We start from the raw sequence: 142,945 nt of genomic DNA, 5'->3' as shown, positions 1-142,945 counted from the left end.
CATCGAGTCTTTCGTTTGCAGTGAAAAAACGCTGCCCGAAAGAGGCGATTTAGGATAAAAATGAGAGAAATCGATGTCGTTAATGTTCAAATTGGGGGATAATTCTGCACTTTTGTCATTCATTTTACGGACATTTCACATTTGTCTTGATATTCAAGACTCGTTTATACACTTTTCTGCTAGATTTACATAATAACCACTTTCCGAAGCCGTCGTAATCCCGCGGTTCGGCTGCGGCGTCCGTGTTGCGGTCAAGTCGGCTCATTTATTAGTGACGGCGGCGAGGACTGCCTCCGGTTGTCATGAAAACACGGTGTAGAGTGACGGGGAAAGTGAGTTGCGGTGTGACTCGCCGGGGGCCCCAAAGCGACTCTTAAACCCGGTGAAACGTCGTGGTTGTGACTCGCCGGGGCCCCAAAGCGACTCTTAAACCCGGTGAAACGTCGTGGTTGTGACTCGCCGGGGCCCCAAAGCGACTCCTGAACCCGGTGGAACGTCGCGGTTGTGACTCGCCGGGGCCCCAAAGCGACTCCTGAACCCGGTGGAACGTCGCGGTTGTGACTCGCCGGGGCCCCAAAGCGACTCCTGAACCCGGTGGAACTTCGTGGTTGTGACTCGCCGGGGCCCCAAAGCGACTCTTAAACCCTTTGAAACGTCGTGGTTGTGACTCGCCGGGGCCCCAAAGCGACTCCTGAACCCGGTGGAACGTCGCGGTTGTGACTCGCCGGGGCCCCAAAGCGACTCCTGCACCCGCTGGAACGTCGCGGTTGTGACTCGCCGGGGCCCCAAAGCGACTCCTGCACCCGGTGGAACGTCGCGGTTGTGACTCGCCGGGGCCCCAAAGCGACTCCTGTACCCGGTGGAACGTCGCGGTCGACATGTGTCCTTTATGTGCTCCGGTCAAGGCCACGGTCTGACAAAATACACGACGCATTCCTGAATCCCGTGTCACGGACGTGGGCGGGGCGGTGGCTTTTAACGTGTCGGAAGTGGAACAAGTAAAAAATCTTGCTTCGTGCACATTTTTTAATTGTTTTGTCAGTGTTTTTTTGATTTTCTGTCCGCACACAACGATGGATTTAGATAAATGAATACCATACATCGCCCCGCCGTTTGTGAAATTATGATCTAATCTGTAGTTGGCCACTTTTCCGTTGATTACTACGTGTTTTACGCAGGTCACAATTGATTTTCGAAATAGTAAATGATAATCGTAAAAAAATGTACTTTAGAATTCAATCTACAGTCCAAAAATCTGGCTGTTTTTGTCACAATAACTTAATTTTGTCATTCAGAAAGTTAAATTTAGTAAACCTTTTCACAAATCTAGAGTATAATTCATGTGTTAAGCAATGGGAATCTCTCCGTAATCGTGACTAATCGTTACTTTTTTGTGACTGACTTAGAATAATTGTGACTAGTTGAAAAATTAAACAGTCATTACGTGGACTATACAGACTCTAAAATATGTACGAAAGCGCCTTTTTTATAACAAGGGCCGTGGCATTAAATCAAAATGTCCAAAAAATAAATAAACCGTCTCTGATTTTGATTAATTATTCACATCTTTTGTAAATATGGTCTGTTTAGAAGCCTCAGTCGCCACAGTCCAGACTTCATGTGGGTCAGATTTATTTAAAAAGCATCAATTTACATAAAAAATATCAAGGGAAAAAAAAAACGGGAAGAAAAACAATTTTAATATCCAAACAAAAGTAATCGTCCCATTCTGGTTCACTTAAAGATGCACTATGTAACCTTTTATGACATAAACGTGCGCTACATTTATTCATTTAAAGGTGTACATGCTTTTTTACAAACGTGTATTCTCTCTTACTGTGAGCCGCGTCGCCTTGCCACAGATCTGACCTGTAACTTGGCCTGGTGTCTCCATGGAGATAAGTGCAGTGCCAGATGTGTTTCCCCCGACGACAGTGCACCAGATGCGTCTCCATCTGGGGCCGGCGGATTTAGGCTTTTCTCAGACGTCATGATCTAATCCACCAATCACGTTAAACCAGGAGGAATAATGCTCCGGTCAGACCAAGAGTACACGAGTACACGAATACACGAGTACACGGATAGTACACAAACAGTACACGGATAGTACACGAACAGTACACGAATAGTACACGAACAGTACACGAACAGTACCACATGAATAGTACACCAATAGTACATGAGTAGTACACAAATAATACACCAATAGTACACCAATAATAAAGGACAGGGGATGCTGGGATATTATTTATGGATGGTTGTTGTAGATTAGAACGTCTTTGAATAAAGGCCTGAGTTTAAAGGACGTGTATGTGTTGACCTGTGACCACAGGCGTGTGTCCACAGCATTGCGCTCGCGCCGCCTCAGTCTGTGCGGTCGGTGCCTGCGGTCGGTGCCTGCGGTCGGTGTGAGCGGTCAGCGTGAGCGTCCAGTGAGACCACGTGGTCCTCCACTCGGCTGCTGGGACGTACATTCCTGTGTGGACACTGTGAGGCCCGTTACCTCGGCTCGTCTGGACTTTGACTCCAGATTCTGTTTAATGGTTTATGTGTGGACTCGGCTCACTCGCTTTGTGGAAACGCTGTATCAAGACTTTTAAACCAGGTAATTTTGTCGTTGTATAAAGGTCAGAACCACAGCTGACGGTCAAGATTGCGAGGCAAGACACGACTGATATTTGAGCGCTTTATGCAGATTTGTTTACATTAAGGCTCAGGTCACGTGTCCGACACAATCGCAGAATAAAATCAAATAAATAACAGCATTAAACGCTTACACTGTCAGTATATGTTAAGGAATCGCAGGGTCCCTCACGATTCAATACGATATTTGGCTCCCGATACGATACTATTACAGTTTTGTGATACTGTGATGGTCGATTCGTTGCACGTGATAGTCTACAATACATATCACTATTTTTAAAGAACCAATTAGACTTTAACAGCAAGATTTCTTTGTTAAACCGCGACCTGCACAAACGGAAAAATGAAAAGAACAAAAGAAATTGTAGCAGTCGCAAAAGAATTCAGTAAAATATACAAAAAAGTACGCACAGTGAAATGTCATATTACTGTATCACCAAATTTAATATCACGATATTTGATCACAGCTCCAGTATTGATAATGAGTCTTTGGAGTTATTATTATTATTTGATCTTTTGCAGCTCAAATCCGATCTTTCGGCCACAAAGATGACAAAGAAAACATACATGATGAATAACGAGCCCCAAAAATATTCTTCTGTATCGGTAATTGATTGGCCGATAAGTCTAAATATAAAACGATTGTAATGAATCCCATATTCACAACGTTCAGAGGACAGAGCCATGCTCACGCTAACCACAGCTAGCATGCTAACGGCACACTTCTCAGTTTGCGCAGGATCGGAACATTTATAATTAGACGCAGACGGCGCGCAACGTCTCATTTTGACCCCGAGAGCGGCTTTCGCAATCGACAAAACTTTGCTTAGCGATGCGAAAGAAACGCACATGGGTAAAAAGGAAAAGAGTGGCATAAAGAGTTGGGCAAACGATGCAGAGGGGAAGATTTAGCGCCACAATTGTCACGTGAAAAGAGCTGTAATTATGAGCTTGTGTTTGAGGAATGAGGTTTGACCCAAGGCGCGTCACGCAGGAATGTATTTACAAAAGAAAGCATCGTCTCGGGTGATGACGAGAAGGAGGGCGAGAAATACACTGCCAACCGTGTTTACCGGGACAGTACTCGGCAGATATTCGTTTGATTGAATCCGAAATGCGCGCGACCATTTTGGAATCCTGTCTTAATTGTAATTTTTCAAACATTTTTCAAACATTTGAGATTCTGAGTGCACATTTTCTAACATTTTATTTTTGCTAAACTACAACAAAAATCTCATGTGTTTGGAAACGTGTTTTCAGAGGTCTGGATATCATCTTTTTTTTTTAAATAACGGCACTCTTTGGGTTGTCGATTGTTGTATATTCTTGTATATCTTGTGGTTTAGGCTCAATCGACTTTTGGTTGAATCGTGATGATTCAACCAAAAAAGTAACCGTAGTTGTATTTTAATAATCGTTATTTGGGCTGTGGACAGTGTTTGAAGCTTACTGTGGTAAGTAATGATAAGATAAGAACCTTTTATTTGTCCCACAATGGGGAAATTCCAGGTTAGGTACGGAAGTGAATAATGAAAAAAACAAACGTATAAAAACACTCTTATTAAAAACTGCGCATACTCTTAATAAAATTTAAAATAACGTTCTTATTTACAGCTGTTATATGGACCGAAAACATTGCACCAGGATGATTGACATTATGTCAGAGTATTGCACTTGATTATGACAGTGTTGCACATGATAATGACCGTATTGCACATGATTATGACAGTTTTGCACATGATTATGACCGTACTGCACATGATTATGACAGTATTGCCCATGATTATGACAGTTATGATTATGACAGTATTGCACATGATTATGACAGTATTGCACATGATTATGACAGTATTACCCATGATTATGACAGTTATGATTATGACAGTTATGATTATGACAGTTATGATTATGACAGTATTGCACATGATAATGAAGCTCAATGAAAATTGAGTTAATTTAAGTTAAAGGTGGTATGGACGATTTTTTTCAGCAATTTTTTTATCATATTTCCTTGTGGCGTGGAGAAATCATTTGTCCTGCCACGTATCAAACATAAAACGCACCTACCGCTCACCTGCAGCCGCGTGCGGTTCGTCCTCACGTTTCCGCGTGCCTAAGCGAATGGATCTATCATAATATAGTTCCCTCAGTGTACAGGGCAAAATGAAAACGGAGAAAGACAGTTCGAGCTGACGCAGAAGTGGACAGAAATCTACGGGAGACGAGAGATGCGATGCGCTCCGTTGTGCTAATAAACAAACGCACGTGTGTGTTGTATCAGTCCACACGGGAGAGTGCGCATGCGCACTTCCACCTGCGTTCTCAAATCGCCGAAAAATCATCCATACCGCCTTTAAAATCTGTTTCTGAAACTTTATAAACAGCAAAGTTTTTCCCTAAATTCTAACTTCTCGACGTACTTTAGACTTCGTACAGACAAAGACGGCGGTGCTACTAAATCAAAAAGGGGAAAAAAGGAGTAGTTTTGAATAATAATGTGCTGAAATTAAAAACTTTCTATCATATTTCAACCTGAATTTGGTTGACAGTTAATTTACAAAGTCGACTACTCAAATAATCGCTACTTGCACTCCGGTGTTTCTTGGTTGTATTTTTTTGCACAAATATCGTCAAATTTCTTCCCCCAAACTCTAAACTCTGCCCCAAAATTTGCGCCTTTCTTGACCGCCGACCAAAGCGGATCCTCGAATCCCTTAAACGATTATTTTCCTTCCGACTGCGGGCGCGTTTGCAGAGCTCCCCGTTTATTCTCGTGAACGTCCAGTTTGTTTTCCGTGTGTTATCAGCGCTCTAACATTCCATTCACCTGACGACACTTTGCGCGTAAACTCCGAGGTATTTACAAGCCTGGTGTAAAGGCCGGACGCGCACCACGAGCAAAGATCCTGTCGTCTTCTGTGTCAAATCTGGCAAACCCTCCCACATACACGTCCTGGAAGGTTCTATCGGGTCGTGTTTCCGTCTTCTCTCCGATGTTGACGCTGCTGGACGTGTTTGAAATGTGCACGATGAACGGAATACAACCCTGGACTCTCCTCGATCCTAAAATCACAACGTTTGGCGGGTCGAGCGACGAATCGACCAAACTGTGACTAGTCGACCCCAAAAAATGAACCGCAGTTGTGATACCGATAAAGATGAGCGCTGACTGTGCAATCTGAATCGGTGTCTTTGTTTTTCTCAAAGTTGGGCTTGAACTCAAAACTTTGTTCAAGCATTTCGACCGCTTGTCTCCGTGATCTCGTCCTTTGGGTCATTACCCGAGGCTCCTGACCATAGGTGAGGGTGGGAACGTAGATTGAGTCAATCGAGAGCTTTGTCTTTGAACAATCCGATCCATCTGTCAATCTTACGTTCCATGCTTCCATCGCTCGTGAACAAGACCCCAAGATACTTGAACTCGTCCACGAGGACCAAGGACTCCCTGCCCACCTGTAGAGGGCAAGGACTCCCCGCCCACCTGTAGAGGGCAAGGACTCCCCGCCCACCTGTAGAGGGCAAGGACTCCCCGCCCACCTGTAGAGGGCAAGGACTCCCCGCCCACCTGTAGAGGGCAAGGACTCCCTGCCCACTTGTAGAGGGCAAGGACTCTCTCCCCGCCCACCTGTAGAGGGCAAGGACTCTCTCCCCGCCCACCTGGAGAGGGCAAGGACTCTCTCCCCGCCCACCTGTAGAGGGCAAGGACTCTCTCCCCGCCCACCTGGAGAGGGCAAGGACTCTCTCCCCCCCACCTGGAGAGGGCAAGGACTCTCTCCCCGCCCACCTGGAGAGGGCAAGGACTCTCTCCCCGCCCACTTGTAGAGGGCAAGGACTCTCTCCCCGCCCACCTGTAGAGGGCAAGGACTCTCTCCCCGCCCACCTGGAGAGGGCAAGGACTCTCTCCCCGCCCACTTGTAGAGGGCAAGGACTCTCTCCGCCCACCTGGAGAGGGCAAGACACCTTTTTCCGGTCGAGAACCACGACCTCGGATTTGGAGGTTTGGAGGTTCCGATCCTCATCCAAGTCGCTTCACGCTCGGCTCAAACCGTCATTACATTCTTACTCCCAGATTCTATGTCCAACACACGTGTAGAGTATTCTTTTATTTATTATTATGATGATTATTATCTTATTAACCTGATCATTTGCCTGATTCCTGCGTCTCAGTTTGGAGGTTGTGGTTCAGACTCTCGTTCACGCTTCATGGTCCGAGTCCGGAGGCTGGAGCGCGACACGTGGCGCCGCAGTCAGTTGTAGTACAAATAGCGTTACGTTCAGTCATAGTAAACCCGTCGATTCGGTCACGTGACTCACCGCGAACCAATCGGAGAGCCCTGTGTCTGTGTCGGTCGCTGTAACGTGAGCCCGCCCAGCGTTTCAAGTGAAACGCATTCCGCTGATCGGGTGTCGGTGTCGGTTTAAGTCGGGTAACTCCATCCGGCGCTCGCTGGAGGCGCCGAGGAGAACGCGACTGAAACAAACTGCGACTAAAACAAGCCGCTGCTGTAAAGCGTGGACAATATTGACACAAATAAATATATGTATTGTATGGCTTTTTCTGAGCAGTGTTGATATTGTGTATGTTTGAAATCAACAGAAAAGACTGATATGGAAAGTGACAAACGCATTAAAGATCTACCGTATTTTCCGGACTATGAGTTGCACCTTTTTTCATTGTTTTGGCTGGGGTGCGACTTAAACTTATATTTATACTTACCGGTATATACTTATACTCCAGAACGACTTATATGTGATATTTGTTATTTTCACACCCGTTTTATTTGGCTTATAGTCCGGATAATACGGTACTTGTTTGTATCAATTAAACTTCAGGGGCGTCAAGTTTTTGTGCAGAATAAAACAGTACATTTTGTTGTTTGTGGAGGAATTGATGGTACTTTTTATTTGGCCACATTTGCCGATTGCGTCTGTTGAAATTGTGACCGTGCCTTTTACTGAAACGTCTCTGAAACGTGAACCGTCAGCGCGGGACTTTTTAACGGAGATGACGTCAGCTTTATTCGGTTCATCGTAAGAACTAAAACCAAAAAAAAGATAATGGTGATCTGGTCGTTTACGCTCCACTTCCTGTTAGCCGAGTCTTGCTAATCCACTTCCTGTTTGCAGAGTCTCGCTAAAATGAATAAATATTGAATGAATGAATGAACACACATCGGCGCCGACTTCCCCCGCGAGACTTTATTCAGCCGAAACGTCACATTTCAGTCAACGCTACTGAACCGATGATGCTTTTAACGGTAACACGTGCGTCGTTTCCCGTAGCAACAGGAGGACTTCGACCCGCCACGTTTTCATTCTGTTCTTGTCGTGTAAAGTATGTTTAACATTTAATTGACTTTGGAATTGAGTGGTGTTGTTGTTGTTGTTACTAGTAGTAGTAGTAGTAGTAGTCGAAGTAGTCGTAGAGGTCGTAGTAGTTGTAGTCGTAGTTTCTATTTTTGGGTATTAAAAGTCCGATTTGATTATTTTTTTTCGATATTAAAATGGAATGAAAATTTGTATTTATAAATGACGAAATCAAATCGAACGCCTTGCCCAGCCCTTGTAATTACATTGTGCTTTGGTCAAATGCGTGCGTGGGCATAAGAAAGAAAGAATAATGTGTAATACGCGCTGTGACTGCACTGTAAAATCAGACCATAAACGTGAAGAAATATGATGAAGAATGCACTTTTGACTTCGCTCGTTATACGTATTTTGCAGCTTTTTGACGAATTTCTTTTTAAAAATACGCCTCGTCCCGCACAAACACGTGTTCCTGCGCGAAAAGGGTTTGTTTAGGTTTTGTAACGCGGAACTTGCGGCGAAAACGACTTTGCCATAATAACAATACGACGAAATCGATATGTAGGTTCAACCCCCCCCAAGACGAAAAATATTAAGTCTTTTCAGCTTCAACCCATTTTGAGATGATCCCTTAGCGTTCAGTCCTTCCTCCTCTTTACTCTCTTCCTCCTCCCTCTCCTCTTTACTCTCCTCCTCATCCCTCTCCTCCTCCTCCCTCTTTGCCTCCCTCTTCCTTCCTCCTCCCTCTCCTCCTGCTTCTCCTCCCTCTCTTCCTGCCTCTCCTCCCTCTCTTCCTGCCTCTCCTCCCTCTCCTCCTGCCTTTCCTTCTCCTCCTTCCTCTCCTCCCTCTCCTCCTTCCTCTCCTCCCTCTCCTCCTTCTTCCCTCTCCTCCTTCTCTTCCTGCCTCTCCTTCCTCCTCCTCCTGCCTCCCCTCCCTTTCCTCCTCCTTCCTCCTCCCTCTCATCCTCCCTCTCCTCCTCCTCCTCCCTTTCCTCCTTCCTCCTCCCTCTCCTCAGAGGCACAGCTCCTTCCCGGGCTTGTTGCTTCTCCCCGTTGCCACAGAAACCTCCGGGCCTTGTCATAGCGGCTTCAGGAATGCCCGGAACACTCTGCTCCCATTGTCATGTCTCTCTCTCTCGCTCTTGCTGACTTTTTCTTTATTTCTCTCTTTCCTTCTCATCTCCTTTCTGCATCTCTCTCTCCCCCTCCACTCTCGCCTTTCTCTCTCTCTCTCATTTCCCCCTGCATCACTTTCTCTCCTCCATCTCTTCTTTCTTCTCTCTTTCCCCCTTTCCTCGGCTCTTAATAAATAATAACAAATAAAGTGCATTATTTATGAAGTGAGAAATAGTGTAGTGTTTGTCCTTGCGATGAGTCTAGTCAACGATTGCAGTGTGGCCGGGATTGTGACTCTTCAACACGCTTCACACACGCGTGACTCTTCAACACCTTTCACACGCGTGACGACTCAACATGGTTCACACCTGTGACTCTTCAACATGGTTCACACATGTGACTCTTCAACACGCTTGTCCCTTTCAGACACACAAAGCCTCTGACGTTCGCTGACTGCATCGGGGACGAGCTGCCAGTGGGATGGGAGGAGGCTTACGACCCTGTGGTGGGGCCGTATTTTGTGGACCACAACGCCAGTGAGTCTCCTCTGGATCTCTGCCCACTCATCCCAGTCGCACAAACACCTGCACCTGCACATACACTTGCACATGTGCACCCGCACATACACCTGCACATACACCCGCACATACACCCGCACATACACCTGCACATACACCCGCACATACACCTGCACATACACCTGCACATACACCTGCACATGTGCACCTGCACATGCACATACACCTGCACATGCACATACACCTGCACATGTGCACCCGTACATACACCTACACATACACTTGCACATGTGCACCTGCACATGTGCACCTGCACATGTGCACATACACCTACACCTGCACATACACCTGCACATACACATACACCTGCACATGTGCACCTACACCTGCACATACACCTGCACATGTGCACCTACACCTGCACATACACCTGCACATGTGCACCTGCACATACACCTGCGCACCTACACATGCGCACCTGCACATGCGCACCTGCACATGCGCACCTGCACATGCGCACCTGCACATACGCACCTGCACATGCGCACCTGCACATACACCTGCACATGCGCACCTGCACATACACCTGCGCATGCGCACCTGCACATGCGCACCTGCACATGCGCACTTGCACATGCGCACATGCGCATACACCTGCACATACACCTGCGCATACACCTGCACATACACATACACCCGCGCATACACCTGCACATACACATACACCCGCGCATACACCTGCACATACACATACATTCGCGCATACACCTATACCTGCACATACACTTGCACATACACCTACACATACACCTGCACATACACTTGCACAAACACCTGCACATACCCCTGCACATACACCTGCACATACCCCTGCACATACACCTGCACATACACCTGCACATACACTTGCACTAACACCTGCACATACACCCATACACCTGCACATACTCTTGCACATACCCCTGCACATACACATACACCTGCACATACACCTGCACATACACTTGCACTAACACCTGCACATACACCCATACACCTGTACATACACCTGCACATACACCTGCACATACACCTGCACATATACCTGCACATACACCTGCACATACACCTGCACATACACCTGCACATACACCTGCACATACACCTGCACATACACTTGCACATACACTTGCACATACACTTGCACAAACACCTGCACATACACCTGCACATACTCTTGCACATACCCCTGCACATACACCTACACTTGCACAAACACCTGCACATATACCTGCACATACTCTTGCACATACCCCTGCACATACACCTGCACATACACCTGCACATACACCTGCACATACACCTGCACATACTCCTGCACATACACCTGCACATACACCTGCACATACACCTGCACATACACCTGCACATACACTTGCACATACACCTGCACATACACTTGCACATACACCTGCACATACACCTGCACATACACCTGCACAAGTGTGTGTTCTGGATCTGTTCATGATAATAATAGCCTAATATAATGGGTATAACGACCCTCTGCACTTCAGGAACAGTTTTGATGACACATTCAACTCGTTCAATCCCCTCACTTTTCACCAAAGAGGACCTTTAATTGTCCTACAGTGATGAAACTCCTGAGAGCAGCGTGAGAATAGAAACCATCAGAACTTAAAGACAGGCTGTGTTTTGTCCTCCTTGCAGAGTGCACGCAGCTGGAGGACCCCCGTGCTCAGTGGCAGAGGGAGCAGGAGGCCATGTTGAGGGAGTACCTGTCCGTGGCCCGGGACGCCCTGAGCGCTCAGAGGGAGATCTACGAAGTGAAGGAGCAGCGGCTGCGCCTGGCACAGCAGGAGTACAAGCAGCTGAACGAGCAGTGGCGGGACAAGTCCTCGTCTCACACCAGCCGTAAGTCCAAACGCACCGCTCAGCGCGCAGTTCGTGTTCAGGCCCAACACGTCATCTCGCTCGCACTGAACACGGAGCGTCAGTCAGTTGATTTGAAGGCGTTCTGATTTCAAATCAACTTTACCATTAAACATGTCGCGAACCATTTAAAAAGTCTATAAACCACTAAACCCGGACTAAACCCGGACTAAACCCGGACTAAACCCGGACTAAACCCGGACTAAACCCGGAACTGCAGAGAATCAGACTCTGAACTCTCTCTTTCCTCACAGTGAACTCCAGAGAATCAGGCTCTGAACTCTCTCTTTCCTCACAGTGAACTGCAGAGAATCAGGCTCTGAACTCTCTCTTTCCTCACAGTGAACTGCAGAGAATCAGACTCTGAACTCTCTCTTTCCTCACAGTGAACTGCAGAGAATCAGACTCTGAACTCTCTTTCCTCACAGTGAACTCCAGAGAATCAGACTCTGAACTCTCTCTTTCCTCACAGTGAACTGCAGAGAATCAGGCTCTGAACTCTCTCTTTCCTCACAGTGAACTGCAGAGAATCAGACTCTGAACTCTCTCTTTCCTCACAGTGAACTCCAGAGAATCAGACTCTGAACTCTCTCTTTCCTCACAGTGAACTGCAGAGAATCAGACTCTGAACTCTCTCTTTCCTCACAGTGAACTGCAGAGAATCAGGCTCTGAACTCTCTCTTTCCTCACAGTGAACTCCAGATCCTCTACTTCCAGTAAATATGACCCGGAAATCCTCAAAGCCGAGATCGCCACGGCCAAAAGTCGAGTGAGTCCTTTTCTTTATGCACGTTCAGTGCGTGTTCAGAGTGTGTGTGTTCAGAGTGTGTGTTCAGAGTGTGTGTTCAGAGTGTGTGTTCAGAGTGTGTGTTCAGAGTGTGTGTTCAGAGTGTGTGTTCAGAGTGTGTGTTCAGAGAGTGTGTTCAGAGAGTGTGTTCAGAGAGTGTGTTCAGAGAGTGTGTTCAGAGAGTGTGTGCGTGTTCAGAGTGTGCGTGTTCAGAGTGTGCGTGTTCAGAGTGTGCGTGTTCAGAGTGTGCGTGTTCAGAGTGTGCGTGTTCAGAGTGTGCGTGTTCAGAGTGTGCGTGTTCAGACTGTGCGTGTTCAGAGAGTGCGTGTTCAGAGAGTGCGTGTTCAGAGAGTGCGTGTTCAGAGAGTGCGTGTTCAGAGAGTGCGTGTTCAGAGAGTGCGTGTTCAGAGAGTGCGTGTTCAGAGAGTGCGTGTTGAGAGTGTGCGTGTTCAGAGTGTGCGTGTTCAGAGTGTGCGTGTTCAGAGAGTGCGTGTTCAGAGAGTGCGTGTTCAGAGAGTGCGTGTTCAGAGAGTGCGTGTTCAGAGAGTGCGTGTTCAGAGAGTGCGTGTTCAGAGAGTGCGTGTTCAGAGTGTGCGTGTTCAGAGTGTGCGTGTTCAGAGTGTGCGTGTTCAGAGTGTGCGTGTTCAGAGTGTGCGTGGTCAGAGTGTGCGTGGTCAGAGTGTGCGTGGTCAGAGAGTGCGTGGTCAGAGAGTGCGTGGTCAGAGAGTGCGTGGTCAGAGAGTGCGTGGTCAGAGAGTGCGTGTTCAGAGAGTGCGTGTTCAGAGAGTGCGTGTTCAGAGAGTGCGTGCGTTCTGACTGTCAGTGATAGAGTTGTTGTGTGTTTCAGGTAAATAAGCTGAAGCGGGACTTGGCCTGTATGAAGCAGGAGCTGCAGTTTAAAGAACAAGGCTTCGAAACCCTCAAAGAGTAAGTAAAGACTGTGTTCAGTCTCAGAGTAAAGACTGTGTTCAGTCTCAGAGTAATGACTGTGTTCAGTCTCAGAGTAATGACTGTGTTCAGTCTCAGAATAATGACTGTGTTCAGTCTCAGAGTAATGACTGTGTTCAGTCTCAGAGTAATGACTGTGTTCAGTCTCAGAGTAATGACTGTGTTCAGTCTCAGAGTAATGACTGTGTTCAGTCTCAGAGTAATGACTCTTCAGTCTCAGAGTAATGACTCTTCAGTCTCAGAGTAATGACTGTGTTCAGTCTCAGAGTAATGACTGTTCAGTCTCAGAGTAAAGACTGTGTTCAGTCTCAGAATAATGACTGTGTTCAGTCTCAGAATAATGACTGTGTTCAGTCTCAGAGTAATGACTGTGTTCAGTCTCAGAGTAATGACTGTGTTCAGTCTCAGAATAATGACTGTGTTCAGTCTCAGAGTAATGACTGTGTTCAGTCTCAGAGTAATGACTGTGTTCAGTCTCAGAGTAATGACTGTGTTCAGTCTTAGAATAATGACTGTGTTCAGTCTCAGAGTAATGACTGTGTTCAGTCTCAGAGTAATGACTGTGTTCAGTCTCAGAGTAATGACTGTGTTCAGTCTCAGAGTAATGACTGTGTTCAGTCTCAGAGTAATGACTGTGTTCAGTCTCAGAGTAATGACTGTGTTCAGTCTCAGAGTAATGACTGTGTTCAGTCTCAGAGTAATGACTGTGTTCAGTCTCAGAGTAATCACTTTGTTCCATCGTTCCTATCTTTCCTATTGGTCCAAACGGTTCCCTCGTTCCTATGTTCCTATTGGTCCAAACGGTTCCCTCGTTCCTATGTTCCTATTGGTCCAAACGGTTCCCTCGTTCCTATGTTCCTATTGGTCCAAACGGTTCCCTCGTTCCTATTGGTCCAAACGGTTCCCTCGTTCCTATGTTCCTGTTGGTCCAAACGGTTCCCTCGTTCCTATGTTCCTATTGGTCCAAACGGTTCCCTCGTTCCTATGTTCCTATTGGTCCAAACGGTTCCCTCGTTCACATTCCACTCTGAGCCTTTTCGTATTTGTCGTGTTTGAAACACGCAGAGGCAGGAATGTGGATGAACCGCTCCGACATACGGCTTCCTCGGCCACGCCCACTGCACCTGCATCACAGAGCGGCGCCGTGACAACAGAGAGACGTTTGTGTGAGAGCAGCGTGGAGGTGGTTTCTGCTCTGTGAGACGAGCAGAGTTTTTAAATGCAAAAAGTCAAAACTATTTATTTTCATCAATAATGCATCTTATTTTTACATTTTCTCTATTTCAATCTTTATTCGGTGAAAAGGGCCTCTAATAAACCTCGATGTACAATAGAAATAATGGTTTTGCGGCTCAAATGGAGATGTTCCTTGCCTAGAATGTCCCTTGTGGGACATTCTAGGCACACATACACAAACACACATCTACATACACACACACATACCTACAAACACACATCTACATACACCTACACACACACACATACCTACAAACACACATCTACATACACCAACACACTCACATACCTACAAACACACATCTACATACACCCACACACACACACACACATACCTACAAACACACATCTACATACACCTACACACACACACACACACACACACATACCTACATACCTACAAACACACATCTACATACACCTACACACACACACACACACACACCATGTGTTTCCATGGAATCGCGCAGGCAACTTTCCACCGCTAGAAAGTGACGTACTGCGCCCCCTACAGATCGAACGACTCATTGAGTCAAGTTTATATATTAAAAATACTGCTAAAAAATTATCGCCTTTAGGTTTGTAATTTCACTTCCTGTTTGAATATCGAAGGAAACGGGCGTTTATCAGGACTCGCAAAAGAACTAAACTATTATTTTGTTTTGGGTGAAAAAGCTCTATTGTCTGATAATAAAACCGAGAGAGCACTTTTCCGCTCATCGAAAATTGAGACTGAAATGTTGTCACCGTGACAACACTTGGAGAAGTTTTGACGTGGTTGGGCCGCGGCGTGAGCGACCACAAACCTCCTGCTCCGTCTGTCACTATTGTCCTTCCAGATCGTGGTGACATCACGTGAACCCGGCCTGTTCCTCATTCCATGTTGTTTTGAGCCTGGTTTCTGGCCCCGTCCCTCTCTCTCTTTCATTTGAAACCCCGCCCCTCGCACTCCCGTGCCGACCGGAGGAATGCGGCGTGACTGGTTCATTCAGAGAGAGCGTGTGTGTGGACATGAGAGCGAGCGCCGGAGCCTCTGGTGGCTTCGCACGGAAGTACAAGTACAAGAGTACAAAAGTACAGGGTACAAGTACAGATACAAAAGTACAAGTACAAGAGTACAGGGTACAAGTACAGATAGAAAAGTACAAGTACAAAAGTACAGGCTACAAGTACAGATAGAAAAGTACAAGTACAGGGTACAAGTACATGCACAAAAGTACAAGGTACAAGTACAGATACAAAAGTACAGGGTACAAGTACAGATACAAAAGTACAGATACAAAAGTACAGATACAAAAGTACAGATACAAAAGTACAGATACAAAAGTACATTCACAGGGGCACAATGGCACACAAATAAAAGTACAGATACAGGGGCAAAAATGTATTGAAAAGTAAATGTATGACATGAACAAATCTACTTCAGTAAAAGTTTTGAAGTACCTGTTTCACATACTGAAATGTTTTGTCAGTAAATCATCAAACATCATGGTTTTGCCTTCAGCTCAAAATTTGGAACATTCTGATGGACTATTTTAAAGGGTCTTTAACTAATGAACATGAACAATACAGACTTTTATCGATGCACGACAGAAAACGGTGGAGTTTGTTCCTCCAGCGTCTGAATCTGCTGCAAACAAAGCATTTGAGATGAATCTTGATGTAAAACACTGTCATCGTCAGCGCTGCCTCGGATCTGTGACTGATTCTGTGCAGCGTCTACCACTAAACACTAAAGTCCTAAGACTAAAGGCCCTTTTACAGTTCACTGGAGTGATGTCACAATATTATTCCCCCAATTTTTCAAGCACTTAGGAAAAAAGTTGATGTTCAACAATTTTTATACAATATTTGATTCTTTTTTTCAGTTCTATTATTCGTTCATTATTTTCTATATTTTTTAATTGCATTATTTTTTATTATTATTACCATTAATATTATTTTTACCACCATTATTATTATTTAAAATATCTGCATAACGCTAAATAAAAGTTCTAATCATCTTTTTATTTGATAAAATTATAAAATAAATAATAAAAAAACAAATTATGTTAAAATATCATCTCGCTTGCGCTATCCTAGCAACATTAAGTCCGTTTATTATTTAAATTTGTTTTATTTTGTCATTTACTATGCCTCAAAATTAGCATTAGCGTTAGCATTGACACAAGGAGACCTTCCTTTCTTTCTTTTTTTTTTTTTTTTTTTTTTTTTAATTTTCAAAAGTTTGAAACATAAAACAAATAACCGCCAGAACAGAATCAGAGAGCAAAACTAGGAATATTAACAGGAATAAAAAGTAAACGACAAACGACAAAAGAAACAAATATACGGAATAATAATGTCTCACGACGGTCTAACGGAACGAGAAGTATGGTATTTATTCCATGTAGCGTGAGTTTTGAGGGAGTTTACTTCCGGGTCCAGCCTCTTCAACACTCCCCGATATTATTTAGCGTGAAGCGGCGTGTGTCCTGCTTGGTCTTAAATATGTCAGGAGCACAAAGGTCGTTTTCGTACGTATTGCGAGGTTTAGGTTTGTGGTTATGCAAACATTAGATTCTGTTCAATCAAATCGATCAAAACGTATGAAAAGAGCACATTTGAGACGGCCAAAGCTCAAAGTTCCAAACAGCATCCGACAAGAGGGCAGAAATACAGCAAGATGCCCGCTCCAACTTGTCCAGGAGCGTTAGCATTTGGGAAAAGACGCGCAGTTGACGGTTATTTTGGTCATCAATTATTATCCTTTCAATGAATCGATTCGTTGTTGAGAGAACGCAAAAGGCCGGCGGATACGAGCTGAACCGAGGACGCCTCGATGGAGGTTATTTGCAGATGAAAACGCAACAGTTACACATTTTCCACGCCGTTTTGTTGTGTTTCAAGCGCCATCTCGATCTCCAGAATCGATCGCCGTTGCAGCCGTAACGAACTGCTAAACGAGCCCAAGAGTTCCGCTCATTTCAGAACGTGTTTCGTAGATGTCTGGAAATGAGCGGTGGCAGTCTGTTTTTCCCTCAACGCGCAAGAGTTGTCGTTCACGGCGGACGTTCCGTGACCTAAACGTTCGCAGCCTTCGTGATTCAACAGCGGCACCGACTGCGACTCCGATGGCGGCGGTCTACGGTGCGGCCCTCATGTTCTCTTGTCCTCTTGGTTTCAGGATTGACCAGAAAGTGTCCAGTACTTCGTGCGGGTACAAGCTGCAGGAGGCCCAGGCCATTCTGAGTGAAGTGCGCTCCATTCGAGACGCCATCAGCTCCGGAGAGAAGGAGAAGCAGGAGCTCATGCAGGTAACGCCTCGGAGGCCCAAACTGTTCCTCGCTCGTGAGCATTTTGCACTCCCACCGGGGTTCTTGTTCTGTGTCATATTTATGGAAGTTAGAGATCATTTGTCAGGTTGGACGACACATTTCACTAAAGCATAAGGTAGAAAGGCAAGTTTATTTGTTGAAGAGCTGTATGAGGCCTGTCATCAGGGAAACAGAGATCTGACTCGTCTGCATAATTGTGATACTTTTTAGCTGCGTATCAGCTGACTTATGGCAGCATGTAGAGGTTGAACAGAAGGGGTCCCAGGACTGACCCTTGGGGCACTCAAAGGTCAGGAGCATGTGGTCTGACTTCCAGATAGGACCTTAAACAGTTTAGGGCTGTACCAGTGATGCCCACCTAGTCCTCTAGTCTCTGTAAGAGGATCCCATGATCTACAGTGTCAAAAGCAGTGCTCAGATCTAACAGAATTAAGACTGAGGCTTTGCCCGTGTCAGTGTTCAGGCGGAAGTCATTTGTCACCTGGACAACAGCAGTCTCAGTGCTGTGATGAGGTCTAAAGCCTAGTTCACAAGTTAGACGCCTGTACATTTGAAGACAAACGCCCCGGACGCATGTCCCTAAGATACACTCAGCAGCAGACGTGCGTCTGAGTCGTCCTGCACATGCTCAGTGGAGGAGTTGTGCTGTGTTGCTTTTCTCGTGGTGTAAATGGAGTTTAATGGCGGACCATGGCTTTGGTTTAGTCCAAAAGCGGAGGCGATGGGCTCCGGGTCTTGTCTGGGACCTTGTCAGTTACAGGTGCAAAGTGAGTCTCTGAGGTTTTAGGGTTATTTTTTACATTGTGGGATTTATAGCATTTTTAATGCCCTGAACTTTGTCATTAAAGAATAATGCAAACTCATTACACTTGGATGTTGAAATTAGTTCTAACGGCAGCTGAGCTGGAGAGTTTGTTCATCTTTTTACTGTGGCAAACAGGACACGCCAGTTGTTACTGCAGCTTCCAATTATTTCAGAAAAATCCCTTTCCCTAGTTCTACATGAACATAACATAAACCAGCCTCCTGTTGGTGCCACAGTACTTAATCCCTAAGAATTTACATGAAGCACTTTGTTTGGGAGGTGAACAGTGCTTTGCGTACATTCAAATCCATCCCAACAGCATGAGTTTATCTGCAGTGGCTCCACACGGAACGCCAACATCACCTGTCCATCACTATGGCGAGCACTACTTTTATTGTCATTTTGTGTGCAGCTTTTGAAATCCTTTTTGGGAAATACCATTATATTTCTGAGAGAAAGACCTGGAAGGAGGCTCAGACCTATTGTAGAACCAAGTACACAGACTTGGCCTACGTGGAAAATAAAACTGATTGGGAGTTTCTTCTAAATGCTGGTGAACTCGATGACGGATTATTCGCTTGCGGATGGATTGGGCTTTACAGAGATCCTCACAACTCATTGATTTGGAGGTGGTCTGGAGCAGGACTGATGACCTTCAAAAACTGGAGGAGTGGCCAACCAGATAACTATAATGGCATCGAAAACAGAGGAAGTGTTGATGCTGAAACAACATGGAACGATTTACCAGGAAATAAATCAGCACCGTTTTTCTGCATTGACGTTCCTGTGGTGAAGATGAAGATGAAGATGACGTGGGAGAAGGCTCTGGAGTACTGCATGAAGTATGATAAAGACCTTGGTGGTCCAAACACATACATAAAGTCTGCTGTGGGTGGGATTCTGGCTGCAGGAGTTGAGCGGGTGTGGATTGGACTGCGTTTCCTTGGAGACCAGTGGCAGTGGGTCAGTGGCGCTCCTCTGTGGTTTCAAACACAACAGGCCCTGAGTCAGTGTCCCGTCCAGGATCGTTGTGGAGCATTAGACTCAGAGGGTCAGATAATAAGCTGGGACTGTGCAGAGGAACTCTACTTCATCTGCGAGTGAAGAGCTGATGCTGATGATGAAGTGTCTCCAAAGAATGAGTTGAATTGAAAATATATAAATATTGATTTCAGTAGTTATTTTTCAGGTTTCATTCATGGATGAAGGATATGAAGTTTTACAACTGATTTATTCATTTATATTTATTCATATTTATGGCTGGTGAATGTTATCTTCTGCACAAAGTGATACTGAGGTGTCTAGTTATTTTTACTGCGTGACTGCTTTGTTTGTTTCTTTTGCGCAAATGTGAGGTTTAAATGTCATGAATCATCAGTTGACAAGGCAAACAATGTACTGTTAAAAGTAAATAAAAGAGTCTTTCATTTAATTTTATTTCATTTTATATATTTATACAGGGACAAACACAGGACACTAAAACACAGGTAAAGCATTCAATAAAATGAACCAATACATAAAAACACATTTACACAATATGAGATAAAACTATATTAAAACAAGTGCATTGGCGCTGCAGGTCGTCCTTGACCAGTTCTTTAAAATCATTAAAAGGCATAAAATGATTTAGTTTCAAAAGTCTGTGTGTTTTGTTCCACATAATTGTGATAGGACGCATCAGCTGACCTAACGGCAGCATGTAGAGGTTGAACAGAAGAGGTCCCAGGACTGACCCTTGGGGCACTCACAGGTCAGGGGCATGTGGTCTCTGACACAGCTACCAATTTCAACAAAGTACTTCCTGCTATGATCATGTTTAAAATTTTACTAATAATCTTGCCTGTTTTTCCCCAGTTTGACAATTTCGGAGATATTTCGACTCGTGCGTTCTGGTTGGACAAGGAATTCCTGTCATTTTCAAACATTATTTTTCTAATTATCTTCACAAATTGACTGATGTAAAACTTTGATGCGTATTTACCACAAGTTCTATCCCACGTTGACGCGTTGAGGGTGACGCGTGCCTGTGGTTATGACGCGGTCTTGCCTCCACCGCCCGTCAGTTTGGAGATTCGCGGAAAGGAGATAGTCTGTAATATAGCTAAACACTGCGGGAATCAATCAAAAAACACTGGGTACATAGATACATAGTATGAAGCCCAAATAGCAATGTAAGAAGGTTAAAAGCTCTGAAAAGTCGATTTTGCATGTTATGGGACCTTTAAATGTTGTGAGTGAGGGAGTGGCGGACAGGTTGGGGGAGGGAGTTCCAGAGTCGCGGTGCTGTTCGGGAGAATGCTCTGTCACCAAAAGTTTTGAGTCGGGATGTTGGTGCAGCCAGGGTGAGAGTGGAGGAGGAGCGGGGGATGAGGAGGTCAGACAGGTAGGGGGGGGGGCTAGGTGGTGAAGAGCTTTGAAGGTGAGGAGGAGTATTTTGAAGTGTATGCGCTGCTTGATGGGGAGCCAGTGGAGAGAGCGGAGAACGGGAGTGATGTGTTCACGGGACCGGGTGTGGGTGAGGAGGCGGGCAGCAGAGTTTTGGACCATTTGGAGTCTGTGGAGGGAATGGGAGGAGATGCCAGTGAGGAGGGAATTGCAATAATCGAGGCGGGAGGAGATGAAGGCGTGGATGAGGGATTCAGCATTTTGGCGATGCGGCAGAGGTGGAAATATGAGGTCTTGACGATGTGGCTGACATGGGGAGTGAAGGAGAGGGTGGGGTCCATGATGACACCGAGGTTAGGTACGAGGGTGGAGGGGGTGATGGTCGAGGTATCGATGGTGAGTGAAAAGGGACCAGTTTAATTGAGAGTGGATTTGGTGCCAATGAGGAGGAGCTCCAATGTACGCAGCTGCAGGTGAGCGATAGGTGCGTTTTATGATTGATACGTGGCAGGACAAATGATTTATCCACGCCACGAGGAAATATAATAAAAAAATTGCTGAAAAAAAAACGTCCATTCCACTTTTTAAAGGACACATTTTCTGCATTATTTGTGCTTTTTTGTTTGTAAATAATGTTTGTCCTGAAAACCACACGTGACATCCTCAGGCGCTCCCTCATCAGGATTAGTGTTAGCGCTCCATCTACTTGAAGCAGAGGGAACTACCATTGGGGGAAATACACAAAAGCTAGCTCGCCCCGACACGCTAATGTGAGCGCACAGTTGTGATGAAGGCGAATTGAGTCAGAAACGCTCAGAACGAGTCTCTGATGATTCATGGAGTTAAAAACAGCACGGGAGAAATCTGGGACATTTGAGTGTTTTTGTGAGGCTCGGAGAAGAGGAGCTTGTAAACGACGTGACTGAAACAAGCGTGACTGAAGCTGAACACAACTGCAGCTGTGTGTTTTTGAGAGAAAAAGTCGATTCTACGACTATGAAGTTGGTGAATTATGTATGATTTGATGTAAATATACTGCAAATTTGACGTTTTCTCCCTTTTAACCCTTTTCTCACTGTTTCCTCATCAAAAAACCAGCTGGACTTGTATTTAGCTTCAGTCACACTATTTTTCCTTAACCTGTTACCATCCACCTATTTCGCCCTGTGCACAATGGTTGGACATAGCCAAATGGCATTGCTTATTAAAAGAGGATCTTATGTTCCACATGCAAGTGTGATGCATCATTAGAAAGCTTAGGCCTTCTAGTTTCTGTAGATGTGTAGATGAACACTATCAGGGCTTCAGAACTTACACTACAGAAGCCCAAACATAAACAAAACATCCTTTTTTAGTCTCGCCTGAATACTGTCAATTTGTAATGGTCCTGAGCAAGACATACTTCATTGTGTGCATATGCTGTTCACTGTACATGATGTTTATCTTGTTGACAACAACTGTGTAAAGTTTCAGATCTCTAGGAACAGGCATTTTGGTTCTGTTGACCTTTTTGTATCTGGAAGTATATTCGGAACAAGTGATCCAAATATGTACCAACTGTGCCAAACTGCTTTATTACAATTTTAGCTCCTCTATGATCATAAAACATACATTTTGATGTTTTGTAGGCCACTAATACCTATTATAAATGCTAAAAACAATATATGTGAAAATGTGTAAATATGAGTTTACCCATGAACTTCCCATATAGAGGTTAAAAAAAAATATATATATATAATTTTATTTTATTTTTGTATTGGTATAATAATACATATATCTAACAAAATGCACATCCAAAAGGCTAATAAAATCAGAAAACGTTATGCGCAAAATCCTGCCGAGAAATCTGGCTCTTTACAGCCTTACCTGAGCCTTACGCACGATAATACAGAAGATTCTGTGTCAATAAGGCCTTTGTCCCGCCCCTCTTTCGAAAGCTATTCTTATTGACTAGAATAATGTGTCATTCAAGGTCTGCTACGTCGCTAGCATACGGCGCTATTTAGCTGTAAACAGAGGAAACATTTGTTTTGCGGAGGCTGTAGCAAACAAACCCGTGGACAGAAAAATTGGTGGACGGTCTCATTCTGTAGCTAACAGTCTGAAGAAAAGAAGGATACCCAATATTTTATAGGTCAAATAGGTCATTTGTTATGGACCTCGTCCGGCGAGAAACGAAAAAAAGTTTGTTTACTTGACAATATCTCGAAATCGGAAAACTTCAGAAAAAATACAAGTGGATATTGTTTTTCAATGATTCCTTACGGACAGACTGAGTACAAGGATGTACAGAATTAAAGCCGTTTCGTCCGTCATAAACAGCAAACAGGACATGCGTTTGTAAAAGTTGAGACTTTCTCACAAACTATTGGCAATTGCTTCTTGGGGCATATTATCCAATGTAAATCAATGACATATTCGTTTTGTTGAGAAAATAAGCTTTAAAATGATGTATGGCTTGCTGGTTTTGACCACGGAAATAAAAGTGATGATGTAAGAGAATATTTGAGGTATAGAAAATGCTCGCCGGCGGACAGGTGGGTGGTAACAGGTTTTAAGCCTGTTTACGAGGTCCTCTCAAAAACGCTCCGTTTCAACTTTCTCACATCTGGAGGTCGCCTGGGCACAGTTTTTAAGTCCATAAATCATCCCAATCGCGAGAGAAAGTAACATGCTTTTCAATAGATAAATGATTTGTAATTGTAACACTCGAGACGCCAAAAGCGACTCGAGAGCAGGTTCAAAGGACAAGAACGACACAAATAACGCCTCGTACGCATCCTTTAAAAGCTCGGAAAGGTTGTAACAAAAGCGTGTGTGTCCCGTCCCCTCCTGGCACGGTCAAAAGCCTTTTGTGTTCAGAGAAGTGTCGGCTTTCCGTTTTATTTTTAACCTGGCGATAAGGCGCATTCCACAGCCGTGCGGCGTCGTAAACTGGCGCGTTTAGATAAGACGCGGGGATTTCCTTCACTCTCACTCCAGGGCCGACCCGAGCGACACATGATCACGCGTCGCCAAACCCAAGTGGAGCTGCAAAACGCCGACAAAATAAAATGGCATTGGCAACAGAGGCGATGTGAACCTTCAATCGAAACCTTTTCCCTCACGTTTTTGTGTTTGGTGTGTTTTGTGTGTTCGCTGATGTTTCGTGTGTTCCGTGTCCCCAGTGTCTCCGCTGACGTTGCGCGTATTTCGTGTTTCGCTGATGTTTCATGTGTTTCGTGCGTGTTTGGCTGACGTAGCGTGTCCCGTGTCCTCCTCAGAAACTGGCGGTCCTGAAGGACGGCTTCAGACTGGACTCCGGCTCGCAGCAGGAGCTCTGGGGAAGCTCGCCCTCGCTCTACGGGTCAGAGCTGTCCATCAACCGCCTGTACTCCGACGCCGGGTCACAGACTGACGTCCCGCCAGAGGTCAGGCCCTGTTCTAAATAAAACCTCAGGGTTAAAGACCTCCTCAGATGACATGTTTAAGAAACAATTCAAGCAATAACGATAAAATAATCAAAAGATATGAATGAAAAAGAATAAACAAAGCCCTTTATTTTAGGAACAGAGGGAGGTTTATGTCACTGTAAAACCTTTTAAAACATGTGTTCCAGATCATTTTGTCTTTTGAAAAAAGGCAGTGTTTTGTTTCTTCTTCTTGTGCTGTCTATGTATGTATATATATATATATATATATATATATATATATATATATATATATATATATATATATATATATATATATATATATATATATATATATATATATATATATATATATATATATATATATATATATATATATATATATATATATATATATATATATATAACTTTTGAAATGGTTAATTGCATGTTGCACTTTTTAAAAATGTAATTATCTAAATTCATAATTCATTACTTCTAATTATTAAACGATGAAACACATGATTTAGAAAAAATATATAAAATAAATAATAATCCTAATTTAAAAAAATAATAATATATATATATTTAATTTAAAACAATTAATTACTTTGACTAATACATACATGGCCCACTAAATACAATGGAAATACTGGTGTTTTCAGGTTTATTTTGTATTTTCAGTCAGTCAGTTTTTCTTTCGATGTGTCAACGTTATTCAGTTCTAGTTTGATTTTGAGTTTTTGTGTAAATGTGAGGAGGGGGAGGGTATTTCTTGATTGTTATGTTCATTTTTGTAATATTTGATTGTGATGTGAATAATCGGCCTTAATCCGTGATCAGTTTGTTTTCTACGTTTGTGTTTCCAGATTCTGACCAACAACAACAAACTGGCAGAGAAAGTCCGTCTGAGTCTAGAATATGAAGAAGCCAAAAGAAGGTATTACACACACACACACACACACACACACACACACACACACACACACACACACACACACACACACACACACACACACCATGTATTATTTAGTACTGTATTTGCTGCTTTTCTACTCTCTTTGCTCTGAAACTTCTTCCCTTTGGACAAATACAACGTTTGAATCACATTCTTTGCGTGGATTTCTGGTTTTGAAAGTAAATTGTCATTATTTTCTCGTAGAAATGTTTTAGTATGACCAGTTTTAAGGCACGACGGCCACTAATGACCGCAGCGTGATTGATTTTAAAGTAAATATTGAAAACGCAGCAAGTTTTATTCCTCATTTGACAGTTTATGAAAGATTTAGAAGAATGTTTGAAATGATTGACACGTTGGAAACACGCTTACACACTGAACCAGGGTACAGCACCAGTGAGTGAATGACCTTTACGTTTGACCTTCAGAATCGCAAACATCGAGGTGCAGATCGCGAAGCTGGACAGCGAGGCGTGGCCCGGTTTGTTGGACCCGGAGCGCGACCGTCTGATTCTGATCAACGAGAAGGAGGAGCTTCTAAAGGAGTTGCAGTACGTTCGGCCGCGAGCGCGACTCCAGCCCAACGACGCCGAGAAGCTGGAGACGCAGAAGAAACACCTGGAGCGGGACCTGCAGGCGGCCCGGGACAACCAGAGCAAGGCCCTGACCGAGAGGTGAGCGCCCCTGTCCCGAGAAGTGAGTGCCCGTGTCGCGAGAGCAAGGCCCTGACCGAGAAGTGAGCGCCGCCCCTGTCCCGAGAGCAAGGCCCTGACCGAGAAGTGAGTGCCCGTGTCGCGAGAGCAAGGCCCTGACCGAGAGGTGAGCGCCCCTGTCCCGAGAGCAAGTCCCTGACCGAGAGGTGAGCGCCCCTGTCCCGAGAGCAAGTCCCTGACCGAGAGGTGAGCGCCCCTGTCCCCGAGAGCAAGGCCCTGACCGAGAGGTGAGCGCCCCTGTCCCGAGAGCAAGTCCCTGACCGAGAGGTGAGCGCCCCTGTCCCCGAGAGCAAGGCCCTGACCGAGAGGTGAGCGCCCCTGTCCCGAGAGCAAGTCCCTGACCGAGAGGTGAGCGCCCCTGTCCCGAGAGCAAGGCCCTGACCGAGAAGTGAGCGCCCCTGTCCCGAGAGCAAGACCCTGACCGAGAGGTGAGTGCCCCTGTCTCGAGAGGTGAGCGCCCCTGTCCCGAGAGCAAGGCCCTGACCGAGAGGTGAGTGCCCCTGTCTCGAGAGGTGAGCGCCCCTGTCCCGAGAGCAAGGCCCTGACCGAGAGGTGAGCGCCCCTGTCCCGAGAGCAAGTCCCTGACCGAGAGGTGAGCGCCCCTGTCCCGAGAGCAAGGCCCTGACCGAGAAGTGAGCGCCCCTGTCCCGAGAGCAAGGCCCTGACCAAGACGTGAGCGCCCCTGTCCCGAGAGCAAGGCCCTGACCGAGAGGTGAGTGCCCCTGTCTCGAGAGGTGAGCGCCCCTGTCCCGAGAGCAAGGCCCTGACCGAGAGGTGAGTGCCCCTGTCTCGAGAGGTGAGCGCCCCTGTCCCGAGAGCAAGGCCCTGACCGAGAAGTGAGCGCCCCTGTCCCGAGAGCAAGGCCCTGACCGAGAGGTGAGCGCCCCTGTCCCGAGAGCAAGGCCCTGACCGAGAGGTGAGTGCCCCTGTCCCGAGAGGTGAGCGCCCCTGTCCCAAGAGCAAGGGCTCGGGCCCCTTGAGTTTATTTCTCATCCCAAAAATCAGCAGATCCTTATTTTCTAGTGTTATAAGTGCAACTAGAGCCACAGCGACTTTAGTGTGCACAATTATAGTTTGACCTAATTTATTTTATTTCAACAAAAAAAAGACCTTATTTAGTTTAATTGTCACTTTTCTTAAAATTTTATTAAAAAACCTGACTTTTTCGTCAAAAAATGTCATCTTTTTTAGTACCCACGATTATATTTTGACCTAAACAATCCTGAGTATTGATTAGTCTTGACCTCTGAATCATGATCAAAAAACAGATTGTCGCTGAGATCAAAAACTTTAAAACATGAGACGTGCAAACGCCGGACACGTCTCGCGTTTGAGAGTCGGAACGTTCCGGCGCTTTTGACGCTCTGAAACCCAAAACAAAAGGTCGTCGTTACCGCGGCGCCCAAACGAAGGTGGATTTGACATTTCCAGACGGCGAACAAGCGCCCGTGTGTCTTTTGTGGGAGAACAGTCCCTCGCCTGTTCGGACGCTCGGAGGGGGGCGTCTTTGTGGAGACGTCTGCGGCGGTCTCTAGTTTCACGGACAAAGTGAGCTCAGGTGGAGGCGGGACAAGAACGAATCTGTTCTAGAGACGGGCGAGGAAAAGGAGGACGGGGAGGAAAAGGGGGACGGGGAGGAAAAGGAGGACGGGGAGGAAAAGGAGGACGGGGAGGACGGGTAGGAAAAGGAGGACGGGTAGGAAAAGGAGGACGGGTAGGAAAAGGAGGACGGGGAGGACGAGGAGGAAAAGGAGGACGGGAAGGAAAAAGTGGACTGGGAGGAGGAAATGAAGGACTGGGAGGAAATGGAGGACGAGGAGGAAAAGGATGACTGGGAAGAAATGGAGGATAAGGAGGACGGGGAGGAAAAGGAGGATAAGGAGGACGGGGAGGAAAAGGAGGACGGGGAGGAAAAGGAGGACGGGGAGGAAAAGGAGGACGGGGAGGAAAAAAAGGACGGGGGGGCAAAAGAGGACGGGGAGGAAAAGGAGGACGAGGACGACCGGGAGGAAAAAGAGGACTGGGAGGAAGGGGAGGAAAAGGAAGACGAGGAGTAAAAGGAGGACGAGGAGGAAAGATGATTGGGAGGAAAGGAGTAAAAAGGAAGACGGGGCGTAAAAAGGAGGACGGGGCGTAAAAAGGAGGACGGGGAGTAAAAAGGAGGACGGGGAGTAAAAAGGAAGACGGGGAGTAAAGGAGTAAAAAGGAAGACGGGGAGTAAAGGAGGAAAAGGAAGACGGGAGGAAAGGAGGAAAAGGAAGACGGGGAGGAAAGGAGGAAAAGGAAGACGGGGAGGAAAAGGAAGACGGGGAGGAAAAGGAAGACGGGGAGGAAAGGAGGAAAAGGAAGACGGGGAGGAAAGGAGGAAAAGGAAAAGGAGGACGGGGAGGAAAAGGAGGACGAGGAGGAAAAGGAGGACGGGGAGGAAAAGGAGGACGAGGAGGAAAAGGAGGACGGGGGGAAAGGAGGACGAGGAGGGCGGTGAGGAGGATGAGGATGGGGAGGAAAAGGAGGACAGGGATGAAAAGGAGGACGGGGAGGAAAGAAGGAAAAGGAGGACGGGGGGAAAGGAGGACTAGGAGGATGAGGAGGACGGGGAGTAAAAAGGAGGACGGGGAGTAAAAAGGAGGACGGGGAGTAAAAAGGAGAACGGGGAGTAAAAAGGAGGACGGGAAGGAAAAAGGAAGACGGGGAGTAAAGGAGGAAAAGGAAGACGGGGAGTAAAGGAGGAAAAGGAAGACGGGGAGTAAAGGAGGAAAAGGAAGACGGGGAGTAAAGGAGGAAAAGGAAGACGGGGAGTAAAGGAGGAAAAGGAAGACGGGGAGTAAAGGAGGAAAAGGAAGACGGGGAGTAAAGGAGGAAAAGGAAGACGGGGAGTAAAGGAGGAAAAGGAAGACGGGGAGTAAAGGAGGAAAAGGAAGACGGGGAGGAAAGGAGGAAAAGGAAGACGGGGAGGAAAGGAGGAAAAGGAAGACGGGGAGGAAAGGAGGGAAAGGAAAAGGAGGACGAGGAGGAAAAGGACGGGGAGGAAAAGGAGGACGGGGAGGAAAAGGACGGGGAGGAAAAGGAGGACGGGGAGGAAAAGGAGGACAGGGAGGAAAAAAAGGACGGGGAGGAAAAAAAGGACGGGGAGGCAAAAGAGGACGGGGAGGAAAAGGAGGACGAGGAGGACCGGGAGGAAAAAGAGGACTGGGAGGAAGGGGGGGAAAAGGAAGACGAGGAGTAAAAGGAGGACGGGGAGGAAAGAGGATGGGGAGGAAAGGAGTAAAAGGAGGACGGGGGGGAAAGGAGGACGAGGAGGGCGGTGAGGAGGATGAGGATGGGGAGGAAAAGGAGGACAGGGATGAAAAGGAGGCCGGGGAGGAAAGAAGGAAAAGGAGGACGGGGGGAAAGGAGGACTAGGAGGATGAGGAGGACGGGGAGTAAAAAGGAGGACGGGGAGTAAAAAGGAGGACGGGGAGTAAAAAGGAGGACGGGAAGGAAAAAGGAAGACGGGGAGGAAAGGAGGAAAAAGGAAGACGGGAGGAAAGGAGGAAAAGGAAGACGGGGAGGAAAGGAGGAAAGGGAGGATGAGGGGGGGAAAAGGAAGACGAGGGGGGAAAAGGAGGACGAGGGGGGCCGAAAAAGTGGATGATGACTGAATGTCATGTTCTGCCCAGAGAAAGGCCATTCATGGTCTGGCCCCGCCCCCATTGAACGGATTTCTGCAATTAAACTTAAATACAAATACTGCTAAACTAAACCAGGACTAAACTAGAACTAAACCAGTGTTATACCAGTTCTAAACCAGGATTAAACCAGTGATAAACAGTGACCCAAATGACTGCTTGCCTTTGAAGCCTTCCCTACAGTGTGCATGGCAACGTCTTTTATATTTTGTACGTTTAATGAATCCCTGTGTGTGTGTTTGTGTGTGTTTGTGGGTGTGTGTGTATGTGTGTGTGTGTGTGCGTGCGCGCGCTTTTGTCGTTTCAGGTTGCGTCTTCACTGTAAGAGAAACAAACTCGTGCGTGAGCTGGAGGAGATGGTTCGACTCGCCTCGTATCTGCACTCTCAACTCAAAAGGTGACGGAATCCAACGCCACAAAGCAGTCGCTGTCACAGTCACATTCGTATTCGCAGTTGCATTTGCAGTCGCAGCCGGACTCGCAGTCACATTCGCAGTCACATTCGCAGTCACATTTGCAGCGGGTCTCGCAGTCGTATTTGCAGCGGGTCTCGAAGTCACCTTCGCAGTCGCAGCCGGACTCGCAGTCGCAGCCACATTCGCAGTCGCAGCCGCAGTCGCAGCCGGACTCGCATTCGCGGTCGCAGCCGGACTCGCAGTCACCTTCGCAGTCGCAGGCGGACTCGCAGCCGCAGTCGCAGCCGGACTCGCAGCCGCAGCCGGACTCGCAGTCACCTTCGCAGTCGCAGGCGGACTCGCAGCCGCAGTCGCAGCCGGACTCGCATTCGCGGTCGCAGCCGGACTCGCAGTCACCTTCGCAGTCGCAGGCGGACTCGCAGCCGCAGTCGCAGCCGGACTCGCATTCGCGGTCGCAGCCGGACTCGCAGTCACCTTCGCAGTCGCAGGCGGACTCGCAGCCGCAGTCGCAGCCGGACTCGCATTCGCGGTCGCAGCCGGACTCTCATTCGCGGTCGCAGCCGGACTCGCAGTCACCTTCGCAGTCGCAGCCGGACTCGCAGTCGCAGCCACATTCGCAGCCGGACTCGCAGTCGCAGCCACATTCGCAGTCGCAGCCGGACTCGCAGCCGGACTTGCAGCCGGACTCGCAGTCACATTGGCAGTCGCAGCCGGACTCGCAGCCGGAATTACAGTCGCAGCCGGACTCGCAGTCACATTCGCAGTTGCGTCGCAGTTGCGTCGCAGTCGCGTCGTAGTCGCGTCGTAGTCGCGTCGCATTTGCAGCCATACTACACTCTAAACTCGGGGTTGAAGTCATAAAACCCATCATAAGCCCTTTAAAGGTGCCATAACATGCTTTTTTTCACGTTTCGTAGTCTATCCTAAGTGTATAATTGATAATAATAAGGGTTGTGCAACACCCTTAACATAATAGTTAAGAAATATCACCCAGACCTTGGACCCCCTCACCAACCCGGAAATGCAGATGGCTTGGTTTGATATTCGCCCCCGCCCTTGCGAAGAGCGATCTGGCTCCCCCGCCCAACCCGTGACGTAGTCTCAGAGCGCGTGTGTGCCCCGCCCACCCGTGACGTAGTCCCACAGCTGTCTGCTGCGCCGCTCCTGCCGCGTGAGTGAGTGAGAAACGATAGAACTTCAGATCAACACTACTTTGAGCCTAAATAAATCTGGGGTTTATTCATATATATATATATATATATATATATATATATATATATATATATATATAATATAGTCTTATGTCCATCGCGCTCTTATTTCCTGGTTTTTCGGTATCGGATAGAACTTCTCTCTGTTTATTTTTCCGGTTGCTGCATCAAGTGCCACATAAACCTTCACCATTGTGATAATAGTAAAGAGTGCGATATCATTAATGAAGTTTTGGGCCTCTTTGAGCCGTGTTTCGTCGTAAATCGAAGCAGAAAAACTCCGGAATGGGCTTGTAGGGAGACACAGCCTGCAGCAGCGCGGAGCCGGGGGGAAGGCGGGGCGGGAGGCGGGAGGGGAGGGGGGGTGAGGGGGTTGGTGACGCGTGCCTGTGGTTATGACGCGGTCTTGCCCCACCGCCCGTCAGTTTGGAGATTGGAGGAAAGGAGATAGTCTGTAATATAGCTAAACACTGCGGGAATCAATCAAAAAAACACTCTGGGTACATATATGAAGCACAAATAGCAATGTAAGAAGGTTAAAAGCTCTGAAAAGTCGATTTTGCATGTTATGGGACCTTTAAGTCAACGTTGACAAACCGGCCAAAGTGAGTTTAATCACTGCAGTATCCATGGTAATTCCCTCTGCGGCCAGTAGATGGAGCGCTAACACCGGTGATGAGGGAACGCCCGACCGGTAGGAAGTCAAGTGTGGTTTACAAGACGTTATATTTAAGTTTTAAAACACGAGATACAAGTGTGAGGGACAAGAACAGGTTTAACGGCCCAAAACAAAACGAATAATGCAGAATGCCTCTCCCTCTCTCTCCCTTTCTCCCTCGCTCTCTCTCCCCCTCCCCCTCTCCCTCTCTCTCTCTCCCCCTCTCTCTCCATCTCTCCCTCCCCTCTCTCTCCCCCGCTCTCTCTCCCTCCCCCGCTCTCGCTCCCTCTCTCTCGCCCCACAGTCTCTCGGCCAGCACACTCTCTTGCTCGTCCGGCAGCAGTCTTGGCTCCCTCACGTCGTCCCGCGGTTCCCTGGCGACCACCTCCAGCCTGGGCTCCACCTCGTCCCTCAGCTACACCGACCTCTTCCTGGACCAGCCCGAGCTCCAGGACCCGGACTTCCAGAACAAACTGGACTTACTGCTGCAAGACGGCGGCCAGGCGGGCTACCGACCGTCCAGCTCCATCCCGACCATCCACGAGCACGAGGTGGCCACGACGACGGCGACGACGTCCGCGGGACAGGATCGCCCAAAACCTCTCGACAAAACGGAGAACTCGGGCCTGAACCGCATCCAGAAGCTCTCGGAGACGCCCAGGTCCATGAGCTCGCTGTCACCGCGCTCGTCGCTGTCATCGCTGTCGCCACCGTGCTCGCCGCTCGCCACCGAGGCGTCGTTCTTGCCCGGCGAGGCTTTCCCGGGGCAGGCGGACAGCGCGGCGTTGGACCTGGAGTTGCAGAGTCGGCTGCAGGAGCTGGAGATGAATTTGGAGACGGAGAAGAGGCGCGAGTCGATGACGCCGGAGGAGAAGCGGGAGCCGGGTGGCGCTCCAGGTGGCGCTCCGGGTGACGCTCCGGGCGACGCTCCGGGCGACGCTCCGGGTGGCGCTCAGGGTGATGCTCCGGGCGACGCTCCGGGTGACGAGGGCAAAGGTGAACGCAACACCATTTTCAGTGGTTTTGTTTCTGTTCAAGACGCTTCTGTGTAAACGACATGAAAAACAGAACTCTCTGGCGCCTTCAACTAGCCCAGACTTCTCACTACAACAACAGCGGTCCTTTATATTGGACAAAATGTTGCAATAATATTGATTGATCGCATTGCATTTGGGACGATTATAATACCGATATCTGATGTTTCGAATAATTTTCAGATGTAGTGCAGAAAGTTAGATTAAAATCACTTTTCACTTCTAAATAAATACAGATTATAACAGGATGCATTTATCTGGGACGTTGACATTAGCCTAATTGCTCCGCTATTTCCATTTTTACCCACGAGTCTGTGAAACAATCGAAAAAAATATAGCCTCCAAATATTGTCCAATATCGTCGAAAATCAATCGACCTTTATTTATAGAGCTTTATAGATTTATTACGAAAGTCAAAGGGACTAAAGTGCTCCACAATAAACATCAAGGCAAAACAAAGCATAAAACTAAGTAAAAAACATAATCGTGACATGAATCGCAAGAACCACGACAATTTTAGAAGCAAAATTAAGTCTTTTTAGTTCAATCCGTTGTCCAAAAACTAAATATAAAGAGCTTTTATATTTACACTTTACTTGATTTTGTGGTTCAGAAAGCTCAGTTTGGTCGGACCGCGAGAATGACAGAAAACTAAAGATGTCGTGAAATTGTGATGTTGTTTCTCACAATAATTGTAACATTTGATATAGAGACGTCTCTAGTCTAGATTTAAAAAGGTAAAGTCTGTTTTATCACAATGGGCGGGCAGCGTGTTCCAGAGACTGCTCTATCGCCCCCCAGTGTTGGGGTCTGGCTCTGCGGATCTGTCACCCTGAAAGCCTTGGGTTTGGAGCAGACAGAAGCTCGGCCAGATAAGGAGGCGCCGGGCCATTTAGAGCGTTAAAAAACCCAAAAAGTAAAATCCAAAAATCAATCCGGAGCCGTTTGGAGTGTGTCGTTCATCTGGCTCCCATGTTTGTGCGCAGGAGTGTCGGCGGCGCTGCGAGGAGCCGGCCGGAAGAAGAGCGGCGTGACCTCGGCCGTGTCCGACGAGTCCGTGGCCGGAGACAGCGGCGTCTACGAGCCGGCCGACCGCAGGTGTGTGTGCGTGCGCGTGTGCGTGCGTGCATGTATGTGTGCGTGCGTCCGTGCGTACGTGCGTGCGTGCGTGCGTGCGTGTGTGTGTGTGTGTGTGTGTGTGTGTGTGTGTGTGTGTGTGTGTGTGTGTGTGTGTGTGTGTGTGTGTGTGTGTGTGTGTGTGTGTGTGTGTGTGTGTGTGTGTGTGTGTGTGTGTGTGTGTGTGTGTGTGTGTGTGTGTGTGTGTGTGTGTGTGTGTGTGTGTGTGTGTGTGTGTGTGTGTGTGTGTGTGTGTGTGTGTGTGTGTGTGTGTGTGTGTGTGTGTGTGTGTGTGTGTGTGTGTGGTGTGCGTACGTGTGTTGGTGTGTACGTGTGTTGGTGTGTGCGTGCGTCTGACCCCCGTGCCTCTGCTGCAGGTCGGGCGTCCCGTCGGAGCTGGACGAGCGCCTCTCCGCCGGCTGCCCTCAGGTCCAGATCGGCCTCCGGTTCGAGTCCCGGGACCAGAGATTCACCGCGCTCGTGACGCAGCTGTCCAACTGCAGCGCCCTCTGTCTGCCGCACGACCACAACATGTAAACACACCTCGACCTCCAAGCGCTTTTCCTCCCGACCCTTCTGTGTATCTTTGTGCTTTATTTATTCCTTACGCACACACAGAACTCTCCCGCAAAGCGTTTAAATTATGTTGTAATACGACTCAATTCACTGGAAAAATGTACAATGTTAAGTTAAAAATGTATATTTATTTAAGTATATTTTGACTTTCTCAAAATAAGATTTGCCAAAATGAAATCTTTTTTCTCATTTCAAGCGAGAAAATGAATGTCTTTTTCTAATTTGAAATAAAACGAGATATTTGATGCTTGTTCCATTGGCAATCTGGCTTTAAGTTAGTCAAAATATACTCAAAACGGGACAAATACCGCTTATTTCAAGTTTTCTTTATCTTATTATCTTATTTTTATATAGTCATTTGTCCAGTGTTTTGCTTTTGCTGTCATTTGCTTCGCGTATACGTTAGCGACATTAGCTTCACATAGACTTTGGCGATATTAACCCCACATAGACGTTAGCGACATTAGCTCCACATTGACTTTGGCGACATTAGCTCCGAGTAGACGTTGACGACATTAGCTCCGAGTAGACGTTGACGACATTAGCTCCGTATAGACGTTAGCAACATTAGCTCAGAGTAGCCGTTAGAAACATTAGCTCCGTGTAGACGTTAGCAACATTAGCTCCGTGTAGACGTTAGCGGCATTAGCTCTGACGGCAGGGGGCGGTAGAGGGCAAAATAACACCAGTCGGGTGTAAAACTTTATCCAAACGCTGGCGCAGACATGTCCGATTGGCTAATTCGGATTTCCCTCGGCCTGTTTTGTTCTAAAGTGTCCCGTTCTCAGACGCTCACGTTCCCGCTTTCTCGTCTGCAGTTACGTGCGCTTGGCGGTGCTGCCCTGCGTCGGGACCAGCCGCTGCCTCTTCAGGACGCGCGCCGCTCTGCCTCAGGAAATCACCCACTTCGGCGAAGTGTTTGGCATGCAGATCGCCCACAACGCACTGCGGCAGAAGACGCTGCGGGTCGACGTCTGCCACGCCGGTCAAACGGGACGCGAGGAGGTTTTGGTAAATGATTGAACCGTCCTTCTGCATCGCAATGAAACCCTGCCTCAAACACAAGCCTTTTCGTGACGTATTTGTCTTCTTTGAATGGCGTGTTTTTTCCAGAGGACAACGCCAGGTTTTCTTTTCAATCTTGAACAGGTCACCACAATGTCCCGGCCTTCATACATTGTGATTTTCTTTGAGAGGTTTGGCAAGTCGGTTCAAACGGCCTTTATTTCCAGTCAAAATAAACACAAATAAACTCACAAATTACCCTAAAATTGACACAAAAATACTAGGACTTTTATGAAGATTCCTCCTAGACTTCCCTGAATGTCATTTTTAGTTAAATTGACCTTTAACAGTTGTCAAAACCCAACAAAGGCACAAACGAGTGTCAATCGGAGCTTCTACACCAGCTTTACCACAAATTATATTCACCAAAGAAAATCTAGGCAGAATTTGAAATCAGATGCTCTGTGCCGAGCTCGTCACATTTATAATGAAATAAATCAGAATCAGAGGATAAAACTTCACAAAGAGTCCAGACGTTTGTTTGTCTCCGGATGTTACAATTATTGTGAGAAAAAACCTCAAAACTTAATGATTATTGAGACTAAACGACGCTAAACGACAAAACTGAACTTTCTGAAAGCCAAATCAAGTTAACGGTGCCAAAAACAGCCAGAATTAAAAAAAAGTCATTTACATTTAGGTCTATTTTTGGATGACAGATTGAACTAAAAATACCTAATTTTGCTTCTGAAACTCCAGCTAGAACTGGTTTAATTGTGATAAAGATGTGCTAAAGCGCTCGTTTGCTCCGCAGGCCGGCGCTCAGATCAGTTTGGCCGACCTCAGCTCTTCAGACGAGAGGAGCACAAAGTGGTACAACCTCCTGGGTCAATCCTTCGACCTGAACTCTAAAGACAAAGAGGAGGCTGAGACCGACGCCCAGCAGGTTCTTAACAGTTTAAATGTTGTGTGTTGTAGTTAGTGTTCATTTCATCTGTGCTTAGTGTTCATTTCATCTGTGCTTAGTGTTCATTTCATCTGTGCTTAGTGTTCATTTCATCTGTGCTTAGTGTTCATTTCATCTGTGCTTAGCGTTCATTTCATCTGTGCTTAGTGTTCATTTCATCTGTGCTTAGCGTTCATTTCATCTGTGCTTAGCGTTCATTTCATCTGTGCTTAGCGTTCATTTCATCTGTGGTTAGTGTTCATTTCATCTGTGCTTAGCGTTCATTTCATCTGTGGTTAGTGTTCATTTCATCTGTGCTTAGCGTTCATTTCATCTGTGGTTAGTGTTCATTTCATCTGTGCTTAGCGTTCATTTCATCTGTGGTTAGTGTTCATTTCATCTGTGCTGAGCGTTCATTTCCTCTGTGCTGAGCGTTCATTTCCTCTGTGTTTAGCGTTCATTTCCTCTGTGTTTAGCGTTCATTTCCTCTGTGTTTAGCGTTCATTTCATCTATGGTTAGCGTTCATTTCATCTGTGTTTAGCGTTCATTTCATCTGTGCTTAGTGTTCATTTCATCTGTGCTTAGTGTTCATTTCATCTGTGCTTAGTGTTCATTTCATCTGTGCTTAGTGTTCATTTCATCTGTGCTTAGTGTTCATTTCATCTGTGCTTAGTGTTCATTTCATCTGTGCTTAGTGTTCATTTCATCTGTGCTTAGCGTTCATTTCATCTGTGCTTAGCGTTCATTTCATCTGTGCTTAGCGTTCATTTCATCTGTGGTTAGCGTTCATTTCATCTGTGCTTAGCGTTCATTTCATCTGTGGTTAGTGTTCATTTCATCTGTGCTTAGCGTTCATTTCATCTGTGGTTAGTGTTCATTTCATCTGTGGTTAGCGTTCATTTCATCTGTGCTTAGCGTTCATTTCATCTGTGGTTAGTGTTCATTTCATCTGTGGTTAGTGTTCATTTCATCTGTGCTTAGCGTTCATTTCATCTGTGGTTAGCGTTCATTTCATCTGTGCTTAGCGTTCATTTCATCTGTGGTTAGTGTTCATTTCATCTGTGCTGAGCGTTCATTTCCTCTGTGCTGAGCGTTCATTTCCTCTGTGTTTAGCGTTCATTTCCTCTGTGTTTAGCGTTCATTTCATCTGTGGTTAGCGTTCATTTCATCTGTGTTTAGCGTTCATTTCATCTGCAGTTAGCGTTCATTTCATCTGCGGTTAGCGTTCATTTCATCTGCGGTTAGCGTTCATTTCATCCGTGTTTGTTTTCTTCTTGCAGAGACCCGTTTCCGGTGAAAGAAGTCGAGCGCCAGAGGAAGAGGAATGGTCAGTTTTTAATGTCGTTTTGTTCCTTTAACTTAAAATAAGGCAAAGTTAGAAATTATCAATCTTCTCTCATTATTGTAAAATTGTACAATTGTAATTTCAGGTTTCAAAAGGACAAATTTAACATTATCTGAGTAAAATGGGTAATTGTAGTAAATTTCACATCTTTTTGACGTGATTATCTGTTAAACCTTTGACAAAACACGGAAAATATGAATAATCGTGCATTTCAGAACAGCTGAATTGACAGGTTTTTTGAAGGATTAAAATTTGTAAAAAGTGATATATTTTAGGGCAGTTTTCTCCGACACTAAACTTTACAATCTGGGCCTTCATTTAATTTAGTTTGGACGGATTGTAATAAACTCCCCTCTGTAATTATTTTTTCGTGTTTAATATTTCTACAAAATTAAGCAACAAATTTAAACCTGACTATCAATTTTTCAGATTTTAATGTCTACAATAGGTGCCAATTTAGGCCATTTTACACATACACACCGTATTTTCCGGACTATAAGTCGCACCTTTTTTCAGAGTTTTGGCCGGGGTGCGACTTATACTTTATACTTATATACTTATACTCCAGTGCAACTTATGTTTTTTTCTTCTCTATTATGCATTTTTTTGGCTGGTGCCACTTATAGTCCGGAAAATATGGTAAAACGCCTCGTGTATGAAAAGGTTTATTGCTGTTGTCAATGAACAGAATTCACAAACATATGAACTTGTCTTGGTGATTCGGTGCAACATAAAACAACGTACAATGATAAAACGACCTGTACAAGTCAAAAAAAGAAAAACACTTTAAAGTTACACGGTGGAACATTTAATGTTCCACCGCGTAACTTTAATGGTCCACAGTGTGCCTTTAATGTTCCACCGTGTGACTTTAACGTACTACCCTGTAACTCGTTTCTTGCAGTCTTTTGTCATTATTTAAGAGCAAACGCGCCTCGAACGCGGCGTCCTCTTCCGTGAGTAGAGTAAATATTTGAGCACACGGAGAATGCAGCAGGACCGGTTCACGCTGCTCTTACCTGAGCCTGGCCATGCCCCCTTTCACACCTGTCCGGTCACATGGTCTTTGACAGGTCCGCACCGTAGCCGCGGGAACGTACTATAGAAGGGGCTGCAGCTTCGTCGCTCCCCCGCACGTACCCGCCGTGTTCCGCGCATGCCGCCTAATGTTGGCCTAATGCTCGTTGCTGATAGTTTTTTAGAATTTCAAAACAATTACTGCCACAACAATGTATTGAAGCTTCAAAGCAACAAAAAGACGAAATATAGGTTCCAAAGAGCTCTTTGGGTCCTTGTCAGAGCTCTTTGGGTCCTTGTCAGAGCTCTTTGGGTCCTTGTCAGAGCTTTTGGTTGAAGGTGACCCGGGATGGGGTAAGGTGTGACAGCCTGTTGATAATGATTAGATTTGAAGGTGAGATCCTGCCTCTTGTGGTGTGCGTTGGGTACATGCGCTATGGCGTACGCCCATATGTTCTGCCGCCCCTGCGTTGCTTCAAGTGCCAGCGCTTTGGGCATATTGCAGCGGTCTGTAGAGGGAAGCAGAGGTGTGGTAAATGTGCAGGAGACCACGAGTATGGGAAGTGTGACGAAGGAGCAAAACTCAAGTGCTGTAACTGTGGGGGAGAGCATAGCTCTGCCTACGGGGGATGCGTGTTCAGCAAGAGGGCTGCTGAGGTGCAAAAAGTTAGAGCCTCTCAAGGCATATCCTACGCGGATGCGGTCAAGAAGGTGTCTTGTAGTCAGGTGAAGGTGGATGCAGTACGGGCTGCCAGTGCTGCTGGTGTCCTAGGCGACAGGGGAGGGGGCAGCGTTGCCCGCGGCCAGGGGGAGGTCCCCACTGGGATCCCTGTGAGTGTGGCTTCCACGGGCAGAGGCCCTGTGGGTGCGGAGGATGTGCTGGTTGTGAAGAGGAAAGATTTCTTCCTCTTTATGTTGGAAGTGATTAACTGTACTGGTCAAACCGAGAGGAAATCCGAAAAGACTAGGATCATCGCTAAGGCTGCAGGGAAGTACTTTGGAGCTGGGGGTCCCGAGTGGGCGGAGATAGAGGATGCGCTGCGGGAAGGCGCCCTGCCCCATTCTGGCAGTCGGATTGGGGGGGCTCCCGATACGCCGTCAGGTTCCGGGGGCTCATAATGGCGGTGGTTGTCTTGCAATGGAATGCGCGTAGTCTTCGTGCTAATGGCCAGGAATTTAAGCATTTTGTCTCTACCTTGTTGAACAAGCCTCACGTTATGTGCGTGCAGGAGACTTGGTTACGACCTAGGTGGGGTTTTGGGATACAAGGGTATGTGTGTGTTAGGAATGATAGGGAGCAGGGTAGAGGCGGAGGTGTGGCTGTGTTTGTCCGAGATGACCTAAATTACGTTGTTGTCAGTGTGAGTAAAGCGCCGGAGGCTCTGGCGGTGAGGGTCTGGCTGGGTGGTGAAGCTGTTACTGTGGTTAACCTTTATAATCCGTGTGGTGAGTTAACGTTAGAGTCCTTACATAGTATCGGTAAGGATGTTCGGGGAAAGGCCATGTGGTGTGGGGATTTTAATGCGCATAGCGCTTTATGGGGCGGTAGTGGTACCGATAGGAATGGGATGGTGGTAGAGGGTTTTATCAATCAAAGGGAGTTGGTTTGTCTGAATGATGGGAGTGGGACCCGCTATGATATGGGGACCGGTACGGAAAGTGCAATAGATCTTACGCTTGTGTCCGAGGAGTTAGCTGGTGTTTGTAGTTGGGAGGTTCTTGGTAATCTTTCTTTTGGTAGCAATCACTATCTAGTCCGCACCGAGATTGGCTTTGGGAGCTGTGTGGTCAGGGGGACGAAGATCCAGAGGTGGCAGTTGGCAAGGGCGAACTGGGGGGCTTTCCTAAGGAAAGCTGATGATGGTTCTAGGGTTCTGCAGGAAGGAGGATTGACTCAGGTGGATGATCTCAATAATGCAATTGTCTCGCTCATCACGCAGTCAGCGGTAGGCACGATTCCTAAGAGTGGTGGTAGTGGACATAGGAAGCGGGTGCCGTGGTGGAATGAAGCATGTGGTTATGCTGTTAGGACAAGAAATGCGGCGTTTCGCCGGCTAAGGGTTACCCACACTGAGGGTGCCCTCATTGACTACAAGAGGGCCCGCGCTGTTGTGCGGAAAACTGTAAGAACGGCCAAGAGTGCCTGTTGGAGGCGGTATTGTTCCAAAATTGGGAGAGAAACGCGTCTCGGGGATGTTTGGGGGATGATTAAGCGGATGCATGGGGTTGAGCGCCGTCATGGGACCCCGGTCCTAATACTGAATGGTGTTGAAGCAGTCAGCGACGTTGACAAAGCTGAACTGTTGGCCAGCACCTTTGTGTCGGTGCACAGCTCTGACAATCTCTCACCTGCGGAAAGGCACTACAGGGAGAGTACTTTGGCCCAGAATTCTGAGCTGATTGGGCACCAGCCTTCGACTCAAGATGACCTTGACCTTCCGTTTAGTTTGTTTGAGCTAAGGAGAGCACTTTCTAAGGCGAAACAGACAGCCCCGGGTAAAGATGAGGTGTGCTATGACATGCTCTCTCATTTGACTGATGACACGCTTGGGCTAGTCCTGGGTCTTTTCAACCGTGTTTGGGATTCAGGTTGTGTTCCATCTGCGTGGAAACAGTCTACGGTGGTGCCAGTTCTGAAGCCGGGTAGGCCAGCGTCTGACCCTTCAAGTTATAGGCCGATTGCCTTGACGTCGCAGCTCGGGAAAACGATGGAGCGCATGGTTACCGAGCGGTTGGATTACTTCTTGGAGAGTCAGGGTTTGCTTCCCGCGCACCAGAGTGGTTTCCGTATGGGCAGGAACACCATGGATTCCGTGTTGTGTTTGGAATCTGATATCCAGCTGGCCAGGGCTCAGAAAGAAAAGGTTATTGCGGTGCTCTTTGATGTGGAGAAGGCGTACGATATGGTTTGGAAGGATGGGCTCCTCATTAAGCTGCGGAAGTGTGGTGTGAAGGGTAAACTGTTTAACTGGGTCCGGAGCTTTCTGTCTGGCCGGCGTATTCAAACCAGAGTGGGCGCTGCTTACTCTGGGGTCTATGAGGTAGAGAATGGGATCCCGCAGGGGAGTGTGTGTAGCCCTATCTTGTTCAATGTTATGATTAAGGACATCTTTGACGACGTGGATGGGTCTGTTGGGAGGAGCCTTTATGCTGATGATGGCGGTCTATGGGTGAGAGGGAGGAATCTCCGGTTTCACGAGGCGAAACTGCAAAAAGCAATACAGCAGGTGGAGCAGTGGACCCTGAAGTGGGGGTTTAAACTGTCCGTACGGAAGTCTCAAGTGATCTGTTTCTTCAATGGGCATAGGGACGTCTCCCTTCGACTGCATGGGCAGGTACTCGAACAGGTCAGGGAGGTGAGGTTCTTGGGGGTCACCTTTGACGAGATGCTTAGTTGGCGTCAGTGGTAAATGCAAAAGGGTGAATAACTTGCTTCGTTGTCTATCCGGCCAGGACTGGGGGGCCAGCAGAAGGTCGCTCCTGGGTATTTATCGGGCCATCATGAGGGCGGCTATTGATTATGGCTGTATAGCCTACATGTCTGCGGCTGAGACTAACTTATTGAAGCTTGATGTGGATCAAGCCCAGGCCTTGCGCATCTGCTGTAGGGCTTTTAGGACCTCCCCTGTCTCGGCGCTGCAGGTTGAGTTGGGGGAATTGCCGTTACGGCTCCGGAGGCTAGAACTTCTGTTGGCTTACTGGGTGAATGTGCAAGGTCATACGAGCTCTCACCCGGTGAGGGACTTTCTCAGGGTTGATGGGGGGCAGAATGAGGCTGGCAGTATGGTTTTTAGCCAGGTAGGAAATGCGAAGGCGCGGCTTGCGGGGGTTGGTGATCTGCGTGTGAGCCCGTCGGTGGCTTTGTCTGCTATAGCTCCGTGGAAGTTTGTCCCGGCTCCTGTTGATGTTAGCTTGCATGGTAAGCTTAGAGGAGTCGCTGGGAGGGCACCGCAGTTTGCCGTTCAAGCGCTCATCGATAGGCACTCAGGTGATGTGTTTATTTATACCGACAGGTCTAGGGATCCTGAGAGTGGGCGTACTGGCGCTGCTTATCACGTCGGAACTCATAGCGATACGGTTGGCATTGGAATGGGCGGAATCTGCTTTGCAGTGTTGCGGCATTGTGGTGGCCTCTGACAGCTTTTCTGCATTGCAAAGCATTAAATCTGGGAAATCGGATTGCAGACAGGATGTGTTGAATGGCATCTTCTGTCTGATGCTCTCCCTGTCCAGGAAGGATGTGAGGGTTTCCTTCATTTGGGTCCCTGCGCATGTGGGGGTGGATGGTAACGAAATGGCTGATACACTGGCTAAACGTTCCCTTAGGCGGCCATCAATTGATGTGGCGGTTGAGTTAAGCAAATCTGAAATCAAGCCCGTTATCAAGAGTCATGTGGTCGGCCTTTGGCAGGAATTTTGGAGCCACTGTGTTACTGGACGGCATCTCTATCACATACAGGGTAGTGTGGGTCCTTGCAGGTCTATGGGCAGGAACGCGTGGGAGGAAAGGGCCTTCGCCCGCATGAGGATTGGCCATACTGGACTCAATTGGTCACTGAGTAGGATAGGCAAACATCCGACCGGTCTGTGTGGTCACTGTCGGGTGCCAGAGACTGTCGAGCATGTGCTGATTTGCTGTGAGGCTTATGATAGAGAAAGGGCCGGGTTGGCCTTGTGGTTTCGGAATAATGGGCGGGAGTTCAATCTGCGGAACGTTCTGGCGATCCAGTCACAGGGTTTGTGTCAGGCTGTGGTTGCTTACTTATGTAGCACAGGGCTGGGTAAACGTTTATAGAGTTGGGGGGTGTTGGAGACTGAGCCGAGGATGAGGAGCAAGAGGATGTTCTAACGCGCTTTGACTTCATGTTGTTGTTGTTGTTGTTTTATGGCGGTTGGCATCCAAGTGTTGCATTACCGCCAGACTTTATTCCTCAGACTTTGTCGTAGTCCTCAGACTCTGTCGTAGTCCGTAAAAGTACTCCTTCCATTGCTTTGGTGTTACAAAGCCCATGAGGTCATGATATGTCTTTGTGACTAGAATAGTTGTTGTTGTTTCAGACAACAACCGGCTTTATTCCAGGGAGACTCTTCTTCATCTTCCTCTCCTTCTTTGACGTTCGGTGCTTCCACCGTACAGCTTTATTCTTTAGGCTTCATTCTACAGGCTTTAATATTTCCACTGATGTCGCTGCTTGGTAGCCGTGCGTCTACGAGACTGGACGAGGACAGGAGACCACCCCCACCCCCATCTCGTCACTCTGATCACTCTGACTCCCCAAAAGCAGACCCCCATCACTCCGACTCCCATTTAGCGCCTTTAGCCTGTTTTCTATATCTGCCCAATCAAGCTCCTTTGTTCCAAGGAATCTCCCTGCAGCTTTAGCAATGATCCTGATCCTTTCAGTTCTGCTTTGAGTCTGAGCAGCACAGTTTACAACATCCACCATAAAGAGTACAAAATCCTCTCTATCCACAACCAGGGTATTCTCATTAATTCTGGAACCTGCACACTTGGGACCTCCACTCTTGAAACCTTCACACTTCTTGGGAGCCACGCTGGCCTTTCTCATTTCGCCCTGGCTGGGAGCAGCGCTGGCTCCTCTCTCTGTATTTACTCTAAACTCGTTACTTGAAACTTTCTTGACTGCATCTGCATAGGATATATCTTGAGAGACCTTTATTTTCTGCACCTCAGCAGCTCTTTTGCTAAACCTGCATCCCCCGTAGGCAGAGCTATGTTCTTCCCCACAGTTACAGCACTTCAGTTTTGCACCCACGTCACACTTCCCATACTCATGATCTCCTGCACATTTACCACATCTTTGCTTCCCTCTACAGACCGCTGCAATATGCCCAAAGCGCTGGCACTTAAAGCAACGCAGGGGCGGCGGAACATATGGCCTGACGCTATAGCACATGTACCCAATGAACACCTTACTAGGCAGGCACCTCCCTTCAAGTGTTACCATTACCGACAAGCTGTCACATCTTACCCCAAACCGGGTCACCTTCAAACGCCTAGCGTCCACCACCGTAACTCCAGTCAAATTCTCCTTAACTTCATCCACAGACGTCGCCGTAGGGACACCTACGATAACTCCTCTGACCGTGTTTCTTTCAGCATCAGACACAAGAATGTCCTTTCCACCCAGACGTTTAGTTCCAATCGCCTTCCGTTGCTGAGCCACGTCCTTGCACACGACCAGCAGCGAGCCATCTCTAAGGACACTCGCACTCTTGATCACTCCCACAGCTACAGTTAGGCTCTTTGACAATGCCACTGAATTCCACTCCTTAAAGGATGCACTATCCTGTGCAAGCTTTATGATCACCTTACAGTCTCTGCTCTCACCCCGGATATCAATAGCTTCAGCCTCATCCTGCTGCTCATTCCCAGAACCCTCGGACGAGCTAAGGGACTTTTTACGTTTCCGGGCACGTGCAGGCAGAAAAGGCTGCTCCTCCACGCCGTCCAGAATGTCTTCCATCCCCGATCCACTCTCCTCCGCCATCTCCCGTCTCTCCAGACCGGGTGTTGAGCAAGGTCTCCTCACAGTACGTAGCCCATGTCAACAAGGCGTGTTCCGCGTTATCCGTCCCCGAACGCAGAAAATGTCTCCTGAATCGCGATGATGCCCTTCGTATAACCGCATCTAACGCACGTTCATCATGGCGAGTAGAGAGGACTTTCCTGATCGTTCAAACCGAAGCGAGAGCAGAAGTAAACACTGGGTCACGAGCCGGGTCATTCATGGGCCTAGAAACGCCAAAGTGATGGAAGAAGGACTTCTAAAGGATAAAACGACAAAGACGTCCCATGACCTCATGGGCTTTGTAAAACTCATGGGCTTTGTACTTCCAAAGCAATGGAATAAGAATTTTTAAGGACTACAACAAAGTCTGAGGGGAGGAAGAACTTCTATAGGATATGTTGTTGTTGTTGTTGTTTTATGGCGGTTGGCATCCAATTGTTGCATAGGATACAATGACAAAGGCATCTCATGACCTCTTGGGCTTTGTCAAAGCACTGGAAGTCAAAGCACTGGAAGAACAACTTTTAGGACGACGACAAAGTCTGGGGAATAAAGTCTGGCGGTAATGCGACACTCGGCTGTCGACTGCCATAAAACAATAACAACAGCAACAACAGTCTAAGGAATAAAGTCTGGCGGTAATGCAACACTCGGATGCCAACCGCCATAAAACAACAACAACAACAACAACAGAGCTCTTTGGATCCTTGTCAGAGCTCTTTGGATCCTCAGAGCTCTTTGGGTCCTTGTTAGAGCTCTTTGGGTCCTTGTCAGAGCTCTTTGGGTCCTTGTCAGAGCTCTTTGGATCCTTGTCAGAGCTCTTTGGGTCCTTGTCAGAGCTCTTTGGGTCCTTGTCAGAGCTCTTTGGGTCCTTGTCAGAGCTCTTTGGGTCCTTGTCAGAGCTCTTTGGATCCTTGTCAGAGCTCTTTGGGTCCTTGTCAGAGCTCTTTGGGTCCTTGTCAGAGCTCTTTGGATTCTCAGAGCTGTTTGGGTCCTTGTCAGAGCTCTTTGGGTCCTTGTCAGAGAGCTCTTTGGGTCCTTGTCAGAGAGCTCTTTGGGTCCTTAGAGCTCTTTGGGTCGCTAATCTCAGTTATTGTGGTGAGATTAGCGAGACGCGGCGCTCATTGCCCTCCGTGCGCCGGTGGCTCCTCCCACTCTCCCGGTGGCTCCTCCTGCTCTCCCGTTTTCAGACGAGGCGATCTGTCAGAGATCTCGGGACCTCGTAAAGTCAACACAGCGTCCTACAGTGTCATGCTGTTGTTGATGATTGATTGACGAGTGATCAGTGCTTTTTTAGGTGCTTTGTTTATACAATTGAACACAACATTTTTGTATGCACATTTTTTTTAATGCATCGAATGAGAGAAATTGCGTTGCATTTTGCGATGCAATACCGCTTATTCTGAGCCCTGTAACCATAGCAAAATACTGCAACATTGTAAATGAACACACATCATTAGCAGGTAATGAGGAAGTACATTCAATATGACAAACACATTTCAAACACAGTTCTTATGGCAAACTAAACATAGTTATAAGTTTAGATCACACAATAAACATTAAGTTTTCCATCCCAGCAGAACAAAGGGGTTAATGTTAAAGTGGACTGTTTCCACTTCTCCACAGGGGTCAGGTCTTTGGACCCATTTGTGACCTAAGGGGGAAAGGGCTCTGGTGAAGACGGTGTTCTGGTCCATGGGGGATGGAGAACATTCCTCGATTCATCCAACATTTTGCTTTGCTTTCTGCAACAATGTCTTGAATTATGAAAAGGGTACTGTCTTTCAAAGGTCTTTTTGGGACATATGTGTCCCCTACATAATAATAACTAGATGCTGTGCAAAGCAAGGAGCCATTCTTCTTCTTTGGTGTTTTATGGCGGTTGGTATCCAAGTGTTATATTACCTCCACCACTACAGTTGTCACTCCTGGAGTCTCTTTGGTTGTTGTCTCCGCCCTCCATGGCAGCCGGCAGAAACTGTTCTTGTGATGGGAAGTGCTGGTTTGGATAGACTGTAGCCAACTGCTTGAGGGGAGTGGCCTCCTGCCTTAGGGGAGTGGCCTCCTGCTTGAGGGGAGTGGCCTCCAGCCCGAGAGGAGTGGCTCAAATAATCTGTGTCCAGGGTGAGAAGGGTCGGCTGTGATCCTACTGTTCGTCTCAGAGCCCTGGAGACGTACAGGTCCTGCAGAGATTCCCTCTTCTCAGCAGAGGACGCTGTAGTCTCTGTTTGTCCTCTTGCCCTGGCTGTGGCTCCAGGTGAGGGAGGAGGTGAGGATGGGCAAGTCTGATGGTGAGGGGGGACTGGGAGGCTGGGAGGCTGTGATTTTCCTAAAGTCCACGATCATCGCCACTGTCTTCTGGGCGTTGAACTCCAGGTTGTTACCATTGCACCAGGACATCAGCCGGTCCACGTCCCTCCTACTCTGCATTGCGTAAACCCTGCCCATCGGGCGGAGCCTCTTGATATGTATGGAAATGTTATTAATCCTTCAATGCTGCTGGGGTAACTTGTCAGGGGCAGTCCTCCAATCCAACCACCAACGGTACTTGGATGATTGGATTGAGGATTGGGCAGTGCCCGGGGTCCAATCCTCCAGATGCCAATCCTCCAGATACTAATGGTACCTAGAGGGATTGATTTGATGGTGCATTTTTTAAGTTGATGGGGAAACTGGAGTCCCTGGAGGAAACGCTTCCACTGGTGGATCCCCTGCCCCCCCAATGTCCAACATTTTACGAATTTGGTCCTTCAGCTGTTTCCTTTGTTGTGTTATGTCAGTCTTTGTGTCTGCGTCTATATCGTTGTAAATCTTCTGCACTTCTTGAGTGTACATTCTAACATACAGGCCATTGAACCATGACTGCAACTCATTGTTCCTGTGCTGCAACCTTTGGATTCGACCTTGGTATATTCCATTTTCGGCCTCATACCATTTGACTAGCCCTGTTTTTTCAACCTTATCTAGAGCCGAGATTTCCTTATTCAAGACAGAGTTTCTTTGCGTAAGAGTCTTTTCCTCACTTTTAAGAAGCTTCAAATGCACTTTTTTCAGCTTCTTTTGTTCAAGATAATCCTTCAGTTTCAAAGTTTCTACATATAAGCTGCAGTTTTCTTTTTCCAGTTCACTAACAATATATTTTGCTTCATTAATCGATTCCTCGGGCACTTGAAGCGTTTGTATTTCTTTCTCAAGGTTCAGTTTTTTCTTCAGCAACTTCTTGTTTATAGCCACAATATCTGCTTCTTTTTTATCTATATGTTTGTATCTCTCACACGTGGCTTTGAGATTGATCAGTTCCTCCTGCAGTCGATCAATTTCCTGCCGTTCCCTGTCATTCTTAGTCTTCAGCGACTCCATTTCTATGATCTTCCCCTGATATTTAGACTCTTGAGCCTTTAGATCGTTGTAGTTTTTAGTAATTGTCTTTAGATATTCATTCAGTGCCGTATATTCTTTGTCAAAGGCCTTCTTCGACAGCTCTACTGCCTCCAATTTCATCTTTGAACACGACTGGTCGGCCAGTTTTTGGATCACGTCGGATATTTCGCTCTGCAGTAGTTTAAGTTCTTCAGCTCTTTGATCTCTCTCACTTTGCAGTTGAATGCAGCGCTCGCCCATGTCTTTGTGAGGCAGGTTCTGTTTAAGCTGTTCCAACGCTTCTGTCAAATGTCCCGTCCGGCGTGTCAACTTTTCAAGCTCCTCTTCCAGCGGTTGGCATTCTTCTCGAAGCATCGCTTGATTCGCCGCGCTCTCCCACAGCTCTTTACAGCTCCCGTGCATTTCCTCATTTTGCCTGCGGAGGCGATGGATTTCTGACTTCAACAGACCGTGGCGCTTTTCCACGTCTTCGCAAGAAAGTTTTGATTTGAGTTTTTCGATCTCTTCTTTCAAACTGCTGTTCTGGCCTCTCAATGTTTCCTTTTCCTCTTCCAATTTGCCATTTTTTTCTTGAACAAGCTCATGATTCTCTATTTTCTTTTGTAGCTCTATAAAACTCTCACGAATTTCCTCATTTTGCCTGCGGAGGCGATGGATTTCTGACTTCAACAGACCGTGGCGCTTTTCCACGTCTTCGCAAGAAAGTTTTGATTTGAGTTTTTCGATCTCTTCTTTCAAACTGCTGTTCTGGCCTCTCAATGTTTCCTTTTCCTCTTCCAATTTGCCATTTTTTTCTTGAACAAGCTCTTGATTCTCTATTTTCTTTTGTAGCTCTATAAAACTCTCACGAATTTCCTCATTTTGCCAACGGAGGCGATCAATTTCTGACTTTAACAGAGCGTGTTGCTTTTCCACGTCTTCTTGAGGCAGTTTTGATTCGAGTTCTTCGATCTCTTCTTTCAAACTGCTGTTCTGGCCTCTCAGTGTTTTCTCTTCCTCTTCCAATCGTCTACATTCTGCTTGAACCATCTCTTGATGCTTGACTTTCTTTTCCAAGTCCGCACAACTCTCACGAATTTCCTCACTTTCCCTTCGGAGGCGATGGTTTTCTGATTGCAACAGACCGTGATGCTCTTCTATGTCTTCTTGAGCCTGTTGTGATTTAAGATGTTCACCAAAATTGGCTTTGTAAGCTCTCAATGTTTCCATCTCCTTCTCCAGGTTTCGGTTTTCTTCAGCAACCGTAGCTAGATATCTAGTGTCCTTCCAAAGCTCAAAACACTCAAACACGGTTGCGTAAGTGTCCTCGCGGATGAGATTCTTTTCATCCGTTAACTGGGCATGTCGCTCCTCCAAAGCTTCTCTTAATGTCCGGTTCGGTCCCAAACCTTGATACAGCTCTTGTAAACGACTTCTTTGGCTTCTTGAGCGTGCGTTGTCCTTTTCAAACCTCACGGTCTGTTCCGCCGTCTCCGCTTTCCCGTCCGGTTTCATCATATTTTCAGTGCGCAGCCGTTCATTTTGGAGCGCTTGGTTTTCTAACATTGCGGCTTCGAGCGCCGCCTGGAGTACAACATATTTTGCTTTCGTGCAGCTTCCTTCAAAGATTTTTTGCTGTAAAAAGGCATTATTTATTCTCACGGTGTCCAACGCTGCCTTATATATTTTAAATGAGTCTTTCAAGAAGCCCATGCTTTCTCCTGCAACTTTCTCCCGGGACATTTTTAAATTTGATGGCTCCACAAAGCCAATCTTCAGATCACTTTGTTCCCAGTGAGTCGTACTTATAGACTTTTGTCAAGAGGTTGAATTCAGCCAATAAGATGATCTCACCTTCTCTCATCAACAAACTGAATTAAGTTGTTGTTGCTTTGAACGGCAGTGTGGTTGTTGTATTGTTGTGTTACTTTTAATGGCGCTGAAAAGGTGCATTTACCGCCACACCCACTGTAGTTGTAAGTCTTCAAAGTATGTGTTTTACTCTATACCATAAAGAAAGAGAGAAGGAGAGAGAAAGAGCTTTCTGAATGGCAGTTGTTGTTGTTGTTATGGCGGTTGGCATCCAATTGTTGCATTACCGCCAGACTTTATTCCTCAGACTTTTCGTAGTCCTCAGACTCTCAGTTGTTGTTGTTGTTGTTGTTATTTTATGGCGGTTGGCATCCAATTGTTGCATTACCGCCAGACTTTATTCCTCAGACAGTGGCAGCCGACTGAAGCCGCCTTTACCTTCTTCTTCTTCAGACTTTAGAGTTGTGTTCTTTATTCTTTAGACTTTATTCTTTAGAGTTCAGACTTTTGCAGCGCTGAGTGATGTCATAGTCCCAGATGACATCTTCTAGAACTGCAGAATGTGGCCAACCAATCAGAAGTTGGTAAACGTTCTACTTGGTTTCTAGGCAACCCAAGGGCTCCATTCCTGTGATGTCATCATATTCTAAATGGCATTCAGCAGATATGCAAGAACACCATAGAAGAAGAAAAAATAAAGACATTAAACATTGTTTTGGATGTAAAAGGCGTCCAAAACATAGTGGAGAAGGAGAAGAAGAAGAAGAAAAAGAATAGACAAAGCTGAGTTTTGCTCAAATAAAGTCAGATAAAAGCAGTGACAGAGCGAATCCCAGAGGGATGATCACTGCAGCAGGTTCAGACTTTTACGTCCTGTAAATATGTCACAGAGGAAACCTCCGTGTTTATAAAAGTGTTTTTGTCTCAGAGCTAAAGGCTAACACACATTAGCTTAAATATAAAACACACAAACTTGATAAAATATTGTATTGGTGATTGAACTTTACCACGACTAGTTTATTCTTTATGTAGCTTGTATTTCTTTGCGTTAAAACAGTGTTATTGATGAACACTTTTTGATGGAACCTGTGGAATGCGCCGTAAAGTTCCTCCACACTCTTCTTTCATGGTTTACTTGTGTCTGCGTCTACAGGCCTGATGAAGACATTTTTGAGGACGAAGAAGGAAACGGCGAGGCAAGAGCAGAAGGGGAGGAGCTTTACCCTGAGGACGGTTCGCTGGCGGAGACCGAACCAAAGAAAGCGACCTCCAGACCTGCACCCAAACCTCCGGCGAACATCACTGAGAAGGTAAAATACGATTCATGCTCAAGCGCAGGAACAAGACGAGTGAAAGATCATGTCTCAAACTTTTATTAACAAGCTGACAAAACAACAAAGTCAAATTCCTCTAAAATTGTTTTTATTTGTAGGTCATTTCAGTTTGTGGCCTTTTCTTTATTCATTAAGCTCAGAAATGAGTGTTAGCGTTAGCATCAAGACAACAACTCCCTTTGATTTGCATTGGAAGTGGAGGCCAAAACCGTGACTTTTATGTCCAACTCACTCATTCTAAACCTTAAATTGTTGTGAATAGTTTTATGTATGGGCGTGTCCTCTGTATTCAAATGTACTTAATCACACAAGGAGAAAAAGTGACATCTTGGGCAGATTTTGTCATGATCGATGGAACAAATGTGAGTGGATCTTGTTCCTTCTCTGAACCTTTGACTTTCTTCCGCCGCAGGTGAATAAAGAGACGAGCGTGGACGGCCTGCTCTCATCTCGCCCTGTGGTCCGCCCCAAAGAGCGGCGCCCGGACCTGCCCCAGAACCAGACCAAGGGCCAGAACCAGAACCAGAGTGGGCAGCTGAGCTTTCTGAGAGGCAACACCATCATCCGCTCAAAAACCTTCTCCCCCGGCCCCCAGAGCCAGTACATCTGCAGGGTAATGCGCTATATTCTTTGTGTTATCACTCTTAAGGAGCGTCCACTTTGCATTCAGTCTATGTGCGTTTTGGCGGCGCGTTCGGAGCGTCCGAGCGGTGAACTTGGACGCCGCGGTCTGAGCACTCCTTTTAAGTGTCTTGAGCGTTCCGAGTACTAACGGGCAGTGCTTTTCAGATCAACCGCAGCGACAGCGACTCGTCCACTTTGTCTAAAAGATCTCCTTTTGTGAGAAACGCCTCGGAGAGACGCAGCATGAGGATGAAGAAGGTACTGCACTTTATTTATATCGACATCGTTATGACGACTCACAACACTTTTGAAAGGACACAGCTTTATTTGCATTATCGGCCCTTAAAGATGATCTTGAGTAATTTTGCTTTGGCGTCAATGTGTTCCCTCGTCAGGATAATTGTTCTGAGCTCCATCTACTGGCAGCAGAGGGAATTACAATGGAGAAATAAACAAGCTAATGTAGCAATGAGAAATGCTCAGAACGAGTCTGGTGATGATTTATGGACTTAAAAACAGCTCAGGAGATCTCTGGCTTTGACGTCACAAATCTGAGACATTTGAAACAGAGTGTTTTTGTGAGGCTCGTGAACAGGATTCGTGAAACAAGTTTGACTGAAGCTGAACACGACTGCTGCTGTGTTTTTGACGAGGGAACGACGTTGTACGATGGTTATAAGCTCATAAAACTTTGCACATTGTGTCCTTCAATAACGCTTGTGTATTCCCTCACCGTGCCCTGACCGCTGCGCGTGTCTACAGCCCGCGATGGTGGTCAAGCCCCTGGACGGCCTCCTGCGCACCTCGCTGGACCTGGAGCTGGACCTGCAGGTGACGCGGACCCGGCAGGCGCGTCTGACACAGGAGCTGCATGTCCTGCGGGAGCTGAAGAGCCAGCTGGAGCGGGCGCGGCTCGAGGGCCAGCGAGAGCTTCCCCTGTGGGTGAGGGAGGACGAGCGCTTCAGGCTGCTGCTGCAACGGGCCGAGAAACAGGTATGGGCCGAGAAACGGGCACGGGCCGAGAAACGGGCACGGGACGAGTAACGGGCACGGGACGAGTAATGGGCACGGGACGAGAAACGGGTACGGGACGAGAAACGGGTACGGGACGAGAAACGGGTACGGGCCGAGAAACGGGTACGGGACGAGAAACGGGTACGGGACGCGGCGGTTCAGTCCGATTCAGAGCGCTCAATCGAACCCACCAGGTGCAATCGGTCTGAGCAGGAGAAAAAAATTACTATGAATTTTATCGTCTTGTAAGCAAGTTTCAGAATCTGAAATGTTTATTGCTGTTGTCAATGAACAGAATTCACAAACATAGGAACTTGTCTTGTCTCTGTGCAACATAAAACAACAAACAATGATAAAACAAGCGATACAAGTCAAAAAAGAAGAAAAATAAAATAAAAGCAATTTAAATCTGCTGTAGGATAAAAATTAAAATAGGTTTACCATGTACACAAAATGTACAGTTGAATTTACATTTGTGGTGCAGAAAGTGAACAGTGAGTCTGGATGGACCGTAGTCTCCTGCCTGAGGGGAGTGGGCTCCTGCCTGAGGGGAGTGGGCTCCTGCCTGAGGGGAGTGGGCTCCTGCCTTAGGGGAGTGGCCTCCTCCCTGAGGGGAGTGGCTCAAATAGTCTTAGTCCAGAAGGGTCGGCTGTGATCCGACCTGTTCGTCCCAGAGCCCTGGAGACGTACAGGTCCTGCAGAGATGGAAGTCTGCAGCCGATCACCTTCTGTGCAGAGGGCGCTGTAGTCTCTGTTTGTCCCCGGCTTTGGCTCCAGCGTACGTGATGGAGGAGGTGATGATGGACTTGATGATGGCCGTGTAGAACTGCACCATCATCTCTGTCAGCTTGGCTTTCCTCAGCTGCTGCAGGAAGTACATCCTCTGCTGGGCCTTCTTGATGAGGGAGCTGATGGTGAGCTCCCATTTGAGGTCCTGGGTGATGGTGGTGCAGAGAAAGCGGAGGGAGTCCACAGTGAAGCTGGGGGAGTCTGTGATGGTAATGGGGGGCTGTGACTTTCCTGAAGTCCATGATCATCTCCACTGTCTTCTAGGAGTTGAACTCCAGGTTGTTACCGCTGAACCAGGTCTACAGCACGTCCACCTCCTTCTTGTAGACAGACTCATCCCAGTCCGAGATGAGCCCGATGAGGGTGGTGTTGTCCACAAACTTTATTAGTTTTACGGAGTAGTGGCTGGAGGTGCAGCAGTTTGTGTTCAGGGAGAAGAGCACGGGAGAAAGTACACAGCCCTGTGGAGCTCCTGTGCTGAGAGTTGGAGTGTCTGAGACATTCTTCCCCAGCCGCAGGAACTGCCTCCGATCCATCAGGAAGTCAGTGCTCCCCCTGCAGGTGGAGTCAGTGCTCCCCCTGCAGGTGGAGTCAGTGCTCCCCCTGCAGGTGGAGTCAGTGCTCCCCCTGCAGGTGCAGTCAGTGCTCCCCCTGCAGGTGCCGTCAGTGCTCCCCCTGCTCCCCCTGCAGGTGGAGTCAGTGCTCCCCCTGCTCCCCCTGCAGGTGGAGTCTGGCACGTTGAGCTGGGAGAGCTTGTCCTGGAGCAGAGCAGAGAGGATGGTGTTGAACGCAGAGCTGAAGTCCACAAACAGGATCCTGGCATAGGTTCCCGGGGAGTCCAGATGTTGCAGGATCAAGTGGAGAGCCAGGTTGATGGCGTTGTCCACAGACCTGTGGGCTCTGTAGGCAAACTGCAGGGGTCTTCTTGGGGACAGGGACAATGATGAATGACTTGATGCAGGCTGGGACATGGCATGACCCAGGGAGGTGTTAAAAATGCCAGTGAAGACGGGGGCCAGTTCGCCTGCACAGTGTCTTAAGGTGGCTGGAGTGGCACCGTCTGGTGCCAACAGGTTTCGGGGGTTGGATTTCCGAAATAGTCTGTTTTACAGTAAACAATGACATTACATTTAGCAACTCTAGCGGGCGCAAAATAGGGCCATACCAAGACTACTTCAAGTCTAAAAGGGTCTAAAATAGGACTAAACTAGGACTTTACGAGATCTGAAACTGGACAAAAACTAAGTAATGACAAGATCTACTCCAAAAAAGACCGCACTTCTTTGTTTTCTGGTGTACATTTGAGCAATTTCCCGTGTGTCGCTGATCGTGTTCTCATCCTGGTTTAGACTCGCGAGGAGCAGCAGCAGGAGCAGAGAGTGGGAAAGATGATGAAAGCAGCGGCCAAAGACATCACGAAGATGAGAGTCCCGGCCTGCAAAGAGGTCCCGGAGGTGCAGACCTTCAGGTGAAACCACGCCTCCTCTGTGTCTGTGAGCGGCCTGTGTCTGTGAGCGGCCTGTGTCTGTGAGCGGCCTGTGTCTGTGAGCAGCCTGTGTCTGTGTCTGTGAGCGGCCTGTGTCTGTGTCTGTGAACGGCCTGTGTCTGTGAGCGGCCTGTGTCTGTGAGCGGCCTGTGTCTGTGAGCGGCCTGTGTCTGTGAGCGGCCTGTGTCTGTGAGCGGTCTGTGTCTGTGAGCGGCCTGTGTCTGTGAGCAGTCTGTGAGCGGTCTGAGAGCTGTCTGTGTCCCAGTGGACACTCCAGACTGAGGTGGAGCTGTTTGTTTCAGGTCATTAGCATGCTAATACTAATGCTAGTGGCTATGCTAATAAACATTAGCCTACTTAGACAGTTTTAAGTGTTATTTTAGGATCAGACGCATCAGAAGTCCTTGAAAGCTTTGAAGGCGTGTCCATCGCAGAGGGGCGTGTCCATCGCAGAGGGGCGTGTCCATCGCAGAGGGCGTGTCCGGTGCAGAGGGCGTGTCCATCTCAGAGGGCGTGTGTGTCCGGCGCAGAGGGCATGTCCATCTCAGAGGGCGTGTCCATCTCAGAAGGCGTGTCCGGCGCAGAGGGGGTGTCTGGCGCAGAGGGCATGTCCATCTCAGAGGGCATGTCCATCTCAGAGGGCATATCCAGCTCAGAGGGCGTGTCCATCTCAGAGGGCGTGTCCATCTCAGAGGGCATGTCCATCTCAGAGGGCATATCCAGCTCAGAGGGCGTGTCCATCTCAGAGGGCGTGTCCATCTCAGAGGGCGTGTCCGGCGCAGAGGGCATGTCCATCTCAGAGGGCATATCCAGCTCAGAGGGCGTGTCCATCTCAGAGGGCGTGTCCGGCGCAGAGGGCATGTCATTCCATATATTTTCTCCGATGTTATGTATAAACATCGGAGTTATGTATACGATGTATAAAGACTTGATTTGTGTTAATTCTAAATTACTGAACGTCTCGTCCGACGTGGTTCCGGAGCATTCTAAACGACTGAATGTCTCGCCCGACGTGGTTCGGGAGCATTCTAAACGACTGAATGTCTCGCCCAACATGGTTCCGGAGCATTCTAAATGACTGAATGTCTCGCCCAACGTGGTTCCGGAGCTCTTACGTTTGTTCTCGTTTCCAGGGAGAAGATGGCGTTCTTCACTCGATCAAAATCCACCATTCCAGATTTACCTGCGGACGACGTGTGAGCGACACATTTCAAAGTATTTCCGCTCTCGATCTGCTGCTGCTGCGTCCGACGGCGACGCCCACACGGCGGTGTTATGAAGTTGTACAGGAATCCTCTTTAGCGTTAGCGTCGTTAGCTTCTCAAACCCCGCCTCCTCCCCTTTCTCTCGCTCTCCTTTTCATGGCGTTACTGTTACTAACACGCCGTTTGTAGGCGCTTTTTAGACTTTTGAATCATTCCGGCACAAATCCAATTGTATGAAGGATGTTTTACAGGCACAGCATAAAATCATGATACTGAATCAAAAAAATCACAAAGAATATCTATATTTGTACAGAGACAACAGAGCACAAACTCCTCCCACTCCAAAAAAAAACGACTTAACACAAATTATGCAGAATATTTGTCCTTTATCAGCTTTTAAACGTGCGCTTGAGGACCTTTTAGTTTGGATCTCATGTTTTAGAGAAGAAAAACAACAACAAAACGGCATCTCTGCTGTTCCCCACGGTGCCAACTGAACTTTTCCGCCATCTACTGGCTGCAGAGGGAACTACACACTGTTTAACGTCCTAGTCTCAGCTCATGCTTTTATCTCCACAAAAAGAGTTTGCGTTTTGAGGGTTTGTCACAGAGTTCCCTCAACGTCAAGTCCTTTTTATTCAAATACTTTAAAAAAAAAAAGATATTATTTGGTTTGATTTCTCTGGCATTTTAACGTACAATTTTGAAGTTTCCTTCAAGTTCTTTGTAGACGTTTTTTTAAATATACTTGCGTGTACTTTTATTGCAGACTCGATTCACAGACAATGGTCAGATTTAATCAAATGTACGCGGATTTAAACACATGTCAGAATTTTAAATAAAATAATTAATTAATAAAATAATTAAAAACTGGACAAAACCTACAAATCTTTCATTATGTTAACTGTAAAACATTATTGTAAAAACATTCTCCCTTTTATATACTCAGCGAGATTTGTTTCCCGATCGTACTTTCGGTCACGACTCCACGGTTTCCACGGTAACGCATCAGACCTCGGCTTTATTCAGTTCATAACGAGAGAAAGTTTGTTTGGTGCACAATTTTACACCAAATCTAAATATTTTATTGTTTTAACTTCCCTGATTATTGAAAAGAAAAAGATTTAATCCAACTTGATTTTTTATTAAATTGTCTGAAATTTCACACCAGAAACTAAATATTTTATTATTTTAACTTTCCTAATTATTGACAAAAAAACAACATTTAATCCATTCCTCACATGTGTTTTCTTGAGTAAAATCTTTGCAATTTCCCTCAAAAATGAAATATTTTGTTTGCGTTTACTTGAAATTAAATAAAAATTCATGAAACAAAAAAAAAATGACTTAATTTACTAAATTGGCCGTACAAAAAAACAGCACAAAAACAAAATATTTAGGATGTTTTACTAAAACAGGATGATTACATCACAAACAGATTCCAGAATTTCTGAAATTTGTGGCTGAATTTATCTTCATGGCGAGACACAAACACGTTTTTCAGTAAAAAAAAAAAAATACTAAAATATAATTTCACATTTCCCACAGTTTTGGTTTTCTTAAATTATCCGTTCAAACATTTGAAAAAAACGAGAAACCGTCACTTCTAACTTAAGAAATAAACCATTAAAACACCAACACACAGACCCGTATCCATGGAAACGGAATTTAAACGTGCCATCTTTTCGTCTTTTCCTCCTTTCTCTGCGTCTTTGATCTATTGAAGCTGGAAGTAACTGTACAATTCAAACGTTTCACCACAAGAATGTTGTTTTCCCGCTCGACTTTTCGCACCGTAGCGTCTGAACGAGCGTCTCAAATGAAGGACCGTAGCTGCGAAATCGTCGCAAATGTCAAATGCTGATTGTTTTGTCGCAGAATGTCGCCACTTTGACCTCTTTGTTGTCATAAAGTGCATTTTCGGTGTATTTTTTCCAATCCGAGAGACGGGAGGAGGCTTGTATTTATTGCACTTCATGATTTGGGTGTGTGTTTCCTCGTCATGTGTTTTTTGTGTTATTTCTCCTCTCGCTTTTCTGTTTTGTTTTTTTGAGACTTCCTCCCCCAAAAAGCTGTGAATTATTTTCTCCGATGTTGTTCTGTCGAGTTGTAAATATTTCACCAGCACAGAATAAAAACAGACACGATGTTTTATAGTTTCACAACAAATAAAAAAAGCTCTTCTCTTTTTACTTCTCTTGTGGCTTTTCTACACATTCTACACATTTGTATTTATATTTTTGTACGTTTTAGTGGGTTGAATTGACCCGGGAACGATTCGATTTGGCTAGACACGTGTCGGTCTTTAACTTACAAAGAGTGAAAGGACTTTTACTTATTATTTTAGTGTCGTTTAGTTGCGTTTGTAGCTGGAAAACTACAAAAATGTGTGGTAAAACATTAAGAACGACCGCCGCGTGGACTAACCGAGATGTATGTGATTTCTCCACATGGACAAAACGATTAAAATGGAATAATGGAAACACATGGGCACAAATTAAATATAGCGGTGATAATTGATGATAGGTAAAATAGAACATGACATAAAAAGCTAAAATAATGAATATGAAACTTGCAAATTTTAGTAAAACATGTTCAGATTTGAAGCTTATTTATTTAGACTTTGATTTGATTTCTGGAAAAAAAAAAACTATTTATGATGGTAAAATTTAAATTGAAAAAAAAAACGACATAAAGCTAAAATAATGTCTTTAAAATTAACATCAAACGGGCAAATTGTATTAAAACAGATTCACATTTGAAGCCTATTTATTTAGACTATATTCTGATTTGATTTCTTCAAAAAAAAAACTGCACCTATGTATTTATGATTATATATATATTTTTAAATAATAAAACTGACATAAAGAGTTAAAACAAAGTCTTTAAATTCATCATAAAACGCTCGAATTGTATTAGAACAGGTTCACATTTACTTGGACTTTAATTTCATTTCTTTCAAAATAAAAATAAAAACTACAAATACCATTTCCGCATCGCTGTAAAAACTACGAACTGTCTTCCGGTGACGTAATGACGGGGCCGTTCTATCGGAAGTACCGGAAGTTCTTCCTGCTTTCCCCGGAGTTTGTTTCATCAGCCACGAGTTTCTACCCCGGCGGCTCCGCGCTCCATCCACAAACTGTTCCCGGACCTCCAGCGCCCGTCTCCGGACTCCACAGCCATGGGAGGCCCGCTGACCGAGTACCACAGCCGGCTGGAGGAGCAGGTAACCGCCCGCTGAGCCCCGGAGACCCCACGGACGTAGCGGACCTCACTACAGGAACAGCAAAGTTATCACAAATCTGTTAAATTAATACAGATTCCATCGTTGTGTGTTTAAATGTTGGTTGTGATTAATAAGTGGACAAAGTGGCTTCAATTCGGGTTGTGAGAAATGGCTGTGTTTTGATTTAGAGCGTAATTTTGTAAAATTGTGGCGTTAAATCTGTTATCAATGCAGAGTGGTCAAACACTGCGGGAGTAAATTCACTGAGTGTTTAACCTGTATCAGTGGCATTTGTGGAGCTACAGGTCTGTAAGCTTTGAAAATGATAAACATAACGTGAAATTTTGTAAATATTCTCCCTCTGTAAGCCCAGAATCCATATTTCAAACTTTATTGGGTTAAACGTATAAGTAAGTCTCCATGTACTATTTTTTTCTACTATTCTGTTCCAATTTTTTGCTTAATTGATGTTGGATTGTATTGGCCTGATTTGACATCACATAAATCGAAATACAGTACAATTGTGACAAACTTGTTTATTCTGCTGTTTGTTTAAAAAATAACATTGTGTATTTCTGCAAACCTGGTCTTTTATAAAAGTATTCGTGAAAAGCAGTGGCGTGTTGTCAGGGCAATCGGAGCATGTGTCACAACTATATTTAAATTGTTCTATATCTAAATAAGTCTGTTCCCCCTCTCTTCTGCTGCTGAAGCTTGGCTGAAGTCAGTGTCTTTTAGTGTCCTCTACAGGCCGCTGAGCAGTACTGCAGGAAGCTTGGTTCTTCTTCTCCTGCAACTGCTCAGTCTGTGGGCGTGTTCAGAGGCCCGTTCATGCTCCGCCCTCTAACATGAGCTTTTAGAACCAGAGCGGACAGCAGCTTGTTTTAGAGCTCTGCACATGTGCTCTGAGGACTAACTCAAACCACCTGAAGAAACCTGTAACTAAGCATGTGCAGGAGAAGAGGAGCCCTAACTGAGCATGCGCAGAGAAGAGAAGCCCTAACTGAGCATGTGCAGAGAAGAGAAGCCCTAACTGAGCATGTACAGAGGAGAGATGCCCTAACTGAGCATGTGCAGAGGAGAAGAGAAGCCCTAACTGAGCATGTGCAGAGAAGTAAAGCCCTAGTAAGGCTTCCCCAAATAAATTGTATGTTTGCTGTAACCGGACCCAACATTTTTCAAGTATGTAATTTTTTTTTTTAACTTTAAAGGCAAAAACGGGGTGCGTCCTGGGGTACGGGGCGCGTCCTGGGGTATGGGGCGCGTCCACGGGTGCGGGGCGCATCCACGGGTGCGGGGCGCGTCCAGGGGGTGCGGGGCGCGTCCAGCGTCCAGGGGGTGCGGGGCGCGTCCAGGGGGTGCGGGGCGCGTCCAGGGGGTGCGGGGCGCGTCCAGGGGGTGCGGGGCGCGTCCAGGGGGTGCGGGGCGCGTCCAGGGGGTGCGGGGCGCGTCCAGGGGTGCGGGGCGCGTCCAGGGGTGTAAAAATGGAGCATGTTTGAGACATAACCTGGAGCCTGTCCATGTTGTGATTTAAAAACGGTTAATGCCACTTTATACTGGATTCTGACAGGAGCCAATGCAAGGCCAGGGCTGGAGTGATGTGTTCGTATTTCTTTGTCCCGGTAAGAGTCTAGCAGCTGCGTTTTTGTACTAACTGTAATCTTGAACGAGATGATTAATTTATTCCAGTACAAAGTGGATTGCAATAGTCCAATCTTGAAGTAATAAAATTATGTATGACTTTCTCAAGGTCTACTGCAGTTAAAAAATATTTTAATTTAGCTTCATTTTTTAGCTGATAGAAGTGGCCCTTGGCAACAGCATTGACCTGTTTATCAAATTTTAACTCTGGATCAAAAAGGACTCCCAAGATTTCTGACCTGTGGTTTCAGAGATGGGGTAAGGGAGGGAGCCCAGGATTCCTCTCAGGCTTCGGTTTGTTTAGTCGGACCAAACGAATAACTTCAGTTTTGCTGCCATAACTGAGCATGTGCAGAGGAGAAGTGAAGCAACAGACTTCAATCTATCTTTTAGAGACAAGTCTGTGTTTGCAGCTCAGGCTCTGTTCACGTTTATAAAGATCAGATGTTCGTTAGAAACAGGCAGTGTTTTAATAACAGAGCGCTAATGTGTCATGAATTATTTTGTGTTTTTCACTAAATATTGAACAGCCCAAGTTTGCTTTGCCCGTCCAGAAAAGTGTCTGCATTCTTCTTCTGGAGGTGACCCGGATCCGGCTGATTATATTTCCTGTCACTCTTGCGTCACAACTTGTTTTCGCTTTTGGTTTCATATTGACTGTAATCTAAAGCGCCTCCTTTTTCAGAAATCAAGAGTTGTTTTCTTCAACTGACAGCTCTATTTGTCCAGTGAAGTTTGTAGGAAAAGCAGCAGCTGAATGTTGTTTTTGTTTTTCAGGAAAAGGAGATAAAGACTTTGTCTGCCGAGATCGAAACCTTAAAGTCTAAAGAACTGGAGCCGACGGCGCGCCTGGACGAGCTGCGAGACGAAAACACCAAACTCAACTACCGACTGAACATCCTCAAGAGGGTGAGTAACGCTCTGGTGCTTCACGTCTCAGAGCCAGTTCACATCGCTCAGTCCAAATGTGTACATTTGAAGGCAGTGGAGGTTGTTGTGTTTCTGTAGCTGTGCGATGGAAGATCAGGTGGAGAAAGTGTCTTTGGTGCATTAACTTTACAAAGTCCAAACGGAGGCGCTGGGCCCCGGGGCCAGTCCGGGTCCAGATACTTCAGAGCTGAGCAGAGTTTAGTCAAGATCAGAAAAGTTGAACAAAGCTCAACTTTTCTGCGTTGGACGCTCTGGACAAGCGTCCAAAGCTGCAGACGTTCAAACAGCAGGATTCACAAAAAGGAACATCTCCATAATAATAAGCACAGTATTTTTAGTGCGTCGAATGTACGGTTAAAGTTCTTGGTCGAGGAACCTAAACCGCTAAAAACTAGCAAGACTCAGGAAGGAAACATGTCGCTGATTTGGACTAATTTCACTTTGTGCCAGGACGACCCAAAACACGCCAAAACACTCTGTTTGTAATGCTTGCAAGTCAAAAGTAAGCCGTGGAGGATGAACGCCTAAGACATTTGGAACAACAAACTAAATACGCCACTTGGAAAAGAAGCACCCAGGTTTGTTTGGCAAATTTAAGGACACTGCTGCTAAGAGGAGGGATGCAGCAGAGTCACAGCAACCACAACAACCCTCCACCGTGGCTGCTATGTTCGACATCAACACTGAAAAGTCCAACGCCACCACTAGGAAAATAATAGAGTTCATGTCTCTGGACGACCAGCCGTTTAGCGTAGTACAGGATAAAGGCTTCGTAAACCTGATGAAACACCAGAGTCCACGGTACAAATAAGAGCTGGGTTGAAATAATCGATTTTCTGATTTTTAATCGATTCGCATATTAATGACCGATTATCGATTCGTATGTCCAAAGATCGATTTATTTATTTATTTATTTTTTAAATTAAAATTATTTTCTACATTTCCCTCAGTGAACTTCAATCTACCTTCAAGAAAGATAATTCAGGACTCCTGGATTATCTTTCTTGAAGGTAGATTGACCCTTAACCTTTTCATCAGTCTTCCAGCCATCAGTAACTACCAATACTTGAAGATTTGCTGTTTAATATTGATATAATAACTAGTTTTAATATGTTGCTTCTCTACACAGTCATGAAGTGAAGGAAACGGTTCAAATACATTTTTCATTTTTAATAACATTAACCCCCGGATCGAATCGAAATCGAATCGGAAATCAGATCGAAATCGGAGCGAATCGGATTGGGATCTGAGAAATCGGAAAAAAACGATTTTGAAACGTAAAAATCGGAATCAAATCGATTCTTGAAATTTGAATCGAAACCCAGCTCTAGTACAAATGACCAAGTAGGCGGTACTTTTCTGACACAGCGCTGCCAGAGTTGTTTGAGAGGGTTTCAAGCCATATACACAAACTGCTGCACGGCACTAAATCCCCGGCCAGTTTCACAACGGACATTTGGACTTATGTATTTTTTTAGATGGACTTAAAGTTTTCTTTTGTCTTATAACTGCTGCTTGTGTTGAGGTGTTGTTGAAAGCCTCAAATGGGGGTACGAGTCCCCCGAGGGGTACCCAGAGGTACTGGAGGGGTAGTCAATAAATTACATTGTATGTTTTTGAATGTTGTTGTTTGAATGCAAGTTCGTTATTGACCTGTAAACTGGACTGAATGTTGGTCAGTGTTGAAAATAAATCTGCTCAGGAGGCACTGTTGAAACTCTCACTCTATTTCTTATTTGTGATGTTTTATTCTTGAAAAGGAGAGTTATGACAGCATATGTGTTTTTAATTGCAGTTATATAAGCAAAATGTCTGGGCGAAGGGTACTCAAGCCAGACAAATAAATGGTGTCTATTATGATTATAATTATTTCTTAGATAGAAAATTGGTATCGGAAAAAACAGTTTTGGCAGGTCAGACCTCCTTAAAAACCAGATATCGGTATCGGCCAAGAATTTTGTAATCGGTGCATCTCTAATCTAAATGAGTCGCACGACCACCCCACAATCAGCCAGACTCCGCCCACTGCCATGGGAAAGACCAAAGAGCTGTCAAAAGACCCCAGAGACTGAAACTGCCTTGTGGAGGTCTACAGTTTAAAGGTTACCACGGTGGTAACGCGGTCATGGTTTAAAATCATGCATCGCACAGAAGGTTCTGCTTAAGTCAGCACATGTCCAGGTCTGAAGTTTGTCAATGACCATCAAGAGGATCCAGAGGAGTCATGTGGTCAGAGGAGACCAACAGAGAACTTTATGGTATAAACTCCTCTTCGCGTTTGAAAGAAGGATGAAGCCCATCCCGAGAACACCATCCCGAGAACACCATCCCGACCGTGAATGAGGAGCATCGTGCTTTGAGGGTGGAAACGTCGTGCTTCCTTTGGGGTTGAAACGTCGTGCTTTGAGGGTGGAAACGTCGTGCTTCCTTTGGGGTTGAAACGTCGTGCTTTGGAGGTGGAAACGTCGTGCTTCCTTGGGGGCGGAAACGTGCTTCCTTGGGGGCGGAAACGTGGTGCTTCCTTGGGGGCGGAAACGTCGTGCTTCCTTGGGGGCGGAAACGTCGTGCTTCCTTGGGGGCGGAAACGTCGTGCTTTGGGGGGAGGAAACATCATTAAAATATCATACAATGTGAATGTTGTTTTTCGCCTCGGTCTCTCAGTGGAAACGCACCTACAATGAACACAATCGCAGGGTGTTCAAATACTTTCCTCACTGCTTTTATCCCTTATTGAACCTTATAAAACATGAAGATGCATATGTAATTGAGCCATCTGAAATACCAGGCAGTGGCTCTTTGGAATGACCTCCTGACTTTGTAACTCCAGGGCAGAGGCCGCTTTTGTCCAATGAAAGTGTTCACCTGCTGTTTCTTCTTGTCTGAAAAGGACTTGAACAAATTCCAGCGCAAACTCTTTGTCGTAGATTTCTTGTGTGCGCCAGCTAGAACGAAAGGGAACGTGCCCTGACACACCATTGTGGCGGCCCCATGGCTTCGGGTTGGCTCTTCAGAGATCCTCGTCCCGTCAGAAAACCTCACGAGAACTCTTCCAACCTCAACATCTGCAAACTCGCTTTTCAAAATGAACGCCATTTCTTTAATCGATCAATTTGAACGCAGCACGACTTCAGTTCAGCCGTTTGTGTTAAGCTGTTCTGTGTTGTTGGTTTAAATGTTGTTGTTGTTTTACTTTGATTTTTCTTCTTCTGTGTTTTATGGCAGTTGTTATCCAAGTGTCACATTACCGCCAGACTTTATTCTTTAGACTTTATTCTACAGACTAAATTTAGACCGCCTATACTTCAGACTTGTTGTGGTTGTTACTTTTAATGGCGGTTGGCAGCCAATTGAAGGTGCATTTACCGGCACCTACTGTAGTTGTACGTCTTAAACTTTAGACTTTATTCTTAAGACACTATCTTCAGACTTGTTACCGCCACCTACTGCCCAGAGCAGAGCCTCAGAACTGGGACGTCACCAAGAACTTTGAAGTTGCTCATGATGTCATCACATGATGAACTTTCCATGATGACATAGCATTCTTTTCTTCTTCTTTCGTGTTTTTATGGCGGTTGGTATCCAAGTGTTTCATTACCGCCACCTAATGTCGTTGTACGTCTTAGACTTTGGACCATGAACGCAGGCTAACTTAAAGGCGCAATGGACGATTTTTTGGCGATTTGAGAACGCAGGCGGAAGTGCGCATGCGCACTCCACCGTGCGGACTGATACAACACACACGTGCGTTTGTTTATTAGCGCAACGGAGCGCATCGCATCGCTCGTCTCCCGTAGATTTCTGTCCACTTCTGCATCAGCTCGAACTGTCTTTCTTCGTCTTCATTTTGCCCCATACACTGAGGGAACTATGTTATGATAGATCCATGCGCTTAGGTACGCGGAAACGTGGGGACGAGCCTGACGCGGCTGCAGGTGAGCGATAGGTGCGTTTTATCATTCATATGTGGCAGGACAAATGATTTATCCACGCCACGAGGAAATATAATAAAACATTTGCTGTAAAAAATTGTCCATACCACCTTTGAAGGCGCAATGGACGATTTTTTTGGCGATTTGAGAACGCAGGCGGAAGTGCGCGTGCGCATGCGCACTCCCCCGTGCGGACTGATACAACACACACGTGCGTTTGTTTAATAGCGCGACGGATCACATCGCATCTCCCGTAGATTTCCGTCTACTTCTGTCCAAAATCGTCCATTCAACCTTTAAGAGTTGATGGATAAAGGCTCCACAGCGCCACCTAGGGAAAGAAACGCATAGGAAATGAGAAGTATACATTGAAAGAGATCAATGACACAAGTAAAATATATTATTGGAGCAGCTCTCGACAGGAAGCCACTAGTTTTATTTTGAAAAAGCTCTTTGCTCCGAGCAAGTTCAAAACGACACTTTCCACATCTACAGACATTGAAATGTAATCTTTACGTTTTCTGTGTAGCGCCCCATCAAAATACGCCTTCATTTTCTGTTTATTTGAACATTTTTCAAACCCTCAAGCATCAGGTTAAAAAGCTGAAATTGTGGAATAGAAACTGAAACAGTAGAGTAAAGGGCACATGGCCTCTCACGACTGCAGCGCCCCTTACAGTTCACTTAAACCTTCCAATAATGTCTCCTGTGCCGTTTTTAACTCCAGGGTCGGAGCATTTCTGCCTCAAATCACCTTCATTACACCTGTGTGCTCACATCAGCATGTCGAGGCAAGCTAGCTTTTGTTCATTTCCCACAGTGTTTTCCTTCGGTTGCCAGTAGATGAAGCGCTAACACAAATCCTGATGTGGGAACTAGGGCTGTAATAAGGATTATTTTATTTGTCGACTTGTCAAAGTCATATTTCTTTAATTACTTTACATGAGATTTGATGAAATCATTTTTAAGGCGGGCCCGACAGGGCTGCAAGTGTCATGTTTACTTTTCAATAAATAGATGATTTAATGTTAATTCTAAAACATAAGAGACATAAGTACTCAAGCATGTTTAACGACCTAGATCGACGCAGCGAATGCATAAAATGTGTCCTGTTACCACCCACCTGTCCGCCGGCGAGCATTTTCTATATCTCAAATATTCTCTTACATCATCGCTTTTATTTCCGTGGTCAATACCAGCAAGCCATACATCATTTTAAAGCTTATTTTCTCAACAAAACGAATATGTCATTGATTTACATTGAGTAATATGCCCCAAGAAGCAATTCCCAATAGTTTGTGAGAAAGTCTCAACTTTTACAAACGCATGTCCTACCTGTTTGCTGTTTATGACGGACGAAACGGCTTTAATTCTGTACATCCTTGTACTCAGTCTGTCCGTAAGGAATCATTGAAAAACAATATCCACTTGTATTTTTCCTGAAGTTTTCCGATTTCGAGATATTGTCAAGTAAACAAACTTTTCTTCGTTTCTCGCCGGACGAGAATGCGCTTGTTTGTTTGACGCATTTCTCCGTCCATAACAAATGACCTGTTTGACCTATAAAATAATATTGGGTATCCTTCTTTTCTTCAGACTGTTACCTACAGAATGAGACCATCCACAAATTTTTCTGTCCACGGGTTTGTTTGCTACAGCCTCCGCAAAAAAAATGCGCCGCTTGCGACGCACATGGATTAGTCTGTTTACATCTAAATAGCGCCGCGTGCGAGTGACGTAGCAGAGTTTGATTGACATATTATTCTAGCCAATAATAATAGCTTTAGAAAGAGGGGCGGGACAAAGGGCTTATTGACACAGAATCTTCTGTATTATCGTGTGTAAGGCTCCGGGAAGGCTGTAAAGAGCCAGATTTCTCGGCAGGATTTTGCGCATAACGTTTTCTGATTTTATTAGCCTTTTGAACGTGTATTTTGTTATATGTATTATTATACCAATACAAAAATAAAATAAAAATATTATTATTATTTTTTTTAACCTCTATATGGGAAATTCATGGGTTTCATATTTACACATTTTCACATATATTGTTTTTAGCAGTTATAATTGGTATTAGTGGCCTACAAAACATCAAAATGTATGTTTTATGATCATAGAGGAGCTAAAATTGTAATAAAACAGTTTGGCACAGTTGGCACATATTTGGATCACTTGTTCCGAATATACTTTTTGATACAAAAAGGTCAACAGCACCAAAATGCCTGTTCCTAGAGATCTGAAACTTTACACAGTTGTTGTCAACAAGATAAACATCATGTACAGTGAACAGCATATGCACACAATGAAGTATGTCATGCTCAGGACCATTACAAATTGACAATATTCAGGCGAGACTAAAAAAGGATGTTTTGTTTATGTTTGGGCTTCTGTAGTGTAAGTTCTGAAGCCCTGACAGTACAGAAACTAGAAGGCCTAAGCTTTCTAATGATGCATCACACTTGCATGTGGAACATAACGTAAGGGTTAGGAGTACAGTTGAATGCTGTTCACATCCCACGGCTTATAGCGACTCTCCAGGACGTAAATATGAACCTTGAGGCAAAATGACGTGTAACATTAAAAGTATTGAACAAAATTGACGACGTGTCCTCAGTCGCTGCAGGAGTCGCCCCCGGCCGCCGCCCTACCCCGTGACTCTAAAGCCATGCTCAACATAAACCAGCGCCTGCAGCACGTGTTCGGGGCGGCCATCCGAGCCGCGTACCCGGAGCTGGAGCGCCCCCCGCTGGCCGTCACGCCAAGTCAGCAGGCCAAGTTTGGAGACTACCAGTGCAACAGCGCCATGGCCATGTCCCAGGTACAACCACTTCACGGGTCCAGGGGCCGGGACCCCTGAAGGGAGCTGCTTTGACTTTATATCTGACAGGGACGAACTCATTTGACTTAAATGCGTAAAAACAAAACAGCTCCTTTTTAATACATTTGGATTTGGAAAATTTTTAGCCAGATTATCTTTTTTTTTTTTTTTAAACCTAGATAATTCAAAAAAAATTCTCATCAGATTTTTATTTATTTGCAAAATGAGCTCCTTATTTTTCATAAAAAAAAAAAATCCACCAAAATTGCCAGAAAATGGAAGAAGATTTTTGAGTGAGCCCAAATGTTGCATTTATGGCGTTTGCTTCAAATGGATAACGTTATGATTTTCTTCTTGTTTTCTCCAGATGCTGAAGGCTAAAGACGTCAAAGTGAATCCCAGAGAAATTGCTGAAAAAATTGTGAAAAATCTTCCAGAAAACGAGCTCATCGAGAAAACTGGGATCGCCGGCCCAGGTTCACACTTTCTCTCAGAGGGAAGCCCAATGGAGAGCCGCCCCTGCGCAGACCTCACACGTGTGTTTTATGCTCAGGTTTCGTGAACGTCCACCTGAAGCGGTCGTTCGTGTCGCAGCTGCTCAGTGACCTGCTGGTGAATGGAGTCCAGCCTCCGCCTCTGCCCAAAAAGAAAAGAGTACGTCGCCATTTTATTTGTCTCATCTTTTACATGTACCGTATTTTACGTCCCGTGTCCCGGTTTAATGTCTGCTGGGGCGCATAATGGTAAAAGCAGTCAAAACGCCGATAGTGCTCCGTGCTAAAATCTCTTTGGTCATGTGATCCCGCATCTCGGACCCACGCGGCAGTTCAGTGATGATTCCGGCCTCTGACCACAGTTGACTGATAATTTAGCCCGTAAGCGCATTTCTAATAATATAAGAGTTCCAATGGTCTCTTGGCAGTAGCCATCTTGGGCCAAGTTTCTTTGGGTCCTTTATTTAGGTGTCTGCGTTGTGCCTGACTAAAAATTTTGTTTACGTTTTGACAAAGCGTTGCGTGCGCCACGTTAAGGTAGACTACTGTTCCCAGAATGCTTTGCAAATATGTTTTTGGGACTTCCGGTTCCGGAGTACTGTAACTCTAGTCGCGCATCGCGTCTTGTGTCCCAAATCTTCTTTATACACCATGTACCACACAAAATATCTTCGCGGTCAGTAAGCACAACCAGAAATAAACCATGTATTATGCGCACCGGACTATTAAGCGCACGGACGGCTTTTGAGGACGTTAAAGACTTTTACGTGCGCTTTATAGTGCGGAAAATACGGTACTTGTAATGTAATCTCGTGCAAGAGCGAAAAAATAATAGTGTTCCCTGTTCCCACTCTGTTCTCTCTCTGTTCCTCGTCACAAACTCTGGAGCACATTTAGCTTCATTCACAGTTTGATAAAGTCCCCTCCGAGTCTCAGAAACACTCCGTTCTGAATCTCCTCCATAACTGACCTTTTCTCCATCTGTGACTCCATTTTTAACTCCATTAATCATCTCCAGACTCACTGTGAGCTGAGACCAGGACGTTAAACTGTGTGTAGTTCCCTCTGCAGCCAGTAGATGGCGCAAAAACACAGTTAGCCCTGGGGGAAACGGCAGAGATCCAAAAGTGATTTTATTTGTTATAGACCTTTTTTTTTTAAATTTTGAAACCTTTTTGGGCGCAGCGAATTACATGGCTCCGAATGTGCAGCAGGAGCCAAGATGAGTGCTTAGAGACCGTCATCAAATGTGCAGCCGGAGCAGAGACGAGAGTACTTAGGGACCGTCATCAAATAGCAAAACGAAAAATGTAATGGAACGTCAAATAGAGCGGTACAATTTGAATAATGCATAAAATACACCATGATGGACACCACAGCAACCTTTATTTTTCCATCAGAAGCTTATTCATATTTTTTGGGAGTGTAATGACAATTAATATGTAAATGAGACTCCTGCAAATAGTCATCTTACTGATGAGGATATAGAAGAAAGTTGTAAATAAGGCCATCTGACTTTGTGTTGATTAATTTGTTCAACAACTAATTTTTTTTGCAAGTTTTCTGTTTTATTAAAAAAAAAAATGTGTTAAAGAGTTTTGTTTACAAATGCATTTTAAATAAATAATCGTGTTATATCAATGGAAAATATGGATTGTTAGTCACTTTCATGTTTTGCTATGCAATTATCAAATTGCTATACAAATTTGAAAAAATTAACGGATTGTTTAGCAGCGCCGCTATACAAGTGAAAATCCTTAATTTGAGCCCTGCAGTTTAGAGCTGGCGGTGCTCTAAATCAAACCTGACACGAGCAAACGTACACACTTAAATAAAAAGACGTCATTCCGCTCCTAAAATTGTCGTGTTTATTATTACGCAGCTCTCAGGATTATAGTTTGACCCGAATAATCCCAATCATCTCCAGTCCATGGTTGGTCCTTTCAACTATCGTTTCCATTGCAGGCGTTTTCTGTCCCGTCGAGTGTTGATGTTGCTTCATAAACGAGTGTCCAGCCTGTGTGACGATGATGCGCCTCTGTCATGAATGTGAAGAACCCACTGCTGGATTTCTTCTGACAAAAGCGAATGAGCGTTTTCCTCCTAAAGAAAGAGCAAACGTCTCTTCTTTGTTCAGGTGGTGGTGGACTTCTCGTCTCCAAACATCGCCAAAGAGATGCACGTGGGACATCTGCGCTCCACCATCATCGGCGACAGCATGTCCCGCCTCTTCGAGTTCCTCGGATACGATGTGCTCAGGTCGGGAAAATGTGCTTAACGTGTATTTATAATGTAATTATAATGTATTTATTGGAAAAGCAGTCATTCTATTTTTACATGTATTTGTTTCTTTGTTCAAACTTAATCCAATCCACCTTATTTATGTAGCACATTTTATAAACTGAAACATTTCAACAAATATGAAATACCGGTGCTCCTAACCATAAAAAGACCACAACAACAAAAAACAGTATAATTGTAGTAATAAAAGTAAATAATCTTTAAAAGTAAATAATCTATAACATGATACTATTAATAACAATAATGATAATTAAAAAATACAATATAAATAAAATATACATACACACACATGCATATGTGTATCTATTTTTTAATGTATTTTAAGTATTATTGTTATTGTTTAAAAAAAAAAAAGAAAAAGAGGCATCCAAAGGAAACGTTACGGCACACTATAAAATGTGTCGTCTTGTCTTCAGGTTGAACCACGTTGGAGACTGGGGTACTCAGTTCGGAATGTTAATTGCTCACCTCCAGGACAAGTTCCCCGATTACCTCGCAGTCTCTCCACCAATCAGTGACCTCCAGGGTTTCTACAAGGTCAGATCAAACATGACAGTGACCTCCAGGCTTTTTACAAGGTCAGATCAAACATGACAGTGACCTCCAGGCTTTTTACAAGGTCAGATCAAACATGACAGTGACCTCCATGCTTTCTACAAGGTCAGATCAAACATGACAGTGACCTCCATGCTTTCTACAAGGTCAGATCAAACATGACCGTGACCTCCAGTCTTTCTACAAGGTCAGATCAAACATGACCGTGACCTCCAGTCTTTCTACAAGGTCAGATCAAACATGACAGTGACCTCCAGGCTTTCTACAAGGTCAGATCAAACATGACAGTGACCTCCAGGCTTTCTACAAGGTCAGATCAAACATGACAGTGACCTCCATGCTTTCTACAAGGTCAGATCAAACATGACCGTGACCTCCAGTCTTTCTACAAGGTCAGATCAAACATGACAGTGACCTCCAGGCTTTCTACAAGGTCAGATCAAACATGACAGTAACCTCCAGGCTTTCTACAAGGTCAGATCAAACATGACAGTGACCTCCAGGCTTTTTACAAGGTCAGATCAAACATGACAGTGACCTCCAGGCTTTTTACAAGGTCAGATCAATCATGACAGTGACCTCCAGGCTTTCTACAAGGTCAGATCAAACATGACAGTGACCTCCAGGCTTTTTACAAGGTCAGATCAAACATGACAGTGACCTCCAGGCTTTTTACAAGGTCAGATCAATCATGACAGTGACCTCCAGGCTTTCTACAAGGTCAGATCAAACATGACAGTGTACTCCAGGCTTTCTACAAGGTCAGATCCAACATGACAGTGACCTCCAGGCTTTCTACAAGGTCAGATCTAACATGACAGTGACCTCCAGGCTTTTTACAAGGTCAGATCAATCATGACAGTGACCTCCAGGCTTTCTACAAGGTCAGATCAAACATGACAGTGTACTCCAGGCTTTCTACAAGGTCAGATCCAACATGACAGTGACCTCCAGGCTTTCTACAAGGTCAGATCTAACATGACAGTGACCTCCAGGCTTTCTGTGAGGTCAGATCAGACATGACAGTGACCTCCAGGCTTTCTACAAGGTCAGATCAAACATGACAGTGACCTCCAGGCTTTCTACAAGGTCAGATCTAACATGACAGTGACCTCCAGGCTTTCTGTGAGGTCAGATCAGACATGACAGTGACCTCCAGGCTTTCTACAAGGTCAGATCAAACATGACAGTGACTTCCAGGCTTTCTGCGAGGTCAGGTCAAACATGACGGTGACCTCCAGGCTTTCTCTGAGGTCAGATACATGACAGTGACCTCCAGGCTTTCTGTGAGGTCAGATACATGACAGTGCAGGGTTCAGAATAAGCGGTATCCCATCACAAAATGCGACGCAATTTCTCTCAAAAGCGATGCATTCGTCTGAAAAAAGTGTGTTTGTATCGCAGCTTTTGCGATACAAAAATGCGTGTTCAATTGTATCACCAAAGCGCCTAAAAGTACTGATCACTCGTCAATAACGTCATGACACATGTAGGACACTGTGTTGACATGACGAGTCCCGCTTCTGTCTCAGATCGCGAGTCTGAAAGTGGGAGGAGCCACGTGCGGTAAAGTTTGCGTCAGATTCAGACTTCCGAGGCCAATAGCTCCTAAACGCAAAAGTCTTTGCAGATCATTCACACTCATATTTACACTGCCAAGTGACACAACCTCGTTTTTAACAATCAGATGCGTATTTTGGGCGCAGCGAATTACACTGATCCGAATGTGCAGCCGGAGCTGAGGCGAGTGCTTAGAGACCGTCATCAAATGTGCAGCCGGAGCAGTGACGAGAGTACTTAGGGACCGTCATCAAGTAGAAAAACGAAAAATGGAATAGAGCGGTACAATTTGATTAACACATAAAATACACCATAATGGACACCACATCAACCTTTATTTTTCCATCAGAAGCTTAATACCTTTTTTTGTGAGTGTAATGACAATTAATATGTAAATGAGACTCCTGCAAATAGTCATCTGATTGATGATGATATGGAAGAAAGTTGTAAATAAGGCCATCTGACTGTGTTGATTCATTTGTTCAACAATTAATTTTATTTGCAAGTTTTATTTAAAGAAAAAATGTTTTAAAAGTGTTTAAAAGTTAAATCTGTTTAGAGTTTTCTCTAATAGAATGTTTACAAATACATTTAAATAAATAATCGTGTTATATCAATGGAAAATATGGATTGTTAGTCACTTTCGTGTTTTGCTATGCAATTATGAAATTGCTATACAAATTCGAAAAATTAACGGATTGTTTAGCAGCACCATCCTTAATCTGAGCCCTGCAGTGACCTCCAGGCTTTCTACAAAGTCAGAGCTGCTGTGGATCAGAGCTAGAGCTTCCACTAACGATTATTTCAGTAATCGACTGGTTAGACAATTTTTTTTCTATTATTCATTGAGACTTTTAAAATGATTAGATGAATAAAAGTTGAAATATGATGACTGAAGGCACTGAGAAACCGAATATTCATCAGTAATTTATCTTTTTTGACATCTTTATGTAACACTTAGTTACTTCTTTTACGTGTTTTTAGAGACCTTATTGTCACTGTAACAATGATCAAAATACAACTACGGTTATTATATTATGGTCGACTATAGACACGCCCCATTGCTCAATCAGAAGAGTACAAGAGGGTGTAGAGAAAGCTATAAAAACGGATGCAAAAACAACTATTCATAGAGAAAAGTACTAGTAAACCGAGTAGTAGTTGAAGATGTTTAAATTAGCAGTTAAATCCCTACATATTGTCTCCTTTTTGCCGTTGTCCCATTCAAAGCCTTTCTTATCCACACTAAATGTTCAGTCCATTTGAATACAACAACCACAGCTCCAGACAAGTCACAGCGCCCCCTTCTGGTGGCCTAAACCTGCAACCCGCCGTCCCTTTAAAGGCAACACACGGCCCTTCTTCGCCACGATCCGGGCGCACTTTGACCGACGACACGTGTGCAATGTCTCTGCAGGAGTCCAAGAAGCGCTTCGATAACGAGGAGGACTTCAAGAAGAGGGCGTATCGGTGCGTGGTGCGACTGCAGAGCAAAGAGCCCGACTTCATCAAGGCCTGGAACCTGATCTGCGACGTGTCCAGGAAAGGTAACGGCCAGCATAGAAGACCTCTGAGGACGCACTGTTGTATTCTGCTCAATTCCATGCGCCTGTGTGATTTAAAGCGCTCTTAAACTAACCCAAAGTGCTTACGTGTGTTTGTGCGTTGCAGAGTTTCAGAGAGTGTACGACTGTCTGGACGTGAAGATCATCGAGAGGGGAGAGAGTTTCTACCAGGACATGATGACCGCGGTGGTCAAAGAGTTCGAGGAGAGAGGTCTGTGTCCGACTCCACTAAATCGTACATTACTGCCACGTTTTACCAAACCTGGATCTCGCTGAAAAGTGATCGGGAAAAGATCAAACCTCCTGGTGAATGTTTGAAGCTGATTGGACACAGGTCGAGTAATATGACGGGTTGTAAGAATCTGAGACATCTTTCCTTCCAAAGAATAGTCCGTATTTCTGCTGAAACGGGCAGAAGTTTGTCCTCCATGTTTGTTTTTGGTTTGTTTGCGCTTCACCTTTTGGCTTCTGCCCAAACCACAAAGCCGCTCTGTGATTGGTTCAATCACAACAGCTGAAGATGGACCCAAGAGTTTGAACTCCATTATTGTGAGGATTAACCTGTCAAGTTTAATTTTTACCTCCATCTAGAAGCAAATGTGTGTAATGGCTAAATGTAGCCACTTGGGGGCAGCATTGCAGTGCGTATTTTCCATGGATTCTGTTTAAGCAGCAGCGACAGACGGGACGGTCCATGTCACTCTGTTTTCTTTCATGTCATTGGTTAAATATGGAAAACACTTTGACCCTCGACCCGTACGTTACACGAAACAGAAGTACCTGTACCTCCGGTTGGGAGACGCTGCTCTAAAGGCGCTGGTTTGTGTCCAGGTTTCGTGGAGCTGGACGAGGGCCGCAAGATCGTGTTTGCGACGGGGCAGTCGTTGCCTCTGACCGTGGTCAAGTCGGACGGTGGGTACACGTACGACACCTCGGACCTCGCGGCGCTCAGACAGCGACTCTTCGACGAGAAGGCCGACATCATCATCTACGTCACGGACAGCGGACAGGTGACGAAGCGCGGCGCTCGCCACACGTTTGGCGCCTTTGTTCTGACCGTCTGAACTCGTGTCGTGATTATTCGGCTCTCGGTTCGATTAGTAGGAAGTAAAACACAATAAAAACTCAAACGCCTGCCCCTAAAATGTGCTTCTTTCTGTGACCGTTTGAATCACAGTGACGTTGTTTTGCGTGATATTGAAGCAGTATTGCAGTATATATTTGTTGTATATCAGTACTTTGTGTGTCTGTGACTTGGAAAAGTCGGACTCTGGGACAACAATGAGGCCAGTGTGAAAATAAGTAGAGTCAGAGCCGAATGCACGCTCTCATTGGCCGCGCTGGTTTTTCAAAAAAGCTTTTCTAAAACTATCAAAAAGAAACCAATCGATACATTTTATGTTTAAAAACGGCAGCGGCGGAGCAAAGCGATTCAACGCGTATATAAGCGTTTTAAAGCATAAAAAAACTACTGACTGAGGAATCTGCTCAAAAAACACGTCTGAAGTCATGGTTTGAACTAGTGTGCTAATGCTAATGTGCTAATGTCTCTGAGGCTGACTCCTAAAGTGAATGTGCCAAAGCTGTACAAACTCGCCTCTGTTTGCATTGTTTTGTTTCAATAATCGTTAAATAATGGTAAAACCGTCGTAAAATAATCGTTGCGCTAAAGCTCGATATTGGGGCAAAATCGTGGCCGAACGACCAGGGTTGATCTCAGAGTTGAAACTAATCGATGCTAGAACTAGATGTTCAGCTGAGCGAGTGTCAGTAGGAAGACAAATAAAACTGAGACAAGAGATCCACAGCTTTGTCCAAATGTAAGATTGGGGAAAAAAACTACTATCATCGAACTTGATATTGAGCCTATTCTTTTGTTTCCAGTTTGAAATGTTAGAACCGTAACGACTCCAGATGGGATTATGATTAGAGTACCTCCTGGCTCTAGACTCGTCATTTTTGTTTTTGTTTTTAGAGATTATTTTTGCCATCAGTCAAAGACAAAATCTCCTGGGAATCGGCGTGAAATAACTTAAAAAAACATATATTTCTGCCAATTTATTCACCTATTTATGCATTTATTTAACTGGGATATTAGTCCCCTGTATTAAAATATTAAGTTTTTTTTACATAAAATTTCTCTGCCTTTACCCCCTTTTTTTTTACATGAAACGCACACATTTTTGTGACGTCAGGCGAGGCTAATGGCGCCCTCTGCTGGCTTCTTTCATCATCGAACAAATGTTGCTTATACAAGTCGCACAGTATTTAAAATTATTTATTGTGCCACTTTTAGGAGCGTTTAGCCATGAAACAGTTCTCATCAAACCACTTGCAGTTGCATTTAGAGCAATTCCTGCTGCGTTTACTGTATTTTCCGGACTATAAGTCTTTTTTTACATAGTTTGGCCGGGGTGCGACTTGTATGTGATATTATTCGTTATTTTCACACTGGCAACCACAAGAGGGCCTTCTAGGCTATCAGCGACGCAGAAGAAGAATCTGCACTTCCTCTACCTCTGGAGTTTGTGGAGTTGTTCAGAAGTGACACAGAGGAAGAAGAATTCAATGGATTTGTTATTTGGGGTAATACTGATGCTTTGGTAAACTTATTCAGATAACTATAGCATAAAGAACATGTGAACAACTGTTCATATGTTACGTTAACATACCAGACGCTTACCACAGTTTGTTGTCTGTGCGTCATGTAGCTGAAGGTGTTGGCGTTAGCATACATACACCTATTCACCATGTTCTCTCATCTGTTATTATTTTAAACTGTATTTCAAGATGAAATGTCCGTTTTGGTCTTCCAAATAAATTTCCCCCCAAAAAATGCTACCTATGACTTATTCTCCAGTGCAACTTATGTTTTTTCTTCTCTATCCATTTTCTGGCTGGTGCAACTTATAGTCCGAAAAGTACGGTATTCTCCGTTGCGCTCCAGATTCCTCTCCGACACACGCCCCCTGCGCTTTACTCTCTTCACTCTACAGCAGGCATGTCCAAATGCGGCCCTCAGACCAATTTTTGTTGGCCCTCTGGCTTCCTGCTAACTTGCTCCAAACAACAAAAAGTAGTACTTTTTACTTTAAAATTGGAAAAATTCAAGCATTTTTATGTTATGCCAAGTGTTCCAAGTCTTATTAAAGGTGTAGAGGCACATCAAAGCTATGTCAAATGCAAAATTTCTAATGATTCACTTTGGCATTCGACAAATTTGACATTGTCGGGTTGTCTGTGGCCCTCTGCTCCGTATAAGTTTCAAAATGCGGCCCTCGGTGAGAAAAGTTTGGACACCCCTGCTCCACAGTTTTCATTTCTTAAACGGCGATTCTCGTTGGATTTGTGCGCGTCGCGTAGCCAAAGCCGTTTTCCGCTATCGTGCATGACCGCAGCTCTCCACAGGGCGGCGCGACGTAAAGTAGGGACGTGACGATAATATATCAATAAAAAGTGCGGGCGATAGGCGTTCGCGGAACAGTTTGTAGAACCGCGGCGATCACAAACAAAAACGGTCGCACTTTTAACCGCCGGAGTGTTGGGCGCTAACTGCAATGTGTGTTTGTGCCTGCAGGGGTCTCACTTCCAGGTGGTGTTCGCTGCGGCTCAGATGATCGGCTGGTACGACCCCGGCGTGACCCGGGTTGAGCACGCCGGCTTCGGAGTGGTGCTGGGAGAGGACAAGTACGTGTCGCGCCGCTTGTTTTCTGTTGACCCTCGGCGTTTTTGAAAGCATTCTCCTCCCCCCCACAAACTTTGAACTTGTTTCTAGACCGATCACAATAACACGTTTGAAAGCGTGATTTATTTATACAAAAAAAGATGACTGATGATGTTAGTTCCTGGTCGCAAACTCGGCTGGAGCACGTTTAACTTTATTCACAGTTTGATAAAGTCCTCTCCCCTCCGAGCCTCAGAAACACTCCGTTCTGAATCTCCTCCATAACTGACCTTTCTTCCATCTGTAACTCTGAGAATCTTCTGCTGTTTTTAACTCCACAAATCATCTCCAGACTCGCTCTAGTTGTGCATTATTAACCTGTGTAATACTCTCTGCGTCCAGTAGGTGGCGTCAGAACACAGGTAGTCCCGGGGGAAACAGCGATACAGATGTCATTTTGTTTTTCAGTTCTTAAACATGAGCGGCCGAACTGAAGGTACTTTGGAGCATGTTTAAAAACTCGCGCAAAAATCAGATCGTTGATTACTGACAATGACAAGCAATTAGGAATGTCAAGGGTCTGCGAGTCTTTTTAGTTCAATCGATCGTCTAAAAAATTATCCTTAATGTAAAGTTTAATCATCATAAGCCACATCGGAACGTTCGGACAGTTTAAAGTTGCGTTATTTGGTGTGTTTATACCTGTCGTACATATAAAGTATAGTTTTACACCGATCGAGCAGGTATTTGTGGAGAAAACGTTGAAAAATCTGTAGAAAATGACAGGAAGTGACATCACGCCAGGGACACTCATTCCAGTCAAAGTTTATGTTGAATTTACACCAAACATTTTTTTTTTTTTTTTGACCCTTTAAACATTAATTTAACAACAAAGTCTCTCTCATAAATTTGTATTTGTCAAAAAAGTTGTGACATTAATGAGTTTTGGCCCAGTGTTTGCTGGGTAATTTCCCATTGTGATGTCATCGATTACAAACAGGAAGTGAGAATTTAAACCCGATCTCTTTTACAAAGAGAAACGAGCGCCAAATGTTCAAATAAATCAGCCGAGTTTGTGACTTTTCATGTTTCGATTTGTGCTGCGCATATTTTAAACGATTATTTGCGAAAACTAAATGTGTTCTTTCAAGTTTGATTCTGTAATTTTAATAATAATGGGTAATATTTGCTGTAACAATTAAGTTTATTCATCATAATTCGTGGCAAATACAGAACTTACTGAGTGATTACTTCTGTCCATTTATTGTTAGTTTTCTTTTGTAATAGAGGAAACGCAGAACTATAGTGTAAACGCTGAGCCACAATACAAATAAAATAATGACCTGTCCATATTAGGTTTTCCTGGTCTGAAGTTCTAAATATTAAAGGTGGTATGGACGTTTTTTTTTTCAGCACATTTTTTTACCATATTTCCTCGTGGCGTGGATAAATCATTTGTCCTGCCACGTATCAATCATAAAACGCACCTACCGCTCACCTGCAGCCGCGTGCGGTTCGTCCCCACGTTTCCGCGTGCCTAAGCGCATGGATCTATCATAATATAGTTCCCTCAGTGTACGGGGCAAAATGAAGACGGAGAAAGACAGTTCGAGCTGACGCAGAAGTGGACAGAAATCTACGAGAGACGAGCAATACGATGCGCTTCGTTGCGCTAATAAACAAACGCACGTGTGTGTTGTATCAGTCCGCACGGGGGAGTGCTCATGCACACTTCCGCCTGCGTTCTCAAATCGCCGAAAAATCATCCATACCGCCTTTAACCAGAACTATCCATGGACTACATGAAAAGAGTATGAAAAGAGTATTTCTTTTAATGTTCTGACCACGATGTACCCCCCGGCTCCAGCAGGGGGAGCCGTACAGGTCTGGACAAGTTTGACTCTACTTTTATTTCCAGGAAGAAGTTCAAGACTCGCTCTGGCGACACAGTGCGTCTGATGGACCTGCTGGACGAGGGTCTGAAGAGGTCCATGGACAAGCTCAAGGACAAGGAGCGGGACAAGGTGAACAGAGGCCGTCCCGCGTCCACCGGGTCAAGTTCACGTGGGCGTGACCCTGACCCGCGTCCACCAGGTCAAGTTCACGTGGGCTTGACCCTGACCCGCGTCCACCGGGTCAAGTTCACGTGGGCTTGACCCTGACCCGCGTCCACCGGTTCAAGTTCACGTGGGCTTGACCCTGACCCGCGTCCACCGGGTCAAGTTCACGTGGGCTTGACCCTGACCCGCGTCCACCGGTTCAAGTTCACGTGGGCTTGACCCTGACCCGCGTCCACCGGGTCAAGTTCACGTGGGCTTGACCCTGACCCGCGTCCACCGGGTCAAGTTCACGTGCGCGTGACCCTGACCCGGTTCACGTGCGCGTGACCCTGACCCGCGTCCACCGGGTCAAGTCAAGTTCACGTCCGCCTGACCCGCGTCCACCGGGTCAAGTTCACGTGGGCGTGACCCTGACCCGCGTCCACCGGGTCAAGTTCACGTGGGCGTAACCCTGACCCGCGTCCACCGGGTCAAGTTCACGTGGGCGTGACCGGGCCGTCTGCCAAGCGCTCTTAAAGGAGACTTGTCGACTTTTAAGAGCATTTAACCACGTTTTTCCCCTTCTCTATTCGCTGCTCCAACTTTCCCCGTTTCTCCGAGACTCCAACGTCTCCTGCGCTCGTAGGATAGGGAAAAAAACCTTTAAGCCAGAGAAACGTGTTGACGATGGCAATTCAGACGTGGGCAATTTTTTTTCAAAACGTCATGCGCTCTTTTTGTAGTTTCCTAAAAAATATCGGAAACCCTAACCCTCTGACCCTAACCCTCTGACCCTGACCCTAACCCTCTGACCCTAACCCTCTGACCCTGACCCTAACCCTCTGATCCTAACCCTCTGACCCTCTGACCTTAACCCTCTGACCCTCTGACCCTAACCCTCTGATCCTGACCCTCTGACCTTAACCCTCTGACCCTCTGACCCTAACCCTCTGACCCTCTGACCCTGACCCTCTGACCCTGACCCTAACCCTCTGACCCTGACCCTAACCCTCTGATCCTAACCCTCTGACCCTCTGACCCTAACCCTCTGACCCTAACCCTCTGACCCTAACCCTCTGACCCTAACCCTCTGACCTTAACCCTCTGACCTTAACCCTCTGACCCTAACCCTCTCACCCTAACCCTCTGACCCTCTAATCCTCTGACCATCAAACCCAAATCAAAACTCTGACCGTTTCTGTCATAAAACGGAGTCACATTTTTCAAAAGACGAAACAGAATCAAGGTTTGGCCCAAAAAAAAAAGGTGTTTCCAGTAACCTGACCGCCGCGCGAGAGGCCGGTGAGAGCGGCGCGCCGAGTGTGAGAGGCCGGTGAGAGCGGCGCGCCGAGTGTGAGAGGCCGGTGAGAGCGGCGCGGCGAGCGTGAGAGGCCGGTGAGAGCGGCGCGGCGAGCGTGAGAGGCCGGTGAGAGCGGCGCGGCGAGCGTGAGAGGCCGGTGAGAGCGGCGAGCGCCGCGTGAGAGGCCGGTGAGAGCCGCCTGAGAGGCCGGTGAGAGCGGCGCGCCGAGTGTGAGAGGCCGGTGAGAGCGGCGCGGCGAGCGTGAGAGGCCGGTGAGAGTGGCGAGCGCCGCGTGAGAGGCCGGTGAGAGCCGCGTGAGAGGCCGGTGAGAGCGGCGCGCCGAGTGTGAGAGGCCGGTGAGAGCGGCGCGCCGAGTGTGAGAGGCCGGTGAGAGCGGCGCGGCGAGCGTGAGAGGCCGGTGAGAGCGGCGCGGCGAGCGTGAGAGGCCGGTGAGAGCGGCGCGGCGAGCGTGAGAGGCCGGTGAGAGCCGCGTGAGAGGCCGGTGAGAGCGGCGAGCGCGGCGAGCCGTGCCGCGTGAGAGGATCAGAGAAAATACATTACAAAAGTTTTTCATTGTGATTTTAACTAGATTTGCAGACTATAAACGCAGAAATGTATTAACGTTTTTATTGCTTTTTCCAGTTAGATTTGCAGAGTATAAACTGTTAAATAATTAGAACAAAGTCTCTAAACTTGTTTGCAGACGTTTCGAACTACGTCATCTTTACACAGAAACTCTTACTTTCTTTTCTAATATGGATATTCTACTTTCACGTATGTACGACTTTACTAAATACGGTACAAGTACATGGCTTTACATACAAGTACATGGTTATATATACAAGTACATGGTTGTACATACAAGTACATGGTTGTACATACAAGTACATGGTTTGGTTTGTTTGTCAGGTGCTGAGCCCAGAGGAGCTGGAGAAGGCGCAGAGAGCGGTGGCGTTCGGTTGTATCAAATACGCGGATCTGTCTCACAACCGAATCAACGACTACGTCTTCTCTTTCGACAAGATGCTGGACGATCGAGGCAACACTGCGGCCTACCTCCTCTACGCCTTCACGCGCATCAGGTAAAGCCTCCTCTAGGCCTTCACGCGCATCAGGTAAAGCCTCCTCTAGGCCTTCACGCGCATCAGGTAAAGCCTCCTCTACGCCTTCACGCGCATCAGGTAAAGCCTCCTCTAGGCCTTCACGCGCATCAGGTAAAGCCTCCTCTAGGCCTTCACGCGCATCAGGCAAAGCCTCCTCTAGGCCTTCACGCGCATCAGGCAAAGCCTCCTCTAGGCCTTCACGCGCATCAGGTAAAGCCTCCTCTAGGCCTTCACGCGCATCAGGTAAAGCCTCCTCTAGGCCTTCACGCGCATCAGGCAAAGCCTCCTCTACGCCTTCACGCGCATCAGGTAAAGCCTCCTCTAGGCCTTCACGCGCATCAGGTAAAGCCTCCTAGGCCTTCACGCGCATCAGGTAAAGCCTCCTCTAGGCCTTCACGCGCATCAGGCAAAGCCTCCTCTAGGCCTTCACGCGCATCAGGTAAAGCCTCCTCTAGGCCTTCACGCGCATCAGGTAAAGCCTCCTCTAGGCCTTCACGCGCATCAGGTAAATCCTCCTCTAGGCCTTCACGCGCATCAGGTAATGCCTCCTCTAGGCCTTCACGCGCGTCAGGTAAAGAACAAAGTTATAATGCTCTTGTCGACTGCTTTTGACCCGTTCTTTTATGCTAAAGAAACCGCCGCATCAGCTCCAGTGCATTGTCATTGGGAAAGTTAGCGTTAGCCTTCAAACACCACAAACTATGAAGACCCAGGGCTGTTTTGGCGACTGAAAACCACTCGACCTCATGTGTTTAACACCAGAGCCTCGGTAGAAAACATAAACCACGAGTTGAACAGTTTTCTCTAAAGTCTGACTTGCCAACCGCGTAAAAAACATGAAATCTAACATTGCTGGACAATAACACGCCACAACAGTTTGAAGATTAAATCAGTTTTATTTCATTAAGCACCTTCAAAGATATTGATGGTTTTTACTCTTGAGAAACAGTGTTAAAATGAATGAGATGGAACGTCTGCATCAGCACCAGGTTGTGTGGCACAGATAGTCCAAACACATCCGTCCTGGAGGAGTCTGTTGTGCATGTTCTAGGACGATAAGTGTTGCTATTGAGTTACTGTGGTCTTACAAGAGAAGAGAAAGGCCAAACGGAAAGATACAATAAAATAAGTGCAAGAAAGTTGTTCAACTAAAGCAGCTAAAGCCTTTCGGAAATCCACTTTGTTCAGTTGATATACTCCTTCAATCTCCAAACTTCCCTCCAAAAGTTTGTTCTCTCTCTCTTCGTACTTCGGTGATGTACATCTTTAACCCTCAAAGTTTGGAACAAGCCATAAGTCAGCTGGTTAGTAAACTCCAAACTTAAATGGACTTGTGCTGCGGTCTCCTGTCCCCTCGTGGTATCGCGGCTCCAGATCTGGTTCGGGATTAGCTCCAGGGTGGGCTCGCTCTGGGGCCGGGGCCGAGCCGTGGCTCCGAGCCCAGATTTCATTGATTTTTTTTTTTTTTGTGGGAAAGATTCAATGTTCCCCCCCTCGAGCGGCAGCTCGGGAGGGAAGCGGCCGAGGCAGGAGTTCAGACAATTTAGCCAAACTCTGCGGCGGACGGCTTCATCACAGCGTCTTTGAACCAGTTTCATCCAGTCGGGGAAGTTTAAGGCGATGGGGAACGGATGAAGTGGTGAAGAGCGAACTGGTGTAATGTCGAGGAGCGAAACGGTGTAATGCCAAGGAGCGAAATGGTGTAATGTCGAGGAGCGAAACGGTGTAATGCCAAGGAGCGAAATGGTGTAATGTCGAGGAGCGAAATGGTCTAATGCCGAGGTGATTGGGGCAAACTCGCACACTCCTTGGGTCGACTCCCGGTCTCGGAGGAAAGGTCACGACGTGCAGTGAAATGCTGTCAAAAGCTCAATAACGCATAGATCACAACCCTTCCCTTGTTACGTTTTTTTTTTTTTTTTTATGGAACTGTGAATTTTGCCAGACGAACATTGAAAATCGCTGTTGTTTTTGGCCGTGTGAATGTTTGGGTAATTTAGACACTTACTCAGTAGTTAATAAAGATGACGTATGTGCAGGCTTCGCGCCTTCGGCGCTCGCGGGAAGCCTATGGAAAGCCAATATGTTTATCACCACCTTTTTTCGACGCTTTTACTAAATAAAGTGGCGCTTTTAACGCGGAGGCGACTACACGGCAGCGCCCGCACGCCTCTCGTATCATATTGACTTTCCATACTCTCGCGCCGCCTGAGCTTTGGCATTTTCCAGACCACGGTTCGGCAGCCAATCAGGGCCAGGCACACAAACTTTGTCGACCAATCAGCGCGCAGCATGCAAATTTTCACTTGTAAACACTAAACTGTCATGGCGCGGACCGCGGGGGACTATCGTCAAACGCTTCCCGGCCCGATTTAATGGTGATATTCACTTTTCTAAAATGTATAAATAAAAATTACACCGTCCTTGCCCTCAAAAATGTCCGTCCACATGTCGAGATACCCCGTCCACAAGACGGGAAGACGGCCCTCTAGCTAAAAGCCTGTATACATGCTTTACTAAAACTACACGTTTATTTCTAAAAATGCAAGAAGTTTAATGCTGTAATTCAAATTATTTTAACGGGGCGGTTGTATTTTATTCATATTTTTAACATGGCAAATGTGTAGGTTCCAGGACGCGTTTAAATATTTAACATTCAGGGAGTTGCGCACACAAAGATGCAAAGCCTTTCTTACAACCTGATAATATATACTTTTCGATAATATGGATGGATGGAATAGCGGCCGCTGTGTCGAGTCCGATATTGGCTGCGTAGATTCATATCCGTCATATTTGTGTCCAGATCCATCGCTCGTCTGGCGAACATCGACGAGGCTGCACTGAGGAAGGCGGCCGCGGAGACGGAGGTGCGTTTGGACCACGAAAAGGAGTGGAAACTGGGCAAATGCATCCTGCGTTTCCCCGAGATCCTGCAGAAGATCACGGACGACCTGCTGCTCCACACGCTCTGCGACTACCTCTACGAGCTCGCCACCACCTTCACCGAGTTCTACGACTGCTGCTACTGCATCGAGAAGGACCGGCAGAGCGGTACGAGCACCTTTTACCTGTAGGGGGCGGCAGAGCGTGTAGGTCCACCTGTAGGGGGCGGTAGAGTGTGTAAGTCCACCTGTAGGGGGCAGTAGAGCGTGTAGGTCCACCTGTAGGGGGCGGCAGAGCGTGTAGGTCCACCTGTAGGGGGCGGTAGAGCGTGTAAGTCCACCTGTAGGGGGCAGTAGAGCGTGTAAGTCCACCTGTAGGGGGCGGTAGAGCGTGTAAGTCCACCTGTAGGGGGCAGTAGAGCGTGTAAGTCCACCTGTAGGGGGCGGTAGAGCGTGTAAGTCGGTAGAGCGTGTAGGTCCACCTGTAGGGGGCGGTAGAGCGTGTAAGTCCACCTGTAGGGGGTGGTAGAGCGTGTAAGTCCACCTGTAGGGGGCAGTAGAGCATGTAGGTCCACCTGTAGGGGGCGGTAGAGCGTGTAAGTCCACCTGTAGGGGGCAGTAGAGCATGTAGGTCCACCTGTAGGGGGCAGTAGAGCGTGTAAGTCCACCTGTAGGGGGCGGTAGAGCGTGTAAGTCCACCTGTAGGGGGCGGTAGAGCATGTAGGTCCACCTGTAGGGGGCGGTAGAGAGTGTAAGTCCACCTGTAGGGGAGCGTGTAAGTCCACCTGTAGGGGGCAGTAGAGCGCGTACTTCCGCCTGTAGGGGGCGGTAGAGCGCGTAGGTCCGCCTGTAGGGGATGGCAGAGCGTGTACCTCCGCCTGTAGGGGGCGGCAGAGCGCGTAGGTCCGCCTGTAGGGGACGGCAGAGCGTGTACCTCCGCCTGTAGGGGGCGGCAGAGCGCGTAGGTCCGCCTGTAGGGGACGGCAGAGCGTGTACCTCCGCCTGTAGGGGGCGGCAGAGCGCGTACTTCCACCTGTAGGGGGCAGTAGAGCGCATGAGTCCGCCTGTAGGGGGCAGTAGAGCGCGTACGTCCAACTGTAGGGGGCGGGAGAGCGTGTAAGTCCAAACAACTTGTTAATGAGCGGTAGATGTCGGTTCTCGGCTGTAATAACGAGGCTGTTTGGCTCTGTTCAGGCGCCGTGGTTACGGTGAACATGTGGAGGATGCTGCTGTGCGACGCCACGGCCGCCGTCATGGCCAAAGGCTTCGACATCCTCGGCATCAACCCAGTATCCAGGATGTGAGGTCACTGCCCCGTATCCAGGATGTGAGGTCACTGCCCCGTATCCAGGATGTGAGGTCACTGCCCCGTATCCAGGATGTGAGGTCACTGCCCCGTATCCAGGATGTGAGGTCACTGCCCCGTATCCAGGATGTGAGGTCACTGCCCCGTATCCAGGATGTGAGGTCACTGCCCCGTATGCAGGATGTGAGGTCACTGCCCCGTATCCAGGATGTGAGGTCACTGCCCCGTATCCAGGATGTGAGGTCACTGCCCCGTATCCAGGATGTGAGGTCACTGCCCCGTATGCAGGATGTGAGGTCACTGCCCCGTATGCAGGAAGTGCGCTCAAATATCAAGACAAATAAGATAAGATAAGATATTCCTTTACAGACCACAATGAACATTCTCCTTTTTCTTTAAATCAAACTGTAGAAAATTCCTCCTTTATGTTCAGCAAATTTTATTAAAGGATTTGAAATGAACTTGACATTTTGTGTTTCATATAAATGACAATTCCTGTTTTGGAGAAATAATTAAATCTGCACAAAAGAGATCTACGATTTGTACGCATCGTGTATACTTTAAGGACACTGACATACTCTGGGCCGCCCGGGACCCTGTTGCTGTGAGGCGAGGACACTGAAAAAAAACATCTCATTTTCACAGGAAACACTTTAATCCTCAAAGTCAAAATAATCCAACATGTTCAACACATTTACAGTAGCTTCATGTACAAAATATACAAACGTGTAAAATCATAATCTGAAAAGGTATTTTTGTATTTATTTTGACACATTCAGTTCCATTAAAAACTATGGAATTTATGTTTTAAACATTACAACTAGAATAAATAAAATCTTTTCTGGAGACGGATTTTGTCTACGTCTGATTTAGATGCAATATCTTATCCATCAGTTTAACTCACAATAGAAAAGCACAAAGGATTATGGGAAACTCGGCCGCTGCGAGGTCATTCCTCCGTTTTGGGTTTGTAAAGTCCTTCAGCGAACGGAGCGACACGTTTAAAAGAGTCAGTGGGTTCATCGTTCAAAAGAGTCTTGTATCGACAGCAGTTCATTGGCCAAAAGATGCCCGCCCACTTTAACGTGCCAGTCCAAAGATCGCCCCCTGGTGGACGAACAAAACATGAGACAAACAAAGGATGAAGCAAGTGATTCTTTTGTCTGAAAAGGAACTGAAGACATTTAGAGAAGTTTGGCCCTTACTCCCGTCTCTCACCCGTCCTCGCGTCTGTCGCCCGTACTTTCTTCTCGCCCTCCCTCGCACCCCGCCCGTACCCGTCCTCACCTGTACTCGGTGCTGCAGAGGTGGGTGAGCCTGGTCTTCTCGTCCCCCGTGGGCTCCAGCAGATACAGGCAGCAGTGCACATGGACGGTCTTTGGGACGTGGCGCTGAGGGACGGACATGGAGGACACAAAAAGGGGGCCGGAGGAGGGGTCCGACTGCCAGGATCTGCAAGACAAACCAAACGCTGTAGTCTATTATAATAAAATATTTTGTCCTCTGCATTTGACCCATTCTTCAACACAATCGAATCGGTTTCCACACAAGAAGCCGCTCACTGCACCACCTGCAGCAGTTCTCCAGCAGGGGGGGCTGTTGGTCCGTACCTGAGCAGGTTATAGACTGTGGGGGGGACGGACCCCAGCTCGTGTCCCTGGCTCTGGATCTGGTACCGGCACAGGTCTGTGTCGGGACCGAGGGGGCGGAGTCTGGGGTCCCGCTGCAGACGAGGGTCGAACTGGGCGCGCTCAGAAAGGACCCTCCTCAGGACCACGGCGGGCGGGACCTCCAGCTCTAGACGGGCTCGCCACAAGGGCAAAGGGCTGAGGTTGGAGCACTGCTGGGGGGAAGAGTTCACGCACGGTTAAAAGTGGTCTTTAGACGGTTCACGGAGCGCGGAGGCTTCACAGAGCACGGAGGCTTCACAGAGCACGGGGGCTTCACGGAGCACGGGGGCTTCACGGAGCACGGGGGCTTCACGGAGCACGGAGGCTTCACGGAGCGCGGGGGGCTTCAGGTTTCACGGAGCGCGGGGGCTTCACGGAGCGCGGGGGGCTTCAGGTTTCACGGAGCGCGGGGGCTTCACGGAGCGCGGGGGCTTCACGGAGCGCGGGGGTTTCACGGAGCGCGGGGGCTTCACGGAGCGCGGAGGCTTCACGGAGCGCAGGGGGCTTCTCACTGCTTTTGAACAGAAAATACCGTACTTTCCACACTATAAGGCGCACTTAAAAGCCTGTAATGTCCTCAAAAACCGTCTTGTGCGCTTTATAATCCGGTGCGCTTAACATATGGATTCTATCTGGTTGTGTTCATTGACCTCGAAGCCATTTTGTGTGGTACAAGACGCTCTGTCAAAATGTAAACTACATTATTACTACAACATTACAGCTGCCAAAGTCAGGAGCAAAACGGACAGCTAAATAAAGGACCCCAAAATGGCTCCTGCCAAGAGAGACGCTTACGACGTGGACTTTATACTCTGAGCTAAACTATCAGTGCCAACTGTGGTCCGAGCTTTCACAGAGGCCGGCATCATCAGAAGGATACCGTGGCGACACTCGGATAATGACAAGATGGATCCGGGGATGCGGGATGTACGGCGGCATCCAGCCCAGGATTTGTGTAATGTGTTGTATTTTACGTGTTTTAACTGAACGAGGCTGGGGGTTATTGTGAATACGCTCATTAACGTTTGAACAATGTTGATCTGAATGAGTTGAACACGTTTAATAAAGCTTGACTGACTTATCCGTCTGTTTAGTTTCGCTTAATGCGCTTTATAGTCCGGTGCGCCTTTTATATGAACAATTATCCAAAATAGATAATTTATTGACAGTGAGCCTTTTCGTGCGGAAAATACGGTGCACAAAAGCTCAACCTTTATCTCAGAATCTACTTTTTCTCTCTCGTAACCCTGTTCTTACACCGCTTCTTCATCAGAAACGCGGCTGCAGTCATGTCCAGCGTCATTCAAACTTGTCTCTTTGATCCTGTTTCCGAGCTCGTCCTCACTGAGCCTCACAAAAACACCCCGTTTCAAATGTCCTTGATTTGTGCTGTTTTTAACTCCATAGATCGTCACAGACTTGTTTCTGACTCGAATCGCCTTCGTCACAACTGTGCGTTTACGTTAGCGTGTCGGGGCAAGCTAGCTTTTGTTTATTCCCGCTCGGCATTTCCCTCTGCTGCCGGTAGATGGAGCGCCGACACCGAATCCTGACGAGGTAAATCATGCATCGTTTTCAGTCCATACGTTATTTAAAGTTCTAAAACATTAAAAGAAGAAAAGGACATGTTTAAAGGACGATAACGAGGGATAAGACGTTGAACTTCGTGCCAGTTTTTGTTTCTTATTGCGAGTTGGACAAGACGCTTTGGACGCGGCACCCGACCTTCCTGTGGTCCAGCTGAAGTCCGTCCGGAGTGGTGAAACTGGTCCAGGCCTGGCCCGGGTCCTGGTCCTGGCCCAGGCCCGGGTCCTGGTCCTGGCCCTGGCCCTGGCCCTGGCCCGGGTCCTGAGCCAGTCTCAGCAGCGACGGCGTGCTGCTCCGGAGCTTCAGCTGAGACTTGCTTAGCTCCTCCCATTCGGCGCCGTCCCCGTTGTGACCGGGTGAGTTTGACCACGCCCCTTCGTTAGAGTCCGGGCCGGCGCAGGCGGGGTCGGTCCAGTGCGCGGGCAGCTGGAGAGGGAAGTAAAAGTATTGCATTGTAAAATCTGCTTAAAGGTGGTATGGATGATTTTTTTCAGCAAATGTTTTATCATATTTCCTCGTGGCGTGGATAAATCATTTGTCCTGCCACGTATCAATCATAAAACGCACCTATCGCTCACCTGCAGCCGCGTGCGGTTCGTGCCCACGTTTCCGCGTGCCTAAGCGCATGGATCTATCATAATATAGTTCCCTCAGTGTACAGGGCAAAATGAAGACGGAGAAAGACAGTTCGAGCTGACGCAGAAGTGGACAGAAAGCTATGGGAGACGAGAGATGCAATGCGATCCATCGCGCTAATAAACAAACGCACGTGTGTGTTGTATCAGTCCGCACGGGGGAGTGCGCATGCGCACTTCCACCTGCGTTCTCAAATCGCCGAAAAATCGTCCATACCGCCTTTAAGTTAAAGTATTAAAGTACTCATTTAACAGTCAAAAGTAAACTGTGCACTGTTCTTTTTGCATTAAATTGTAATAAAGACTAAAAAACAAATGAAGAAGTAAAAAGTATCCACTGTAACAAGTACTGAAGTAAAAAGTATCCACTGTAACACGTACTGAAGTAAAGCCCAGATGGTGAAAACGTTTAAAGTGACGTACGACAGGATTAAAAAAAGTCCTAATTGAGACTTTATTTGCCGTATTTATGCCTGTTTTACATATAAATGATGATAAAAGAGAAGATAGAAAATGACAGGAAGTGACGTCACATGTCTAAACATTAATTCAACAAAATAAAGTCGCTCTCATATATTTTTATTTGTCAAATAAACATAATTGTGACATTAGATGAGTTTTGGTACATTGTTTGCTGGGTAATTTCCTACAAACAGGAAGTGAAATCATAAACCTAAAAAAATTAGCTATTCTGTGAAAACAATATTTTGATTACTTTTTGCAAATTATATTTTCTTAAATGCATTTTAATGTGTCGTCCGACCAGTAGGGGACGCTTTAAGAACAGCACTGTGGACTAAAGTCTTGATTAACACGATCCGAGCGCTTTTTACCTGGAACAGCCCGTGCGCCTCTGAGATCATGTGGGCCAGGCCCTGAGAGGCAGCCAGGTTCTCCATGAGGTCCTTGTGGTCCGGCCCGAGACTGGACTTCCTCTGGCCAGGTCTGAACACAGAGATCAGCGCAGAAGGGTTTATATCAGGTCCACGCTTCACCGTGTTCGTCACCCTCTGCTGGTGATCATCGGGAGTGACACATGTTGAAGTGGCTAATTAATAATACGGCTCAAAACGTCAGATAAACCAATGATAAGTTGTGGCGTTTGGTAGTAACTGAAGTACAATAACATTTTATCTTTCATTTGAGTCTTACTCTAGTAATCCGATAATGATCAGATTTCTGGTCTGCACATGCATTTTGGTCTTGAAATGATCTGGAGCAGTCAAGAGGTGAGATGTGTCGGGGGCGTGAGACGTGTCGGGGGCGGGTGAAACGTGTCGGGGGCGCGAGATGTGTCGGGGGCGTGAGACGTGTCGGGGGCGTGAGATGTGTCAGGGGCAGGTGAGACGTGTCGGGGGCGTTAGACGTGTCGGGGGCGTTAGACGTGTCGGGGCGTGAGATGTGTCGGGGGCGTGAGATGTGTCAGGGGCAGGTGAGACGTGTCGGGGGCGTTAGACGTGTCGGGGGGCGTGAGATGTGTCAGGGGCAGGTGAGACGTGTCGGGGGCGTTAGACGTGTCGGGGGCGTTAGACGTGTCGGGGGCGTGAGATGTGTCGGGGGCGTGAGATGTGTCAGGGGCAGGTGAGACGTGTCGGGGGCGTGAGACGTGTCGGGGGCGTGAGACGTGTCGGGGGCAGGTGAGACGTGTCGGGGGCGTTAGACGTGTCGGGGGCGTGAGACGTATCGGGGGCGTGAGATGTGTCGGGGGCAGGTGAGACGTGTCGGGGGCGTGAGACGTGTCAGGGGCAGGTGAGACGTGTCGGGGCGTGAGATGTGTCGGGGGCGTGAGACGTGTCGGGGGCGTGAGACGTGTCGGGGGCGTGAGACGTGTCGGGGCGTGAGATGTGTCAGGGGCAGGTGAGACGTGTCGGGGGCGTTAGACGTGTCGGGGGCGTTAGACGTGTCGGGGGCGTGAGACGTGTCGGGGGCGTGAGACGTGTCGGGGGCGTTAGACGTGTCGGGGGCGGGTGAGACGTGTCGGGGGCGTTAGACGTGTCGGGGGGCGTGAGACGTGTCGGGGGCGTGAGATGTGTCAGGGGCAGGTGAGACGTGTCGGGGGCGTTAGACGTGTCGGGGGCTTGAGACGTGTCGGGGGCGTGAGACGTGTCGGGGGCGTGAGACGTGTCGGGGGCGTTAGACGTGTCGGGGGCGGGTGAGACGTGTCGGGGGCGTTAGACGTGTCGGGGGCGGGTGAGACGTGTCGGGGGCGTTAGACGTGTCGGGGGGCGTGAGACGTGTCGGGGGCGTGAGATGTGTCAGGGGCAGGTGAGACGTGTCGGGGGCGTGAGACGTGTCGGGGGCGTTAGACGTGTCGGGGGCGTGAGACGTGTCGGGGGCGTGAGACGTGTCGGGGGCGAGACTTGTCGGGGGCGTTAGACGTGTCGGGGGCGGGTGAGACGTGTCGGGGGCGTTAGACGTGTCGGGGGGCGTGAGACGTGTCGGGGGCGTGAGACGTGTCGGGGGTGTGAGACGTGTCGGGGGCAGGTGAGACGTATCGGGGGCGTGAGACGTGTTGGGGCGTTAGATGTGTCGGGGGCGTGAGACGTGTCGGGGGCGTTAGACGTGTCGGGGGCGTGAGATGTGTCGGGGGCAGGTGAGACGTGTCGGGGGCGTGAGACGTGTCGGGGGCAGGTGAGACGTGTCGGGGGCGTTAGACGTGTCGGGGGCGTGAGACGTGTCGGGGGCGTGAGACGTGTCGGGGGCGTGAGACGTGTCGGGGCGTGAGATGTGTCAGGGGCAGGTGAGACGTGTCGGGGGCGTTAGACGTGTCGGGGGCGTGAGACGTGTCGGGGGCGTGAGATGTGTCAGGGGCAGGTGAGACGTGTCGGGGGCGTTAGACGTGTCGGGGGCGTGAGACGTGTCGGGGGCGTGGATGTGTCAGGAGCAGGTGAGACGTGTCGGGGGCGTGAGACGTGTCGGGGGCGTGAGACGTGTCGGGGGCGTTAGACATGTCGGGGGCGGGTGAGACGTGTCGGGGGCGTTAGACGTGTCGGGGGGCGTGAGACGTGTCGGGGGCGTGAGATGTGTCAGGGGCAGGTGAGACGTGTCGGGGGCGTTAGACGTGTCGGGGGCTTGAGACGTGTCGGGGGCGTGAGACGTGTCGGGGGCGTGAGACGTGTCGGGGGCGTTAGACGTGTCGGGGGCGGGTGAGACGTGTGGGGGCGTTAGACGTGTCGGGGGCGTTAGACGTGTCGGGGGCGTGAGACGTGTCGGGGGCGTGAGATGTGTCAGGGGCAGGTGAGACGTGTCGGGGGCGTGAGACGTGTCAGGGGCGTTAGACGTGTCGGGGGCGTGAGACGTGTCGGGGGCGTGAGACGTGTCGGGGGCGAGACTTGTCGGGGGCGTTAGACGTGTCGGGGGCGGGTGAGACGTGTCGGGGGCGTTAGACGTGTCGGGGGGCGTTAGACGTGTCGGGGGGCGTGAGACGTGTCGGGGGCGTGAGACGTGTCGGGGGTGTGAGACGTGTCGGGGGCAGGTGAGACGTATCGGGGGTGTGAGACGTGTCGGGGGCGTGAGACGTGTCGGGGGCGTGAGACGTGTCGGGGGCGTGAGACGTGTCGGGGGCGTGAGACGTGTCGGGGCGTGAGATGTGTCAGGGGCAGGTGAGACGTGTCGGGGGCGTTAGACGTGTCGGGGGCGTGAGACGTGTCGGGGGCGTTAGATGTGTCGAGGGCAGGTGAGACGTGTCGGGAGGCGTGAGACGTGTCGGGGGCGTGAGACGTGTCGGGGGGCGTGAGACGTGTCGGGGGCGTGAGACGTGTCGGGGGCGGGTGAGACGTGTCGGGGGCGTTAGACGTGTCGGGGGGCGTGAGACGTGTCGGGGGCAGGTGAGACGTATCGGGGGGCGTGAGACGTGTCGGGGGCGTGAGACGTGTCGGGGGCAGGTGAGACGTATCGGGGGGCGTGAGACGTGTCGGGGGCGTGAGACGTGTCGGGGGCGTTAGACGTGTCGGGGGCGTGAGACGTGTCGGGGGCGTGAGACGTGTCGGGGGCGTTAGACGTGTCGGGGGCGTGAGACGTGTCGGGGGCGTGAGACGTGTCAGGGGCAGGTGAGACGTGTCGGGGGCATTAGACGTGTCGGGGGCGTGAGACGTGTCGGGGGCGTGAGACGTGTCGGGGGCGTGAGACGTGTCGGGGGGCGTGAGACGTGTCGGGGGCGTGAGACGTGTCGGGGGGCGTGAGACGTGTCGGGGGCGTTAGACGTGTCGGGGGGCGTGAGACGTGTCAGGGGCGTGAGACGTGTCGGGGGCGTGAGACGTGTCGGGGGCAGGTGAGACGTGTCGGGGGGCGTGAGACGTGTCGGGGGCGTGAGACGTGTCGGGGGGCGTGAGACGTGTCGGGGGCGTGAGACGTGTCGGGGGCGTTAGATGTGTCGGGGGCAGGTGAGACGTGTCGGGGGGCGTGAGACGTGTCGGGGGCGTGAGACGTGTCGGGGGGCGTGAGACGTGTCGGGGGCAGGTGAGACGTCAATTTTTACCCTTAATTCAAATGTTCAAGGGGGCGCTGTAGAGCATTAGTAAACTATAGCTATATAGAAAAAGATCCAGTTGGCGTCATCTGGACATCCAAGAGTCTCAATATGCGAATCAAGACCTCCTATTGTACCTGGCTCACTCTCTCTCCTCCCTGAGTGCCTGATTAGCATCCGAATGCTCTGGGCGTCAACCTCTCCAGGGATTTAAAATTCCGTCATAAACGACCGGAAGGTTGAATCTTAACCCCCCGTTTCTATTTAATGATGGTCTTTCTCTTTCAACAAAGTTTGCCTTTTAACTCCTCTTTCAAACTATCTTTGTTTTTGCACAAACTTCACATTTACAACACTTTAAAAAAAAAAGAGCTTTTTATGTGTTTCTGTTACGAGCTTGCCACGCCCACATTTGTAACTGTATCAAAAATCTAAGTTATTACCTCTATTCGCAAAGGACAAGGACAAAATTAAAGACCGAGAAAGACAGTTTGAGCTCAGAAGAGACGGAAATCTACGGAGACGAGAGATGCGATGCGATCCGTCGCGCTAATAAACAAACATACATCTAGTCGCGGGGTTGTGTAGGTCCGCACGGGACGAGTGCGCATGCGCACTTCCGCTTGAGTTCTCAAATTGGCAAAAAATCGTCCATTATGCCTTCAATAATACACTTGAAGTGCAGTTCACCTGCTCCTGGGGCTGTTCCTCTGTCCCGCGCCGAGGTGGAACAGCGACGGCGCCAGGCACACGGCTACGTTGGCGCGGGTCATGTGGTTCTCCTCCGAGCCGGACGCGACGTCGCGCAGGAAGTGGAGCAGCGTCCTCAGAGCCTCGCGCCGCTCGTCCGGGAGCAGCAGGACGGCCGATCGCGCCGCATCCAGCCACAGCTCCTGAGGGAAGTCTGCGCATCAGGATTCACACGTTAGACCATGGCACGTGGGGACGAGAGTGCGGGGGGACGAGGGACGAGAGCGCGGGGGGACGATAACGCGGGGGACGAGAGCGCGGGGGGGGCGAGAGAGCGGGGGGACGAGAGCGCGGGGGGACGAGAGCGCGGGGGGACGAGAGCGCGGGGACGAGAGTGCGGGGGGACGAGAGCGCGGGGGACGAGAGCGCGGGGAGACGAGAGCGCGGGGGACGAGAGCGCGGGGGGACGAGAGCGCGGGGACGAGAGCGCGGGGGGACGAGAGAGCGGGGGGACGACAGCGCGGGGGACGAGAGCGCGGGGGGACGAGAGCGCGGGGGACGAGAGCGCAGGGGGACGAGAGCGCGGGGGACGAGAGCGCGGGGGACGAGAGCACAGGGGGACGAGAGCGCGGGGGGACAGAGCGCGGGGGGCGAGAGCGCGGGGGACGAGAGCGCAGGGGGACGAGAGCGCAGGGGGACGAGAGCGCGGGGGACGAGAGCGCGGGGGGACAGAGCGCGGGGGGACAGAGCGCGGGGGGACGAGAGCGCAGGGGGACGAGAGCGCAGGGGGACGAGAGCGCAGGGGGACGAGAGCGCGGGGGACGAGAGCGCGGGGGGACAGAGCGCGGGGGGACAGAGCGCGGGGGGACAGAGCGCGGGGGACGAGAGCCACTCAAGAAGTTACAGTCTTAGATAGAAGATAATAGAAGCAATTAACAAGGCGTCCCTTCATTTAAATCCAGTTTGGAGCCGTTTTCGAACCCCTGGAGACGTCCTGCTGATCTTTGAGAAACGACTCCCAGAAAAGGCTATTATAAAGTGACATAATAAACCCAAAACTAAACCAGGACCAGAACGGGACAAAACCGGGACCAGATTAGGACTTAACCAGGTCCCGGATCAATGGGCTCCACTGTAAATAACTTTGTGGCTTCTGAACCGTCTCCATGGACAAAGAGACATTTAATGCCACACTGTGGAATATTACAGCCAAAGGAACAACATTTCCATGGAAACGAGCAGAAGGTGGAGTCAGGTTTGTGGAGATGCAAGGGACCAAAAAAACATCAAAAATAGAACAAAATATAAATATAATGCTTTTTTTTTGGTCTATTGTTTGGCTGTAAAGTGAGGTCCTGGGGCTTTATCCCGGCTCTATGGCGACCGCTGCAGTGGCGATGCATCTCATTTGTGGCTTGAAGATAATAAAGAGATGTTAACTATGAGTAGATGACAGATAAATACAGATGATGCTCTGGAAAAGGCATTACACTGGTAAATGTGCAGAAAGCTCTGGTTGAGTTTGGCCCCGAGCAGCGGCTCCGGCAGGTCCCTGAGGTACTGCTTGATCAGGTCGGCCACGTCGAAGGCACAGAGACCAGAGAACGAGACCTGCTCCAAACCCGACTCCAGCTGCTCCCGGAGGGCCTGGATCCTGGACTTCAACCCGGACTTACGGAAAAGCCCCGTCTGAGACACAAGACGCAGTCAGGACACGTTAACGTCAGGACTAATAATTACAGCATTCAGCAAGTTAGTTATTTGTACAATACTGTACTTAAACACTTAACAAAATACAAGTCGAAACATTGTGGATAAAGACTTCTGAAAGTGAAAGTGAGGCGGACCACCCAAGCACAGCCAATCAGAGCAAGGCTTTCAGCTCTCACTTCCGGGTTGATGAAGCATAAAATACTTCATAATTAGCTGCAGACGCTGCTGCTTTTACAAGAGGCTATTCATTTACAACTTCAAAAGTCAGATTTCTTAGTTTTAATAATGCCCCAGTCTTATATGATTAACAGTCCAGATGACGAGTATGATTATTAAAATACAAGTACAATAAATAAAGTATAATACATGGACAAGCTGCGATTGTTTTTGTTGTCCGTTAAAATGACCGACTTACAGCTCATCATAGTTCTTATAACATAGTTCACAGATGTGTGTTTTCTTTTGAATGATTCGATTCTGTTTCAGACTCATTTCCTTTGTCAGATCCGATGAAGTTCAGATTGGTTGTGCGTCTGAGTTTTCAGTGTGCATCTTTCTCCAGTGTCTTCCAGAGGGTCCGCCAGCTGCGTGGAGATGTTAATGCCAGAATGTTCCACAGTAGGATAATTAGCTTGTATATCTCCATGGAGACCAGCAGGGGATGCAGAGTTACAGGTCAAAAGTGCTTGTGAAGTACCTGATCCAGACACTCGTTCCTCAGATACACCATGGCCCTCAGGACACTAGGGGGCAGCGGTTCCCCAGTCTGCTGCATGTTCACCAGCAGGGGGACCCCAAACATCCTACGACCTTTCACCTCTGACGCTTTGGGCTTCCTCTGGGGTTTGGGCACCGTCCTGAAACACAAACACACGTTACTATTGTTCCACTTGACCCATTTTCAGACGTAATCGACATCTGAATGTTGCGACCTGCAGATGAACTCCGAGCTTTACCATGGTGACAGGAAATGAAGAGCATTAGAATTCACCATTCAAATGTATACAACAATTGTATTAAATTAAATGAATTAACTTGTAATATATACTATAATATAATAAATAAATATATATATATATATATATATATATATATATATATATATATATATATATATATATATATACATATAAAAACATATTTTCATCTAATCACATCTGAACCTTTCAGTGGCTTTAAAAGTACTTTCAACCATGAAATGGCGGTTTCTCAGTGCAAAGTGTGGGTGATGTAACGTTATTACTTTAGCATTAGCCACATTAGTAATAAGCATAGCTAGTGCTAGCATTAGTGCGCTAGGTTTATGAGTCTGACTCGTAAAGCCAAAACATCTTTCTACGTCAAAACTTTCACAGAATCACAGGGCAATTCTGCAAAATGTTCTACTCCCTCTTTACCAAATTAAATGATTAAAGATCAGCTTGACAACAAAAAACTATGTTTGTGATGCGTTTAATCAGGACTGTGCTGACGCTGGAAATATCTTTGGTGCTGCTTCATCTGTTGCTGTTTCTCCAATACATGAGCATAAACCTGATGATCAAGTATTTTCCCTTAAGCCCTTTACACAGTATGAAGTATTAAATACACAGTATGAAGTATTAAATTTGTTGCTCTCATAGATCCACAATTCACACAAAAGTATCCCATTACTATGGAAACCTGCTTTTGTTCTCCCTTTGCACAAAGGAGGCCAGAAAAAATGATTTGAATACTTTTCCTCCTATCTCAAAACTGTCCTGCTGAGCAAAACTCTTGGAGAAGCTCATAAGTACAAAGTGCTTCCTTACCCAAATATTCCATTTTAAATAGCTAGAGTCTGGATTTAGACCAGGGCATAATACTGCAACATAGTACTACATTGTACTACATAGTACTATCACAGTACTAGCACAGCTGCTACCAAAGTTATAAATTATATCGCCATTGGACAATCATGAAGAAAATGCTGTTGTTTTTGTTGATCTGTCAAAGGCCTTCGATCCAGTGGATCCAGTGGATCACTCCAGTGCAGATTTCCTCAGAAATAGAGCTCAAGCGGTTTCTGCTGATGGCTTTCAATCCAAATTTTCTTACCTTAATAAAGGAGTTCCTCAAGGGTCTGTCCTTGGACCATTGTTATTTATAATTTATATAAACTCAATTGGGCATAATTTAAAACAATAAATGTGTGCAGATGATGCAATTCTGTTTGTAAGAGCGTCTCCTGCTCAACAAGTGATTCCAAAAAACCTAAATTTAAATCATTGATGAATTCAAATAAAACAAAATGTATGCTGTTCTCCAAAAGACGCTCTGCTGACCCAAAATATATATCTATTCTTACGCTCGATGGTAATATTATTGAACAAGTACTTTATTACAAATACTTGTATCTGGATTGATGATAAACTCTCCTTCAACAAACACAAGAGAGACAAATAATCTTAAAGCCAGATTGTCATCCTTCTTTAGAAATAAAACGTATAGAAAACAGTTAATCCATTATATATATGCATTCTGCTCTAAGGTTCAGCTCTAAGGTTCAGCTCTAAGGTTCTGCTCTAAGGTTCTGCTCTAAGGTTCAGCTCTAAGGTTCAGCTCTAAGGTTCAGCTCTAAGGTTCTGCTCTAAGGTTCTGCTCTAAGGTTCAGCTCTAAGGTTCAGCTCTAAGGTTCAGCTCTAAGGTTCAGCTCTAAGGTTCTGCTCTAAGGTTCAGCTCTAAGGTTCAGCTCTAAGGTTCAGCTCTAAGGTTCAGCTCTAAGGTTCTGCTCTAAGGTTCAGCTCTAAGGTTCAGCTCTAAGGTTCAGCTCTAAGGTTCAGCTCTAAGGTTCTGCTCTAAGGTTCAGCTCTAAGGTTCAGCTCTAAGGTTCAGCTCTAAGGTTCTGCTCTGAGGTTCAACAACTTTGCTCCTGTGGAACAAAACACAGAGACTTTTGAAACTAAATCATTTTATGCCTTTTAATGATTTTAAAGAACTGGTCAAGGACGACCTGCAGCGCCAATGCACTTGTTTTAATATAGTTTTATCTCATATTGTGTAAATGTGTTTTTATCTATTGGTTCATTTTATTTAATGTTTTCTTTGTGATTTAGTGTCCTGTGTTTGTCCCTGTATAAATATATAAAATGAAATAAAAGGAAATGAAAGACTCTTTTATTTACTTTTAACAGTACATTGTTTGCCTTGTCAACTGATGATTCATGACATTTAAACCTCACATTTGCGCAAAAGAAACATAAACAAAGCAGTCACGCAGTAAAAATAACTACAGACACCTCAGTATCACTTTGTGCAGAAGATAACATTCACCAGCCATAAATATAAATAAATATAAATGAATAAATCAGTTGTAAAACTTCATATCCTTCATCCATGAATGAAACCTGAAAAATAACTACTGAAATCAATATTTATATATTTTCAATTCAACTCATTCTTTGGAGACACTTCATCATCAGCATCAGCTCTTCACTCGCAGATGAAGTAGAGTTCCTCTGCACAGTCCCAGCTTATTATCTGACCCTCTGAGTCTAATGCTCCACAACGATCCTGGACGGGACACTGACTCAGGGCCTGTTGTGTTTGAAACCACAGAGGAGCGCCACTGACCCACTGCCACTGGTCTCCAAGGAAACGCAGTCCAATCCACACCCGCTCAACTCCTGCAGCCAGAATCCCACCCACAGCAGACTTTATGTATGTGTTTGGACCACCAAGGTCTTTATCATACTTCATGCAGTACTCCAGAGCCTTCTCCCACGTCATCTTCATCTTCATCTTCACCACAGGAACGTCAATGCAGAAAAACGGTGCCGATTTATTTCCTGGTAAATCGTTCCATGTTGTTTCAGCATCAACACTTCCTCTGTTTTCGATGCCATTATAGTTATCTGGTTGGCCACTCCTCCAGTTTTTGAAGGTCATCAGTCCTGCTCCAGACCACCTCCAAATCAATGAGTTGTGAGGATCTCTGTAAAGCCCAATCCATCCGCAAGCGAATAATCCGTCATCGGGTTCACCAGCATTTAGAAGAAACTCCCAATCAGTTTTATTTTCCACGTAGGCCAAGTCTGTGTACTTGGTTCTACAATAGGTCTGAGCCTCCTTCCAGGTCTTTCTCTCAGAAATATAATGGTATTTCCCAAAAAGGATTTCAAAAGCTGCACACAAAATGACAATAAAAGTAGTGCTCGCCATAGTGATGGACAGGTGATGTTGGCGTTCCGTGTGGAGCCACTGCAGATAAACTCATGCTGATGGGATGGATTTGAATGTACGCAAAGCACTGTTCACCTCCCAAACAAAGTGCTTCATGTAAATTCTTATGGACGACATAACAAGCAGGAGGCCGGTCCATGTCACGGGGGTACTTTGGTGCAAGGCCATGGAGAAACTCATTACTTGTCAATAGGTCAGAGGTCCACAGCTCCAGACATACATAACATATTTTGATCCAATTCTTTAATTAATATCAACTTTGAACGTCGCCCTCTTTCATAAGTGAATAACACTGTGCTGTCCTCGCCCCAAGTTACTCTCTTTGCAACGCTAGACTGCCAGATGACGGCGCTCCAATAAACAGACGACTTGGTGTTTTGTTCATTTATTGGAGAACAGCATACAGCTGTTGTCCTCTTAGACCAACCGTAAAACTGGAATACAAAATATGGAATTAGCTGCTGACATGCAACTTAAATGCTAGGCCAACACATTGAGTTTTGTTCAACCTGCTCTAAAACAATACAGAAATCACCCAAAATCAATAACAAACGTATACTTTTACATCACGATACTCACAGACAAATATTGTCCAAAGCAACAACACGTATGTGGGAAACTCAACACATGACCAACTCGGCTTCGCGTGCGGCCATTTTGGATTTTAGACGAAAACAAACAATAGCACTGGGCGAACACAAGAGGACGGTGTAGGCTAATGTACAACCCTTGTACCAACTAAAACAATGAGAACGGGCAGAACAAACATTAATAACAATAATACTACTTAAGAAGAAAGTTTTTTAATAAGTTGTTTCACTGACTTTCCTTGGCATTTCTTAAGAGGGAAGGACGGAATAAAAATAAAAATACAATTTCAGTTTATCAAATCACATCTCTACCATCCAGAAGTCGGAGTTGAATTTAAAAATAAAATGTTATTCTAAATACATTTCTTGGATTCTTAGAATATAGGCCCTACTACCACCTCTCTACATTATCTACATAATTATAGTTATCAAAGCAAGAAATTTAAAATATCAAACAATATTCTGAAGTAATGATTATTCTTTATTTGAGAACTTTTCATTTAACAGGTTTATTTCAACAACAACTGGTCATATTAGACAGAGCAACCAGCTCTCTTTGTTTTTATTTGCTTTTATTCATTTTCATTTTTAAATTTGACCACCCTTTTCTTTTAAATTTACTTTGATTCAGCGCTCAACCCTTGGAGCTAACAGCTTAGACCCCGGGGCTCAACCTAGCCGGAGGCAAAAAGTGACAATAAAATCACGAAAAGTAACACCAAACCACCATAAAACACAGTTCAGAAATGCACCTTCACCTCGGCAAGTGCAACTCTCATGTCATTTTCACAACAAAGTCTGTTCCTTTTGTTAATTTTTATGTCCAGCATCCTCGAAAAGGATAGCTCACAAATATATATATTATAGTATGGTAGTTATAGAAAAGTACAAGGGAAATGACCCCAGAGGGTGACCTTTTGGCCCTTTTGGGCCCAGGCTGGTGACAAGACTTAGCCCAGAAAGGTGGGCTTTGATACAGGCTAGTCTGTTGGGACTCTGGCCTGGTCTAGCAAATTTCCTGGTCCTTTTTGCCCTTTTGGGGCCAGGCTGGTGTCAGGTCTTATCCCAAAAGGGGTTTTGATACAGGTTAGACTCTGGGCGAGTTCCCTGGTCCTTTTGGCCCTTTTAGGTGCAAGCTGGTACCAATACTGTGAGAGCCAAGTTTAGTTTATGTATACGTTTGGATGGAAATCCACACAGTGTTGATATTTTGTTATTAATGTGTAATTTTATGTTTCACGGATAAATAATTTGGTTGTCTGAATAAGCTAAATTCATTTGATTGCATTTGTTTTATTTGTAGAATTTGTTTGTAGTCTTTTGCCTGCTCTGACGTAAATGTGTTACTGTCACTTTAAGAGAGATAGCGCTAAGGAACACGCAAGGAAGGAGCGTAGGAGAATAGCTATATTTGATTACTCCTGTAAGAAGTGTCACAAAACTGTGGATTAAACTTTGTTAACTATTTTTTACATCAGAGTCCCGTGGGAGTTATTTCTCATCAATTAAAGTACATGAGTAATACCATCGGCAAAAACAAGACCTCAGCCACACGAATACTTTGCCCAGAAAGGTGGTCTTTGATTCAGTCTAAAATATTAAGAAAGAAATCACAAGACGTACATCACGACGTCACAAGTCGACTACTGAACGCACCAATTCCCTGCAGCCAAGCGGGGCGTGTCACAAATCATATGAGTCCGATGTGTGTCTTGACCTACGCCGAACCCCTGGGGTTGACTCACCGAACCCCGGGGGTTCGATCGAACTCAGGTTAAGAACCATTGGCTTAGACTGAGCGTTTGTTGGGTTTTGAATATTATCCTTTCAAAGCAGAAGCTGACGTGAGACTTAGGGACGTGGCGTGACGCAAAAGACAATCAAATGTTGTGCGTCTGGAAAACAAAGCTGTTCATTTGCCTGAGTGTAAATGGTCTTTGATTTGTTTATATGTGTCACAGCCAGAGTCAGATGGTGGACGAAAAGAAATTCTGGCCTCAGAAATTTGACTAATTACATTTTGTCAAAGCTGTAAATATTTCTGCAAATGAAAACTAAATTAATGTTGAATACGTTTGTTTGGGCTTCGTTTTGTACTTCGTTTGTGCTTTGTTTGGGCTTTATTTGTTAAAAAATGAACTGGGATTGTGCAGTTTTGATTATTAAGTGTTTGGAAAGTTTATATGTTTTTAATGGAGTTGGCGCAGCTTTGTTAATCGTTTAGAAGACGGTTCCTAAGCCTTCTTCATACTGCTGCGTCCAAAGCGTCCAGTTTACATTCAAAGTCTATGTGGGCGTTGTTATAATTAAAAAACATTTAATATTGTAATGTATTAATAAACCTTTCAGGGTTATGCATATTGGACACACGCACACACACACACACACACACACACTTGCTCTGTCTGCTTGTGTCTGCTTCTGCTTCCCCCAACCAACTTCTCTCTCTGGGTCAAGGGTCACCTCACGACCATATTAGGAAAGGGCATGTCTGCGATGTCTCCGAGAGGTGGTCCCAGAAGATCCACCTTTTTATGAATATTCATATTCTTTGTCCTGTGTGTGAGAAGCTCCCAGACGAGGAGCAGAGAGGCCTGGTGGGAACTTGTGAGGGACAGGACATGTGTGTTTTAATCTGTTAGTTTTGTAATTGTAGGGATTCAATTATTTTATTTTAACGACCATATCTTGTCTTGTTATTAGATAAGATAAGATAAGATATTCCTTTATTGTCCCACATGGGGAAATTTCATTGTTGCAACGCAGGTAGATACAGAGGTAGATACAGAAGAAAAGAACAGATCACTTATAGGAAGTCTGAAAAACACTCTCAGTAGAAAATCTCCTGTAAACAAAAACTCCCATAGACAAAACCTCCCATTACCCAACAAGGGATGGAGGGGAAAAATAATAAAGATAAAAATAAATAAATGAATAAATACATAAATTAATAAATTAATTAATAAATATATAAATATATAAATACCATTGCATGTGATCTTATCTTATCACGACAGTAATTGCACATGAATTTCACAGTAATTGCACATATGACGGAATTGCACATGGTTAGGTCAGTATTGCGAGTGTTCAGGACTAACAGTGTTTGTTATAAAGTCTGACAGCAGCAGAAGGAAAGACCTACGAAATCTCTCCTTCACACAGCGAGGGTGGATCAGTCTCTCACTGAAGCTGCTCTCCAGAGCGGACAGAGTGTCCTGCAGGGGGCGACACTCATGGTCCAGCATAGATGTGAATTTAGCCAGGACCCTTCTGTCCCCCACCTCCTGCACCGAGTCCAGAGCACAGCCCAGGACGGAGCTTTGTCCAGCCTCTTCCTCTCCCTCTCTGTGATGCTGCTGCTCCAGCAGGCCACACCGTACAGGAGCTGATGCCACCACAGAGTCATAGAAGGTCTTCAGGAGTGGCCCTGTCACTCCAAAAGACCTGAGTCTCCTCAGGAGGTAGAGCCGACTCTGGCTCTTCCTGTACAGTGCGTCTGTGTTATGAGTCCAGTCCAGTTTGTGGTTCAGATGAACACCCAGGTACTTGTATGAGTCCACTCTCTCAATGTCCCGTCCCTGGATGTTCACTGGTGAGGGGGCAGTGGGGTGGCGTCTGTGGAAGTCCACCACCATCTCCTTGGTCTTCCCCGCGTTGATGAGGAGGTGGTTCCGCTGACACCAGTCCACAAAGTCCTGGGCCAGTCCCCTATACTCCGCATCATCGTCTTCCGTGATGAGTCCGATGATGGCAGAGTCATCAGAGAACTTCTGTAGGACAGAGCTGCCTGTGTCGTGTCTGAGGTCTGCAGTGTAAAGGGTGAAGAGAAAGGGCGCGAGGACAGTGCCCTGGGGCGCCCCCACACTGCAGGTCCGAGTGTCAGACACACAGTCCCGTGCTCTCACAAACTGGGGTCGGTCTGTGAGGTAGTCCAGGATCCACTCTGCCAGGTCATACTCCACACCAGCCGTCTCCAGCTTGTCCCTCAGGAGCAGCGGCTGGATGGTGTTGAAGGCGCTGGAAAGATTGAAGAACAGGATCCTCACAGAGCTGCCAGGCTTCTCCAGGTGAGAGAGAGAGCGGTGCAGCAGGGAGATGACGGCGTCCTCCACTCCGATGCCAGGCCGTTATGCAAACTGTAGCGGGTCCATGGCTGAGCTCACGATGGAGCGGAGGTGGTCCAGGACCAGCCGCTCCTGTGTCTTCATCAGGTGGGACGTGAGAGCCACCGGCCTGAAGCTGTTGAGGTCTTTGGGGCGCGGTGTCTTTTAGCACAGGTACCAGACAGGAGGTCTTCCAGACTTGTGGTACCACCCTCAGCTTCAGGCTCATGTTGAAGACATGCTCCATAACTCCACACAGTTCATCTGCGCAGGACTTAAGGAGCCTGAGGCTGATGCTGTCAGGTCCTGCTGCCTTCCTCACTTTAATCCTCTTCAGCTCACTCCTCACCTGTGCTGCTGACAGTCAGTGAATGGCAGGGGGATGAGTGAGTCCGGGCGAAGTGGGGAGCTGATGGTCCGGGGCGGAGAAATGAAGAGGAACGGATGCAGGGCATTATCCGGCTGTGGAAGAGGGAGCATGCAGCTGTGCAGGGGGAGGGGCGGGTGACCGATCAAATCTCAAGAAGTGAGCATTTAAATCATTCACCCCCTGTAGATCCCCCTCTGTCTGGGCAGGGGGGATTTTGAAGCCCGAGATGGTTTTCAGGCTCCTCCGCACTCCCTGAATGTTCTTCTGCTGCAGCTGCTCCTCCATCCTCCTCTTGTAGCCGGCTTCAGCCTGCCTGATCTTCCTCCTCAGCTCTTTCTGCACAGTCCTCAACTCCTCCTTGTTCCCTGACCTGAAGGCTCTCTTCTTCTCCTTTAGCAGAGCCTTCAGTTCACGGTTAATCCATGGCTTGTTGTTTGGAAAACACTGCACCGTCCGGGAGGGAACAATGTTCTCAAAACAGAAGTTGATGTAGTCCGTGATGCACTCTGTGATGGTGTTGATGTCCTCCCCATGTGGGTCATAAAGCTCAGTCCAGACAGTGGTGCTGAAGCAGTCCCTCAGAGCCTCCTCGCTCTCAGCAGACCACATCCTCACCTCACGGGACAACACAGGCTGCCTGCGCACGATGGGTTCATACACAGGCCTCAGATGTACAAGGTTGTGGTCCGAGCTGCCCAGGGGAGGGAGGGGGGAAGAGGAATAAGCCTCTTTGGTGTTGGCAAAAAACAAGTCTAATGTTCTATTCTCTCTGGTGGGGCAGGTGACATACTGGGTGTATGTTGGTAGAACAGAAGAGGGAGAAGCGTGGTTAAAGTCCCCAGAGACGAGGAAGAGAGCCTGTGGGTGCTGTGTTTGAAGCCTATAAGTGCAGGAGAGCAGTGATTCACAAGCATATTCAGCATTGGCAGACGGGGCCACATAGACTGCGATCGAAATCACATGTGAGAACTCCCGGGGCAGATAATATGGCCTCATGCCAATAGCCAATAGTTCAATATCCTTGTTACATAGCTGCTCCCTCACTGTGCAGTGTTCGGATTTGCACCAGCTCGTGTTCAAATACACAGCCAGACCTCCACCTCTTTTCTTCCCGCATTCTCTCGTTCTGTCCGCTCGCAGCAGATGAAAATTGTCCAAACCTACAATAGAGTCTGGCATTTCTGCTGTTAACCAGGTCTCTGAAAATCAAGACGCTGCTGTCCCTATAAATCCTCTGGGACCGCATGAGGCTCGCTATTTCTGTCATTTTATTTTGAAGGGACCTCACGTTACCCATGACTACGGCGGGAACCGGCTTCCTGTTTCCTCCTCTCTTCTCTCGGAGTTCACGTCCAGCCCTTCTGCTTCTTTGCGTTTTCCTTAGGATGTCCGCCGGGATAACGTGACGATCTCCGGGTAAGACGACGGTACTCAGCAGTTTCATGAGTTCTTCCTTTGTGTAAACACGCACCGGCGCCGGGCGGGGGGGCCGGGGGGGCTCGGAGCCGAGACACGACGAAAACACTCAATCCAGCCGAACAAAGTCAAAACAAGTTGAATTAAAGCGATTCCAATGCGTGTCCCAATCGTTCGTGAAGTTCCTCTTTTATATAAACGTGTACCGCGGCACACCGTACTTTAGCTGCGGCCGGAGGGCGCGGGGGGGCGGGGGGGGTAGCTCGGAGCTAGCTCACGTCACGACGACACGACGTAAAACACTCAATATTCCAGCGGAAAAAAGTCAAAAACAGTTGAATTAAAAACAATTCCAGCGCATGTCCCTATCGTACAGTAAAATAGAAAAAAATATTTACAAAATATAGAAGATAAAGCACAATAAGTGTGAAAAAAGTGTGAGAAAAGAGCAAAGCGTTTACACCGGTCTGCCAGCTGTACCAGCGCCTTTGTGACGTATAAATTCTCAGTATATTAGAACCTAACAGCGTGCGTCTTGGTCGTCCAGCATTTTTGCGGTGCAATTCCTGCGTTTTGAGCGTCGGATGCTTTGGACGCGTGTCTGCAGGGCGCAGAAAAGTTGGACAAAGTTAAACTTTTTTGCAGCAGACGCGGCGCCGCAGCCAATCAGAGATGACGCTCCAGTGACATGCTACGCACGACCCGGAAAAAGGACCAAAACAACAGCGGTCAGAACGCTCCTTTACCAATAGAGAATGAACCTGTCGAAATGGACAGAGAAGCGTTTTTTAATTCATGACAAACCTTGTCGGAGTCAAAGGGCCTCAGCGTATCAACCTTGAATGAAGTTTAAGTCCAAAACCTTCTCAGTCGCAGAGCAAACATTCACTCTTCATTCGTTTTCTCATTATTCATACTCCAGGTGCCTCTGTTTGCCTCCCAAACACAAGCCCAAACGCACCTTGACCGCCCAGCTTCATCCTGCAGCATCTGGAATCCCCGGGAACCTATGCCAGGATCCTGTTTGTGGACTTCAGCTCTGCATTCAACACCATTCTCTCTGCTCTGCTCCAGGACAAACTCTCCCAGCTCAACGTGCCTGACTCCACCTGCAGGGGGAGCACTGACTCCACCTGCAGGGGGAGCACTGTCTCCACCTGCAGGGGGAGCACTGACTTCCTGACAGATCAGAGGCAGTGCGTGCAGCTGGGGAAGAATGTCTCAGACACTCGGACTATCAGCACAGGAGCTCCACAGGGCTGTGTACTTTCCCCCCTGCACTTCTCACTGTACACAAACTGCTGCACCTCCAGCCACGACTCCATAAAACTGATCAAGTTTGTGGACGACACCACCCTCATCGGGCTCATCTCGGACTGGGATGAGTCTGTCTACAGGAGGGAGGTGGACCGGCTGGTGTACTGGTGCAGCGGTAACAACCTGGAGTTCAACGCCCAGAAGACAGTGGAGATAATCATGGACTTCAGGAAAGTCACAGCCCCCCATGACCCCCTTCACCATCACAGACTCCCCCAGCTTCACTGTGGACTCCCTCCGCTTTCTCTGCATCATCATCACCTCAAGTGGGAGCCCACTATCAGCTCTCTCATCAAGAAGGCCCAGCAGATGATGTACTTGCGGCAGCTGAGGAAAGCTAAGCTGCCAGTGCAGGTGATGGTGCAGTTCTACACGGCCATCATTGAGTCCATCCTCACCTACTCCATCACCGCGTGATACGCTGGAGCCACAGCCAGGGACAAGCAGAGACTACAGCACCCTCTGCTGAGAAGGTGATCGGCCGCGGACTTACATCTTTGCAGGACCTGTACGTCTCCAGGGCTCTGGGATGAGAGGCCACTCCCCTCAGGTAGGAGGCCACTCCCCTCAAGCAGGAGGCCACTCCCCTCAGGCAGGAGGCCACTCAGGCAGGAGGCCACTCCAGGCAGGAGGCTCCGGTCCATCCAGACTAGAACCTCCCGCCATAAGAACAGTTTCTTTTCCTAGGCCGTTGGACTCATGAATACTTCTTAAACACTGTCACTTTAACCAAAATTTAATCACTCACTTTTCACTTTCTGTACTACAAATGTAAATTTAATATATTATTATTAATATATAATTTGATGTAATTTAATATATGTAATTTTTTTTTTATCCTACACCAAATTTGAATTGTTTTTCTTTTTGACTTATATGGGTTGCTTTATCATTGTTCATTGTTTTGTGTTTTGTGTCACCAAGACAAGTTCCTATGTTTGTGAATCCTGTTCATTGACAACAGCAATAAACCTTTTCTGATTCTGATTGTGAGAAAACTCAATTCCACCGCTTGTGCCCGCGAACTTGTCCTTTCGGTCACGACCCAAAGCTAATGACCAAAAGTGAGGGTAGCACGTAGACTGAGCAGTTAATGGAGAGCTTTGCCTTGCGACTCAGGTCCTTCTTCACCACAGTACGATACAGTCCTTTGATAAAGACATGTACAATGTTCAGTTTTCATGATCGTCGACCACATATTTAACCTAAAATAAACACGTTCAAAGGTAAAAGAGACGGATGTAGTTTCTCCAACCTGGTGCTGCGTTTGTGCAGAAGGTTCTGGATCCGAGGCCCCAAGAGTTCACCGCGTTTTCACGTTCTAGAATGTGATGTAACTGCATGAGAAATGTACCAGGAAGAAATGCCCAAAATAGAAATCCCTGAACATTGAACCTCTTCATTTCATAGCCTGGAACTGCAGAAGCTTTTGGTGCCACTAACGTTTCAAAATAAATAACTTTTGAATACAGTGGTGATGATGCATTTGGACCTCGTGTGGGCGTTTGTGGAGACTGCATTAGTTTGTGCATTTAGTTACTTTGTGCATTAGTTACTTTGTGCATTAGTTACTTTGTGCATTAGTTTCTTTGTGCATTAGTTACTTTGTGCATTAGTTACTTTGTGCATTAGTTACTTTGTGCATTAGTTTCTTTGTGCATTAGTTACTTTGTGCATTAGTTACTTTGTGCATTAGTTACTTTGTGCATTAGTTACTTTGTGCATTAGTTACTTTGTGCATTAGTTACTTTGTGCATTAGTTACTTTGTGCATTAGTTACTTTGTGCATTAGTTTCTTTGTGCATTAGTTACTTTGTGCATTAGTTACTTTGTGCATTAGTTACTTTGTGCATTAGTTTCTTTGTGCATTAGTTACTTTGTGCATTAGTTACTTTGTGCATTAGTTACTTTGTGCATTAGTTACTTTGTGCATTAGTTACTTTGTGCATTAGTTACTCTGTGCATTAGTTACTTTGTGCATTAGTTACTTTGTGCATTAGTTACTCTGTGCATTAGTTACTCTGTGCATTAGTTACTCTGTGCATTAGTTTCTTTGTGCATTAGTTACTTTGTGCATTAGTTACTTTGTGCATTAGTTTCTTTGTGCATTAGTTACTTTGTGCATTAGTTACTCAGTGCATTAGTTACTTTGTGCATTAGTTACTTTGTGCATTAGTTACTTTGTGCATTAGTTACTCAGTGCATTAGTTACTTTGTGCATTAACTACATTGTGCATTAGCTACATTGTGCATTAGTTACTCAGTGCATTAGTTACTTTGTGCATGTGCAGCTTTTCTGTGGAAGAATCCCACTGAAAGCAGAAGATTTCGGACTTTGAGGGACGTGTTTTTGGTGTTTGGGGCGTTATGGGAAGTTTTTGGGGAGTTTTTGGCGCTTCTGTGTTCGGCGTTGTGTCTCGGGGCAGATCGTGTGGCACTGACCAGCTCCATCCTCGACGACTGGACGGAGAGTACTTGTCCATCAGAGCCGTGAGCCGCAGCAAAGCCAGCTTCTGGAGCAGGGCCAGCCCGGACCAGGACAGACCCCGGACTCCCTGCGGATCTGACTCGGCGGACCAGGACACGGGCCTCTCCCCCCTGTGACGGGCGCGAGGGACAAGAAGGGTTAAGCACACATTTAATTGAGTCGAGAAAGAAAAACAACCATATGTAAAAAACAAAACAAAAAACTGATATTTTCTTTAGCACTTGTATTTAATCTAGATCCTCATTTAGTTTAGTTTATTTATTTATTTATTTATTACATTTGGAGCATCAATACTGGATAGATGCATTAAAAAAGGACTATGTTGGGCTTTTTCAAAAGACCAATAAATAAATAACTAGATGATGTTTTTAATAATATTTTCCAAATAAAAGGTACAATGCATTCCTAATGCTATGTTCACACTCGGGCATTTCGACCCCCTGAACATTGATGAATGTCACACATGGGGTCATAGGTCACACATGGGGTCATAGGTCACACATGGGGACATAGAAGCGATCGGCTCGGTCCGAACTCCAATAAAATGGAGGTTGTGAGAACGCACGTGTCGACTAGTTCAAAAAAGAAAAAACATGAAACTCTTAATCTTTGGCCTAGGCACATGACTTGGTACAGTGATAGAGCTGTATGATAAACAGGAAGTCAGCCATGTGGAATCAAAGTGGCGCCGCCACGTCTGACTTTTATTTTTCAAAATCTTACTTGTCCTAGGTCTTTTGTCCGATCTTGCTCAAAACAACACTTTTTGCATTTAGAGACATTGAAAATGAATAAAAATCCACCAAGAGGTACAACTTGTTGAAGTCGGTGAAAGTGTCAAGGAGTGGAAACGCGTCAAAAATCAGGAAAATCCTGATATAATACAAAATACAAGAACATAATAGTGTCTGCTTTATGACAAAGCAGACACTCAGTAATAAAATAAATTACAATTATTTTGTGAATAAAAATTACATTCTGTCACATTTGGAATCCCAGTTGCGACATCAAAATCAGTATTGAGTGTCTGGGCATTTCAAAGTGTTGAAATCCAATCACAACATGAATATTTAAAGATTGTCAATAAAAGAGTGGTCAGAAAGCGTTTGGCGTCACACTATGGAAGGTTAAGGAATAAAGCTGTGTTTTTCAGCCTCTTTATGAGTTGAAACACACTTTTTTGGTTGGAAAGATGCCACGGCTTCTTCTTTTAAAACATCACCAAAATCGTACTGTATAGTTAAAACAATTTGGCAAATGATGTCACTGTCTGGTTCTGAGCTGTTTTGGTTTCTTTTTCAGACGCTCCGATTCTCCAAAAAGGTCAATTATTTGCTTAAATCCACGTGTAAATCCAAACTGGACTTTTAATGCGGCGATACCACAAGGTAAGACCAGTTTTACCGGTGTTCTGACTGAAAATCGAGGTATTAAAGCCTCCTCTGCTCCTCACCTTGTTCTGTCGGTCTGTTCTTCTCCAGATCTCTGTAGCTCCTGTGGCTCCTGTAGCTCCTGTTGCCCCTGTGGCTCCTGTAGCTCCTGTGGCTCCTGTAGCTCCTGTGGCTCCTGTGGCTCCTGTGGCTCCTGTAGCTCCTGTAGCTCCTGTAGCTCCTGTAGTTCCTGTAGCTCCTGTAGCTCCTGTAGCTCCTGTGGCTCCTGTGGTTCCTGTAGCTCCTGTAGCTCCTGTAGCTCCTGTAGCTCCTGTAGCTCCTGTGGCTCCTGTAGCTCCTGTAGCTCCTGTGGCTCCTGTGGCTCCTGTAGCTCCTGTAGCTCCTGTAGCTCCTGTAGCTCCTGTAGCTCCTGTGGCTCCTGTGGTTCCTGTAGCTCCTGTGGCTCCTGTGGCTCCTGTGGCTCCTGTGGCTCCTGTGGCTCCTGTAGCTCCTGTGGCTCCTGTAGCTCCTGTAGCTCCTGTGGCTCCTGTAGCTCCTGTAGCTCCTGTGGCTCCTGTAGCCCCTGTAGCTCCCGTGGCTCCTGTAGCCCCTGTAGCTCCCGTGGCTCCTGTAGCTCCCGTGGCTCCTGCTCCACGTGGTAACTCAGCTCTCTCGACGCAAAGCTCTGGTCGTGGCTAGGGTCCTGGTCCTCGGTGAGAGCCCAGCTAGGGTCCTGCTCCTGGTCTTCGGACAGGTCTCGGGTCCAGGACGAGATCAGCTGCTGGAGGTCGCCGATCCGCTCCAAAACCCGGTCCAAAGCTGAGAAGACCTCATCGGAGCCCAGCTGCCCAAACACCTACAGCGGACATGACAGAGCAGGGTTTGTAAACGACAAATACTACTCACTGTTAGAGCGCCCCCTGGAGGCCTCAGCACGCACTCGTTTTATTAGATTTAAATATTTAAAAGTTGTAAAAGGGGGCGGGGAGAACTGGTTTGAAGTTTTGACTGAAAACTACAGCGAAGAAACCAGAACCACAATGTTTCAGTTCAGTCTGGATACGTTCCGAGCTGTGGGAGCAGCTTAACCCCGTCCTCACCTCTGGGTTTTCAGGGTGCACGTTGTCGTAGACGCTGAGGCGCGGTTCTGCAGCCGCGGCGTCACAGCTCGGGGCGTTCTGGTTGGCGTACGAATAGGAAGAGGTGCCCTGGCGACGCCCGCAGCCCCGCCTCCTCTGGTATCCGTGGAAACTGCCAGTCCTCCAGTTCACCGAGTCCTGGTCCAAGATACGGTCCCAGAGACTGGGGAAAGTCCCGGTTTGTTGTCCCAGCGGCATCTCGAAGCCCGGACCGGAGTGGGACAGGTTCATCCGGTTCAGGTAATCCTGCCAGAGCGTGAAAAAGTCCGATTACTCTTTCTTTTCTTTTCAGGGCTCACTTTTTAGGTGAAATTATTCCGCAGTATGCAAACTATCAAACATATTTTTACATATATATTCTGATCCATTTTAGTGGTATTTAATGTAGCAAATGTTTCCCATGCCACTATGAATAGTACGTACAATTTAGCAATGGTGATTGATTTGTGAAGAAGGAAAAAGATTAGTGACTAAAAGTGGTTGCTGACCAAAGCTCTCAACCCTCCAAAACGTCTCTCTAGGATTTAACCTCATCTCAGACATGACCGAGATCACGCAATTATATACAATTATATACATATTTTCACAAAAACACTTGTGATCAGTGTATTTAGCTGTGAAAGCAGATCATCAGTTTACATTTTGTTCATCATGAACCACAATTGACCTAAAATGGCTTCGCATCAGGAAAAAAGGTTGATTGACTTCCTGTTCAAAACTGCAGAACGGATAAGCCCCGCCTCTTCATAGTGATAAGCCCCGCCTCTTCATAGTGATTATCCCCGCCTCTTCATAGTGATAAGCCCCGCCTCTTCATAGTGATAAGCCCTGCCTCTTCATAGTGATAAGCCCCGCCTCTTCATAATGATAAGCCCTGCCTTTACATAGTGATAAGCCCCGCCTTTTCATAGTGAGAAGCCCTGCCTTTACATAGTGATAAGCCCCGCCTCTTCATAGTGATAAGCCCTGCCTTTACATAGTGATAAGCCCCACCTTTTCATAGTGATAAGCCCCGCCTCTTCATAGTGATAAGCCCCACCTCTTCATAGTGATTATCCCCGCCTCTTCATAGTAATTATCCCCGCCTTTTCATAGTGATAAGCCCCGCCTTTTCATAGTGATAAGCCCTGCCTCTTCATAGTGATAAGCCCCGCCTTTTCATAGTGATAAGCCCCACCTCTTCATAGTGATAAGCCCTGCCTCTTCATAGTGATTATCCCCGCCTCTTCATAGTAATTATCCCCACCTTTTCATAGTGATAAGCCCCGCCTTTTCATAGTGATAAGCCCTGCCTCTTCATAGTGATAAGCCCCGCCTTTTCATAGTGATAAGCCCCACCTCTTCATAGTGATAAGCCCTGCCTCTTCATAGTGATAAGCCCCTTCTCTTCATAGTAATTATCCCCGCCTCTTCATAGTAATTATCCCCACCTTTTCATAGTGATTATCCCCGCCTCTTCATAGTAATTATCCCCGCCTTTTCATAGTGATAAGCCCCACCTCTTCATAGTGATAAGCCCGCCTCTTCATAGTGATAAGCCCCGCCTCTTCATAGTGATAAGCCCCACCTTTTCATAGTGATTATCCCCGCCTCTTCATAGTAATTATCCCCGCCTTTTCATAGTGATAAGCCCCACCTCTTCATAGTGATAAGCCCCGCCTCTTCATAGTGATAAGCCCCGCCTCTTCATAGTGATAAGCCCCACCTTTTCATAGTGATAAGCCCCACCTCTTCATAGTGATAAGCCCTGCCTCTTCATAGTGATAAGCCCCACCTCTTCATAGTGATTATCCCCGCCTCTTCATAGTGATAAACCCCGCCTCTTCATAGTGATAAGCCCCGCCTTTTCATTGTGATAAGCCCCACCTTTTCATAGTGATAAGCCCTGCCTCTTCATAGTGATAAGCCCCGCCTCTTCATAGTGATAAGCCCCGCCTCTTCATAGTGATAAGCCCCGCCTTTTCATAGTGATAAGCCCCACCTCTTCATAGTGATAAGCCCTGCCTCTTCATAGTGACAAGCCCCACCTCTTCATAGTGATTATCCCCGCCTCTTCATAGTGATAAGCCCCGCCTCTTCATAGTGATAAGCCCCACCTCTTCATAGTGATAAACCCCGCCTCTTCATAGTGATAAGCCCCACCTCTTCATAGTGATTATCCCCGCCTCTTCATAGTGATAAGCCCCACCTCTTCATAGTGATTATCCCCGCCTCTTCATAGTGATAAACACCACCTCTTCATAGTGATAAGCCCCGCCTCTTCATAGTGATAAGCCCCACCTCTTTATAGTGATAAGCGCCGCCTTTTCATAGTGATAAACCCCGCCTTTTCATAGTGAAAGTTGCTAGAACAGGGTTAAAAGAGAGAAAAAGTACATCTAGCCTAATGTGTGTCTTGAACAGGTACGTTAAGCGCAAGGATGTGGGCGGGGATAGGTGGTAGGTGAAAACAGGACTTTTCTGTTTCTTTCGCAGGACAAACAGGACCAAATCAAACACAGCTCTGAGTGAACCAAAGATGAGGAAACGCGGTTGTAATGAGGACAAAAGCTCATGAAGTGTCTCCTTTGAACCTGCTGCTCGTCCTCGTTTTGCGTCTCGGAGCTCCTCCCCCTCTTGCTGTTGCTGCGGACGCGGGTCACTGGGCTGGGCGTGCTCACAACGCTGCTGCTCTCCGATTGGCTGTGACTGCGACTGCTGGTCGCTGATTGGCTGCTGGCTTGAGGAGAGGAGGGGCAGGACGAAGACGCCGGGCTGTTGGGAGTCACACAGAGACAGACCCCGTTTGAATGTTCTGCTGATGTAACTGCTCATCATCGAGTTCTACATGTGCCCCGGACTGTGATTGGTTTAGCTAGAACTTGCAAGCAAATCTAGCCTGTATGAAGCGTCATTGATGTTTAGAGAGTTTCTTTGTGTAAATTCTGCATCAACTTTGACCGGAATGTAATGTCACTTCCTGTCCCTGGTGTGATGTCACTTCCTGTCATTTTCTACAGATTTTTCTACGTATTATCCACAAATACCTGCACGATTGGTGTAAAACTATAATTTATATGTACAATAGCTATAAATACACCAAATAAAGACCATTGTAAAAACCTCTCGTACGTCACTTTAAATTCGATCAGAACCAGAATCCTCACTGTAACATCAGCGACATGAGACGACGTATAATTGTCATGACCGTTAAAACTTTTATGTGTTGAATTTACGGCTCACTTAAAGGCGGTATGGACGATTTTTCGTCGATTTGAGAACGCAGGCGGAAGTGCGCATGCGCCCTCCCCCGTGCGGACTGATACAACACACACGTGCGTTTGTTTATTAGCGCAACGGAGCGCATCGCATCGCTCGTCTCCCGTAGATTTCTGTCCACTTCTGTGTCAGCTCGAACTGTCTTTCTCCGTCTTCATTTTGCCCCGTACACTGAGGGAACTATATTATGATAGATCCATGCGCTTAGGCACGCGGAAACGTGGGGACGAGCCTGACGCGGCTGCAGGTGAGTGGTAGGTGCGTTTTATGATTGATACGTGGCAGGACAAATGATTTGTCCACGCCACGAGGAAATATGATAACAAATTTGCTGAAAAAAATCGTCCATACCACCTTTAAGTTAAAAAAAAAAAGCAGATCCTTTTGGTTTTACAATGATCTACCAATAATCTCCATTCAACATGAAACGTTTAAATAGGAAAATGTGATGTGAGATGAGAAACCTGGCCTGAAATGTTCCACAGACATGCATTAAACTAAGCTCTATCTTTAAAGACAGGCAGGCGGTGCTTCCAGGCCATGCTACTGGTCAGATCTGTGGAGAGGGGAGTCCGCTCACGGTAAGAAGGCCTGTTTTTCAAGGCTTACTGTCGATATTCTTGAACATTCCTGGCATTAAAAGTTCCAAGAGGAGGATGGAGGAGCAGCTGCAGCAAAAGAACATTCAGGGAGTGTGGAGGAGCCTGAAAACCATCTCGGGCTTCAAAATCCCCCCTGCCCAGACAGAGGGGGATCTACAGTGGGTGAATGATTTAAATGCTCACTTCTTGAGGTTTGATCGGTCACCCGCCCCTCCCCCTGCACAGCTGCATGCTCCCTCTTCCACAGCTGGACAATGCCCTGCATCTGTTCCTCTTCGCTTATCTGCCCCGGACCATCAGCTCCCCACTTCGCCTGGACTCACCCATCCCCCCAGCACACGGTCCCCCTGCCAACCACTGACTGTCAGCAGCACAGGTGAGGGGTGAGCTGAAGAGGATTAAAGTGAGGAAGGCAGCAGGACCTGATGGCATCAGCCCCAGGCTCCTTAAGTCCTGCGCAGATGAACTGTGTGGAGTTATGGAGCATGTCTTCAACATGAGCCTGAAGCTGAGGGTGGTACCACAGGTCTGGAAGACCTCCTGTCTGGTACCTGTGCCTAAGACACCGCGCCCCAAAGACCTCAACAGCTTCAGGCCAGTGGCTCTCACGTCCCACCTGATGAAGACACTGGAGCGGCTAGTCCTGGACCACCTCCGCTCCACCGTGAGCTCAGCCATGGACCCGCTGCAGTTTGCATATCGGTCTGGCATCGGAGTGGAGGACGCCGTCATCTCCCTGCTGCACCGCTCTCTCTCTCACCTGGAAAAGCCTGGCAGCTCTGTGAGGATCCTGTTCTTCGATCTCTCCAGTGCCTTCAACACCATCCAGCCGCTGCTCCTGAGGGACAAGCTGGAGACGGCTGGTGTGGAGTATGACCTGGCAGAGTGGATCCTGGACTACCTCACAGACCGACCCAAGTTTGTGAGAGCCCGGAACTGTGTGTCTGACACTCGGACCTGCAGTGTGGGGGCGCCCCAGGGCACTGTCCTCGCGCCCTTTCTCTTCACCCTTTACACTGCAGACTTCAGACATGACACGGACAGCTGTGTCCTGCAGAAGTTCTCTGACGACTCTGCCATCATCGGACTCATCACGGACGACGATGACGCGGAATACAGAGGACTGGCGCAGGACTTTGTGGACTGGTGTCAGCGGAACCACCTCCTCATCAACGCGGGGAAGACCAAGGAGATGGTGGTGGATTTCCGCAGACGCCACCCCACTGCCCCCTCACCAGTGAACATCCAGGGACGGGACATTGAGAGAGTGGACTCATACAAGTACCTGGGTGTTCATCTGAACCACAAACTGGACTGGACTCATAACACAGACGCACTGTACAGGAAGAGCCAGAGTCGGCTCTACCTCCTGAGGAGACTCAGGTCTTTTGGAGTGACAGGGCCACTCCTGAAGACCTTCTACGACTCTGTGGTGGCATCAGCTCCTGTAGGTGTGGCCTGCTGGAGCAGCAGCATCACAGAGAGGGAGAGGAAGAGGCTGGACAGAGTCATCAAGAAGTCCAGCTCCGTCCTGGGCTGTGCTCTGGACTCGGTGCAGGAGGTGGGGGACAGGAGGGTCCTGGCTAGATTCACATCTATGCTGGACCATGAGTGTCACCCCCTGCAGGACACTCTCTCTGCTCTGGAGAGCAGCTTCAGTGAGAGACTGATCCACCCTCGATGTGCGAAGGAAAGGTTCCGTAGGTCTTTCCTTCCTGCTGCTGTCAGACTTTATAACAAAAACTGTTAGTACTGAACACTCGCAATACTGACCTAACCTAATACTGATGTGCAACTCTGTCATATGTGCAATTGCTGTTGGAATTCATGTGCAATTCATGTGAAATTCATGTGCAATCTATGTGCTGTCGTGACACATATTCATGTGCAATTACTGTCGTGATCACATGCAATGGTATTTATGTATTTATTTATTTATTTGTCTATGGGAGTTTTTATTTATTTATAGGAGATCTTCTACTGAAAGTGTTTTTCAGACTTCCTATAAGTGATCTGTTCTGTTCTTCTGTATCTACCTCTGTATCTACCTGCGTTGCACCAATGAAATATCCCCATGTGGGACAATAAAGGAATATCTTATCTTATCTTATCTTATCTTAAAAGCCTCTGTCACCTGTCCGTGCAGTGCGACGCGTCGTCCTCGTCCACAGATCGGCCCCGCCCCAGCCCCGCCCCGCCGCGCCCCGTCATCAAAGCGCCCGTCGTCTTCCTCGCCCTCAGTTTGTCCATCCTTCTCAGCAGACCGTTCTTCCTCTGCGATCGCTCCGAACCGGGGGACGGCGTGCCCAGGGACCGCGCCTTGTTCCCGGGGGAGACCGTCGGCGAGGCCCGGGTGCGGGTGAGGCCGTGGTCCGGGCCCTCGCTGTCGGAGCTGCAGGAGCTGGAGCCTGGGTTGCGGCGGGCGCTGAAGGGCAACGCCGCACTCGGGTCGGTCTGGTCGCCGCGGTGCCACTTTCGGGACGCTCGGTCGTAGCGCCAGTTGGGGCTGAGCGCGCAGAAGTCCTCCTCCTCGCTCTCCGCCTCCTGAAAGCACAATTGAGACATATCATTCTGCGGGGAAACAAACGCGAGGCATGACGTCAAAGCGCCGCTCGTGCGAAGCGTCCGCGACTCAAATGTTTGCGAAATGTATTCCAGCAAAATGGTCCTCAGGTTTGTGATTTTTGGCGGTTTTTAAACATTTCAGTGAATCTTGATGTGAAATGTCTGCAAGGCCCACGTCAGCTTTGAACTGAATTAAAAACACTATTTCACCACGGCCCCTGGATAACCAGGGGCCGTTTATTATACTTCTCTTTTTTCAATCATAAACACTGTACATTGAAGTTTTTGGCATAACTTCCTGACACTTGATTGATCTTTTGTGTTTCCGTCAGATTGGATTTAGTTTTTCTCATTTTTGTGTCCATCCTCTGCATCATTCATTTTTGCTGCTCCTGAATTATAAATCCGAAGTTACGCTCCGACAGTTAGTCTTTAAATTAAGCTCTGTTTACGACGACGGCGGACAAAGTTAGAGCACGATCAAATGCTCAGAATTAATTTAATTAATTTTTAATTCAATCAAAAACAAGAGGAGCTAAAGAGGCGCTAAAGAGGCGCTAAAGAGGAGCTAAAGAGGTGCTAAAGAGACGCTAAAGAGGAGCTAAAGAGGAGCTAAAGAGGCGCTAAAAAGGAGCTAAAGAGGAGCTAAAGAGGAGCTAAAGAGACGCTAAAGAGGAGCTAAAGAGGAGCTAAAGAGGCGCTAAAAAGGAGCTAAAGGGGAGCTAAAGAGGAGCTAAAGAGGCGCTAAATAGGAGCTAAAGAGGCGCTAAAGAGGAGCTAAAGAGGAGCTAAAGAGGCGCTAAAGAGGTGCTAAAGAGGAGCTAAAGAGGAGCTAAAGAGGAGCTAAAGAGGCGCTAAAAAGGAGCTAAATAGGAGCTAAAGAGGAGCTAAAGAGGAGCTAAAGAGGAGCTAAAGAGGCGCTAAAGAGGAGCTAAAGAGGAGCTAAAGAGGAGCTAAAGAGGCGCTAAAAAGGAGCTAAAGAGGAGCTAAAGAGGCGCTAAAGGGGAGCTAAAGTTAATCCTCCATCTGACCATAACTTAATGATAAATAAAGATAAGATAAGCTTTATTTGTCCCAAAACAGATAAAGCTGTGCCGGTGCCGCTGGGAAAAGGACTCTCCGTAAACAATAGACTCATAACATCCACAGTTCCCGCTCGCACACAAACAGATGCTTCGGGCCTGAATCACTTCCTCCCGAAGCAGAAACACAATGGGCCGACGCCGCGTCCCGGACGAAGCTCGGCACTTCCTCAGCCAAACGAGAAACGGCGCTCAGAGCGGAGGGGCGCGTCGCCACAAACGGGGGAAACGCGCCGAAATAGCGACCGAGCGCAAACAAAGCTTTATTGTAGCCACGACGCTACAAGACGAGCGCGAAAGAAGAAGCGAGAAGAACATTTAGTGAGTGGCGTCATTAACATGTTCTCTCATTTAATCTCAGTTAATCCTTTGAAAATACCAGATTTTGTGGAATAGTGAACGACACATTTTCGCTGCGTCTTCGACAGATTTGCATGACATTTAAAAATCCAGCTTTTATCTTTGCAATTGCATCATAAAGAGCCGTTTGTTTCCTCTAAAGTCAAGCCCGATCCTGTTTCACGCTCTTAGATCTCATGGCGTTTGGAGGAGGGTTCGGCACGCGGCGCCACCTGCTGCGCTTAAACGGGACACTTACCCTTCGCGGCGCCCCCTGCTGCGCTTAAACGGGACACTCACCCTTCGTGGCGCCCCCTGCTGCGCTCAAACGGGACGCTCACCCTTCGCGGCGCCCCCTGCTGCGCTTAAACGGGACAGTCACCCTTCGCGGCGCCCCCTGCTGCGCTCAAACGGGACGCTCACCCTTCGCGGCGCCCCCTGCTGCGCTTAAACGGGACAGTCACCCTTCGTGGCGCCCCCTGCTGCGCTCAAACGGGACGCTCACCCTTCGCGGCGCCCCCTGCTGCGCTCATACGGGACACTCACCCTTCGCGGCGCCCCCTGCTGCGCTCAAACGGGACACTCACCCCTCGCGCCGCCCCCTGCTGCGCTCAAACGGGACGGTCACCCTTCGCGGCGCCCCCTGCTGCGCACAAACGGGACGGTCACCCTTCGCGGCGCCCCCTGCTGCGCTCAAACGGGACGCTCACCCTTTGCGGCGCCCCCTGCTGCGCTCAAACGGGACGCTCACCCTTCGCGGCGCCCCCTGCTGCGCTCAAACGGGACACTCACCCCTCGCGCCGCCCCCTGCTGCGCTCAAACGGGACGCTCACCCTTCGCGGCGCCCCCTGCTGCGCTCAAACGGGACGCTCACCCTTCGCGGCGGCCCCTGCTGCGCTCAAACGGGACAGTCACCCTTCGCGGCGCCCCCTGCTGCGCTCAAACGGGACGCTCACCCTTCGCGGCGCCCCCTGCTGCGCTCAAACGGGACGCTCACCCTTCGCGGCGCCCCCTGCTGCGCTCAAACGGGACGCTCACCCTTCGCGGCGCCCCCTGCTGCGCTCAAACGGGACGCTCACCCTTCGCGGCGCCCCCTGCTGCGCTCAAACTGGACAGTCACCCTCCGCGGCGCCCCCTGCTGCGCTCAAACGGGACGCTCACCCTTCGCGGAGCCCCCTGTTGCGCTCAAACGGGACGCTCACCCTTCGCGGCGCCCCCTGCTGCGCTCAAACGGGACAGTCACCCTTCGCGGCGCCCCCTGCTGCGCTCAAACGGGACGCTCACCCTTCGCAGCGCCCCCTGCTGCGCTCAAACGGGACAGTCACCCTTCACGGCGCTCCCTGCTGCGCTCAAACGGGACAGTCACCCTTCGCGGCGCCCCCTGCTGCGCTCAAACGGGACGCTCACCCTTCGCAGCGCCCCCTGCTGCGCTCAAACGGGACAGTCACCCTTCACGGCGCTCCCTGCTGCGCTCAAACGGGACAGTCACCCTTCGCGGCGCCCCCTGCTGCGCTCAAACGGGACGCTCACCCTTCGCAGCGCCCCCTGCTGCGCTCAAACGGGACAGTCACCCTTCACGGCGCCCCCTGCTGCGCTCAAACGGGACAGTCACCCTTCGCGGCGCCCCCTGCTGCGCTCAAACGGGACACTCACCCTTCGCGGCGCCCCCTGCTGCGCTCAAACGGGACGCTCACCCTTCGCAGCGCCCCCTGCTGCGCTCAAACGGGACAGTCACCCTTCGCGGCGCCCCCTGCTGCGCTCAAACGGAACGCTCACCCTTCGCGGCGCCCCCTGCTGCGCTCAAACGGGACGCTCACCCTTTGCGGCGCCCCCTGCTGCGCTCAAACGGGACGCTCACCTTTCGCGGCGCCCCCTGCTGCGCTCAAACGGGACAGTCACCCTTCGCGGCGCCCCCTGCTGCGCTCAAACGGGACGCTCACCCTTCGCAGCGCCCCCTGCTGCGCTCAAACGGGACAGTCACCCTTCACGGCGCCCCCTGCTGCGCTCAAACGGGACAGTCACCCTTCGCGGCGCCCCCTGCTGCGCTCAAACGGGACACTCACCCTTCGTTTGGCTCGACGCAGATCCAGTCGCAGCTCCGCACTTTTGTTCAGTGTTTTTAATCTCCTGAAACACAGAAAAACGCTTTAGCTCGATGCTGCTTCGCCTCCTCGTGGCTCGACTGTATTCTTTTTTTGTGTGCATAATTTGCCATTTATTGTGTTTGTTCCACTCATGCAACACGAGGACCACCACTGCCAAATAATCAACCACAAAATGTGAAATGAAAAAATAAATAGGAAAAGAATAAATCTAAATAATAATACATGGAAATACAATAATAAAAAAGGTAAAATAATGGGGAAAAATTAAGAATGTTTTGTAATGAAAATATGTATAACAATAATAATAAGATAAAGAATAAATAAATAAAATAAATAAAATAAATAAAATAAATAAAATAAATAGAAAAAATTAAAAACATAAAAACAAAAAACAAAACAAATAAAAAATCAATAAAATCAATAAAATAAATGAAATAATAATAATAATAAATAAAAATAAAAATAAAAATAAAAATAGAAATAGAAATAGAAATAGAAATAGAAATAGAAATAGAAATAGAAATAGAAATAGAAATAGAAATAGAAACAGAAAGAGAAATAAAAATAATAAAAATAAATTAAATTAAAGCTAAATAAAACCAACAAGGAGGGGCTGTCGGGTTATACATACATGCATATAATGTATAGCAAAACATTTGTATTCGTTCAGTGGTTCTCATACGTTTGACTTTAATTTTAAAATGGTACAAACAGTGTTCTGTCTGTTGTAGCTTTAGTTTCCACTCATTTAAGTTACATCGAGTTTGCAAAGAAAGTTTCAAACCGTTCAAAGACACCAAACAGGTAAAGCTGAGCACTAAAGCCACAGAGTTCCTCTGCGCTGGTCTGTTTGCTCAGCTTTATCAGCCGTTAAACGTTGTGCTTTCACAAACTTTGGGCTTTACTTAAAACAAAGCGTTCCCCAAAGGAAAGTGTCAATAAAGTAAATGAAGAGTGAAACGATCGAACGTTGACACACATTCGTCGCTGACTCGACACGGGGAAACGCATTAAACATTAAACAATAGCGGGCGGAGATTATCTTACATTTTTACACCATTAAATTGATCCAAAACCACTTTCACCTCACGGGAACAGAACAATGACTTAAAGGAGCACCGTGTAGCTTTTACGCCATATTCTAATAAAACATTGCAGGGGAATTATATATAAATGATGTCAATACATTAATCTGGACAGTTACTCTACTATATGACAAACTACTGGGAAACAGAAGGTCATCTTGTTGTGACGGATGAAGAGTGGGAACATGTGTGTCCGTCCCAGAAGAGGAGCTCAAAGTCACATGTTTGTCCGTCCTAGAGGAGGAGCTCAAAGTCACATGTTTGTCCGTCCCAGAGGAGGAGCTCAAAGTCACATGTTTGGAGGGAGTTTTGCTGTAAAAATGTGTCACGTTTCCTCAGAATACGTGTCAAAGTGCTCATTATTCACAGGGAAATGCGAACACCACGAGGCCTCAGAACTCCTGCCGCGGACACGATGAATGAATTACCTTTGGATCGTACTTAGGAAAAGTCTGTCGGCTTTTTCACGTTTCGATTGTTTCACTCGCCTCTTCAAGTGTCACACAGAGACTTTATTCGGACACTTTATTGTGAAATCTCCCTTACCTGCAGAGCGAGTCGACGGCGTCTTCGTCCAGGAAGGCATGGTCGTGTTTGGCCCAGTCCAGGTCGATCGGGAACGTCCCATCTGTGACACAAACGGAAAAATCAATCATCGATGCATAAAGCGGATCGATTTTGTGATAATAACAACAACAACGGCTTTCACCTCTGAACAGCTGAACGTACTGAGGAAATCCCGCCGCTCTCAGCCAATCGCACGCCTCCCTGGCTTCAATCTCTGCAAACAGCATAATTTTCGGTCATTCCGTTGGTTTGCGTATTTGCCGCCGATCGATGCGTTTTTGTTGAGTTTATTGCACTTAATAGACGGTAAGAAAAAAAAACAGGGCAAAGTGAGTCGTTCGGGACCAGGAAGTGGACGGTAGGATCCGGCCGGAAAGTCTGGACGCCGCGGTTCGTCCGACACGTCAGAGAGAAGATGGACTTGTTTCAGACCTGTTTTAGACCTGCTCTAGTCCTGGTTTAGTCCTGGTTTAAACCTGTTTTAGACCCGTTTTAAACCTTTTTTAGACTTGTTCTAGTCCTGTTTTAGTCCTGTTTTAGTCCTGGTTTAGTCCTGGTTTAGTCCTGTTCTAGTCCTGGTTTAGTCCTGGTTTAGACCTGTTCTAGTCCTATTCGAGTCCTGTTTTAGTCCTGGTTTAGTCCTGTTTTAGTCCTGGTTTAATGCTCGTTTAGTCCTGGTTTAGACCTGTTCGAGTCCTGTTTTAGTCCTGTTTTAGTCCTGGTTTAGTGCTGGTTTAGTCCTGGTTTGGTCCTGGTTTGGTCCTGTTCGAGTCCTGTTTTAGACCTCTTCATTTACTTTATTGACAGTTTATTGCACTTAATACATGGTAAGAAAACAAACAGGGCAAAGTGAGTCGTTCGGGACCAGGAAGTGGACGGAAGGATCCGGCCGGCAGTGTTGGGAAAGTTCACTTTCTACATGAACTAGTTCAGTTCATAATTCAAAATTTTGAACTAAGTTCACAGCTCCAAAAAATGAACTAGTTCAGTTCTTTTTTTCCAATATTATGCAATAATTGTTCTAAATTATTCCACAGCCCATATACAACCACAGGCAGCAATTATTGTATTAGTTTATTGCTGAAAATATGTGTCAGATTTCATCTTCATATCCAATTTTGAATCCTTACACAACCAGGATTTACATTCACATTGAAGGGACCAGACTTCCCCCATGTGTTGCTGTCCAGCACCACACTAGCAGCAGTAGCAGCTTTCAGTCCCACAGTATTTTCTCAAAAACATGAGGGACAACTTGCTGGACAAAGTTTGCACAGAAATGTTAGATTGTTCCCATTCTCACCGACCTTATCATGAAACTCACGTAACTGGTCGTAGGGCGACTCCTGCTGCTCTGTCGCGGTCGCGTCCGTGCTGCTTTTTGTTTTGATGCGCATGCGCAGTCCGGTGCGACACACGAAATCTCTGTCTGCGCATCTATCGCCTCTACAACTGGAGCTCTCACACTTGCCAGACACAGGCTCTTTTGGGGCACACTTAACGGTGTGTTTTTCGCCTGGAAGTCTGTAGCAATCTGACACTTTATTGAACGAAAATAAAAAGAACGAAAGTGCCGTTCACAGACACCAGAATGAACGCGTTCACAGTTTCGTTCGTCAGCAGTAATACCGTTCGTTCAGTTCTCGTTCACCAAAATTATGAACGCGTTCATGAACTTTCGTTCAATGAACGCGTTCAGGTACAACACTGCCGGCCGGAAAGTCTGGACGCCACGGTTCGTCCGACACGTCAGAGAGAAGATGGACTTGTGGATTTTGGTGTAAGACGACCAGCTTGAGGTCATTTAACATTTTGTGGCCCATTACATTTACTTATGTATTTCATCTTTTTTCAGCCGCCTGCAGAACCCCGCCTGCAGAACCCCGCCTGTAGAACCCCGCCTGCAGAACCCCGCCTGCAGAACCCCGCCTGTAGAACCCCGCCTGCAGAACCCCGCCTGCAGAACCCCGCCCCAAAAACACCCAAACACTTCACTACTTTTACTTACTGTTTCGTTTAAAGTCTTTACAATAATCCCCATGTATCACGCGCTATAACGCACTCTGATATTGATACGATAATTATTCACCACGATGACAGCGAGCTAACAAACATTAGCATGCTAACGCCGCACTTCCTGCTTCACTGAGAATAAAACACTTTACATTTTAGACTTAATTCACTTAATTACTGGTCACAATCTGGTTGATTCACACCCTGAAGGTTTATTGATTTGGGACGTGATTGGAAGTAAACATTTTAACTATTGATCAATTGATAAATTAGTTCTGGTTTGAAAAAATAAATAAATAAATCATTAAAATGTCAAATCTCAGTGTTTTGTTTTTCATAATATTCATGAAATATCTGAAGTCGGTCGCATTAGCGTTCTGAATGTGACGCTACCAAAATATCACATGAAAAAGCGACTCCTTCTGTGGGTTGAAGGTGTAGGCGCACTGCGGTAAAAGGCTTTGCACTTCCAGCGTCCCACACCCAAACTCGTTAGCCGCAGAATGATTAGCTCGTTAGCCTAATTAACCCATCGGCGTCTTAATGAAAGCCATCAGCAGCGGCGGTGTCAATTCTCATCAGCCGCGACACACGCCAGAGGAGAACGCTTTGGTCCGGATCCAGAGCAGGAGCTGAGAAGGTCTGAGAAGGTCTGTTTTAGTCCAGTTTAAGTCCAGTTTAAGTCTTTTTTAGTCCTGTTTTAGTCCTGTTTTAGTCCTGTTTTAGACCTGTTTTAGACCTGGTTTAGTCCTAGTTTCGACCTGGTTTTGTCCTGTTCTAGTCCTGGTTTTGTCCTGTTCTAGTCTTGTTTTAGACCTGTTTTGGACCTGCTGTGAGTGTGAACACTCCGTAGACCAGGACTCCCACAGGACCAGAACAAACCAGAGTCCAGATTTAGTCCTGGTTAAACCCTGAGTCCAGTCCTGGTTTAGTCCTGGTTTATTCCTGGTTTAGTCCTGGTTTAGGCATGTTCTAGTCCTGGTTTAGTCCTGGTTTAGTCCTGGTTTAGTCCTGGTTAAACCCTGAGTCCAGTCCTGCTTTAGTCCTGGTTTAGTCCTGGTTTAGTCCTGGTTTAGTAATGGTTAAACCCTGAGTCAAGTCCTGGTTTAGTCCTGGTTTAGTCCTGGTTTAGTCCTGGTTTAGTCCTGGTTTAGTAATGGTTAAACCCTGAGTCCAGTCCTGGTTTAGTCCTGGTTTAGTCCTGGTTAAACCCTGAGTCCAGTCCTGCTTTAGTCCTGGTTTAGTCCTGGTTTCGTCCTGGTTTAGTCCTGGTTTAGTCCTGGTTTAGTCCTGGTTAAACCCTGAGTCCAGTCCTGCTTTAGTCCTGGTTTAGTCCTGGTTTAGTCCTGGTTTAGTCCTGGTTTAGTCCTGGTTAAACTCTGAGTCCAGTCCTGCTTTAGTCCTGGTTTAGTCCTGGTTTAGTCCTGGTTTAGTCCTGGTTTAACCTCGGTCCTTGCTCAGCCACAACGTGATGCAAACTTCATCGTCGTTACTCACTTTTGATCAACATGTTATGCGTCTTCTGATTAGACACAAACACACACTTCCATTTCGTCTCGATAAATCCACGAGAGGAAAAAAGCCGGACTGAGCTCGTCTTCGGACCGTGTGCGTTTTGTCGCGTCCGTGTTAAGTTATTGTGGAGTTTCCGCTCCAGCGCGCCACTCCTCTTCCTCTCCTGCCACTATTTACACCGCGGACGGGGGAAAACAACCAAAGGAAACGCTTGGGGCTCCGAGAGAGAGAGATGCAGACGCGAGGGGCAAAGGTCAGAGGTTTATTCGATGATGGCTCGCGTCATCATTGTCAAATATCGATCATTCCGGCGGCGTTGAAGTTAGCACGTTAGCGACTGGGAGGAAGCGAACGGACTAACTTACAAAGAAACATCGCCAAGGTCTCGTTGTGCACGACTTTAATGTCCCAAAACACAGATACAGCAACATTTGAACCGATAACGTCAAGAACTGCGACACCGGCAGCGGTTTAGCGCCACTTTAGCAATTATTTCAGTCGTTCGAGGAGGGATAAGTGTCTTGCCCAAGGGACTCGAACCGCCGATCTTCAGCTCAGACGACACATACTCTACCAACTGAGCTACTGGTCTTCACATTTCCCTCTGTCCCAGAAGTGATTAGGTCCTCAGACATTTTCTATTTTACAGCTCAGGGTTTCACTGATCAAACTTGGACTTTGAAGAGTTTTGGCTTATGATTGTTGAACACATTTTATTTCGTCCAGTCGCTTGTTGAACAGTTTATATTTATGAATATTTAACTTCATACATTATGTCTCTTCAGTCGGTACGACAGGCGAAGCTTGTGAAAGGACCGGCTCTTTCTAAGACCACAATGAGCACAGACCACTTACCGTATTATTCAGTAAATGTGGACCTGGATTCTCTAATAATACACTTTAATACGGACTAATGGAGCCCTTTGATGGAGCCCTTTAATGGAGCCCTTTGATGGAGCCCTTTAATGGAGCCCTTTGATGGAGCCCTTTGATGGAGCCCTTTAATGGAGCCCTTTGATGGAGTCCTTTAATGGAGCCCTTTGATGGAGCCCTTTAATGGAGCCCTTTAATGGAGCCCTTTGATGGAGCCCTTTGATGGAGCCCTTTGATGGAGCCCTTTAATGGAGCCCTTTGATGGAGCCCTTTGATGGAGCCCTTTAATGGAGCCCTTTGATGGAGCCCTTTAATGGAGCCCTTTAATGGAGCCCTTTGATGGAGCCCTTTAATGGAGCCCTTTGATGGAGCCCTTTAATGGAGCCCTTTAATGGAGCCCTTTGATGGAGCCCTTTAATGGAGCCCTTTGATGGAGCCCTTTAATGGAGCCCTTTGATGGAGCCCTTTAATGGAGCCCTTTGATGGAGCCCGTTAATGGAGCCCTTTGATGGAGCCCTTTGATGGAGCCCTTTAATGGAGCCCTTTAATGGAGCCCTTTGATGGAGCCCTTTGATGGAGCCCTTTAATGGAGTCCTTTAATGGAGCCCTTTGATGGAGCCCTTTAATGGAGCCCTTTGATGGAGCCCTTTAATGGAGCCCTTTGATGGAGCCCTTTAATGGAGCCCTTTGATGGAGCCCTTTGATGGAGCCCTTTAATGGAGCCCTTTGATGGAGCCCTTTAATGGAGCCCTTTGATGGAGCCCTTTAATGGAGCCCTTTGATGGAGCCCTTTAATGGAGCCCTTTGATGGAGCCCTTTAATGGAGCCCTTTGATGGAGCCCTTTGATGGAGCCCTTTAATGGAGCCCTTTGATGGAGCCCTTTGATGGAGCCCTTTAATGGAGCCCTTTGATGGAGCCCTTTGATGGAGCCCTTTAATGGAGCCCTTTGATGGAGCCCTTTAATGGAGCCCTTTAATGGAGCCCTTTGATGGAGCCCTTTAATGGAGCCCTTTGATGGAGCCCTTTGATGGAGCCCTTTAATGGAGCCCTTTGATGGAGCCCTTTAATGGAGCCCTTTGATGGAGCCCTTTAATGGAGCCCTTTGATGGAGCCCTTTAATGGAGCCCTTTGATGGAGCTCTTTGATGGAGCCCTTTGATGGAGCCCTTTGATGGAGCCCTTTAATGGAGCCCTTTGATGGAGCCCGTTAATGGAGCCCTTTGATGGAGCCCTTTGATGGAGCCCTTTAATGGAGCCCTTTAATGGAGCCCTTTGATGGAGCCCTTTGATGGAGCCCTTTAATGGAGTCCTTTAATGGAGCCCTTTAATGGAGCGCTTTGATGGAGCCCTTTAATGGAGCCCTTTGATGGAGCCCTTTAATGGAGCCCTTTGATGGAGCCCTTTAATGGAGCCCTTTGATGGAGCCCTTTGATGGAGCCCTTTAATGGAGCCCTTTGATGGAGCCCTTTAATGGAGCCCTTTGATGGAGCCCTTTAATGGAGCCCTTTGATGGAGCCCTTTAATGGAGCCCTTTGATGGAGCCCTTTAATGGAGCCCTTTAATGGAGCCCTTTGATGGAGCCCTTTGATGGAGCCCTTTAATGGAGCCCTTTGATGGAGCCCTTTGATGGAGCCCTTTAATGGAGCCCTTTGATGGAGCCCTTTGATGGAGCCCTTTAATGGAGCCCTTTGATGGAGCCCTTTGATGGAGCCCTTTAATGGAGCCCTTTGATGGAGCCCTTTAATGGAGCCCTTTAATGGAGCTGTTAATAATGTACAGATTTGTGAAAGGAGCTGAAGAGGAGGTAAAGTCCCTCGGAACATCTGAGCTACGGCAAACGCAACTTTTCTTTTTGAACTTCTATTTAAACTCAAGTGAACAATATGAGAAAAAAACATCAATATTCAAAGATTGTTAAGGAATAATGGAGGATTTTTCGCCGATTTGAGAACTCAAGCAGAAGTGCGCATGTGCACTCCCCCCGAAAAGCCTCGTTGCTACATGTACGTTTGTTTATTAGCGCGACGGATCGCAGCATCTCTCGTCTCCCGTAGATTTACGTCTCTTCTGAGCTCGAACATTCTTTCTCTGTCTTAATTTTGTCCCGTACACTGAGGGAACTATATTATGATAGATCCATGCGCCTAGACACAGGGAAACGTGCTGCTCTCCTAGGGGGGAGCCGCACGAGGCTGCAGGTGAACGAGGCTCTGCGGGTGAACGAGGCTCTGCGGGTGAACGAGGCTCTCCCTCCCTCCCCTGGGCCCCCCTGCCCCTGGACCTCCCTCCCCTGGTCCTCCCTCCCCTGGGCCCCCCTGCCCCTGGACCTCCCTCCCCAGGGCTTCTCTCCCCCTGGACCTCCCTCCCCTGGCCCCCCCTCCCCCTGGGCCTGTGGGAGGAGCTTGTTTGCACACACAAACACTTCAGAGACGTCGTCACGTTCAAACAAAGGCGTTCATTCCAGGGCCGTGCAGAGAGCGTCAGCGGCCAAAGGGGACAAAAGGGACAAAATGGGTATTTGTCTTTAATATATTTAGTGGAATGGTTTTCTGTATTAATGATTATATAATTTTGATATTATTCCCCTTGAAAGTTCTTATTTGCATGCCTTAGTTAAGATTTCAAACAGGGGTATCAAACCGGCCCCCCAGACATTTTAATCTGGTGTTGCTGCATGAATGTCGACTCAGATTTGTGTCTCGGTGTCCACAAAGAACTGTTACTAGGGTCGATAAAGCTATTGTATTTATTTTAATGTTGTATTTCTTAAGTTATGTTCGGCCCTCAGCCTCAGCCGGGGCCCAAAAAACACGCCTGGTTCAGTTTCTTGGATATAATAACTCCAATAAACTCCAAGCCCAAGCGAGATTTGAACCATAAACCGGGTCGTTCATGAATCCATTCCAAATAAAGACGCCTCCTGAACGTGACCCTCCACCCGTACCAACTCCTCCGCCCGCGCTAACTCCTCCGCCCGAACCAACTCCTCCGCCCGAACCAACTCCTCCGCCCGTACCAACTCCTCCGCCCGCGCCAACTCCTCCGCCCGAACCAACTCCTCCGCCCGAACCAACTCCTCCGCCCGTACCAACTCCTCCGCCCGCACGAACATCTCCGCCCGCGCCAACTCCTTCAGCGGCACCAACTCCTCCGCCCGCAGATTTCACATTCAGATGGGCTAAACCCACAACTAAACCAGGACTAAACCCTCAACTAAACCAGGATTAAACCCACAACTAAACCAGGACTAAACCCACAACTAAACCAGGACTAAACCGTCAACTAAACCAGGACTAAACCCACAACTAAACCAGGACTAAACCGTCAACTAAACCAGGACTAAACCCACAACCAAACCAGGACTAAACCCTCAACTAAACCAGGACTAAACTGTCAACTAAACCAGGACTTAACCCACAACTAAACCAGGACTAAACCCACAACTAAACCAGGACTTAACCCACAACTAAACCAGGACTAAACCCACAACTAAACCAGGACTAAACCGTCAACTAAACCAGGACTTAACCCACAACTAAACCAGGACTAAACCCACAACTAAACCAGGACTAAACCCTCAACTAAACCAGGATTAAACCCACAACTAAACCAGGACTAAACCCTCAACTAAACCAGGACTAAACCCTCAACTAAGCCAGGACTAAACTCGCAACTAAACCAAGACTAAAAAGCGTGGACTCTCCAAACAGAGTTGATCTTCTGGTGAAGATTCGGTGGTCTGGGCGTTCGTCCATCGAGCTGAAGATCGGTGACTTGAGTCCATCTCTGTTCCCATACTGATCTTTTAAACTCGATTACAAACACAAACGTCCAACAGCTTCACACGTCCTTGTATCGATCAAAGAAAACCTAGGTTGGAGTTTGAATGTGACTATAACATTGTAATAACATTCCAGCCCCTTTTATCGCAATCGCTGGAAAACCTTGGTACAATTAAGGGCGTACAACTGACAAAGTTCCAGGTTTGGCATTAGCTTTCCGTGGCCGGATCAGTTGTGGCGAGCGTCAGAAAACAACTTCCAAACTCCATCGACTCTTTGTCAAAGTCGTTCTTGTTGCAAAGGGCTTTTTGAGCCGGGCCTCGGCCTTAACGAGCCTCGATGTCGTGTTTGGGGATTTACGATGGATCCGCGCGTCTCCGTCGTCTTGTTATTGCTGTCTGAAGTTCAGCTCCGTGTCGGTCCTTAAGCCTCATTTCCATACGGCGGGCCACTTTGGATCTGACCATGTTTGTGAACCATCAGTCACGTTTTGTGGGCCGTCGTCAAGGCGATGCACCTGGAAACATCTGGACCAATCGTCAATCATAGTCATGTCGACAATATTGAATGGTTAGAGCGTTCCGACTCAATTTGGAAATGGACAAAAGTGACAGACTTTGGGCCGGGCGAGACTCTTATTTTGGGCTGGGCGAGAGTCTTATTTTGGGCCGGGCGAGACTCTTATTTTGGGCTGGTCGAGAGTCTTATTTTGGGCCGGGCGAGACTTTTATTTTGGGCCGGGCGAGACTTTTATTTTGGGCCGGACGAGACTCTTATTTTGGGCCGGGCGAGACTTTTATTTTGGGCCGGACGAGACTCTTATTTTGGGCCAGGCGAGAGTCTCCCGGGAGCTAAGGGTCACAGACTAAGGGTCACAGACGGACTCCAGGGAGCTAAGGGTCACAGACTAAGGGTCACAGACGGACTCAAGGGAGATAAGGGTCACAGACGAAGGGTCACAGACGGACTCCCGGGAGCTAAGGGTCACAGACGGACTCCCGGGAGCTAAGGGTTGCAGACAGACTCCCGGGGGCTAAAGGTCACAGATGGACTTCCTGGAGCTAAGGGTCACAGACAAAGGGTCACAGACGAAGGGTCACAGACGAAGGGTCACAGACGGACTCCCGGGAGCTAAGGGTCACAGACGGACTCCCGGGAGCTAAGAGACACAAACACACAATTACAATATAAGAATTTAGTTAGAACAAAGAATGACTAAATGTTAATAAAGATATATATTTTAAACGTGTGGTCATGTTTACAGACGCTTCACTGTATTCCTGTGAACACTTCTGCTGCTCTTTGCGGCTTATATTGTTTGCTTTCCTCGTCTTATTAAACTTTATTAAAAGCTGATCTTTACAGCGGCTCTGACCCATTTGAGATTCAACACAGTCCTTATTATTAACTTTGGCATTAAGGTAAATGTCAGCGGATTGCGCCCGGCGAGTGAGTCACCGACCAGATCAAATGAGTCGAGAACGAGTGGACGCGGAAACACTCGTCGCAGACTCGTTTAAGGTCAGTCCAGAGTGATTAATGGTGACCGTTTGAAGAGCAAATAAGGAGCTGGGGTTTGAGTGGTGCTTTTGCTTGAAATATGTCCCTACACGACCGAAGTCAAGCAGCTGGACCGGAGTGGGACGGCGTCAAGCACTGCTGCATTTCATCCACTCAGCTGTAGGGGGCGCACTGTAAAAGAGGTCCGCTTTGCCTTACCTGACCTCTGCCCTCTCTGACGTCACACTGAGCTGAAATAGTTTGAAGCTGTGAGAAATGCGTCAAGCCTGCGTGGTAGGGCATGCTAGGGCGTGGTAGAGCGTGGTAAGGCGTGGTAGGGCGTGGTAGAGCATGGTAGGGCGTGGTAGAGCGTGATAGGGCGTGATAGGGCTTGGTAGAGCGCGGTGGGGCGTGGTAGGGCATGGTAGAGCGTGGTAGGGAGTGGTAGAGCATGATAGGGCGTGGTAGAGCGTGATAGGGCGTGGTAGAGCATGATAGGGTGTGGTAGGGCGTGGTAGGGCGTGGTAGTGCGTGGTAGGGCGTGGTAAGGCGTGGTAGAGCGTGGTAGGGCATAGTAGGGCGTGGTAGGGTGTGGTAGGGCAGTACATATGCTCTGCGGGCAAGCACGAGCGGCACACTTTGATATTAGCTGGAGCGTGGTGCAGAGGCTAACTGCTATTGTTTTAGCGCGCTGATGCCGGGGCCAACAGCGCCGTACAGATGGGCGGAGTCAGGCATTCTTTGGGCGCCGCTGGACGGGGGTGTCGGGTGCTCCAGGCTGGTGTGTGGCACCTCATTGTCATTGTGTGTAAATGTATCGTATTGTCGGTACTGCGCTTGTGGTATCTGTATTGTTTAGAGTTCAGCCGCCTCCCCTTTTTGAGGACTGCTGTATTATACCATTACAGGGGTCGGGTCGTTTGCGGTTCGACCACCAACGCTTTCTGAGGGAAATCGGGTTGGAATAATAATAATTGAAGCTCTAAATAAATAAATAAATCATCTTTTGTTAATCTATTTCCCGTCCATCAGTTTTACTTCCTTAGCCTCATGCTAGCTTTTGTTTATTTTAGGTCCTTTGCCTTCTCTCAGGTAGCGTTGTTAAGGTAAAGGTAAGCTAACTTTATATGTACCCGAGGGTAGATTTGGTTGCAGGTAAAAAGAGTGGGCTGCTCACACACACATAGACAACATTAATGACATTGACAGAAAACGGGCAGTGACACAACAGAGACGACTAGTGCTCCAGACATAGAGACATGGATAAAAAGTATACAAACAGTTAATAATGTCAGAATACAGCGGATAAAATACAGAGTAAATGCCATCATAGATACAAAAAAGAATAAATAGATAAATAGGTTAAGATAAGATATTCCTTTATTGTCCCACATGGGGAAATTTCATTGGTGCAACGCATGTAGATACAGAGGTAGATACAGAGGTAGATACAGAAGAACAGATCACTTATAGGAAGTCTGAAAAACACTTTCAGTAGAAGATAAATAAATAAAAACTCCCATAGACAAATAAATAAATACCATTGCATGTGATCCCCACAGTAATTGCACATGAATATGTGTCACGACAGCACATAGATTGCACATGAATTTCACAGTAATTGCACATGAATTCCAACAGCAATTGCACATATGACAGAATTGCACATCAGTATTAGGTTAGGTCAGTATTGCGCCGGGATAACGTGACGATCTCCGGGTAAGACGACAGTTCTCCGCAGTTTCATGAGTTCCTCCTTTGTGGAAACGCGGTACGAGCCGGGGGGCGGGGCCGGAGCCGGGGGGCGGGGCCGGAGCCGGGGGACTCAGAGCCAAGACACATCGCAACGACACGACGAAAACACTCAATCCAGCCGAATAAAGTCAAAACAAGTTAATTTAAAGCGATTCCAGTGCGTGTCCCGATCGTTCGTGAAGTTCCTCTTTCATATAAACGTGTATATAAACGTGTACCGACGACACGCCGTACTTTAGCGCGGCCGGAGGGCGCGGGGGGGGGGGGGGGGGCTGGTGGGCTCGCTCGGAGCTAGCTCACGTCACAACAACACGACGAACGCAACGAAAAACGCTCAAATCCAGCCGAAAAAAGTCAAAAACAATTGAATTAGAAAACTATTCCAGCGCGTGTCCCTATCGTACAGTAAAATAGAAAAAATATACTAACTATATTTACAAAATATAGGAGATAAAGCACAATAAGTGTGAGAAAGAAGAGAGAGCGTTTACACCGGGCTGCCAGCTGTACCAGCGCCTTATGACGTTAAGAGGGCTGTGCAGTCTGGCTATTTAGTATTTTAATAGCTGAGGGAACAAAACTGCCCCTGTATCTCTTTGTTTTGCACAGAGGCATTATGTACCTGCGGCCTGATGGAAGAAGCTGAAATTCAGCATTTAGTGGATGGGATCCGTCTTCTAAGAAGGACCCAACAAGCCTCTGTAGCTGTCTAGTGAGGAGGGATTCTGGGTTCAGCTGTGGCTCTCCAATCAGCCTACTAGCCCACCTCACAATTTGGTTAAGGGAGTTCTTATTTTTTAAGGGTAGGTTGCTGAACCAAGACACCAGGCTGAAGGAGATGACTGATTCAATGAAGCAGCGGTAGAACATGGTGAGCATTGTTCTGTCTATGTGGAAAGAGGACAGTTTCCTCAGGCAGTGCAAACGCTGGTTCCCCTTTTTGTACACGGCTTCACAGTTTGCCTCAGTTTAGCTTGTTATCAATGATAGTCCCAAGATATTTATAATGATTTACACACTCCACTGTCTGACCTTTTATGCAGGTAAGTTCCTTAGTCCTCTGGAGTTTCCTAAAATCTATATTCATGTCTTTGGTTTTGAAGATGTTCATCTGTAAAAAGGACGTGTCACACCAATCTACGAAATCCTGGACAACTGGACCATGACTCGTTTCGTTCCCTTGTAGCAGGCTCACAATGACAGAGTCATCTGCATACTTTAGTATAAATCTGTCTTCCCTGCTGCTGCGGCACATGTTGGTGTAGAGAATGAACAGGAGAGGGGACAGAACACAGCCCTGAGGAGAGCCAGTGGAGGAACAGATCTGGTCAGACAGTACTCCATTGACTCGCACTCTTTGTGTCCTATTAGTTAAAAAATCTAAAACCCAGCCAACAAGATTGTGACTCAAATCAAATTGCTCTAGGAGTCGTTCTGTTAAAATGTGGGGTTGGATTGTGTTAAAAGCTGAAGAGAAATCTATAAATAAAAGCTTAGCATGTGTTCCCTTTCCTTCCAGACGTTTAAAAAGCATGTTCATCAAAGTGACCGTGGCATCCTAAATAATATAAATGTGACCATTTATCCTCAATACCTCTGTGTGGCCTGTACGCAAACTGGAATTGGTCAATATCAGACTCTGTTTTCGTTGTTGGTTCTTTTCATTATATATTTTATACATTTTCTTCGTATCTATTAAACTTTATAATAAAACCCAATCGGATCTGAGTAAACGGAAATCCTAGACGTCAAGTTTACGATGCAGGGTTTCGCATAATGCTAACGTCTATGCTATACGCTAGTCTAGTGCTACGTTATATAAACTTTAACTCAAATTTACAGCAAGAGCCACGTGAGGAAGCAGCATGTTTTTTCTGGTGAAGGGTCCGCCACCTGCTGTTTAAAATGACAAGAAGTAGAGCTGAGTCCCTCTGTGATGTCATCAGTGTGCGACACAGAGACAGTTTACACCGACACACTTTTCTGACAGTTTAAACCATGGTTGGACTAAATAAAGGTGTTTTATGGTATTATTGTGTGCCAGGTCAGAACTGTTGTGTCATTTATGTAGAGTTTGGCTCTTGTTTACAGTCTGGTTGCTAGGTAACACCTGTGGAATACTTCTGCCTGTGTCATATTTGTGCTCACGTCCAACCAGGAAGTAAGAGCAGAGAGCATATTTTCAAAACGATCTCACACCATCCCAACTAGAGATGTCACGATATCACATTTTAGAGTTGTGATTATTGTGAGGGAAAAAACATCACGATTTAACGATCAGTCACGATTATTGAGACGAAACAACAGCAAAATCGTTACTTTTCCTTAATTTCCTTCACTCTCATCTCGCTGTCACGTGACTCTTCCTTCCTTAAGTTTGTGAGCGCTTTACCAAACGGAACTTTCTGTATGACAAAAGAAAGTTAAATGTGACAAAAACAGCCAAATGAAAAAAAATATTTTACATTTACGTCTATTTTAGCCATTTATATTTAGAACCAAAAAAACTAAAATTTGCTTCTAAAATGGTCACGATGATCAGTTTTCTTGGTTCTCGCGATTATATTGTGACCTGAACAATCACGATTCCTTAACTTATGAACCAAATGTGTTAAATGTACAAAATACATCCTCAGCTTGATCCAGTAAACACATCTTTCACACAAAACACGGACGTAACGTGACAGGAAAACAAAACGACTTCGAAAACACGACTCGAGGTTGATAAGGGAGCGAGTTCGCGGCTCTCAGATGCCGATAAGCCGGTGGAGTCGAGAGCTTTGCCGCCGAAAGGTCAGAGATGGGAAATCGTTGCGGACTGAAGGTCGCAGCATTAGCGGCGGGATCCGAACGAACGCCACGCGAGGTCAGACGGGTCGGACGGGTGTGCCTGAGTGGACACGGCGGCAGAACCTTTTACACATCTAAACCCCGGACAAAGTGGACCGTGACGAGGTTTCACCAGAAGAACTGGGATTCAACCTCAGAGTGTCACAAAATATGACCGAATCTGAGTGAAAGACGTTCAAACACATTTATTGTTGTGTCTTACAGCATTTGTTTATTTAAATGAACATTATGGATCCTGATTTTTAGATTTTACTGGACTAATGCATGTCTTTAAATCATTTTTCATTTTGTCCAAAGACACTTTACATTTGAGGCTTCGAATAGAAAACGAGCTCACTCATTTCTACTCTGGAAACACAAACTCGTTGCTGCCTTTGTTGCTTTTTGTTCTTTTGAAGTCAGAACGTTTTAAAGGTTGAGTATGATGACCTGGACAAACGGAGGAACAAACCAGCCACCTTCTGGTCAGCAAACGGCACCCTCTACATCCCGACCTTCCCTTGTCGTCGTTGTTTGCAGAGACGCGCGCGACAATCGGACTCGCGCGTGACGGCGGCTCCAACACGACTTCATTCCTGACCCACTTTCCTCGTCTTGGCTCGTCTCTTTCGGGGCCCGTCTCTTCGGGGCCCGTCTCTGACCGTGATCGCTTCGTTCCGCCGAGTCTGCGTGAGCCGCTTTTACCGGCTGTTAGCAGTGGTTAGCTCGTGCTAGCGCGGTAGCCTTTAGCGATGGCCTGGTTTCTCCGTGAACTCAAAACCGATGTTCCGCGAGTGTT

The 142,945-nt window shown here is 47.1% G+C and overlaps 4 protein-coding genes across 4 annotated transcripts in view; 2 read left to right on the top strand and 2 right to left on the bottom strand.

Moving 5' to 3' along the window:
* wwc1 (WW and C2 domain containing 1) overlaps positions 1–58,418 on the top strand; it is a 62,644-nt gene extending 4,226 nt beyond the window's left edge. Inside the window, exons 2-22 of the mRNA XM_072445998.1 lie at positions 9,493–9,602; positions 11,292–11,495; positions 12,206–12,282; positions 13,148–13,227; positions 17,651–17,780; positions 24,255–24,401; positions 25,250–25,320; positions 25,767–26,012; positions 30,027–30,116; positions 32,309–33,000; positions 34,025–34,136; positions 34,532–34,687; positions 35,549–35,741; positions 36,550–36,681; positions 37,963–38,009; positions 51,903–52,059; positions 52,496–52,696; positions 52,873–52,965; positions 53,470–53,700; positions 55,860–55,978; positions 57,130–58,418. Of these exons, the coding sequence (XP_072302099.1) occupies positions 9,493–9,602; positions 11,292–11,495; positions 12,206–12,282; positions 13,148–13,227; positions 17,651–17,780; positions 24,255–24,401; positions 25,250–25,320; positions 25,767–26,012; positions 30,027–30,116; positions 32,309–33,000; positions 34,025–34,136; positions 34,532–34,687; positions 35,549–35,741; positions 36,550–36,681; positions 37,963–38,009; positions 51,903–52,059; positions 52,496–52,696; positions 52,873–52,965; positions 53,470–53,700; positions 55,860–55,978; positions 57,130–57,196 (3,355 nt within the window). The 3' untranslated portion in view covers positions 57,197–58,418. The remainder of the gene's footprint in view (positions 1–9,492; positions 9,603–11,291; positions 11,496–12,205; positions 12,283–13,147; positions 13,228–17,650; positions 17,781–24,254; positions 24,402–25,249; positions 25,321–25,766; positions 26,013–30,026; positions 30,117–32,308; positions 33,001–34,024; positions 34,137–34,531; positions 34,688–35,548; positions 35,742–36,549; positions 36,682–37,962; positions 38,010–51,902; positions 52,060–52,495; positions 52,697–52,872; positions 52,966–53,469; positions 53,701–55,859; positions 55,979–57,129) is intronic.
* On the bottom strand, positions 48,233–50,503 carry LOC140360398 (uncharacterized). The gene is made up of 2 exons (XM_072445606.1): positions 49,212–50,503; positions 48,233–49,127 (listed from the first exon to the last, which is right to left on the bottom strand). Exons 1-2 carry the CDS (start codon positions 50,501–50,503, stop codon positions 48,233–48,235), a joined length of 2,187 nt encoding a protein of 728 aa, XP_072301707.1.
* A 1,860-nt stretch (positions 58,419–60,278) lies between the features above and the next one.
* Positions 60,279–88,559, top strand: rars1 (arginyl-tRNA synthetase 1). The gene is made up of 15 exons (XM_072445982.1): positions 60,279–60,430; positions 62,849–62,980; positions 69,545–69,748; positions 70,116–70,224; positions 70,302–70,402; positions 72,380–72,501; positions 72,960–73,080; positions 76,076–76,205; positions 76,330–76,434; positions 77,055–77,233; positions 79,801–79,910; positions 81,806–81,911; positions 84,136–84,308; positions 87,133–87,380; positions 88,406–88,559. The coding sequence occupies exons 1-15, from the start codon at positions 60,386–60,388 to the stop codon at positions 88,513–88,515; spliced, it is 1,995 nt and encodes a 664-aa protein (XP_072302083.1). The 5' UTR covers positions 60,279–60,385; the 3' UTR covers positions 88,516–88,559.
* A 479-nt stretch (positions 88,560–89,038) lies between these two features.
* On the bottom strand, positions 89,039–131,458 carry LOC140360670 (rho GTPase-activating protein 7). The gene is made up of 18 exons (XM_072445996.1): positions 131,390–131,458; positions 128,022–128,093; positions 127,859–127,940; positions 126,186–126,249; positions 122,271–122,680; positions 121,270–121,279; positions 118,850–119,041; positions 116,238–116,522; positions 115,221–115,993; positions 113,722–113,877; positions 99,978–100,137; positions 99,058–99,256; positions 97,568–97,781; positions 93,243–93,354; positions 91,913–92,200; positions 90,128–90,357; positions 89,805–89,969; positions 89,039–89,624 (listed from the first exon to the last, which is right to left on the bottom strand). The coding sequence occupies exons 1-18, from the start codon at positions 131,400–131,402 to the stop codon at positions 89,537–89,539; spliced, it is 3,513 nt and encodes a 1,170-aa protein (XP_072302097.1). The 5' UTR covers positions 131,403–131,458; the 3' UTR covers positions 89,039–89,536.
* Positions 131,459–142,945: the final 11,487 nt, after the last annotated feature.

Source organism: Eucyclogobius newberryi, unplaced genomic scaffold (genome assembly GCF_026437365.1).
Source record: "Eucyclogobius newberryi isolate DKJ021-1_F unplaced genomic scaffold, fEucNew1.0.hap1 SCAF_15, whole genome shotgun sequence".
Taxonomy (NCBI): domain Eukaryota; kingdom Metazoa; phylum Chordata; class Actinopteri; order Gobiiformes; family Gobiidae; genus Eucyclogobius; species Eucyclogobius newberryi.
Note: the sequence above shows the minus strand (reverse complement) of the source record. Positions and strands in the feature narration are given on the sequence as shown.

Coding starts and splice junctions, on each gene's coding strand:
- LOC140360398 (XM_072445606.1), bottom strand. CDS start 50,503: ATGTTAGAAAACCAAGCGCTCCAAAATGAACGGCTGCGCACTGAAAAT. Junction 49,128..49,211: donor GAACAGCTTAAACAGAACCT/GCCTCACAAAGA, acceptor ACTACTGCAGAG/CGAAATATCCGACGTGATCC.
- rars1 (XM_072445982.1), top strand. CDS start 60,386: ATGGGAGGCCCGCTGACCGAGTACCACAGCCGGCTGGAGGAGCAG. Junction 70,225..70,301: donor AACTGGGATCGCCGGCCCAG/GTTCACACTTTC, acceptor TTTTATGCTCAG/GTTTCGTGAACGTCCACCTG. Junction 77,234..79,800: donor ACGTCACGGACAGCGGACAG/GTGACGAAGCGC, acceptor TTGTGCCTGCAG/GGGTCTCACTTCCAGGTGGT.
- LOC140360670 (XM_072445996.1), bottom strand. Junction 126,250..127,858: donor GCCGTCGACTCGCTCTGCAG/GTAAGGGAGATT, acceptor TCTGTGTTTCAG/GAGATTAAAAACACTGAACA. Junction 99,257..99,977: donor GGAACGAGTGTCTGGATCAG/GTACTTCACAAG, acceptor CTTGTGTCTCAG/ACGGGGCTTTTCCGTAAGTC.